Source organism: Arvicola amphibius, chromosome 6 (genome assembly GCF_903992535.2).
Source record: "Arvicola amphibius chromosome 6, mArvAmp1.2, whole genome shotgun sequence".
In the NCBI taxonomy this organism is placed as follows: domain Eukaryota; kingdom Metazoa; phylum Chordata; class Mammalia; order Rodentia; family Cricetidae; genus Arvicola; species Arvicola amphibius.
This window is the reverse complement of record NC_052052.2, coordinates 37,853,186-37,997,364: the sequence shown is the minus strand read 5'-3', so window position 1 is coordinate 37,997,364 and position 144,179 is coordinate 37,853,186. Positions and strand designations below refer to the sequence as shown.

General features: G+C 42.7%; 1 protein-coding gene across 3 annotated transcripts; it reads right to left on the bottom strand.

The window, feature by feature from the left end:
• Nucleotides 1-38,862: 38,862 nt before the first annotated feature.
• Elavl4 (ELAV like RNA binding protein 4) lies at nt 38,863-122,410 on the bottom strand. 3 transcript variants are annotated; one of them, XM_038333699.1, is made up of 7 exons: nt 122,303-122,410; nt 84,203-84,443; nt 59,016-59,119; nt 45,304-45,457; nt 43,533-43,758; nt 41,904-41,942; nt 38,863-39,190 (listed from the first exon to the last, which is right to left on the bottom strand). In XM_038333699.1, the coding sequence occupies exons 1-7, from the start codon at nt 122,408-122,410 to the stop codon at nt 38,863-38,865; spliced, it is 1,200 nt and encodes a 399-aa protein (XP_038189627.1). The 3 variants fall into 3 exon arrangements, with proteins under 3 accessions (XP_038189627.1, XP_038189628.1, XP_038189629.1); XM_038333700.1 differs by lacking the exon at nt 122,303-122,410 and having other exon boundaries at nt 38,863-39,232; nt 84,203-84,437; XM_038333701.1 differs by lacking the exons at nt 41,904-41,942; nt 122,303-122,410.
• Between the last annotated feature and the right edge of the window lie 21,769 nt (nt 122,411-144,179).

Here is a 144,179-nt window from a genome sequence, read left to right as displayed (position 1 = left end):
GTTGGACTTGGAAGAATGCGGGGAGAGGTGGGGACTGACAGTTAATCTCCATGCTTTTGCTGGCTGGAGTGGTCTGCAGGTTCTCCGCAAATGCTTGCTGGGGTTGGGGCTGCAATAAAACAATGAGTGGGTGGAGGAAGTTTGAAAGGAAAGGGGGGGGGGGGCTGCAGCAGGTGGCCTGCTGCAGAGCTGTGGTTAAGCTTTGCAGGAGCCGAGGAAGAGATGAAGCTCTGCAGTCAGCTTACCTTCTTCCCTGGCTGGAGGGGCCTGTGGGCTTTTAGGAAGTCCCTACTGATTCTCTACGTCAGCCATTTAGTTCCTCGAGGCAGACAGCATCCACGCCCATTTTACAGACTGAAAGACTAGAATTCAAAAAGGCGGAAGTAAATTGCTGCCGTCCCACAATCGGCACTGGTGAGACCAGGACCCGAGGCCATTCGGTTCCAACCCCTTTTGTTTTTGAAGCACAACTTGCTGACTTCTGGTGTTTGCTCAAGGGGGCAACTGTGAGGCCAAGTTCCTCTTTGTGTAGAAAGGGAAAGCAGAATGGACACCCCAGAATTCCTCTGTTCAGCCTAGCAGAAGGCTTGGAGTTAATCCTAAATGTGCAAGGCAGAGCTCTCCTTTGCGCATCCCTTGGGGGCTGCTCCTCCTGGCCTCCCTTCTCCTAGGTTATAAACCCAGACGTTTATACGCCCCCAAGACATCCAAGGACAGCTTTCTTCAGTGACTGAGACTGTCTTGAGTGATTGGCAGGCACAGCTCACAGTTGATCAACAGAGAGCTGGGCTGAGAAGCCCTGGAGCTTTTTGCAATCTTGTTCTCAGGCTGTGTGCCGGGCTTAGCACACAGTAAGTGCTCAGCGTACAGTAGTCGCTCTGCAAAAGGCAAATGCACGCTCCCCGGTCCCCGGGGGGGGTTCTGAATTTTAAAGCCCGAAGGTGCGTTTACTCTCTGCTCACTAGCCAGGCTACCCTATCCCTGTCCGGATATTTGACCTTTTCTGGAGCAAAAGAACTTGGGTGCCACTTGGGCTGATGAGGCTGTGGCCCAAGGATCTGGCCCTACAGAATGAAGGTGACCCTGCTCAGCACCGACAGCCTCTCTTTGAAGATACAGCCTGGCTGCTTTGCATGCGGGATGAGGGCTCCTCTGGTCAATTTGCTTTCACTAATGTCAAGCCCCCGCGGCGCCGACGTCGGTTGCGTAGCAACTGGCCGAGCGGCACTGCAGAGGTGGCCATGCATAAAAGATGACACATGATGGAGGGGCTCAGGGTGAGGATTTGCAAATTTAGATACAGTCGCAGCAGGAATATGAACTGGGCACTCGACAAGCATGGTGGTGGGTGGTTTTCTTTGTCTCCTCCCATCTCATTCAGAAAGCCAGTTTCCTACTGTATTGATAAAAGACTAGGAAAATGAGCAGAAATGGAGGAGAGAGATAGATGTGAGTGAGCACCGCACCCCCAACCCAGCAACCCAGAGGCTGAATGGGGCAAAGGAAAGAAACGAGTTTGAAGAGCAATGCAAAGAGAGGCCTTAAGGTACCCCGAAGCTGCCTCTGAGGCAGCCTGGCTCCCCCACGGATTCCTCCACCTCAGTGAAAGGCTGATGAAAGCCGCTGGTCTGAACGCCGCCATTCCGAGAGCAGGTCCCTCTATGTTATTTCTGACAGCTTCGGGGAATTGAGATGTGCTAGATTTGGGGCTCCCAGTTCCGCGCTCAAGTCCTAGAACTGCCACTTGGAAGGTGACTTCAAATCACATTTGGTTCAAGCCGTCCAATTTGAATTGAGCAACTACTGTGAGCAGGGTGCTGACCCAGTGACTAGGAGACGCACTAAAATACAACGCCCTTGAGATCGCGCTGTGTAGTGGAATTAACAGGTCTGACACAGGCGAGACTCTCCTTGTATGCAGGGCCCAGAGACTGCTGACTAGGGGTCAGCTACCACTGCTTTGATTTGAAAGGTATTATTGGGACAGGTGAGGAAGCCAGGAATGGAGAGACGGATCCCAGAGCAAAGAACTAACTGCTCAGGTAGAGGCGCTTGGGTGGGAACACACCTGTGCGGCCAGCAGGAGGGTTCTGCCATTCTGATGTGAAGGCAACATGGTGATCGCAGGAGCACGTGCAGACTCCTTCAGGAAGATCTGATCCGGGAAAGACTCCAGTTCCAATGTCACCTTCAACAGAAAACTCCAGACAAACATGGGGTTTTCATCCTGTTTAGAAACAACAGGCCTGGTGTGGATGTCTCCATCTCTGCTGTTGGCCGCCAAATGAATTATATCTTACTTGATCACAGCCTTGACACCCATTACTTTAGTCACTGCTCCCCAAGACCCAGATGTGGCATCAGAACCCTAGTTTTCCAGGTGAGGAAAGTTCAGAACGGAGCTGCTTATCCAAACCCCACTGTGTCTGATCTGGTGCCACCTTCTGATGAGGGCTCTGACGCTCTACCCATTCTATTCCAGAAGTGAACTGAGGGTCACTGGGACAGTGGCAACAGAGTAACCGATGTCAGAGTTACCCCAGAAAGTATGGTTTAAGTGCTCCCAGAGGAAAGGACGGAAGGTGATGAGAAACTTTGCTATTCCTCATGGAATACGATCCAATCCTGAGAAAGACCTTTGAGCCAGGCAAGGCAGCCGGCCGTGGACGAGGCCTCGACATGCCTAGCCATCATCCTCAGGGACTGTGGGGGAGGTCACATGCCAGCTCTGCCACCCATTTGTTAGGCTAATCTTGGGTGAATCATTTTCTCTTCAGTTCCCACTCTCTTCTCTGTAAAATAAAGACTATGACAGCACGGGCCTTACAGAATTTTGGGTAGAGCACAATAAATAAATTGTTGTGGAGCTGGTGTATGGTAGGTACTCCATACAAGTTTAATTCTTACTAAAATTATAACAGTGACTATTATTGGGGTAGAAAAGGTGGGCATGGTTCAGAAGTGAGGACCTGAAAGGAGAGGGGTCTTCCTAAGGTCTGATAACGTGAACGGAGCCTAGAAATATGTAGGCAGTAGCTCGGTCTGTTCTAGACAGCAGGAAGAACAGGTGCCACACCATGGAGGGTCTGAAGCTGTATTTATCAGTGAAGAAACTGAGGTTCAGGAAAGATAACTTCCCTGTAGGAAGCCGTGCCATTGGCCCTCACTATGAGCAAGGCTGATCCCCAGAAACAAAGCCTGAGGGGAGAGAGGAGCTCTGGGTGTTTTGGGGTTCAGGACTGCAGAAGAGCATGGCCTCATGTCCTCCTGGGTAGGGCTCTTTCTGAAGGGCAAAAGCAGGAGAAATATGGACAGAAGACATGGGCCACCTCCAGTGTCCAGGGGATAAGAGAAGAAGCTGGGTACCACCTGAGACTTCAGCTTCCACTCAGAGATAGGTGAGTGGTGACTCTCAGGGGTGGGAGGGCGGCGTTCTCAGCTTCTGGCAGCCAAGGGGCTCACAGAACTGCTGAGCAAATAGTCAAGCTCTGGCCTCTAACGAGGATGTGCCTCCGGCACTACTTCTAGATGCTGAGTCTGAATGGAGCAACTCAGGCCTTGTCTGTTTTAGGACTGAGTCGATGCTCTGCCAAGGCAGATGCCTTCATATACCCCAGGGTGGGGGCTGGAGGAAGGGGTGTCGTAGTGAGGCCTTGGTTGACATGAGCCCAACAGTGCTGGTCCTGGAGTCTGAACATAGCCTTTTTCCTAAGGGGGGGTTCAAATTGCTTCTGGGAGGTGTGGATCAAAGACTGAGGGGGCCTGCTAGCTTCTTGGGACCAATTGTTATGGTCTAGGAAAATCTGCCAAAGGCTTGAGAGATCTAACCCTGCTCTGCCTGCCCCTGGGTGTCTAACCTTGCCTGACTTAACTTTATTGGTAAACTAGGGATCCTAAAGGTACAACTTCAGGATCTCTCAGGAGGTTATACGAGGCTATATGTATGGAATGTTCAGCAAGTGAATGACCTTTTGGAAGAAAATGCTCAGTCAAGCTAACTACAGAGTGGGCTCTCAAACTTAACTTCCCTTCCCGCTCAGAGCTGCAGGAAGACTGTTCTTTCTGCTGTGTGTCTGGACCTGCCCTCTGAGCCTCACTTCTCCCTCCCCCTTTTAGTTAGAGGGGAATTCTGCTTCTACCTCTGCCTGGGACAAAATGTTGGCTAATTTTGAAAAGTCCAAGCGTGTTACTTCATTTTTGTCTTGGAACTTCATTTTTATCTTGGAATTCCCTCTGGAAGATTCTCAACTGTGTCTTAGCTGGGGCAAGATTCATTCACTAGGAAAGAGACTTTGCCTTCCAATTTTCAAACCCTGCATCCGCTAATCCTTAATTACCAAGATGACCACACAGTGCTCCCCTTCAGGCTGTGATTAGGGCTGCGGCTCACCATGCCCACAGGACAGCCAGGCTCAGGCTGTTGAGGGGAAAACTGCTGGAGTGGGCCCTTTATGGGCACCTGCCTGCATTTGCAGAGGCAGCTGGTTCCAGAAGCCCCCTGGCCTCATAGACATACACTGCACACCAGGGAACCGGCTCCCCCACCCGCCCCAGCCACCTGAGCCCAATGATAGGAACCCGACTTCTGTCTGGAATAGTTAATAGACAAAAGCAGCAGCTCCAGGGGATGGTGCTGGATTTCTTTATGAAAAAAAAAAAGAAAAAAGCAAAAAAGAAAAGAAAAGCAAGAGCCGAGAAAACCATTTTCTTCTCTCCTGGAGTCTTTCCTTGGCACTATTATCCACGTGCCTCCTACCCACCTCTCACAGATCCAGTTGAGATCAGATGAACAGCACATTAGTCCCTATATAAGAGGCTTGAAGAGGTCAATCATAAAGGGCCACCGCTGACCCTGCTCAGGCCAGGGAAACTAGCCTGCAGCTACTCAGGGCTCTGATGCTGGCCCTGGCCAAGTGCCTACAGTTTTGGATCACTCTGACCTACTTAAGGACAGAATGACCAGCACATGGTTTTAGGTAAGATGGTCTGAGGTCCCCTGTGACAAATGACTAAAGCAAAAATATTTCCGTGCTTGAGCCTCCCCTTCCTAAAACAAGAAGAACAATAGACAGCGAGAAGTTAAATTAAACGAGATGGTTTCTTAAAGTTTTCAGAACAGCTTCTGAAGCATCGCACATGCAATGTAAATGTTTTTTAAATAAATAAAATGCAAAGGCCATAGCATTAAACAGAAGTGACTCACAAAGTGGGAAAGCAGATCCGCTGCATTTCTTTTAACTTTCTCTGATTACATCAAGAGGCGCCATGGATTTGCACTGACTAGTATGTCTTGACTTCCTTCTGGCTCTTGCCCTTTTTTCCCCTCTCAAATGGTAGCAAGCTCAGATATTGAGCCACTGGCAAGTGAACTGCTCTAGAATCAAATGCTTCTGTCTCTTGCTTTTGCTTTATTGGGCATGGGGGTGGGAATTGAACCCAGATCCTGAAATATACTAGGCAGACACTCTACCACCGAGGTAACACTCAGCCCTTTGTTTTGCTTACAGTGTAATTAAACAAAAACAGAACCAGAGGCACACTATATAGCCCATGCTGGCCTCAAATTGATGATTCTCCTGCCTCAGCCTCCAGAGTGACAAGATTACAGGCAGGAGCTCGTGCATCCAGTCTTTCACTGTAGTTAAACTGCATGTATTTTCTCTTCCTTGTATAAATCCCATGTATGATAGCAATGTATCAGTCTTCCAAGATACAAAATGAATAAATTAAAAAAATGTAAAATAAAAATGGTACAGATGACTTACAGACATGACAAAAAGCACGATACTAGAAAGTGAATATACACAATCAGAGAGATCTGGAAGTGGAAATCAGTGTGTGTGTGTGTGTGTGTGTGTGTGTGTGTGTGTGTGTGTGTGTGTGTGAGATCTCTGCAGAGAAAATCCCTTATGAAGGCCTGGAGCTTTGGCTTTCGTATCTGCTTTGGCAAGTGTCTTTCCTCGTCTGTGTCTTACACAGGTCCAGTCCCTGTGGCTTAGCTCTCTAGACACACCCCGGACTGGTGCCTCTTAAGACTGTCATTGCTGAGGTCTTTCTCCCCTCACACACTCTCTCCCTCTTTTAATCTTCCTGCCTGGCAGAGTGGCTGTAAATTACCACATTAATTTCTAAATCAAGACAAGTTCCATAGTAACGGAGCAGCTTCTATCCAGACCTGAAAAGATTCATTACAAAGTTGATTTGCTAAGTGCCCTCAACTTATTCCTTCAAAAGAACAGCTGCATTTACCCAATTCTGATAGCTCTCCAGGGGCAGGCACTGCAGGGAGCTGAGTTCTTGATGCGGGGGAGGGGGACTGCCAGAGCCAGTCCTTGAGCAGGTAGGGTAGGGAAGTAGGGAGTTCAGAGCAGAGGAATGTAGGTTTCAAGTGGACATCAGAAATCTGTGCCATGAGAGGGATATTGATTTGCCTGCCTGCTTGAGGACTCCTGCATACCGATCGCATTTGATTGGTTTGGGGTGGGACTTGCTAACCTTCGCAGAGCTGTACCTGGGAAATCATTTCAGACTAACTTTCAGGATCCCAGATGTAAGCTATATTTCCTGAGGCAAAATGTAAGGGATACAGGTTGCCCCAATCTATTAATGTCAAGGGAAAGAGCAATAATCCAGTGAACATATTTCATGGTTCAAAGGGGACAGTAAAGTATTTATTTATAAAAGCCAAGTAATTTCCAATGTAAATGGTCACTAACAGGGTACTGTGTAGAAGCCTCCATGTTTTCCTGTATAAAATGGGGGAAGTAAAGTTTCTCTTTGGCATGGGGTAAATTTTCAGAGTCAGTTTTAGTTATGATACGGAAGGTGATGGTGGTGGTAGTGGTGTTGATGGTGGAGGTGAAGACTCAATGTTCACATTTTTCTGACAAAAGTATACTTTGTCATTCATCCTTCCTTCTCTCTTAGCACTCATTCAGTAAGATGCAAAAGGTGCCCCGCCCAAGTGGCTGTGGATTCTGCCACCTCCTCCTCTTGTCCTGGTATGGCTATTGTAATCTTTAACTTGAGAGCTCGGAGCAGCTTCCTAATGAGGTCCCTGTCTTACTCACAGTAGAAAGAACAGCTGATGCAAGTTCTCATCCTTCCCTTTTCCATCCCCTCTGAGTGGTGGTGGTTGAAGCTTAGGAACTGCAAGAGTTCTGGAGGAGGCCAGTGCATTACTAATGCAACATTGGATAAGAGAATGAAACTCTCCTAGCCTATATTCCTCATCTCCTCTTTTTTTAAATCAGTTGTGCTATGCTGCTTCTCACCCTATGAAGGAAGCACCATGGAGGTTAAATGAGATTGTGTCCACGAGCTTGCTAGGCCAGGGCCTTACCCAGATGTTAGCCTAGGGTCTTGTGTGTGATGCAGGCTCTGTCCTGCGGACACTCACTCGCAGGTGGGAGAGAAGGCCTTTGAAGGAGAAACACTACTCAAGGTACAACATGCTTGTGAAGGGTACTCCCTCTGTGACGACTTGGCAGCTTTGGCTTCATGGCATTGAAGAGCTGCTTACACATCTTCCAAACATGCTCTGATGCCGAGATGCCAAGCCAAAGTTCCTGCAGAAATCGGAAGAGTAGTTAGAACTCAATGGCCGTGCCAAATGCTGCTGTGAGAAAGGATGTAACAACGCTCTTTCGCCTTTTTCACCAGCATCTGAGAAGATGCTGTGTTTGTTGTTTCTTGTACCTTGTATGATTTAACTTAACTATGTGAAAGGCAAGACTAACAATGGTGGGCAGTTTCTGAAGCTTTACCATGTGCCAAGCTCAAAGTACTTTTATATGCAATATCTGTTTGAACCCCCCAAATAATCTCATGGGGTTTATAGGACGTGTATGCTTTTCCATGTGACTCTTAGAAAAAGAGGCTCAGAGAGGTCACACAGACCAGGATCACACAAGCTGATCTTAAATCTATAGTCTCAACCTGTTCCCAGCAGGCTAACTCTTCTGGCACTGGAAGACTCAGTTTGTAGAAGGGAGAAGTTGGACTCAGTGATGTGATGATCTTGTTAGTGCTGGAGAACTGAACTGACTGTTTCTAAAGCCTGGTTTGGGGTCAGCAATTTCCTACGTATCCTGAAACAGCCTCAGGCTAGCATGTAGCCTCTTCCAGCAGCCTCCTCTCCCCCAAACCAAAGAGCTCCCAATTGCATTTATATTTGCATCTCAAAATCCTGCAGCCTGCAGGTGGGGGCAAGCTCATTTTAATTTGGCAGAAATTAATAAGTCTGAGTGGAGAGACATCACACATCAGGCTAAACATGGCATTGCCACCTCCTCTAATTTGTTAGACAATACAACCCTTCTGTAGCTCCCAGTGTCGATGAGGAAAAATAAACATATGTATATTAATGACTTTAAAAGATTTCCGTTTATCCAAGCATGTCTCTTTCTTTTTATTCAGCATATCATTGGATCAATAATTAATCCCCATACATTTTCATAACAAGTTTTCACTTGCAATTGTTTTTCATAATTTTGCATTTATGTTTGACAAGTTCAGAAGCTTGTTCAGTTTGAAAAGGGAGAAGAAAAGTCAAGCATGGTTTCTTCTCATGCTGTAGCATGTCAAGTCTGCAAGATCAGGGTCACTATGAGCTAAGAGAGGCTCCCTGACATCTGGGAGGTCTCATGGCCAGCTTGGACTCTGGGTGGTTCTAACCTCAGGGATGTTTGTGTTGGTGTGGAAACATGGGGTGCTTGGGTTCTTTCACGCATTGTTTTTAAAATTTCGTGATTAGCAGTAAGCCATGCTCAGAAAGGTTCTTTGAGCCAGGTGTGCTCTCTCACTCTTGAGATTCCAGTACCTGGGATATGGAAGCAGGGTGTTCAGGAGTTTAAGAATAGCCTTGGCTGCACTGTGAACTTGGAAGCGATCCCAGTGTCTTAGTTACTTTTCTATTGCTGTGTAAAATCACCATGGACACAGCATTTTATAAATGGAGTGTTTAATCGGGCTTACAGTTTCAGAGGATAGAGTCCACGATAGTGAAACAAAAGCTTAGCAGAAAAAGCTCCACATCTTGATGTATAGGAGAGAGAGAGAGAGAGAGAGAGAGAGAGAGAGAGAGAGAGAGAGAGAGAGAGAGAGAGAGAGAGAGAGAGAGAGAGAGAGAACACTAATCTCTTCCAACAAGGCCACACCCCCACACCTCCACATCCTTCCCAGACAGTCCCCAGCAACTGGGGACCAAGTATTTAAACATTCAAGTCTATAAGGGGGCATTCTCGTTTGACTACATCTAGGAAGCTCTGCCGTAAAAACAAACAAGAATTAGGGAAGCAAAGAAAAGAAGAAAGGAAGACAGGCAATTTAGTGAGAAGTGTGAAGAGCTGTTTCCTATGCTGAAGACAAAGCATCTCCAAGAGGCATGCTGTCAGTTATGAAGTACCACTGCTACCAATGATGACACACGTGCAAGAGAGTAGCAACAGAGAGACATGTGTATGGAGATGGAGAGAGGGTGCAGAGATGTGTTCTTTCTGCTCACTTTTCTATAAACCTCAATAAACTGCCATCAAATAGGAATGTTTTAGTCTGACACTTCTAATGTGCTTCAGAGAAGGCCATTGCCACTACGTTGGGGGGAGGGACCTGATATTCATCAGCACCCACTACACACCAGGTCCTTTGTGTTTTTACCATCATACTCACAATGGCCTTGTCTAATAGGTAGCATTCTATGCTATAGAAGAGCGCCAGGGAATTACCTGTTCACGCAGGGGAGAGGCTGACTGGTAGGTTGTCTGGTTCAGGTGTCTGGGCTCTTTTCTTTGTGCCTTTGCATCCTGGCCCTTTCCTGGCATTCCTTTCACGTCTTTCATTTTGACCCAGGGCCTGAGTCCTTTCCTATAGGAAGTCCTCTTTTCCTGGCCCTCAGGTTTCCCTCTGGTCTCTACAACACTGGTTCTTCCATGGTGTTGCCTGTGTTATGTGTGTTTATCAGTGTTCTGGGCATGCTAGAGGGTGTTATTATCAGTGTACACTGCGTCTGCCCCAAGAGCTTCTGAGATGAGGAGGTTATGATTTTGTGCTTTTGGGCCTTGAAAAAATGTAAAGGAAAGGAAGGGAGGGAACGAAGAAGATTCAGGGAAAGAATGGATTAAACTAAAACAAACTGGGCAGATTTTAAAGTTTTAGTCTTTCTTATTATTGCATATTCAGGTTGTATGGGAAAAACTAATTTCTCATTTCCCATTTTTCTATTTGTAATACCTGCAAGGGTTTATTTATCATTAAAAGTATATTGTAAGTTTAAAATGAACTAGACACCATGAGCAAGGCTTTCTTTTTTATTTTCTTAGGCCTTAGAATAGTTTGAGAGACACACACACTGTAAATGTTCACTAACTAAATGAAGTCAGAATGTTAACTAACTAAATGAGTCAGAAGGTGGAGAAAGTGGAAATCTTGGCTATTAGACACCGCAGCAGGTTAGGAGCTGAGTTAGGGACTTTCATGTATTACATCCAATCCTCATGCTCATAGTGGGCCAGTAGCCCCTCCCACTTCATAAATAAAGAGAAAACCAATGAAGAGAGGTGAGATGTGGGCCTATGTCTATCCATCCAATTACCAAAGTTTATTCTTTATTTTTTTTTTTTTTTTGGTTTTTCGAGACAGGGTTTCTCTGTGGCTTTAGAGCCTGTCCTGGAACTAGCTCTTGTAGACCAGGCTGGTCTCGAACTCACAGAGATCCGCCTGCCTCTGCCTCCCGAGTGCTGGGATTAAAGGCGTGCGCCACCATCGCCCGGCTCCAAAGTTTATTCTTAATCAAATTCTCAAGAGATCAATTGGCACGAAGCATGTGACTCCTGAGGTGTCCCGGAGACAGGAAGAAGGTGTGCTGTTGGTCTTACATCTTCTAAACCACTCAGCCTCCAGCTCCAAGGCTCTCTTGTGCTACCAGCTCCCTGAGTCATCTTGCAGCTGGCATGATGGTTTTGGACCCAGCTTCAGTAGCAATCAGGCTCTGAAATTAGTCTCAAAGTGGAGCCCAACACATCAGATGCCTACTGGGAGTCCTTTGACCCTTGTGTCCTCTTCCTTGGTTTGGTCCAGTACGTACTTGGTTCAGTTTGCGTGATGTCTCACCAGTGGCCTCCAGAGGCCTCAGCATTGACCTCAGCTTGCTTGACTGATACCTTAATTGTATGATTAGGCATTCGCTTCTCACTTAAAGAGTAGAAAGAGCAATTATGTCTGGAAAAGTGAAGGGGTTGAGTGGAGGCTGAACCCCTACAGACATTCTTAGATTTGATGTCAGGGATCTTAGAATCTATGCTCCTGCAGATGTCAGCAGTCAAAAATGGCTTTGGTTTTCTTCCTGACCTCCTATGGCTCATGTATATTTTCTGACTATAGACCCAAACTAGAACTCAACTGGCATGGTAGTCTGTGTACATCTCAGGTCCTCAGCCATGGTGGTCCACCGTTGGCATAGTGTGGAAAGAGTAGAGACCTGAGATTCTGATCATTTGAACTTCCAGTCTTGGCTTTGTTTTAATGTTCTTTGGGCAAAGTACCTAATTCCCTCTAACTGAATTTTCTCATTTGAATAACAACTTCACAGCGGTGTTGTGGTGCTCTGATGTAGGATGTCCCTCTGTATATGTGTTGCTTTTATTGGTTAATGAATAAAGTTGTTTCTGTCAATGGCTTAACAGAGCAAAGCCAGGTGAGAAATCCAAATAGCGATATATAGAGAGAGTAGTCAGAGTCACAGAGATGCCATGTAGCTGCTGAAGGAGACAGATGCCGAAACATTACCTGTAGGCCACAGCCTCATGGTGATATATAGATTAATAAATGGGTTAATTTAATATGTAAGAGTTAGTTAGTTAATAAGAAGCCCAGGCTAAAAGCCAAGCAGTGTTGTAATTAATATAGCTTCGGTGTGATTATTCGGGTCTGGGTGGCAGGGAAATGAACGAGTAGTCTCTGCTTACAGGGCTCAGTTGAGATTGTTCCTAGAAAGTGCTTGACCCAGCCCTATCCGTGGGATTCTAGCTGTATGGCACTGGTGTGTTTTAGTTCACATGCTCTTCTTATAAAAATAGTCCTGTGTTCCTTGAACTGTTCGTCCCTCTCCACAACCACCACAGATGAGTGCCTCGGGGCTCCACCCAAGAAAACACTGAGAATGACCCAGATCTTAGAGAGACAGTACACATTTGTAGGACACTGTCCCACCTACATCTACCTTCTACCTTTTCCTCGCTCTTCAGCCCGATTTCCTGGCGATTCCAAGAACATTAACAAGATTTAAGCAGAAGAGGAACATGTTCACTATGTGCCTGCATCTGCCATCTCCTTGGCAACCACTAAAGTCAGGATTATCCATTCCTTTTCTCAGAGGAGACAGAGGCCTAGAGATACTGCAGATCCAGGTAGCCTATCTCCTGCTCTCCACCTCCTGATGTCCCCAGTGCCCTGTGACAAGAGGAAAGGGTAGGATTGCTTCAGTGGTGGGGACCTCAGCTCCTTTCCGCACGCATCCTGGGCACCCACGAGTGGTGGGCACACAGCCAGAGAGCCGCTGCCAAGCCTTTGAGTCTGGAGTCGACTCACGAGACTCGTGTGGTGAGGAGGGGGCCGCAGCAGGAAGAGGATGGTGTAAGAAAAGAACGTCTCATGCTCCTTTTGCCCACGCATGAACCACTTCTGGAGAAATTAGATCTAGCATCTTTATTCTGCTTTCTAGCTCTTAAAAATGCAGTTCTGAGCTGGTTCCAATGCAATCCTGTTTCATCTTAGTCTATTAAGTACCTGCACCAAGTTCAGACCCAGGGCTGGTCTAGAGGCGCTCTCAGTCTGAAGAAGCAGATGTGGAACCACAGCGGCATCACAGTTGGGTCAGTAATATGTCAAGGAGCCATGGGCGTTGTAGGAACCCAGAAAAGTTGCTCCTCATTCAGTCTGGAGATCAGAATGGGAAGGCATTTCAGAAGAAACTTCTGAGTTGAGACTTGTAGGAAGCAGAGAACCTGGCCTGAGAAAAGAGTTGGGGATGGTGATTCAGAGAGAGGGATTAGAATATACAAAAGCCACATGGGGAAGGGAAAAAGACTCATGTAGCAATCACACGAGAGCTAAAGCAATGTTGGCAAATGCCGAGGGTGTAGTCAAGTGGGCAAGATTGAATCACACAGGACATAGTGAACTGTGTCTCTGAGTCTAGATCTCATCCCGGTGATATTGGATGGCCACTGACAGTTTTAAATTGGGAGGTTGATGTGGGATTCCCCTCTGTGTGATTATGTTTTATTGCCGTTGGTTAATAAAGAATCTTCTTTGGTCCTAAGGCAGTGCCAAGTAGAGCAAGGTGGGAATTCCAAGCAGAGATAGAGGAGAAAGGAAGGCAGAGTCGGGGAGATGTCAGGTAGCTGTCAAAGGAGAAAGATGACGAGTCACCAGCTAGAACTTTACCTGGTAAGCCACAGTCTTGTGGTGGTACACAGATTAATAGAAATGAGTTAATTTAAGATATAAGAGTTAGTTAATAAGAAGCCTAAGGTATTGGCCAAACATTGTTGTAATTAATATAGTTTCTGTGTGATTATTTCAGGCCTGGGAGGCCGAGAAATGAATAAGCAGCCTCTGTCTACAGGAGGTGACATATTATATCCATGGTTCAGAAGGAGCGTCCTGTGGCTACATTAGAACAATTGAGGACATTACATAAGATAGGAAGGACAGAAAGGAGGGGCTTCCTGGACTGGGGGAGTGGTACCAAGAATGGAGAAGGGACAAGTCCATTCACAAGATATCTAGGAAGTAGAAACAACCAGTGTGAATGTGGTAATTGTGCAGATGACACAAAGAGTTCCTGCTGTTTACAGAGCACCAGCCACAGAGGCTGGGATGGGATTCATTTAGTCCTCACAGCAGCCCAAGAAACAGACTCAGAGCACTGGAGCAACACTTCTGAGGTTGTCTACACAGCTAGTGGCAGAGCCAGAATCCAAATTCAGAGTCTCAAGAGAGACATTTCCACACCTCACTCCCACCTACTGCCACTATAGGTCATAGTGTTTTGTGTATGTTTAAATGTGGGGGGATGAGAGCCACGGAAGGGTCCAGAAGAAATCTCAGCTTTCCCAGATGCTCATATTATCCTGTCCCTGCCGCAGGGCCAGGGAGAAGGGGGAGGAAGATGAAGGGCAGGGTAGCACACCTCAACTTTTTACCCTCAACTTTCCTGGCATCCCACAGAAGCTTTGACCTTTTTCAGGACCATTATGTCTCCTGAACTCTGGGAGTTCCTGTTTCTTCTCTTTCTCTTACCTCCAATCACAGCCTATTCATTAGCATTCTCTGTCAAATATGCCTATCTTTCTTTTCTCTCTTTTTTTTCAAGACAGGGTTTCTCTGTGTAACAGCTCTGGCTTTCCTGGAACTCACTCTTTAGACCAGGCTGTCATCAAACACACAGAGATCTACCCGATTCTGCCTCCTGTGTGCTGGTATTAAAGGCATGTGCCATCACCACCTGGCTTAGGCGTGTCTATCGTTTGGCATTGAGACCCAACATTGTCATCTACAAAGTTCATACTTGAGAACCATACCATCAAACCCCACCCACACTCCCCCAAAAACTCATAATATTTTAAGAAAGTTCATGATTGGCGTTGGGCACATTCATAGCTATGCTGGAGTGCATGAGGCCCGTGGGCCCCAGGTTGAACATACCTGTAGGTAACTATCTATGGTGAAGGGTATTATATTTTTTCACTTCCAATATAGCATGGACCAATTTTTTTTGTAGAGTACAGTTAAATGTCTTAGCAAAGCTGTCCACATTTTGTTCTTCCCTCTCCCTTCTGATGCCTGCCTTGCCATGAACTGGTAGTAGTTCACAGGTCAATCCTAGCTCCCCGACCACTCTGCTAAGCACTACACAACTCCCTCAGGTTACCAGCTTTCCGAATTAGGCCCACAGTGCCACTTTCTTGGATTTACACAGTTGGCCTAACTGGCTCACAGTCATTCGCTCTGGCCCTCTCCAACCTATCACGACTTTGAGAGCCAAAGGCATTATATCACCCCATACCTGATCATACCGGGTCTCCCTTTTAGAGAATTCCTGCTGCCTTCAAGATGGCTCAGCGGAGGCTCACTCCTGCTTCAGACTTCCTGTCTCAGCTCTCATTTTTCTTTCCAGTCACACACATACCAGACTTCCAATCAAACCAAACGGCTACAGTGCTCGTTTCATTTGTTTTGTCTAATGAAGAGCACGTTCTCTTGTGCCTCAGGGCCCTTGCACCATCTGCCCTCTGCGAAATACTTTTGAGTTCATTCATTCATTCACCTAGATAATTAACCCTCACGAGACCTTTACTATAAACAAAACACCATGCCAACCTTGAGATTTGGCATGTGAAGAAGACTCAGTCCCTTGTCTTTGGGACATCGAGTAAATTGACAAGGACCACATAGTGAGACAGGGGACATTGCTAAGGAAAACACAAGGTTGAGAGTCGGCTGGGGTGGAAGGGTTCTGGGACCCAGTCTGCATTCTGGAAAAGCTGCCTGGAGTAGAGAATACTGAGACAGATCACAGGGGAACTATTCAGAGTTAACCTGGCACAACAGATATGGGAATGAACAATAGTGACTAGGGGCAAGGAAGAGCCTTTGTAAAGGAGGGGAAAGAGAAAGCGTGGGAGCTCCCCTCATTTCCTGGCTGTGATTTGTCAGGCTGTAGGGCAGGTCCTAGAGACACAGATAGCTCATATACTAACATGTAGAGAACTAATATGCACAGATATAAAAATGTATTTATGGAGTGCCTACTGTGTGTCAGGCAATAGGCAAGATTCTGGGCCTCCATTGGTGAATGAACAAATAGACTTTATTTACTATTCTTACGGCTTGTAGACACAAGCACCTACAGGCACCACTCCAGATGAAAATACACAAACACACTCACCCAAACTAGAATGCAGCCAAAGACCACCAGTCAACCAAGGACTAGGTGAAACAAATGAGCAATAACACACAGACAGGCAAGCCTAGCCCCTCATGCTCTCTGGCATACAGGCTTTCCTTCTGGAATCGATGGGAGTGCCATTAAAAGTCAGATTAAAATCAGCTTGGGATTTCAGTGCCTTCTCAGGAGAGGGGAATAAACAGGCCTTAGTAGAAAGGCCTGGAGCACTGAGGGAAAAAAATTCTCTAAGTCTCACTTAAGTGATTTTTTGGCAGAAATCAAATTAACGGCGAGACTATGGACTGCTGACAAGGTGCTCCATCATGCTCGGCGGTGTGAATGTGCTCCTTATACGTGTTGTTTTCATTAGCACTTCATTTGATAATGATAAATGGCATTTTCATTTGAAAGGAAAATATTAAAAAGTTCTGATTTGCAAGAGCAAGTTAGAATAAATGATATTATTATGTCCTGTCACTTGTTCAGCTCAGAGAAAAATAATAATAATGATAATAAAAACCCCAACAGCTTTCCTCGCTGAAGAAACACAAGCATTCGATTTCTCTAGCGGGCCGTTTTCTCACAACCACATTTGTCCTTGGCAAGAGACTGCTCAAAGGCATTGGCCTCGAGGGTGGGTGAGGAACCGTGTGACGTCAGAGACCATAAGGAGAGGGAGGTCTAAAGAATTCTCCGTCCCCTTGTGTGCTAGCAGAGGGGAGGGACTGGTCAAGGGATAGACTGAAATGTGCTTGCCTGCCTTTGGGTCAAATATCAGATTTTTCTGATAAGGCATAGAAGCTTGGCTCTTTAAGAGCTGAGTGTAAGGGCTGCAGACAATTGTTTTGGTTAACCATGTTCACTGGCTTGCTTAAAACATTTTGAAAGACTCCCTGCCACTGACAGGAAAAAGCTTAACTCTTCAGTCTGGCTTTTCATACCCATGGTTACCTTGTTCCTACCCCCAGACTCAACTACACTCCTGCCTTTACCTTACATACTGGTTATGCTCAACTTTGCTTTATTCCTTATTTATTTCTGCCTTTTCTTTTGCCCAAAGGCCACACAATGCCTCTTGATTGCGCCTTTGGTGGATTTACTTATTTCTGTCTGAATTAAGCATCACCCAATCTTATTTGAGCTTTTTTCCTAAAAGGATCATTTCTTTTTGGTTTTCAGGCTTTATTTCTGCATGCCCCATCATAGGCTTGAATGCAAGAAATACTTTGTTGCAGATGAAAGCCTACAGCTCATTGGCTTGGCTGATACAGACGGCATGAGTATGTGCTGCAAAGAGCAGGAGAGTTGTGAATTGGCCCCAGGAACTACTCTATCCCAGGACCCATCACACGTAACTGTCAGGGTCCAAGTTTCTGTTCCTTTCCAGACTTTTGAGTTGGAGATTCTGTAGTCTAAGTTCTGATCTATATCCTTGTTTTAGGGCTTTTATTGCCATGAAGAGACACCATGACAACTCTTATAAAAGAAAACATTTAGTCAGGGTGGCTCTGTTACAGCTCAAAGGTTCAACCCATCATTGTCATGGCAGGAAGCAAGGTAGCATGCAGGCAGACACAGGGCTGGAGAAGCAGCTGAGCGTTCTTGCATTTTGACCTGTAGGCAACAGGAAGTAGCCTGAACCCTGGGCATGGCTTGCACATATATGAGACCTTAAAGCCCATCTCCACAGTGACACACTTCATCCAACAAAGTCACAAGTACTCCAGCAAGGCCACATCTCGTAAATGTGCCCCTCCCTGTGAGCGTAGGTGAGGCCAATGACATCCAGCTGCCACAGTTGTGTTGGGCTCTTAGGCTCCCAGAGCATCCATACAGGGGAGCATTCCCCAGTGTTAACGAAGTGAGTAGCTGATTGTTCAGTGGTCTCTCTGAGGAAAGTGGCCATCTAAACTCTTCCATAAGTTGCAAATGCTCAGGCCTGGGGAGAGTGGTTGTTTGAACATCTTTGTTTCCCAGTATTTCTCGTTATCAATAATATAACCTTTTTTTTCCTCTAGAAGTGAATCAGAGTCAAATAAGCTTGTTTGGAAGCCAGAACATTTCAGCAAGGGTTGATGGCAACAGTGTGCACTGGGAAAATTTTCAATGTCTGGCCTTAGCCCTGGCAATTTTGACAAACCTTCCTCCTGGACTCTCTTTGCTGAAGGAACCTGGTTTGATGGGAGAGGGAGGTGTGTCTGCTACCTTTGGGAGGAGTGAGAAGTGCTCAAAAGGTCAGTTGTTGTGGGAATTCGTTCCAATAGGGGTGGCGTGGCCCACTGGGTGTGGTTAGGGGCAAGGGGGTGGGTCACATGCTCTTTTGGACTATGTTGGAGCTGGCAGGGCCACGGTTTGGAGCGTCCCCACTACAACTGGCTATCTGATCGAATTCTCACAATCGTCAGTGACCATGGAGATGGTGCAGAATTTTGAGGCCCTTCTTCCTAACCACTGGATATGTATTGTCTCACTTGGTTCACTCCAAGATCCTCATGAGAAGGCCATTCAATTAATATAGGATGAGCTCCTAGCGAGTGTCAAACTCTATGAGGTACTAACAATAGCTATTGGCAGGGCTGTGACCCCATCTTATAGACAAAGGGAGTAGATTCAGAGAGGGTAAAAGTGTTGTCCAAGGTTGCAGTACCAGCTGGTATTGTAGGATCTGACATACTCCAGGCTGGCCTTGAGTTTGCTGTGTACACGAGGATGGTCTTGAGCTTCTGAGCCCCCTGTGGCACTTCCCAAGGGTTGGAAGTATAGGCATGTGCCCCCACAGCTGGTTCACATGGTACTGCAGATAGAACCCAGGACTTTTTGTCATAGACAAGCTCTCTACCAACTGAGACCAACCTCTCAGTATGTCTTGCTGTGATCGAGGCTAATGGTCGTTCTTCCCAAAGCAAGACATACTTGGTCATGGTTACAGTAATCAGTCCTGTGCTGCAAGAGAGAAAGAACCGGATGAGCTGTGAAGATTGTGGTGGAGAGTAGTGTATGAATCCTGTCTGGCTCTGAAGCCTAATTATCCTTTATTCAGCTTCCTTCAGGCTCATGCCACATATCAGCCTGTACTCCAGACATGACATTCTCTAAGCAGGCCCTGCCATACTAAGAAAATGTATTCCCCCTATGTCTTATGGGTTCTTCTTTTATCTTCCTTTACTTGTAAAGGCCTTCAATTAAGTCTTTTGCATAGAGCTTTAACACAAGGTCCTTATTAACCACACTTAAGCTCATTTTAAATCCTTGAAACCAGTCTTTGAAATGTATAACATTGATGTTATTCCCATTTTCTGGATGGGGTAATTGAGGCTCAGGTAAGGTGACTTTTTGTCCTAAGAACTGGCCTTCTGAACCAATGACTTTGACTGAAGTGTCCCTTAGTGGCTCCACGGCCTTAATGGGATATCTTAGATCCTTGTTTTACTTGCTTGTGGAATGTGAGGATGTCCGACCTTAGATTAATTTCCTAACCTCTAAAACTCAAAGTTTCTGTTTTTAAAGATGCTAATATCTACCTGTCATATCCTTGTAGGATTAAATGAGCCATTGCATGTGGTATTGCCTGGCAGGGAGCCTGGGATATTGCAGGGGCTGCACAGGGTTAGTGTTTTCCCTGTCTCTGCTGACACTGAAATTCTTCCAGGAACTCAGAGAAAAGCCTTCCTCTGCATTATTGTAGAAGCTCTCTCAATGACAACTAGGCCTGCTTTGTGACATCCTTGACCTCCAAAGGCCTTCATAGTGTTGGCATATTGGGCACAACTGCTGAAGAATGTGCAAACAGGACTGACTTCAGGGCTGGTCCCCCTGAAGACCTGACTTCAGTCCCTGGAATCCATATGGTAAAAGAGAAGCCACTTCTGCCAGTTTGTCCTTTGACTTCCACACATGCATTATGGTACATGAGTGCCCACATACATATAGCATGCCCACATGCATGCATATATACAGACACACACAAAGACACACACAGACATAGACACACACACACACAAACACTTTTTAAAAAGACTGTACAAACACCTTTCTTTGTCTTTGAAAATTCTGAGGTTCTCAATGCCATTTTCGGGGAGAATGGAGAACAAATAAGAGTAGGCCAGGGAGTCTGTCCCATGCAAATCATGTGAGACTTTGACAGGTGTCTTTGATTTCAGAAACATTTATGGAGCCAGAGATGCTTTTCCATTCATCTACTCTTTCAAAGCTTTTTTATGAATATCTGCTCCAAATGGCTGTCTATTTTACTTAGAGCAAAATCGCATGTATTGCAGGGGCCCATGAAACCTTTATCGTCCAAATCCAGCTGTGAAACAATTCATGCCAGGTGTTACAGTGTGAATCTGAAATGCGCCCCCTCCCTGCAGGCTGCATCCTCAACACTTGGTCCCCAGCGGCTGTTTTCAGGAAGTTAGAGGCTTTGAGTGGCTATAGGGGGTAGGTTCATGGAATTGACCAACTCTGTCCACTTCCTGCCTTATGCTCTGCTTCCTGGTTTGCTATGACGTGAACAGACTGACACAATATCCTGCAGTCATGATCCGAACCACTCTCTCTGTCTTCCTTGCCGTGGCAGATGGAATTCTGCAGCCGTGAGGGAACCACTGGCCCTGGCTGAAGTTGTTTCTCTCAGGTATTTGGTCACATTGGTAAGGAAAGTAATCCATTTACCAGGCAATTTAGAACAGGTCAGTTAGTATAGGAAACTAGTTATGGAGTTGAAGAGACTCAAGAGCAACCAAAGGAAGGTGAGGCAAACCCATGGTTATCAAATACAGGGACCACTGCTTCCCAAAGGAATGTGGGATGAAAGGAGAAGGTCAAATTGCTAGAGGCCACAGCTAGCGCTTGCCCCATCAGAGCTCAGGCCTGTTTGGTGGACGCTGGAGCACCAGGGGCCGTGGTCCCTGCAAGAGCTACCATTCAACACAAGGAGAGTAGAGGATATACCTTTTCTCTCTCCAATCTCCAGTCAATGTATCTCATTGCTCATGAGTCAGAAGCCAGATGGCAAGGGAGCAGCAGAGAAACAGGAAGGACCCCTCACAACTCATTGGTGGCAGAGGAGTGTTAGAATACGGCCCACTCTTCCTTGCCCCTGTGACTTCTCTGGGCTGATGTGTAGCATCTCACACTCACATGGCCCAGTCCCACAGTTTTCCTGAATGTTCTTTGACCTATGAAGGCTTGCTGGTCCTTCTGCCCTATGTTCATCTACCAGACAGCAACAAGGCACTTTCCCCTGCTTGATTGCTTTCTTTTGAAAACATCTATGATCACCCCCCCTCAAAGTTGTACATGTTTCTTCATCATGAGCCTCTTTCCTGCTTTATCCTTCTCCCAAACATCATAGCAATCCAACAGTCTGTGTACCAGTTCTCATTCCTCTCTCTAGAATGCTATTCTAAGAGGTCAGCACTTTTCATCTGTGTTGTTTAGTGTTGTATCCTCAGGGATAGGAAGAATGCCTTGAAGGTGGTGCATTCGGAATAAGTGTTTGTTGGACAAATGAATGAGCCAAGACTCAAATACCCTTTCACTTCTGCACATTTATTCATTTAATCTAGTGTAGGGAGTTGATGAGATGTGTGAAGGTGAGGAGACAGGCTGAACAACTAGCAAGCATAACTTCTCCCCGAGCCTCTGTTTCCCTGTATACAAAGGGACTGCCTTCGTTAGGGTTTCTATTGCTGCGATGAAACACCATGACCAGAAAGCAAGCTGGGGAGGAAAGGGTTTCTGTAGGTGTATCAAAGAGTTCAACAATAGCTCAGAATGAAGTATAACAAAGGTTTATTTATTTGGGGATAAACTCACAGTAAGGGTAGTGATCTGCAGTCCTCTGCGTGCGCTGGGAACTGGGAATCAAATTAGCAGAAAAAAAGGCTGCACACGGTTTTCATCTGCATTTATAGTACACGAGACCATGCCCAAAATGGACTGGTATCTAAAAGGCTATTGGCTGTATGAGTTCCCACAACATGTTTATTTGGCATACATTTCAGCATTGCTGTTCATCAGTGAAGGAAGTTAGGACAGGAATTCAAAGGAGGATTCTGGAGGCAGGAGCTGATGCAGAGGCCATGGAGGGGTGCTACTTACTGGCTTGTTCCTCATGGCTTGCTCAGCCTCTTTGTTATAGAACCTAGGACCACCAGCCCACAGATGGCCCCACTCACCATGGACTGGGCCCTCCCCCATTGATCAGTAATTGAGAAAACACCTTACAGCTGGATCTCATGGAGGCATTTCCTCAACTGAGGCTCCTTTCTCTCTGGTGACTCCAGCTTGTGTCAAGTTGACACACAAAACCAGTCAGTACAGGGGCTAAGCAGGGAGGTTTAAAAAGCACCCTCCCAGTCCCACCATCCTCTAAGTATGAAGAATTTTCCCAGCAGAGCTGCTTGGTAGATAAAATTAATTCTTTTCTTAATCAGTGATTCCTGTCTCTGCACGTGACTTGTCAGGGGAACCTTTCCCTGATGCTCGCTCGACTGGGGAACCTGTCACATCTTCCATCTCCTGTAACGTCCCCACCTGAAACTGAAAGGTAAATATTTCAGTTGTGAGTCTCTCTGTCATGACTCAAATAATTTTAAAATTGCTTAGATGTCTTTGCCTAACAATGTTCAGATTGTTCTAATGCCGGGGAAAACGGTAGTTTTAGACACAGTAATATTGATAGCAGCTAGTAATTTCCATGTACTTCACATAGTTACTGGGGCTGCGAGGATTATCAAGCAGAAATTTTTACTGTCTAAAAAGATATTCTGCGAAGAGGGCCTGGCATGGTTCCCGTCAATAGAAGGTCCTCACTGGGAAATGACTTTCGCAACAATTATTGTCAGAATTTGGCTAGGAAATAGCCACATGTCTCTCTAGGATGTTGTAATATCATTGTGGATCTCAACTCAAAGGGATTTTATCCTCACTATATTTCTATGGATGCAAGAATGGATTCCTGCAGAAGTAGAAGTACCTGAAGTACCAAGAAATGTTTCCAACTAGAGATAGTAGTTGGACAGCCCAGGGCGGCACCACTCTCTTCTCATTCATCCCCTGGTTCATCTCTGGTACCTGCTTGAGACTCAAACCCCACCTCTGCCCTCAGAATTGGAGGATATGTGCCAAAAATGTCAGATAAATGAGGCTCCATGCAATGGTAAAGAGGCAGGATGTTTCCTTGAGTCTTCAGAAGGTCAAAGAAAGATGCTTTTAAAAATCATGTATTCTGGGCCTGGAGAGATGGACCAGCAGGCACAGTAGTGCATGTCTGTAACGCTGGAGCACTTGTGCTGAGATGGGAGGATGGAGACAGGAGAATCTGTAGAAGTTTGCAGGCTAGCTAGCCTGGCATTCTCAGTGGTGGAAGGTGTGGACTGAAACCCAAGCTTGCCCTCTGACCTCAACATATGCACACGGTGACACCTACAGGCCTCTACCCTCCCACCATATATATGCATAAAAACCAAACCAAAACCAAAGCCATATCCTGACTCAAGGACAAGTTTTGTTTTGCCAACTTCACCTGCCAGTCCTAAATAAAAAGAACAAATAAAGCAAGCAATTATCATAATCTAAAAGACCTATTTATGCGGTTATTTTTGTTGTCTGTTTCCTACTTAGGTCAGGGTTTAATTTTGTTTTGTTAATTGCTTTCTCTTTCTCATCTACAAGGGTACATAGTAAGCCTCTTTTTTTTTGTTGTTGTTGTTGGTTGAAGGACTAGACAAACCCTATCTAGGCCACTGAATGGAAGAAATAAAAGTGGATCCCAGCCAAAAGAGAAGCAAGAAGAGCCTCAAGATCCATAAGTGAGTTCAGTACAGTAGTGGTGGGGTAGCAGCTGATAAGAGGTGGGTAACAAGCTGCAGGGATTGGAGAGGTGGCCTTGAATGTCAGGCCAGGCTTCTTGGCCTGTGTCCTAAGGCCCTGGGGCAACCCTGAGAGTTTTGAACAGAAGTGAAGCTTGCTCCCTTTCCATAGACTGATCTCTCTCTGTCTCTGTCTCTGTCTCTGTCTGTCTGTCTGTCTTGCTTTTCCTGCAAGCCCAGTATTTAATGGCAGTTCTATGTCTGGAACAATTCATTCAGCAAGTAAAATGTACTGTTACCTGTTTTCCTTTATTTAAATTCGGCTCAACCCAGACCCACATCCCTTGTCATTAAACCCAAACTCAAGTTAAACTGGACAAACATTTAAACACAATAACTCAAAAAGAATGTTTTAGGAATTGTGTGATAAATATGTCAGAGCTTTGTCATTTTAGTGCAACCTGAAGGCCAGCTGGGACGGAAGTCACTTGAGCGATCTTAATGATGTGTTCAACCCTTGCTATGAATAAATACCATGACGGCTAGATGCCAGGCTCAAGGCAAGGGCCTAGCTTTGGTGGTGTGCCTGTGATATCTGCCCATGTCAGGGTCTATAGACATGCACGTATGTAGGCATACTTCATATTCATTAACAAGTATTCATTAAGCATATACCAGGATCCAAATATTGCCCTCAGTGCAGAGCCTGAGGAATCAGGGTTCACAATCCAGGTCCTTATCCCAGTATTTCTCAGTTAGGAGGGGAGATCACTGCGTGGCCATGAACCTACCACAAGAGCAGATGAGACTTGTGCTTTCTCAGTGAACTCTCATGGCAGTTTATTGAGCTTGATATTTTGTTTCTGCTTTATAAGACAAGGAAAACTGCTGTCTTATGGCCAGTAAATGGTACAGTCAGGATTTGAGCATGGAGCTGACCCCACACCTATGCCCTTTCCACACCGCCTGTATCCTGCCTTAGAGGCGAGCTAGTGTATCTGTGAGGGATGGGACTGGGAAAAGGCAGCGTGGGTGTTGGAGTTCTTAATGATGGAAAAAGGAAAGTGGCTAAGACGGGCATGGGGAGATGGAGAGAGGTGGAATCACTGATGCGTTATAGAGGCAGGTAAATCACCAAATATCAGCAGCCCACAACCTTTATATTCATATTTGTTTTGTAAAATGTTAACATTGTCTTTATTTGTATGAGTGTTTGGCTGCATCTATATAGGTACAACAGTGTGTCTTTATGTCTGGTGCACATAGAGGCCAGCAGTGGGCACCAGTTCCCCTTTAACTGGAGCTAAGGAAGGTTGTGAGCTGCCATGTGGGTGCTGGGAACTCAATCCAGGTCCTCTGTAAGAACACCAAGTGCTCTCAATCGCTGATCCATTTTGCTGGCCCCTGGAGCATTTATTGTCATGGAAGTTGTGTTCAGTGCTCTCAAGGTTCTGTGACGAGAGCAAAGCTTGGTGTTGAGGCGAAGTGAGGCCTTAGCTATCTGTCTCAGTAGAGAGAGAGTTCAGGCAGTGGTATTGACCTGAAGGAAAACCTTGGGAATATAGGCCATATTTCAGGAAAGGGTTAGACAGAAAGGAGAGGGAGAGAATATAAATAACTGATTGAGCGACCCTGAAAGCCTTTACTGGCTTCCACAGGACTCAGGTCATTCTACTGCCACCAACACTAATTGTGCACTACACCCATCTCTCCCCATACACACCCCATTCATCTGTGGTAATTGTAACATTGTCTGCAGGTTTCACTTGCCTTCTCCTTTCTAGGACTCTCCTTCATGAAGGGCCTCTCTCATGATTTAGCTTTGTCTTAAAAAAAGGAAAATGGGGGAGGGGGAGGAGGAGGGAAGGAGATGGAAATTTTTAAATATATATAAAAAAAATAAACCATGAGAAAGAAAAAAAAAAAAGGAAAATGGTGGCCCTTGAGGGGGAATTAGACAAAAGGTCAGGGGCATTGTCAGTAGTTTCAGGACAAAGTAGAAATATTAGATCTTTCTTCTTTCTTCTTCTCTGATACAATACACCCCAACCACAGTTTCTTATCTCTCCACTCCTTCCTGTATCCTTCCTTCCCTTACCCCTACCCCAAATCCACTTCTCTCCTGTTTTCCTTCAGAAAAGAACAGGCTTCCCAGGGATATCAACTGAACACAGTGTAACAAGTTACAATGAATCTAGGAAACCCTGTCATATCAGGACTGAGTAGAAGGAAAAAGGGTCCTAAGGGCAGGCAAAGAGTCAGAGAGCCCTCCCCAAGGTTAGGAGTTCCACAAAAACACCAAGCTACACACTATAACACATATGCAGAGGGCCTAACACAGACCCACAGGTTCCACGGTTGTCACTTCATACTCTGTGGACACTTATGAGCCCTGCTTAGTTGATTTTGTAGGCTGTGTTCTCCTAGTGTTCATGACACCTCTGGCTTCTACAATTCTTCATCCTCCTCCTTTTCTGTGGAATTATTTTATTGACTTTTTTTATATCCCAGTTCTCTGGGCTACCCGGCCTCCAGTATATTAGATATTTCTTATTCAAGTGATTTAAAAGACACACTTTTGGGGTGGGGAAATTGCTCAGTGAGTAGTGTCTGCAGCATGAGTAAGGTGACCTGGGTTCAGGTTCCTTAGCAACCGTGGAAAAGTCAGGGGCAGCGTTGTGCATTTATAACTTCAGTGCTAAGTGAGAGGAGACAGGCAGATCTTGGGGTCTTGCTGGCTCAAATGGCAAGCTCCAGGTTCAGTGAGAGAGACTCTGAAACTGGGGTGGAGAGTAGTGGAGGAGGATAGTTGATGCCCACCTCTGCCCTCTAGGTGTGTGCATGTGTATTGTCCACAGTTTCAGTCAGTAGTTATAGATCATTTAGTTCTTTTTAAAAAAAATCTTTTATGGATTTATGTTCAATTTCTAAGATTAAGCTTTACCTGAGATAGTCTTCGTCTGTCCATCTTCCCCCTCTTTGATCTATTTGCCAAGTGTTTCTTGAGTGTCTGGTTTGTGTATAGTACATCATTTGGGTTCTAGAGACAAAGGAGGCATTGCTCTTGTCGTCATGAAGCTTAGAGTTCAGAGAGGAGAGAGCCTTACCAAGAACCCCTGTGTGGTTGGCACTCTGGCTTGGCTGCTGGCGTCCACAGTATCTAGGTGAGCACTAGGCTTCCCTTGTTAAGAGGGGAGGCTTGAAGTGAATGCCTAGCTCTGGGAACCAGGCTTCAGCATGGTGTCTCATTTGCCCCACCCTGCTGGCAACCCCCTTGATACACTAGTTTCCTCCTGGTATTGGGTCCTGCCTTGTTCTTGGGTAACTCCTTCCAGACACCCCCTCTGATTGTCAGCCCAAGTCCAGGAATTCTGGTTCCTGTTGCCAGGATGCTCATATGGCCAAGTTCTTCTGAGGATTTCCTGACCCTTCCCACTAATTGCACCCACACCCCTAACTTACTAATATTCTTTAAATCTGTAATTTCTCCATTGGTCACCAGTGTCACCTTGGCACACATCTCTCACACACCTAACTCTGGGCAGGGCTAGTTGATGTTCTTTCCTGAACTTGTAAATGGAAGAACTTTCCTTCTGCATTGTTTCTGTGAGTATTTACTGTAGTCTGTTGTGGAACTCATCTGGTTCTTGCTAGCCCAGAGTTTCCCCTCATTCTACTCACATAAGTGGAGGAGTGCTGCTTATTGGCTTGCTCCTCATGGTTTGCTCAGCCTGTTTCATTATAGCTTCCAAGACCACCAGCCCAGGGGTGGCATCACCCACAGCGATGATTAATCAAGAAGATGCACCACAGACTTGCACACAGGCAAATCTTAAAGCATTTCTCAATTGCTAGTCCCTCTTCCAAAATGACCCTAAGCTCTGTCAAGTTGACATTACAAATTAGCAAGGACAGTTGCCTAGCTTTAAACCAGAAAGAAGAGGGATCCAAATCCCCAGGTTTTGTCATTGCTCCACATTCCTGTTCAGAAAGTAGGTATGACAAATGGAGCCAGTGACCCTTTAATAAAACATGCACACACTTATAATGATGATCCATAGCAGCCTGCATTATCTGGCCTTTTTTTCACTTATCAATGGCCACTGCCTCTTTCCCTATCTCTTCTTTTGCCCATCTGCCCATATGTTGCCTCCTAGAAGCTGTTAAACTCTTGGTTGTTGAAGGGGGCTGCTTGTTTGTCCTGGCCACCCAGAACCAAAATAACCACACAGAAACTGTGCTAATTAAATCACTGCTTGACTCATTAGCTCTAGCTTCTTATTGGCTAACGCTTACATACTAATTTAACCAATATCTATTAATCTGTGTATCATCACGTGGCTGTGGCTTGCTGGCTAAAGTTCCAGCCTCTGTCTCTGGTGGGGCTTCATGGCTTCTCCCCGACTCCACCTTCTTCCCAGCATTCAGTTTAGTTTTCCCTGCCTAGCTAAGTTCTACCCTATCAGGCCAAGCCAGTTTCTTTATTAACCAATGGTATTCACAGTATACAGAGGGGAAATCCCACATCACTTGGTCACTCTGGGTCTTCATGTCAATGGTCTCTTCCTGTCACTTGTCATGATGGCTCCTTTTGATCCTTCAGGTCTGATTTCAAAGTCATTTTTTTTTCCCAGGGAAACCATTTTTACCCTGTCTTACTGGGAGCTCATCTGTTATTTTCTCCAAGAACACCTTACTTCTTATCCTTTATCAAAATTTATAATTATTTTACTTGTTGAATTCCTTGATACCCTAGCCATTCAGTTAATTTAATTAAAACTTTCCTTTATTCAGAAAACATCCACTAAGGGAAGATACTCTTGGGCACTGAAGTCTCAGCAGTGACAGGAATAGACACAGATCTCTCCACAATGGATCTTTAGCTGAGATTTTAAAGTGTCATTCCAAGGGTTTTGGCTTGAGTAACTGGAAGAATGGTGTTACCTTTAGCTGCGATGAAGATGAGAACATGTTTGGAGGCCAAAAAATGGACTTTCTTTATTCTCTTTGGCAGTTAAAAGTGAGATACCCTTTCAGCAGTGAAGTGGAGATGTCACCTAAGCAGCAGCAGATGTGTCTCCAGAGCTCAGGGGAGCAGCTGGGAATAATCCAAGCATTTCTGTGACATTAGATATGTGACCCTCGAGAGTGGCACACTTAGATAAGAGATCTGCAATCCACCTCCACCACACAGAGAGAAAGAAACAGAGATGGTTGGAAAGGTAGAAGGCAGTCCTGGAAGGCAATGGAAGAGGGCATTTTAAGGACAGAGTGGTTCAGTGAAATCCTGTCACAAGGCTAAGTATATTGAGCAGTGAAATTTGCCCTTTGGGACTTTCTGAATAAGACAATGGACTAGAAACCACATTGGAATGAGTGGCTTATTACAGTTTGGGAAACAAAGGGTACAGGAATATTTTATCACCCTATCAACTACTTCTCCAGTCTCTGAATCTTCTTTTTTTTCGATATTACGCCACAAGAGGGCGTAAGAACTCAGGACAGACAACCGAAAGCTGTTGTTTCGACGCCGGGAATCGAACTAGGGACCTCTGGATGCGCAGGCAGTGCTCTTAGCCACTGAGCCATCTCTGAATCTTCTTGATCAACACTCAAGCAAAGCTCCTCCATGAACTTTCCCTATGCTTAGACCAGACTTGCTGTGGAAAGTGCAACCAGCACAGCCCATGCCACTGCTGTAGCTGCCTCGTACCCCAGGCCAGCCGGCTGTCGCAGATCCCTACAAAAGCTTCACAAGTAGGGATTCCATAGAAGGCGTTGCCAGCAATGACTGCCAGGGCTACCTTTAGCTGCCCAATTGGGGAAGGCAGAGCTGTGGGAGCTTAACAAAATCCCTAAACAGCGCTTTGGGCGCCACACGGTCACCAACGGCTCTCAACCTGGTGGGAACACAACTGCGGTTGGGTAGAATGTGCCCCCGCTACTCACCCAGTTCAGTGAAAAGAGAAGAAAGAGACAGGTAAAAATCAACACGGAGCACAACCCGGGTGAGGACTGAGGACCAGGGAGATTGAGACAATATTCAGGCCGGAGAGTCCACCCAGCTTTCCTTCCCTACTCCAGTTGCTGCTTGTCTGCCAGAGACTCCATTATCATCCATCTCCATGGAGCTCTCCTCCTTCCCTACAGTGATTTCTTATTTCTATAGTAGTGGATCGTCATAGCAGGCCAACACTATTCCCCTTCTGTTCCCACCTTTTACTGTGTCTTTTGCTCTCACACTCTTCTTTCTTCTTTCTGTTTTGTTTCATATCTCCTCCTCCCCTGTATCCATTCCTCCTTCTGTTACTCTCCCAATGCTCAGAGGCTGACCTGTTTTAGGCATATGCCTATATACTTCACCCATTCTCTTTAGTCTACTGTTAACCAAACCCTTCACCTATCTATCCAACATTTCAGTCTCAAGTACACCTGCTTCTCTGAACACTCATTTCCTCTCCTTCCCCGCTAACAACCTAACACTTACCACTAGCGTCTCTGTGACTACCATTTTTGTCTTTTCCTTTCCACTCATACTCACACATTAGTACACACAGTGTTATCAGGGTTCCCTTTCTTCCTAAATCAGCTCATACTTAACAAGAGTAGTTTGTAGTCGCCTGGTACTTCGTTGTTAGAGTAGGTTGACTGCAGGATAGTGATTGTTGCTGCGGACTAGAGATAGAGTCTGGTTCCTGGAACACCAGTGTAACAGACAAGAGTATTACTACAGTTGGACTACCACCTCGTCTCTTCTGGTCATTCCACCATGCCCACTGGAAAAAAGAAGGGCCGATAGAAATTAATACCCAAACCAAAAGAGCACCAGCACCAGCAACAATACTAACAGTAACAAGTTTTAACCAATGCTCTAATCCCAGATGGGTTACCATCCCTTCCATTACCCCATAGACATCCCAACCTCTTATAGAGCCCAGATTACAAGCAGCTGATAGTCTTTGAAGCCACTGGTTTTCCTCCCCTCTTCCACCTATGAAGTTCACTTTGCTTTTGGAACGTCCCAAGAGATGAGGGTGGCAGGGAGCCATCGATACTGTCTTTCTTCTCCCTGATGCCAGGGTTCAGGGAGGGCTTGGAGTGAGTGTTGACCTCTTCTCAACTGTTCTTCCTCAGAGACCTGTTTAGTGCTTGGCCAGTATATTCTGTTTCTCTTGTCACTGTAACAAATTACTACGTTTATTGGCTTAAAGCAACTTAAGCTTATTGCCTTACTATTCTAGTGTCAGTAACTCTAAGGTCACGGTGGTAGGGATATATTCCCTCTGGAGTTTTTAGGAGCCCATCTCCTAAGCTATTTAGGCTACCCATATTTCTCGGCTCCTGAACCCTCCCTCATGCTCTCTAACCTTTCTTCTTCATCACAACTTGTACTGTGGACTCTTCCCTTCTTGCTTCCGGCACATAAGCATCCTTATCATTGCATTGGACCTACCTGGATGATCTAGGGTCCTGTCTCCGTCTCAGAACCCTTTACTGGGTCACATTTTCAAAATTCCTTTAACTATTTAAGGTAATGCCAGGGTCTGAATGATTGTGCCTCTTCTTGACCTAGATTCATAAATTCAAATCACCCCTAATGTGGTGATTTTAAGAAGTAAGCATTTGGAAAGACTCATGGGGACTCATCTATAAAAGTGGGATTAGTGTGCTCATAGGAGAGGTCTAAAGGAGCTTGTTCACCTTTTCATCATGCGAGGATGCAACAAGAAGGTGCCATCTACAAGGCAGCGGAAAAACCCCCAACAGACCCCAAGTCTATGGAAACACGGAGGAAATTATTTTCCCAACTATGATCGATCAATTCCTGATACTTATAAATTAAACAATCTAAAATATTTTATAGCAGCCTTACGGTGCCCAAACTGGTAACACACTTATAGGATTAGTTTGTGAAAATTTGGAGCTGGAGCCTTATTCTGCCTGTCAGAGCTTAGAACTGATTTCCTAGGGTTTTCTCTAGCTCACTAGGACAACAATGTGACTTGCACTGTCCTTCCTTGTTGGCTTTCAGAGTGTTCCTCCTCCTCCCAACTCTTAAAATGTCCCTCGGTTCTCCCTCCGTCACTGAGAGCATGCGCACCATTGTCCTACACATCTTTGTATCAAACTCCACATTCACATTCTGTGTTGTTTTCCTCGTGATCTGCTCATGTGTTACTCACAAAATAGGCATAAGGGAAAGGCGGTCAGGCCATGTCTGTTCACCATGCCCCTGCCACAGTGCCTGGCACAGGGTGTTTAGAGACAGAGTTCTAGCATGGGCTTGGCTAGGGTCTCAGCAGATTTCTCAACACCCTACCCAGGTGAGCCTCATTCCTAGGTGGATGGTCACGAAATGGGAGAGCAATATTAAAACCTCACTAATATATTTCAGTGGAGAGGTATTGGATTGAAGCTAGATTTCTCTAAGCTGTTTGTTTTGTCATGTTAAATGAAGATTCTGTTATGTGTCTCATAGTAATGTTTTAAGAATTCTGGGGCAATAGAGTTAATGAGCAAGAGCTCACCAGATGCTGTTGGTGAACACAATGCCTCCTGTGGAGACGAGTGGGGGGCCCCTCTCTAGGGCACCTAGAAGGGCAGCGTTCTTTTTATAAAGAGGGATGTTATACTTCCTGTCACTGTTTACATTCACGTCACCACTTCTACGGTCTGAATGCACCCGAAAGTCAAGTGTTGAAACTTTTAGTTGCTAGAGAGATGTTGTCGACAGGTAGTATCTGTAAGAATGGCTAAGACGTGAGAAAGGCTACTTCCGAGTGGGATTCAGGCTCTAACAAAAGGGCCCAAAGGAGCGGGTCCCTTCTTTTTTTCTGTGTGGCATGTGAGCTACTGTGTATGGAAGACACAACAGTAGTCCTGCAGTCCACTTCCATCCTCAACGGCCTCTTATCTCAATAACTTTTGGTAATTGACACAGACCTGCCAATAATCCAAATTTATTTTTAAATCACCGTTGAACAATAGTGCTTCAAAAATATCACTGTCAGGTTTTCATTATCAGTTTGTCCGTAAAACCTTGTTATGGGATCCATTTTTCTAATAAAGGTCTGAGAAGGGGTTTAACGCCAGGCACAGTGCATTAATGGGATTTCCCTTGCTCCTTACATAACTGAGCTCATCACTACTTTCTACCGAAGGGAGGGCCATTTGGCAATTGGCTCAGAACCAAGCGTGGTATAATGGGGTATCAGGGTGTAGAAAGACCCAGGTTTGAGTTCTTGCTTTGTTACTACTTGCACAAGATACCTACTCTCTCCAAGTCTTCTTGTTCAACATAAAAGAGACAATGATGCTCTTCACTAGAGCGCACATGTTAGTTATTAGAACGGCAGAGGCTTTCAACAGACTGGTCCTGTCCCCAGATGTTTGCTGCAGGACAACTGCTTACACCTGGAGGGCTTTGCTGGCGAGAGTCTGAACTAGTTATAAGGCATACTGGTGAGTCATGTGACCCCCACCTTGCATGAGAGCCCCCAGTAGATCAAGCTGAACTTGCAGAGAAAGTCCTCTGATAATTCATTTGGGGGTCGGGTGATTTTAAGCCAGTTTTCATCCCGTGGCAGAAACAAAAAAGATGAGTCTAGAGCAGCACTCTTCCTTTAACTGAAGGAACACTTTTGTGCTCTCAGATCTATTTTAATCTTAAGTGCCGATTATGCATCATCCTCTCCCGTTAACAGACACTTCTGTAAGTGATCTACACACAGAGAAATACGATTCTTACATAAATACTGCACCGTGAGAAATTATCTTATTACCTAATATGCCAAAAAGCTAATAAGATAAAGAAATGGTACGAGTCATTTTTGGACAATATTAAACTTGCTTTTAGCTCATGGAAATAAAATGTAATTTCCTTTTATTATTCCTCTCATCAGGTAGAACAAAGGCACTGGAGGGTGGAGGGTATTTATTATACAGCAGTGTTCCTGAGGTCTCTTTAAGGCTGGGGGAGAAATTCAGGCAGGATGGCCTCAAATTAATGATTTCCATTTAGAAAACACAGTTCTTCTGTCCGCCAGGCATGGTTTTTGAATTCACATTTGAAAGTAAAAAAAAAAAAAAAAAATGAAGGTTCTTACTTAGTTGTACACAAGTTTGCTTCGACCCGCTGCATGTGTTTGTCCACTAAAAAACAAATGTACATTGCCTCTACCTGCTCACATGTGTGTCCATTAAGATAATATGAAATGCATATTATCTCTACTTGCTCGTATGTGTGTCCATTAAGAAATGAATGTACGTTGCCTCTACCTGTTTTCATGTATGCATGCACTGAGAAACAAATGAGTTGCCTCTACCTGCTTGAATGTGTGCATCCACTGAGAAATGAATGTGAAGTGACTACGGAGCAGCTCAGAGGAGTGGAGGCTTCTCGAAGTATCTACTGCAAAGGCGACTCTGAGCCAAATTAGGAAGTTTAATAAGTATCAGCCCCACAAGACTTTGAATGTTGTTTTTTGGGGGCAGTTGAATCATTACATTTATAAATGAACAACAATTGATTTTGAAAAAAAATTTAAGCAGGACTCGAATAAAAATTTCTGGGTGGAATCATCATCTGGTCAGTGTGTGATCTTGGGCAAAGGGGGTAAGTAATATTTTGATTCGAGCAGTGCTCTTATGGTATGACTAAAGACACAGAACACACACACACACACACACACACACACACACACACACTACACTCTCCTTATTTCCTCGATAGAAATAACACTAAGTAAATGCTGTCAGCCTTCTGTGACATGCAATTTTTCATCCTAGCAAAATATAATGTACCCTAGACCTCAAAGAAATTTAATAATCTCTCTGAATTCTTGTGATTTGCTCGAGTTCCCTACGAACACCCACAGAAACTATATTTGCCTGGAAATTTAAGGTAATGGACAGCTGCAACAAGGCAAATTTTTTTATTCCACATTAAGCAGACACATTGTGCCTATGTTGGGAAGAGTGTGCGTGTGGAATGTCCTTCTAAGGACGTGTTCAGAACCTATTTAAAGATCTACATCTATTTGTGAAGCCTTCTGCATAGATGTATTATTGGGGGCAGGAATGAACGACATGAATGAGACGCATTAGAACAAGTTTCCATATTCCGGCATCAGCATGACTCCCAGTGAGTGGCAACGATCACAGGGCTAATTGCAAAGCTTTTAGACCCTACGAACATGTTTGTGAAGCTGTGTTATTTCTGGGGGAAGCTACTTGTTTGAATGTTCATTTTCCTTTACAAATGAAACGCAGGGTTTGTACTTAGAGAAAACCAAAGGGACCTTTCGAGTTCAACTCTTGAGGTGCAGACTGACTTAGAGGTTTAATATTTAGCTTGGTTAATTAAATCCCATTCTATGCCCTGAATTTAATTAACCCAACTGATGTGGTAATTTAATATAATAATAAAAAGGGGTTAATGAGAAATGGAAGAGAATTGGACTATTCATTCTTCTGGATCGGTGGGGGCATTTTTTTTCTTGAAGTGCCAGTTTATGGACGGTGATGTTTTATTGGGTATTATGAATTTTCAATTAGTGAGAGAACGGAGATGGAGGATAGACCGTAGATCATCAAGGAATGCCCACATTTGGAAACAGGTACAAAGCTCACTCTCTAAAGTCCGGGGCAGATTTTAATGTGACTTCATGATAAGGTAGGCACTTTTCGTCTTCATAGGTTGTGGCTAAATCATGTTCTTTTTACACCGTGCAAGCAAGTCTTTGTGTGGGGTTCCTTATCAAAAAGAAAGTCAGGTCATTCCTACTTCTAAAAAAAAGTAAATTCAATAATAAAAAGATGATCTTTGTCAACTTTCAGAACAAACGGTCTGTTTCCTTAACACAGCACTCAACCTGATGGACAGGGTGAGGGAAGAAGACCCCGACGCAGTTCAGACCTCCTGGAGACTTGCTGACTTTTCCAGGTTACTCAGTTTCAAGGAACCTTGCCTGCATCACCCATGAGAGAATGATGCCCTTCTACTCTTCACTGAGTGCTGGGCAGATCAAGTGAGAGAATGGAGCAGTCCCTACACGGTGTGCCTGATGGACGTGGATGCTTTGCAAATGGTGACCTTTGTCCTCTGATCAAGCCAAGGGTATTCTTATAAATAACAGATAGCAATGTGTTGTAATGCCACATGAAATGCCAAATCTGGCTCACCAACTAGTACAATGTGCCTCAAACTTTAAAGGACCTGTGATTCATCCTGGAATCCGGTTCCATGTAAGTGTGTCTTCAGCCTGAGATTCCTCATTTCTGTCAGGCTCTCAGATGACAAGGGTAACGCTTCTTGGGGACCACACTTTAAATGGCATGGAGCTAATGCATGGACTTCTAAAGACTCAGTAAGCTTTGAGAGACTTGGCTAAGTTGCAAAACAGAACTTTACAGTTTTCTTTTTTTTATTTAATGAGCGAATATCAGGGAACTCTGCATATACTCTAGAAAAATGTTTGAATAAACACATTTAAAAATTTGGGAAGCTCAGATTCATTCTACACACTTTCATTTATTGTCTGGACAGATAAAGTACAAATAATTCAAACACAACAAGATTATGAAAAAAAACATTTACAATACTTTCCCTCAGAAATCATCTAAACTAGCAAGATTAACATGAAGTCATCCATTTGTAACTAAAGTATACAACTGCCTGGTCCTAAGATTTTTTTTCCTTTTTTTTCCCCCAGATTGAACACATCATAGAGAAGAGATTTTTGGCGTGCCTTTCCCATGAATGCTTAGCAAATGCATCAGAACTTTGCCAGCAAACTGCATTCATTCATAGCAGGTGACATAAAAAGATTTCCCTGAATGTTGAACGAGTGTTCTCTGAACTGAAATCTGGTGTTATTTATTTATTTTCTCCAAAAACCGAAAAGAGGAAAAAAAATCGAAAAAAAATTTAAAGGAGTAGTCTATGATGCAGCCCTGGTTTTTGTTATCAGTCTACCACTACGACGACTACTACAAAGTTTGCCTCTTCAGTGTGCAAACAACAGTCCTGTCTACATGCGCTTAGTGGGTTCAGCATGGGAAAAAATGCACAAAATAAGCACAAGTTATAAATAACCATAACGTTTTATTACCGTTAAGACTAAACTTGTATTGAAAAGATTTTATGTAACAAGACAAGAAAAGCAATAGCAAATTTTACTATCAACTAGATTATGCATAGCGAGTAACTGTTTCTATTACCCAGGGAAGAGCATGAACTCTTGGATTTTTTTGTTTCATTTTTGTTTTAAATATATAACCGTACAAAGCACAAACGTACTAAACTGATCAGTGCACTAGACGTGGGAGCTCACTCCCACAGCCGTTTTGTTCCCTTAGCTCTGTTTAGGTTTCCCCAATCTGAATTACATTAAAATAAAGACCCAGTTTTTTTTTAAATTTTTCTACTGTGCAGTAAGAAAAAATATTCACAACAAACATGACAATATATCAAACAATAGTTCTACACAAGTTACCTTGATACTTCTTTAACTGTCACTTAAATATCATAAGAAAACATTTTAAGACATATACAAACAAAACTAGCCAAGTGTTACAACTTATAATAAATTAACCAAAGAAAAAATAACTTTATATATATATATTTATATTATATATACACATACACACACAACAGAATGACACAATAATATGCTTCTTCCCAAAGTTTAAGTAAACAAATAAGTAGTCTAGCCAGTCTAGCTATATTTGATCTTGGCCATAGGCATCATCACATCTGCAATTAAATAAATAAGTGTTTCAAGCAACATAAACAGTGTTTCAAATGTACCCTCACAGCCCAATTTTATCAGCATGGGCTACAAAGTGAATTTGAAAATTGCTTAATGAATGTAAAGCAAATGTATCTTTTGTTTCCTCTCCTAAACACGTTTACATTTAACTATGATACTAAGATATGTAAATCATTTTGTAGCACCTACTGCTCAAACTAAGGAAGTTTTAGATTAAAAGGAAAATGAATCTTTTTAATTTTTGTTCTGCTGACATCCCATACTGATGACTTAAAGAAAAACTCTCTTTCAACTCATCTCCTTGCTTTTGGGTTTTGACTGTGGGGAACTGTGGTACCCTGGGTAGAATGAACACTCCTTCCCCTAGCAATTAATATTTTTTATTATTATTACATGCTATGAAAAGATATGAAGATCATCTGTTTATAGCCCATCCTTCAAAAAACAGTCTACGAATCCAGTTTAAAACACACATCTTGATCTCTATAAAGTTACCAGTGCAGTATGAACGCGACAAAGTTGTCAATTTCCCCTAAATTAGCCAGTCAAAATATTTTTTTCTCAAATCCAGATTCTCTTGTAAAAATTCTTTATATTTTATAAAAATAGATTTTTCTTGAAACCCATTTTCAGCAAAGAGACCACCTCTTTGGCAACAACGTTAATGGTATTAAATTGTTAATGTCATCAGGTACCCCCTTTCCCCATCCCCTAACAGAAGACTGTTTTAGTTCACATGATAGAAAAGAAAAAAGGAAAAATAAAAAAATTTGCAAAAGTTTTTTCATTTTTGCAATTTTTATTATTCCTCTTTAATTTATGTGGGGGTTTTTAACCAATCTGATTGGATCAACATTTTGACAAAAAAGAAAAATCTTTTTTTTTCTTCCTTTGAATCCCATTACTTTGTAAAAATTGTCATTATTTTTTTGTGTTTTTTGTTTTTCTTCTTCAAATGAGCGAATGGTCATCTTAAAAAGACCCACCTTCAAGGAAGGTGGTAAAGTTAGCTGGCCGGGTAAAAATCCCTGCACATTGCTAGCTAAGTGTATTATAGTCAACAACGACAGCTATGAAAGAACATTCAATGCATCAAAGGTATTTTTTTTTTTGTTTTTTTTTCTTTTTTTCTAAGCATTATAAAATCCTTTCCTGGTACACCTCAGGATAATCCAATGTTTTAATACTTAGGCAACACGGGCTTATAAAGTCCATGGTTGAATATAAGCCTTGGAAAGTTTGTCTCTCTTTTGTGTATGTGTGTGCGCGCATGTTTTGTTCGTATATATTTATATATATATTTTAATAAGTAAGGGCAAGAAATTCAGGACTTGTGGGCCTTGTTGGTTTTAAAGGAAACTTGCAACACTCTGTCTCCCAGGCGATAACCATTGAGGCTGGCGATGGCCATGGCTGCCTCATCGTAGTTGGTCATGGTGACGAAGCCGAATCCCTTGCACTTGTTGGTGTTGAAGTCACGGATGACCTTGACGTTGTTCACTGCGCCAAAGGGGCCAAAGAGCTGCCAGAGGACGCTCTCATCAGAATCAGGGGACAGGTTATAGACGAAGATGCACCAGCCTGTTCCTGTGTGACCAGGGATGTTCATTCCCACAAGGCTTGTCATCCCGTCAATAGTGATCGGGGAGAACCTGGGGGGACAAGCAGAAGGGGGGACTGGTCCAGACATCAGTCTGACCATGGATGACACACAGATGCACAGACACAGACACGGGGCAAAGGGCTGAGTGAGTGTTTGCAGGAGAGTCTTCAGGATTCAAAACCAAAATGCAAAAGCTAACATCTGTGATATTTCTTCTGATGGGGTGGCTGGACAGCTAAGGCATGTACACGCTAAGAGAATGGTCAAGTCATTTCCTAGAAGTCACAAGAGACCCCCAGATCAAGGCTTTAAACAGTTCTAACACAGTATATGTTCAGACATTGTCCCACCCTGAACCTACCCCACCATAGACCATGAATTCTATGAGAAGGGACGCTGTTCATCCATTCTACTGTTGGGTCTATTCACTCAGTGGAGTGCATATGGGCTCTCAAAGGCACAGTGGCCCATAGGGAAAAAAAAAACCACATGTATATTGGTTGCGGGAGTGACAATCTGGTGGATGTCAATGCTTGGAAAGTTTTACTCTTATTTTTTAGGCAGATTACTGGATGATTCTAGCAGCGCTCAACTGCGTCATCACCACAGTGCCTCTACTTCCGCCTGCCAAAGCCCTCTTGGGGTCACTGAGGTTGTGGACACACACATTAGGATGTATCTTGTCATGAACCAGATGAGTGGCTCGTGTTCTGTTTAGCATCTATTCATAAGGCTTCTCCCACAGAACTGGAGCAGTAATAACAGATGTGCTACGCCTTGATACCCTATCATCTCAAATCCATCACTGAGCATCACTGGAAGAGTCCTTAAGTGGCTTGTGTAGTGATAAATTTCGAATTGCTATACTTGGTGCAATAATTGTTGTATTAGGTTAGAAATTTCAATGTTTGTGTAGTCTTGAAGAGGAAAAAAAGAACTCTCCAGATTTTATTCACTGATAAAATAAACCCATGTGGCATTTGTGATGGAAGAAACAGTTAAGATACCAGAGTCTATGGCAGAACAGTATTGGCAACATTTTAGTTCATACTGAACTTATACAGGGAGTTTTGACCTATTCATTGATTTTCTTTTGCTTAAAAAAATAACAATAAAACAAAAGCAAAAAATTCATGGTACAGATCCTTAAAGGGGTAAAATGGTTTAATTATTACTTGTACCATTTCTAAGCACTGATTTATAAACAATTTATGCTTCAGCTGTGAACTTCTGATCCCTTTCAGTTTGTACACAGAAAGCAACTAAGTACTTATTAAAAGGCCAAGGTCAGAGCTAGGAAAAGGGTTTTATGTAGGACTGCCACTCAAGGTAGGATGGAGGCTACACCGAAATCTGGACTCGATAAAAAGGAAAATCTTGCTATCAAATAGTGCTGGCTATGCCTGGATTGGGTTACACTGGGCTGGGTGGGGCACTGGCTGATGCGGCAACGCATAGACCACAGCTCAGTCTTTCCTAGACTCGTGTGTTATAGACATCACCTTTGCCCATAGCATTTGGTACTAACTCATTAAAGTTGGGGAGCAGCAAGGATGGGATAGAGCTACAAAAGATGCAGGATGCCCAGGACTAGGCAAGCAGTGTGTAAGACACGTGGAGCTAAGTTACAGTCAGCCTCACTGGTGCTGGGACTGGGATTCAAGAGGCTGGTACCCTGCTAGCGAAGTCTGCAGTCCACTAACTCTCTCCGCTATGCGCTCGTTTCCAGAGTCAGGGTACTTACCACGCAAAACCTGCATCAAGTGGAGAGTGGGTGGTGGGCTATTAAAGCCCACCTCTCTTTCCCTCAGCTAATGAAGGGCTATGAAGGTGTGCATCTCTATCGAAAATGAAGATGAAGATGCTATGTCTCTGGCAGTGCAGTGTAGTCTAGCAGGTCACATTTAGGGACCTCATGGATACACTGACATAACACACCTAACTTCTAAGACTCTGATTTTAGGTTGGGTCTGGGAAGCCTTGTGATTACATTCAGAAAGTCTCAAACCCTTGACCCTGTTTGAGTCCCCTGCCCCATAAAAAGGCTTTAAATGAAGGAAACCTCAAATTTTCACAATCCCCCACATATAACTGAGAGAAGACTTAATAATGGCTAAAACCTGTGAAAACAGAAATCCCTGGTTGAGGTGCACACAGCTACACTCAATACACTCATCTCGGGATGCACCTTACATTCACCCTGAGGTGGGGTGGGAGTCCAAAAGCCACAATTTGGCCAGGGCTTGTAGTGCAAAAAGTTCTTTTTCCCCCTGAAAAATCACTAGATTGTCAGCCATGATCAGCAAAATGTTTTAATTTTGATTTTCTGGGATCTGCCCTCTTAAACTGAATCCTGGCATCAGAAATGCAAAACAGGTGCTCAGCAAGTTTGTAAAATCAGCCAGAAAAGTTAGGGCTTTCTCTTCAAGGGAAGCCACTCAGGACTAGATCAGATGACCCAGGGCTTGGTAGCTGTGGCACCTGAACCATAGGGAAAGCCCACCTGCAAAAAAAGAAAGAGAGAAAGAAAGAAAGAAAGAAAGAAAGAAAGAAAGAAAGGGTAAAACACACAAATACATTTTGTGTGCCCTAAAAGAAACAAAATTAACCGAGGTCCAAAATTAAAATTAAGAATTTGACATGCTGGTGGAAGAAAAAGGAAGAATTAAAAAAAAAAGTAAAGTTAGTGAATTAAAAAAAAAAAATTCTAGCCCCAGTCTGTGCCAATACGGACATCTGGCAATCTGTGGAGTTTTAATTACCTCTTTACGCCATAGGCCATATTAAGCAAATTGTCCAGCCTGCAAAGAGAAGGAGGGTCTCTGGGTTAATGCCTCACAGATGGCAAGATCACTCAATGGAACTATTAATAAGAATGCTCCATTTTCAAAGAAGAAAAGCCCAACAACTTCCCCACTGCTCAGGAGACTATCTACTGGTAGTTCTCTCTTTCCTCTTTCCGACTGTAACTAATTCATGCCCAGGTCAGTTCTAGGGTCTAAAGCAAGTGTTTAATGAATCCCGTTTTCTTTCAAGGTCTGAATTAATTCAGTCCCCTCTCCGCAATCTCTCAGAACATTTGTGTGGATTTACTTTTATGTTGTCTGTGAACGGGTTAAAACGGGGTTGGGGGGGAGTGTTCTTAAACTGTTCACCTTTTATTACAACTAAACTTGTAAGCAAAGGTCTCTCTGTTCCTGGCTGACCACACATGACCACGGACTACACAAATGGACCCATCTTTTCTGTTAGTCTAGCTGCTTTCACTATATCTGGCCACACCCACAATCTGGAAGGCAGGGAGTTTTTGTGAGCTAAGATTGGAAACAAAAAAGTGGCTTACTACGTACGGCCCCAAAGCACCTCCCAGGAAAATGTCATTATGTTATAATCTTCCTCATACACACTGCCTTACTTGGGAACAAGCTAGTCACACCACGGGGCAGCAGTAACCATAGTTTCCACCATTAGAAGCCTGCTGGGAAGGCTTTTTACATAAATACTACATGTGCTTTCACACAAAACAGAAATTAGATGGCTCGGACCCTTCGTGAAATCATTAACCATTTCAGAGTCGTGGGCCATAGGAGGACACATGAAGAGACTGTTTTCTTCCCCCACTGTGGCCAGATGCACGGTTACTATCACAGAGAGGACTTCCTATTTTCTTGTGTGAGGTTTGACAAGGAAGAAAACCCTTTCATTAAAGGGAAGTTGGTACATGGGTGGAATACAGTATTCGCTTAGGGTTTACTAAGGGGAGGTCAAGATCATGCTTCTCCCTGCAGAACAGAGGCTGGTTAAAGTCTAGCTGCTTTCCTGGGAAAAACCCACCTCTCAGGAATGTCCCCCAGGGAACTGTCTATTGCACCAGGGACTTCCTGGGGGTTGGGTACTCAAAGATAACAATGGTAAGGTATAGATGAATCCTCCTTTTTATCCTCCTAGAGTATGGAACTTAAGGGAGTTAAATTAATGCTAGAGAGTCTCTCTCCTCCCCTGGATTAGGGCAGTCACCTAGGAAAAGAGGCGAGGACAAGCACTCCTGGCAAGTCTACCCTGCCTTAACTCTGAGCGGCTGCACATGACCACATCTCAGTGAATAGCTCCATTGAAATTGATCCTTCTGTCTGGCTAAATACAGAGACCTCTACTAATGAATCCCAAGTTTAACCAATAGTCAGAGTGACAAGCTGGGAGAGGGCTTGGAGGAGTGAGTAGTCCTCTTTTATTTTGTACAAGTGACAAATGGCGCTCTGGGGAGTGTCCCATAGTGATGGCTTGGGTGGGGAAGAGGCTATTTGCCTTGTTCTGTCCTTCAGAGCCACATGTTTTCTGGCCATGCGCCATTCCATACTGGTGATGCTGTAGTGAGTAGCAGGCATGCCTACCTGAACCTTTGAGCCTGGTGGTGGAGAGGGCCTGGGTAGCGCCTGTTAGGGGACTGGTACAGCTGGGAGAGCAGGGCCTGGCTGGACTTCTGGCTGGGGTTGTTGGCAAACTTCACAGTAATCGGTTCTGTAGCACCGCTGGGCTTCTGGCCATTCAGCCCTTTGATGGCTTCTTCTGCCTCGATCCTCTTATCAAAGCGGATGAATCCCACCCCTCTGGAGACTCCTGGGGAAGGAGAAAGAGCATCTGTAAAGAGTGCACAAACGGTTGGTAGGTATCCCTGGGAGGTGCCCTGTAGATGTTTTGTGACTCGATCCACCTGTAAGGCCAGCTCCTTGAATCTCTGTCCCTCACCAAAGGTGTCTGTGTGCATTTCTACCAGCACAGCTGATGTCGCCAACCCACAGAACATAGGGGGCATTTCCCTCCAGGCCTCTGTAATTATCCTGCCCAGCCCCATCTACCTTTAGATACTTTAACTGACCACCCACCTCTGTTTAGTTCTGCAAAGAGCCTGCCATACCTCATACCTGGAACTGTCGTTTACTGGAAAAGCAACCTCTGACCACACACTGCACCCTTTAGGAACCTACTCTGTGGTTCCTTGGAACCCTTGGACTGAAGTACTTTATGCTGGCCACTTAGTCTTTGTTGTCTTAAACAGAATCAAATAAAGCCTACAAATTACTCTTCCCTGCATCTTTGCTACATGCACATAAAATCCAGACTTTTCAGGTAGCAATTATTGCCTTTGGCAATCTGGTCTCATATCTCCTACTAAACCTTACACTGGCCACCCTGACCTGGATTGAACAGGCTGTATTCTTTCTTAACACCAAACCTTGACATATACTGTCCTCTGCTTCTAGACTGTCCTATCTATCCCTTCCGTTCTGCTTCCCCCATGCAAACTGAATCATTCTCCAAAGCTTTGTTCCAAAATTGCCCCTACCACGGAGCCTTTCCAACAATCACCACGAGGCACAGCAAACCTTCTTCTGAGCTCTCATGGGACTGGAGAGTCCCTAGCAAGTATCTGTTACATTGTTACATTGGAGTCATGCGAGGGCAGGTTCTATGTCTCCTTTATCCTTGGTCTGGAGTGTCTCCCAGCACAGTGTTTGAGATGGAGTCAACACTCCTGGGAAACGGCCTCATGAACCAAATGGTAAACATGTGTGTTTACCTCTACTCCCAGGGGAGACATTGCAAATGGGATCAAATCAGGTAAACAGAAACTGTCACTGATAGTGCAGCCCAAGCTACTTTACATCTCCTTCTGAGAGATGCCGGCTGGGTTTCCTTCTTATGGACAAAGAACCCTAGCATCATAAAGTGGGATCATACGCATGCAGTGCCGGCTTAACATTGGAACTCCTATTTTGGATGACTAGCAATGTGTAGACTAAAGCAGCTTCTTCTAAGTCTACATCACTGTGATCTGGGTCTAGAGCTGTATGTATAGCTTTACACACTGGCTGAAGGCTGAAGGCTGAGGAAAGACTTTGGAGGCCAGAGAACCCCATTCTTAACTTGAAACCCAAATCTTCTTTTATGACTCTACCAAGTATTTCAGCTGTATTTCCATGGTGGAGACTCTGGCATCTCAGGACGGCCCATTTTAAAATTAGGTAGTCCATGTGCAAGGGCCATGAAACTGCCTTGCCTGTTTTCAGGGTCTACCCCCTCACCTTCAACATCCATGAACCTGCTTCTGTGGGTAACATGGCAAAGATACATAGGGGAAGCAATTACAAAGAAACACGTAACCTGTGACTTGATCAACCAGGATGCGTGAGGTGATGATGCGACCGTATTGCGAGAAAAGCTGCTCCAGTTCCTTCTGGGTCATAGTCTTGGGAAGGCCACTGACGTACAGGTTAGCATCCCTGATTGAGGCCGAGCTCGGACGGGCATACGACACCTAGGAGAAGGCGAGAGGTGCAAAATGCATCACAGGCGTTCGTCCTTAGAGTGGAGACTGAAGAAACAACTGAAACGACAGTCCCTCGTCTGTCCTTAGGACCCACGACTCTTGCGTAGGAATGGTAACAGGAGATGAGCCAGAGGAGACTTGTCAACAGAACTTAAAACAAACGCACAGATAAGGGTCTGTAAGCGTGGAACAAACAGCTAGTGTATGGCAGCTGTTAGATGCAGAACTACCCACGCGTGAAGTTCTGAAGATTTACCTCCTGGATGTGGGAGTATAGATGATTTACTGTATCCAACACATAATAATCTTTGAATAAACCAAAAAAGAAAAAGAAAGCCCATGAAATTCTGCTCTGCACATTTCTTTCCATGCCATCCTCCCTGCCCCCATCCCCTTATCCAAAGCATAAAAGTGATCCGGTTCTCTGTAAGGATTTTTTTTTTTTTATGTCCCATCCTTTGTGCTGCTCCAATCTGTCCCCACGAGGTCTCGCTGAATGACAAAATGACAAAGTACTGGTGCAATGGGGCTTGAGTGAACATCTGCTTGTTAAACCTGGTATGTGACCTTGTCACCTCTGCAAGGACTGTGACCTTGTCACCTCTGGAAGGAGCAGTCGCCTCGAACTTTGAGGCAGGGCAGATAAAACTACAACAGACAAAAAAACAGGGGCACAGTGGATGAGAGGGAGGGGAAGGGCAGCGGACGGGAAAAGAGCCTCACCAGTGGTTACGATAAGTTTGACTTTGTAAATTTGTTCTCCCAGATCTCTCAACTGCTTTTTTTTCCTCCCCAAAAAGCTAACACAGAAGTGTAAACAGATCTGAAATTCCATCTGCAAGAAGCCAAATCTTTAGCAGTACACATAAGCAAAGCAAACCCCAGCAGTCATTAATTTTAGACTTTCATTTACTTATTTATTTATTTTTTTAAGAAAACAACATCAGACATTTGAAATATAATTTACAGCTAGTCTAACAAAAGCGCTTTCCTGCTAAAGCTATTTCTGGGGCGGATAGGGCTCAGAATAGACGACGAAAACACTCATTTCAGAGTACATCTGACAACGGTGGACAGGAAGGGACCTATATGCCTTCACACTTTCACTTAGTCTAGATAACAGATTCAGGAGACCTGCTGAATCCATTACAGTGGGAGTGCGAGCGTGTGCATGTGTGTGATGTGTGTGTGTGATTGTGTGATTGTGTGTGTGTGATTATGTGTGTACACAGAAGCATGGCTCCACAACAAATGTCATCCTAAACCAGACCTTTGACATTAAGAGCTAAACCTTGAACAGCAGAGTGGGCTTTATTTATGAGCTCTTCAGGCACAGAAAATGAGTACAGAGAGAAGATGAAGGATGAGCCGACCCCTTACTCAAGGCACATTCCACCTTTCTGTGACAGGGACACTAGGTCCCTTTATGAGCTCTAAACCTAAAAATAGATGTTGACTCAACATAAAATGATGTGAATGACTAATCTGCCTTGCTAGCCTCCTCTCGCTGATGGAGTCAGGCAGCTGCCTTCAGATCCCCATCTTCTAGAAACCCATGGGTGGCCAAGGAGGCCTCTGTATGCTCCATATCTTCCCAAAACAAGGAAGAGAAAGAATGGCTTTTACATGGTAGCTATCTGTGTGCACTGGGGGCCAAGGAGCTGAAGGATCTAGAACTCCATGGAACAGTCTGTTATATGGAGTTCCTACCCCAGTCCTCTATGGGGCAAGAACAAGTTACAAGACAGCGGAAATATTTTTTCATTCGGGAGGAAGCAATGGTAGGAAGGAGGAAACCTGTCCCCAGCAATAAGGTTTGCCTTGTCTCACTTTGCCAATTACTGATGTTATCTGGATAAATTTGAGTTCCCTTAAAGTTCAGTTTCCTCGCTGCATGCCTTCACTCAGGGGGAAAGAGGCCAGATCTGAGGCTGAGCTCAAATGCCACCTTCTTTTGGCAGCCTTCTCTGTCTGACATTGTTTCACCCTGAGATCCTCTTTAGTGGTCCACACATTCTGATCTCAACTCACCATCTAGTCTCATGGTTTTCTTGAGGTGCGTGCATATGTGTCTGGGGCTCCACCTCTCAGCACAGAGCCCCAAACCTGAAGAAGGTACAAACCATACTGAAAAAGAAATGAATGAACACCCACAGCTCATGATGCATGATGTTGGTGTTTGGGGTTCTTCAGAGTTAACTAAAGCTTGGTTTGTCCACTAAAATGATCATTGAGCCACGTACCCAGAATCATAGCTGTGTGCCCTCACTAAGAGAAGAACTAAGATAGGCTTCTTACTCTGTAGTGCCTGAGGTTGGAAGAACCAAGAGAAATTTGCTTCAGAGCGAGGCATCTCCTGGCTTAGCAAAGACTTCTGGAGGATCTGCTCTGTGTGAAGGGAACACAGCACAAACTAGGCATCTGTTCACCTTCAACAGAGACGACATGTGCCTCGTAGGGTTTACTAAATAAATACGGGGTGAGTGGGAGAATAGATGGGCAAACACAGTGGTCTCAAAGCCACAAGATGGGTGTCACGTCAAGGTTATAGCTTAGTGTGACTCAAACACGGGGAAGGCTAAGTGGAGGGTTAGAAGGACCAAGGAGAAGCTAGAGCTATAGTGAGATAGAAAGGTAAGAAGGGGGAGGAAATGGTGGCCTGTAATAACCTTCTGCTTGGAGGGGAGTCAAAGGCTTAGGAAAACGCCCAGTAGTGTACATTTTCTTCTATCCAATGGCTGTACAGCATATAGCAAAGACCTTGATTTCTACTGGCTCGGGGCAGCTAGAGCTGGGGTCTAGAAAGGAGCATGTTTAGGGCAGACTTGGCTGGGCAAACGAGTTGGCACTAGAAAGTCAGTGGCACAATCAATCAAAACCATTTCTCCCAAAGGTGATCCTGAGGCATAATCTCAGCCGAGCTGGGAGAATTACAGCCACAGCTCCCCAGAGATGGGCCCAGCCATAGGGCAGCGGCAGATTTAAAGGCAAGCAGTATTTGGGTGGCTCGACTCCCAGCCTAAGCCCTGTTCAGTCTTTCTCCTCTATTTGGAGCCACGGCTTCTTGTTCTTTTAGACCCCTGTGCAATACCTCTGAGGAGAGGACCAGGAAAATGTGACAGGAAAATGATTTGCTCAGTTTGGCATCGAAACGCTCATCCTCAGACACAAACCTTTTTCCTTCTCTCAAACATTTGGTAAACTCCAGCGAAAGGACTGCAAATGGCAGGCCTTTTCTAAACTGAAACATGTCCCCCAAATGGTGACCTTCAGCCCATGCAGAGGGACTGTATTGGTGACATGTTGACCCTCTTGAGCTGGTGGCCTAGAGTTCAGAGCTTCTAGTGCTATTGGCAGTGCCCTGGAGAATTCCTCTTGCCTTGAACCATCAGGATCTTGCTCATTTTATTCATCCACAATCTCTCACAAGAAGACTGGCATTTCTAGGCCAGCACAGTTCTTGTTCTAGACGAAGCCTGTGAGTGAAGAAGCCACTCCTCTTTGGGTAAAGGTGGCCCGAAGGCAGGTGACTTCACAGACAATCCCAACAGAGACTTTTAGCATTCCCACATGCTCTAGATCTCTCTTCTTATGAGTTTGCAGTCCTCCTACCTGGCACAAAAAGAATGCAATAATAACAAACGAGAGCCGTGGTGCTAGAAGTGGCCTTGAAAATTCGAGAGGAACTCAAGAAGGGCTGAGTAGCTACCACAGACATTTCTGAGAACACAAAGGTCACAACTTTATGAAGATCCTACACTACCCTTGGCTATCACCGGCTGCTGCAAAGCCTTCTTTCTAGACCGCAGGGACGTCCTTCCTGTTCTTACCAGCCCTCATCTTTGACAGGTGCTCGTAAAAAAAAAAAAAATGTGTGTTAGGTAACCACATTTTGAAACAAGTTACTGCAAAGCTTCTACTTATGTTACTTTAACTGAAATGGAGATCCCAATATAGAATGGAAAAATATAGAGAGGTTAAGAACATCTTTGGTGTTGGGGAGCTTCAGAGATACGAATCCTGTTCACTTTCCAGATGTGTGACTGTGTGCCTCTCTGAGTGGCCTCTCTTGAGTAACATAGCTCAGAAGCCCCCGAAGAGAACCATTTGCATGTAAGATTCCTAGGCACAAAGACTGGCCCCAAAGTAAGTGCTCAATAAACTGTGACTTTGCCGTGATTGCTATGTAAACAGGCTTTATTCTAGACACTGGGGAGCAGAAATGTGTACAGCAGTTCCTGACATGCAGGGCTGCCAGTCTAGCAGAGGAGATGTGTACGGCTTCATTATTTGAAGATCAAGCTACAGATTTTCCCCAGTCTGTTTAACACCCTATTCTCCGAGTGAATACAAACTCCCCAGAGCAGGCAGGTCCCCAGGGAACATTCACTCTAAAGAAACCAGGAGAATGGCAGTAGAGAAAGACACTAGCAGCACCAGGGCGGTACCAGGGCTTCTATGAGCAAGCCCTCCTAGGGACCTGTAATCCCGCCTGTGGCAGGGAGAGCAGAGAGTGGCCGGCTGGCTCCTGCAAACAACAGCTTTGATTGTGAGGATCGGTTTACCTCTGTGCCTGTGGGTGCAGCCCTCCTCATAAACAGGACATGTGTCTGCCTTTGCGGCTCCATTCTTTATGGTCCTCTCTGCACCTGCCACCCCATAATGTTATTCTTAAAGAATACTGGGGATAGATGGTGGCCTCTCGGATGCAGTTTGATCTCATCACACCTTTCCCCATTCAGAACTCTCCAAGGTGTCTTAAGCACCTTGTGATGAAGTCCAAACCCTTTCCCGAGGCATTCAGAGCATCTGGCCCTGGCATCTGGCCCAGCCTCCCATCTCCTGCTGACCTCTGCATACACGCTACGCTTCCCTTCAGTCGCAGGTTTCTGCATGTGTATGGAAGGTTTCTAACTCCATGCCTTTGTTCTTGCTGTGTATTTATCCTCATGGCAAAATGAATTCCTGATTGCCCTTCTAGGCCTAGCCACGTACTCCATGAAGCCCAGGTGTACACGGCTATTCTTTCCTTGAATGCTTCCGGAAGTGTCTATCTCAGTGGCCGCAGCTATCATACCCTACCTAAAGCCTGACCTGCCCCACCAGGGTGCACATCATGCCCAACTCAGCACACTTACTTTCACATCTAGTTTCAAAGCTTTACTAGGGCAGAGGCTCAACTGAAACTAACTGTATAATTCACTTTAGTGAATGGATTTCATATATTTTCCCAGGGGTTGACTCAAATGGAAAGGACGGACCATGGAGTCAGGACTTAAAGGTACCATAAGCATATCTGACACACAGTAGGGCAGATGTCTTCTTAGGGGAGTTGTGATGATGGATTCATGCGTCTTGGAACTCCTTTTAAAAAATTTACCAGGCTGGTCTGTAAAAGGCTAGGCCACACAACCGAGAAAATCTACCAGACTGTTGAAGGCGCATACTCAATACAGGGCTCTCTCTGTCTGACTACAGCCTCTGAGAGGGGAGATGTGGGAGACAGATCTTGTTGTGGTTAGGGGAAGAGCAGATGCCAGACAGGAGCCACATTCCTTCCCACCAAATTGCAATTCCTGCCTCCCGCTTCATGGAAGACGGGTAGGAGTGTTACAGCTGTCTTGAAACTCTACACTACTCCCTGTAAATCCAGGGCTCCTAACTCTGTTGTCTGTGTGCCTTAGTGAGAGTCAGATTTACTCTCTTTTAATGCACCCCAAAATGGGAGGATAGAGGAAGGGTCCTATTCCCCAACTCCCCCGCATTTGTCATTGACCTTAGGGATGGCTCTTCTTATTTTTATCCCTGGAAGTGCTGAAAGCCATGATTTCCTACATATGAAAAATCAGTATTGCCATTTTCCAGATGATAGACTCTGGTGCAATGAGATCAAGTACTTTGCCAAGGTCGTTTGAACTAAGACAAACTCGGCTATGACTCAAAGTTCTGGGATCTTTCCACTAGGCCACACCAATCGGGAGAGTGAAATAAAAGCCATGTTCTTGGCACAAACTGTTACTCTTCTTGGGAGGGTACCAAATTGGAACAGCCATGCCATAATATTTTATTAGACTATTAGATCTGGGAAGAAGCACCTCCAAAGAGGACGTACGTTTGAAGAAGGAAAGTGAGCTCCCGAAGGTCATCAATACAATTTTACAACAGAGCTTAACAAAGAGTTCTTTTGAATGGACAAGAAGGGAAAGGGAAGGAGGGCTGGGTGCTCTACGGTCTTTAGCAGACAAGTTGACTTGCCCTGAGCCTCATGATTACTATGCAGAGCTGACTCTTCTATCCTCAAGGTCACAGATGTCCTAGCATCATCTCACAGAACTTTCTGGGATCAGCAAAACATTTGATACCCATCATGTTTGATGGTCACTACTAGCTACACATAGCTACTACACACTTCAAACAGTCTGAATGTGACAAAGGAGCTAAAGTTTTATTTAATTAACTCAAATTATCCATGGAGCTAGTGGCGATGACATTGAACTGAGCAGTTTCAGGCCCCGGAAACAATGCAAGCTTGTAGCATCTTAGAGCTAGGAGGACATACAGGTTCATCTAGTCAGAATTCATGCCAGAACATTATCCGGACAGGTTCCATTTGAATGGCTCCGATGATGAAGGGCCTCTTTCCTATTCAAGGCCTATCCTGTACTGATAGCTATATAGGTTTTCTTCCCAGCTATTTTAGATGTAAGGTTGAAGCAATGCCTTAGCCTCACTGCAGAATTTTCTTTCCAGGAGGATGGACCAGCAGCCATTACAGAGGAGATATATGGATGCACAGTTGTCTTCTCATCTTTGCCATTCACCTCTTAAGAGCATCTGAATGCCAGGACTCTAGCACAGCGAGATGAAAACGGGACACAAGATATCAGGTGGACTTGGGCAAGAGAGGTCCAGTGTTTCCGCTAATGTGGAGAAATAATCCCAACGGCTCTCTCTCTTCCTCTCTGCCTCTCTCCCTCTCTCCCTCCCTCCCCCCTCTGTGTGTGTGTGTGTGTATGTGTGTGTGTGTGTGTATGTGTGCTTGAACAAGTGCACTCTCGTTTGTGTGATTTTCTTTGAGGCACTCACATCACACCACTGGCTTCTTTAAATCTTGCGAATGTCCTTGAATTTCACCCAAACACTTCTGAAAACTTGAGTGTGCCCCCAACTTGTACCTGTTCTGTTTTCTTTTGTAATCCAGACCCAGAACACTGAGAATGACCTTCAAGATGCTGGGATCATATCAAGTTCAGTGGGCTGAGAAGGCAGAGCTGTTTCTATTTCCAACCCTCTATATCTGTATGCATTTGAAATAATTCACTCAAAGAAAGTTGACAGGGCACTGCAATCAGAGCAGCAAATGCATTCTCCCACTAGAGAGGGGGTGGCAGCTAGTACAACTGGTACAACTGGGCATCTCCAGTTTCACTGGCCTATCCCTGGCTCTTTCCTTGGGGATTCAGTGGCCCCAGTGTCCTTGCTGACCTTGACAGCACAGGGTCCCTGCACCCTCAGAGATGCAGCCATGATGGGATAGCGATGCATTTTTATTATTAACAAGATAGAGGCAGGCAGGCTATTATTTCTGGGTGGGGTGATATCCGTCAGCAAAAAATGATCTGCTAACTCTCCGGGAAGCATTAAGAGCCGTGATAGGAGAAATAATTGCTTATGCCGAGTGCAAAGAAAAGATGCCTCAGCGGAATGGAAGCCTTTAGTGAGGCAGGTGGATAGCGGAGGAAGTGGGGAGGGAGGAAGCACCATTGCCTGTGACCCCTGGCAAGGGAGAGAAGCGGGCAGAGTGAAAGGGATCCTGCTAAGCTCAAGTGTGGAGAGATCCCCCAGAGGCACTGCTAGGGCGATTAGGGGAACAAAGAGAAAATGTTGAGATCCTTCGGCAGCATCCTTACAGGAGAGGCAGAATAACCAGCCCACTTCCTCCCGAGAGGAGAAGGGAAGGTCCCTCTGAAGAGCTCTATCCAGCAGCCTCTTTCCTAGTCGGGTTCTCTGAAGACCTGGGCTGCTGCCTAGTGATAAGGTGCCTTTCTTGTTTCCCACCTCTATCTGACAGTGCCAGCCCATAGGGGTTCACTCAGAGTGGCAGAGGCAACCCTCTTAATCTACAACCTGGTGCTGAGATGCTCACACCCTAGTTTGCACAAGAGCTGTGCTCTGGAAAGGTTTTATTATATCAAGTTGTACTTTTATCATTTGAAAAAGGCTTCATGTAATTATTAGAAAAAGTCACAAAGTCACTTATAATTATATAATTCAATGAAGAAAAACCCCAAATACAGATACACACATATACCATATGCATACACACACATTCCATATTATGCAGTAAAAACATGCTCCCCCCACCAAAAAAAAAACCCAACCAAATTCTAAGACTAATAAAACCTACCAGAGCCCCCTGCAAAACGCTGGTTTGAGGCTAAACACTCCACAAGGCACACTATCAACAGAGGACCATCCTGCAACTTATTTTACCAGACTGACTCCCACTTACTCCAAAGCCCACTATCTCCCCTCTAACAGCCAACGGGAACCCCTGAAGCCTGTGATCCCTCAATTACCTCACTGCAGCTTGCATAGCTAAGTGCCCATCACCACTGCCCTTGCCAGGAGTGAACCTTCAGGGACAGAGCAAGCAGTGAACACCTCTCTAATGCCGCTTCTCACACTTAGATTAAAGCCTGAAGAGGAGCTCCATCACTGAAAGGTTTAGCAGAAGTGACGCCAAGCCTTCAAATCCCAGTTAGACTGTTTTACCAATGCTTCTCAGGTGACTCAACGATCAGTCCAAACAAACCTGCTTGGATTACTTCTGTTTTGAGGGTTCTTCCTTTCTTTCCCTTCTCTTTGTGCTCCTTCCACTTGGCTATGAAGCCCAGGCTTACCTTGAACTCATAATAATCTCTCTGCCTCAGTCTCCTGATGCTGGAATTGCCATGACACCCAGCCCCAACTCTGTTTGTTCTTAATTAACGCGACAAGGAGCTGACGCAGAGGTGAGCGGATTTAACTGAGCATTTCTCCGTGAGAGGCTGAGGCGACTGTGTAAATTCAGAAGCTGCTCTTTTCGAGTTGGCTAAGATAGGCATCAGTTGTCAAGGGGTACCAGGAAATCATTTCCAAGAACCCAAAGCCTGTTCTCTCAGTGTTCTCAGAGACACTAGAAAAACTAACAATTAGCACCCCAAGCACTAAGTGAGGCAAATCAGCTCCCCTGTGGCAAGCGCATTCTCCACACTACTCCATGGCCCCATGAAACACCTGGATTGGAGAACTTCCAGGTCAATGCCATCATAGCTCAGTTAAATGGAAGGCCTTAGAGCCCAGAAAGCAAGGTCTTGAGAAGTCTAAGTCCAGTGTGTCTTGAAGTTAATGACCAATGTTCTGGACCATAAGTCAATGTATGAAGATTTATTTGCCTTTTATATCTTCTTACCATGCCAGGGAATTAACCCTTGTGTGGGCAGAGCCAAAATACCTACCCACACACCCTCCCAAGGCTCACATGCTGCTAGGCAAACAGGCAGTTTGACATTCCAACACTAAGGACCCACTGCCAGAGAATTATTTTTAAAGCTTTTAAAAAATACTTCTGCTGTCATTTACCCACTGTGTGAGCCTAGGTCTGTCTCCTGAACTTCTTTGGGCCTCAGTTTCCTCATTAGCATAAAGGAGATAATAGCACCTTCATACTGGGCTATTTTTAGAAACAGCAACGATGACGTGTGTAAAGCACTTGACTCTGGGATAGTTCAAAGATTAAATGGTAACAAGCGTTCCTATTGGGCACAACGTCAACAACAACAAGCTAGCATTACTGCTGTTTATTGTCATTTCCCCTCCAGCTCATGTTTACACATGCTAAACTCACAGCTGTGTGGCTATAGGCAGGGGACTTCACCTCTTGAAGCCTGGTCTCCAGGCAGAATCTTCTCCCTTGAAAGAAATCTATCTAAAGAACAATTCCTCTGGAGTCCCCATTTGTAGCTACTCACTGAAGGTGTAACCATGCCTGCCCTTTCTCTGCCAGAGGTCTGGCCTTGCTGTTCACATGCCCTCAGTGTTCATATGGTCCTCTTACAGCCTCCTTAATAAAAGGACAATAGATTTGGTTGATAGGAAAGCATTTTTTGTGAATACCTCCCACTAGTAGCAGGTAACGGGACGTTCACTGATATCTGGCAAAAGCAATGGTGCCATATTTAAATCTCAGGCACAGAGGTTAAAACTGACTTACAAAGGTCAACTATTACATTGTGTTTGGTTTCGCTTCATAATTCTTTCTTTGTTTTTGTTTATGGACTCTGAAAATTCAGAGATCTGACATAAAAGAAATCTAGCTTTAGTTCCTATTAGACAACTGAAGATCTGAATTAAACACCTTCAGAATCACCATCATCATCCATCATCATCATCACCATCACCATCATCATCACCATCATCATCATCACCATCATCATCATCACCATCAACATAATCATCACCATCATCATCCATCATCATCATCCGTCATCATCATCATCATCACCACCACCAACATCATCACCATCATCACCATCATCATCACCATCATCATCATCACCATCATCATCATCATCATCATCAACATAATCATCACCATCATCATCCATCATCATCATCACCATCATCATCATCATCACCATCATCATCATCACCACCACCAACATCATCACCACCATCATCATCATCATCACCATCATCATCATCACCATCACCACCATCATCACCACCATCATCATCACCACCACCATCAACATAATCATCATCACCATTATCATCACCATCATCAACATCATCACCATCATCAGGGATAGCTGCCCTCTTTGCCCTCCACTAACTCCTATCTCTGAAACTATCCTTGAATCTAGCAGTTAATCATTAATGTAGGGGTTCGTTCTTCATTTTCTGCCACTAATGTGTTTGTCTATCACACTTAAACTGATGTGTTTTCTGTGCTATCAGATATGTGACATCCTTGTCCAAGCACACACTTGACCAAGTTTGTCAACTTGTACTAGATGGTCCCAAGATCCCTGTAATGCATGCTCCCATAGATATGTGTGGTTTGTTGTTTTTGTTGTTGTTTGTTTTTCTCCAGATAGACAAGTTGTCTATTCCTTCATGGGAGTCATGAGTAAAGAGATAAATCTCATGTCACTCATCAAAGCAAACTGAAGTAGAAGAAGTAAACAGTGGCCTGAAAGGCATAAAAAGCAATTTTAAGAAATTAATAAATGATGAGACTATTAACAGCACATGAAAAGGATTTGCTTTTTTTCCCCTCCCTTTAATATGATTTTTACCTTAAACACTGTGTCCCTTTAGGAAAGGGAAGAAAAGTTAATAAAGGAACCTATCACTCAAACTTAATTTTTAGTATGGCAAATAAACTGCTTTAATGAAAGGGCTGAAATCCCTAGGTTTGCACATTAAATTTTCATCCATAGTAGAGAATGGAAATTATTGATTCAGCAGTGGCATCATGCATTTTGAATCCTACAGTGTCTCAGAAGCCCACATTTCCGCTGGGTGCAAATGTGTTAGCAGCATTTTGATGCAGGGGGAGCCTGGGCTGGGTGGGAGAACAGAGAAGGGGATAGAGATAAGGAAAGGAAGTACATCAGCTCGTCACAGAAAGAAAATAATCAATGTTCCTTGTCTCCAAGATCCATTTAGATAAAGCATCTGACGGTATGATGGACCATGGAACCATTCTGAGACTAGAAACGCTGGGCCCAATCAGTCTTTGGGGGAAACTGCAGGGATCTTATGAAAGACTTTGAAAAAATAAAAGGCAGGCTGATGGTTGGTGATTTGATCCCAAGCCATGGGAAAAGGGTTTGGGTTTTAAGGAAACCAGAGAGGAAAGAAAAGTACCTTTCTCAGTTCAAGGTCAGCGTGTCCGCCAAGGGAAAAATAAACATCTGACATTCTAATGTTGAACTGGATAACGCGCGCGCGCACGCGCACACACACACACACACACACACACACACACACACACACACACACACAGAATCAATCAGGCCCACAAACAGCTCTCAATGTGACAAGGCCTCATCAGAATCAAGTGACAGGAACACTTTCCTCGACTTAGAGTATGAAAATATGTGTGTTTTTTTTTCTTTGAAAGAAATTAATCTTCCTGGTTCTCCAAGGACTATGCCGTAATTAAACAACTTTTATTCCCCCCCTAGAGAATTCTTAGGAACTGATGCTAAGCCATGTCAGAGGCAGCCTAAATCAGGTTTATTTCGGGGTCTTTGTGTACTACAGACTGTAGGAGATCAGAGAAAGCAATAACTTTTAAGAAATAATCTAAACACAATTGCAAAACTAAATCTGCTTAAAAAGGAAAGTAATCACCTGAAGTGTCCCCGAAGAGAAAGGTTCTGCTGCTGTTCTCACTTCCTTCCAGCCAAGACTATCTTATACAGCTAGTCTCTTTGCTTAGCCCGGATGTCAGAGAAGTAGTTTTGCTGAACTAAAAGGTTCTGTTTTTGTGTTTTCGGATGCGGAGAGCTGTGCCATCTATAGAATTCCATTCTGGGAGAGGCTTCTCTTTTGTCCTAGTTTGTGTCAGACTTGCTGCCGTGAGGATAAGAGCGCCCAGGAGACACCTCCCTGCCGTTTAATAGGCTATGAAGGATGGGACTCATTAATCGGCTGGCAGCTGCCCCTAAACAGGATGCTGCCTGGAAGTGGGGGAAAGAAGGGGAAGGGAAGCTGAGGAGCACGCAGTGTCATCCAAGAGACCGCCACTGGATGCCCAAGGCAGGCAGTGTCCTGTCAAAGGAGCCATACAAGAAGTCTAAGGTGAGAGGCTGCAGTCCAGCCCCAGAAACCCTCTACTCGGAGAAGTAGCCTCTATGTTACTGATAACCTTTTGTATTTAAAGCAATGATTTTTGAGCTGTTATCTGCTCACCTAATTATTTCTAGGCTGTTGGATTGCTATTTTTGTTGTTTTTTAACTATATTTTCATCAATCTAATCGTAGCTGCTCTTCTGATGGTATTGTGCTTATTTACAGTTGACTTTCTGTGTCCCATTCTCCAAGGTTCCTGATCATTCATACATAAAAGCCCAGCTGCACATAAGATCTCCTGACGTAGTCCTGCACACTTCCCATCCTCATCAGCACCATCTCAACTTAGGCCACACTATTCATACCTGGGACAGTTTACCTGCCTCAGTTTCTTCTGCTTGCTTGTGATCATTTGTGCGGAGTCAGGATGGCAGGTCTTCTTTCTTTGTGGGGCCGTGAATCCCAGACCCCAATCTGCCTTCTGGATTAGAGATGTTACAGCTCCTGGTCCCTCCCCTCCATGATTCACCCTCTATTTTGTAATGGCTCATGTCGCTTACTAAGCAAAGTGGACAGTAAATGTTCTTTGAGTAAATAAAGAATACCACTTCTGTCTCCCACATAACCTGAACTTACTAGACCCACAGACTAAAATTTCACCAGGACCTTCTCAATCAGAAGCTGGTGCATCGCCTCTTACCTTTATGGTTTTGGTCTGGAGTCTGAGTCCATTTAAAGTGTTGATGGCTTTCTCTGCGTCCTTTGGATCAATATAGTTAACAAATCCATACCCTAAACTCTGTCCTGTGGAAATATTAAAAAAAGAGAGATAGGGAGACAGACAGACAGAAAGAGAGAGGGGGAGAGAGGGAGGGAGAAAGAGAGAGAGAGAAAAAGAGAGAGAGAAAGAGAGCTCAATATTTTTGCAGAAGCAACACTTTCCCACTGTCATGTAAAACCCTCCTTTGGCCTGTGAGCCCTTGTCATTGGGGCTCACCCTAGGATGAGAGGCTTCCAGTTCCACAGATTTTCTTCCTGGCTATGGGCTCTGAACTCACAGGAGCTCTCATCATCCAAACTAAAAACAGTAAACACCCTTGAATACCCCACCTGATATACACAAGTGGCAACGTAATTAGGAAAAGACAGTATCAGGGAATAGAAGGACTGCATGCACAGTTTGTTAAAAGACATCTGCTCAGAGTCTTGGGACTTTCCCTTATCAATGGGGTCACTTTTGAGAGAAGTCATTTACCCTCCATTTCCTCCAGATCTCTTCTCTGGAGATAATAGCACTTACCTCAGGCAGATTTTTGAGAGAGTTTGGTGAGGTAATGTACATAAAATGCCTACTAAGGACAATGCCTAGACCATAGTAGGTGCTCAACAAAGGACGGCTGTATTCTGCTTAGTCCTGTAAAATTGGGACACGTGGTGGACTCAGTAGCTGTGTCTATTGCCTTGGTCATGCCTGCCACACCCACACTCAGAGGTGCAGAAGGACCTGGGCCGTGAGAACTGGTGACATTTTTAGTGAAACATGCAAGCATGGCCAGAATTTAGAGCAGTTGCTACAAACCGTTCTTTGCCCTCATCATCCCCGGAGCCAAAGAACAATGAAAAAAAGAAGGGGAAGGGTTTCTACCAGAAAGAACCGAGGCGCTCCTAACACAAAGGGTAAAGCACCAATGCACTCCGCGAGGAAGATGTAGCTCCTTTAGGTAGAGATGATATCAAGTTGTCTACAAAGAGGTAGCAAGTGACAGGGCTCCCCCCTAAGTGAAATAAAAATAATGTACTTGCAATCGTGCCACTGATTATAAATAGTCCATCAGCTCTGCCATGTGTCATCAGCCAGAAATATCATTAGGAAACTTTACATTCTCTGACATACCCTTTAAGAAATACAGAGCTTGTGGTGGCTGCAGAACCAGCTCGAACTTCTCAGGCAATGTTATTGATTTGTGGGCGGCAGCAGAGCCAAAGGGGAGGAAAATGACAGGACGTCACACGTCAGGGAAGACCGATTACATAACGCTCTCTTTAGCCTACTGGGGCCAAGGCTGGGAGATAACACAGCAAAAAGCCTGCCACATCCCGGTGACAGGAGCCCATTTCAGCAGCCAAAAAAATGTTTCCAACAGCTTCTGTTTGCTGGTAAATGTCTGTGTTTGTGTTGGTTGTAGGAGGGAACCTGGGAAAACAAGTCGAGTTCTGGATCAGAAAATGGGTATCTATTTTATCGTTATAGGACAGAAGCAAAGAGAACAGAGAGGAAACTCAGTGACATTTGCTCCTCAAATGGAAATCCTAAAGGCAACGTCTTCCATTAGGACATTCCTTTGTTTCTGAAGAGCAGGAAAGACAGAGACAAACTTTGCAGGCAGGCAAGCAGGCCTGCCATCAACTAGGGTTAGTGACTTCCTAAGAGGGAGGAGAGAGCGTGAGGCATGGGCACACTTCAGCTACTGTGACCCTTCTCATTTCAGTTTATCCTGTAAGTTTGGTGTGTGTGTGTGTATGTGTGTGTGTGTGTGTGTGTGTGTTTGTGTGGTATATGTGTGTGTGTATGTTGTGTGTGTGGTGTATGTGTGTGTGCGTGTTTGTGTGTGGTATATGTGTGTGTGTATGTTGTGTGTGTGGTGTATGTGTGTGTGCGTGTTTGTGTGTGGTATGTGTGTGTGTGTATGCTGTGTGTGTGGTGTATGTGTGTGTGCGTGTTTGTGTGTGACATGTGTGTGTATGTTGTATGTGTAGTGTATGTGTGTTGTGTGTGTGTGTGTGTGTGTGTGTATGTGTTGAGAAAGAGAGGGAGAGGGAGAAGAAGAGAGTGTGCTATGGGTATTACAAGACCCTGCCACATATTCCCAGAAACTCTATTTTGCAAATACAAAAATACAAGAGACTAATTTCATTGGTTTAAAATATAATTTATCCTAAATTTGTCTCCACCTCATCAAGTCTAACGAAATCCAACTAATTAAATCTATTTTCATCATGCAAATATCTCAGTCATATTTATCTTGCATATATAATATTCCTATAATCATTTAAAAAAAACTAGTCAAGCACTAAGTTGAACTGTTTCTAAAGGACATCTTTAAAGCAATTATGTCTATGACAAACCTAGGAAACAGGTTGAATAGGTCATTTTCTAGCCTAATATAATTTATATATGATTAAAATAGAATATGAAAAAATAGAAAGGAAACATTCACTGGTGAACTGCTAATAGTAGACCTGACTCACCCTGAAAAATTTCTGTATTCTTCAAGGTGATGAAATATATGTGTGCTCCCATTATATGATGTTTCTTTGTAAAATCTCTCACATATTAATGGGTATCAAGACAGGGAATAGTGAGCACAATTTTTGCACTCTAGACTTATCTGTTTTAGAACTTGCTTCTGGAGGAAGGAAAACTCAGGCCCAGGTCCCAGGAGGTTCTGAAGGTCAAGTGAGTAAAAGGAAATCAGTCCAGCAAGATGTGTGACATCAACCCAGCAGCCTGTATATCATTTCCCAATAGACAATCTCCCTGGCTCCTGACTATAATTAGCACTATTGTGCTATCATCCCCGTCCCAGGTTTAGAGACTTCATTCAGCATCAAGAATAAAAATTCTCCAGGGAAAACCAAAACCCGGCACAATGTAGCTTCACAAAGGAAGATTCTCCTTGATATAAAATCAACTGCAAACTCTGAAACGCCGCATTGAAGAAGAGGCCAGAGATGGAGGAACTTTGCCTGTGAACTGGAAGATAGGAGGTAACTCGGCTGCACAATGAAGCTGCCTGCGGTTAGCCTAGTTCATGAACAGGCTTTCTTCACATATGCCTCCCAGCATCACAGGAGTCCAGCTATGTCTAATAGAAATGCTTCGTGGATCCAAGCATTCCCTTTTATAAATGCCCTGGAGAAGATTAAGTCCCAGAGCATAAATTATAAAAAACCCAAGCTACATTTTTTTTTTTTGAAAAAGAATCTATTTTAAAAGTTGGGGAGATTAAAATGAGCAAGAATTTGGTGACCACACATTAGTGGTGGGTTTTGGTTCAGCAGTTCTGTATTGTAAGTGCACATGGACAAATAAAGATGGAATACATTCATAAAGAATGCCAGTGCTTTTTGCATGGGGATTGTGAGAGCTGCCATGCTGCGAGGGCTCAGGGGACACAGCCTGGGGCCTGGAGTATGTGCATGTATCTGTAATCCATAGATAACAGTCATTTTCTTTTTTTCTCCTTTTTCAAACAGTGACATCTTTTCTCTTTATCATTGGTAACAAGATTTGGGCATAATGATAGAGCAACAATATTTTAAGAACAGAATATCAAATGTTTATTTTGATCAAGTTGAACAGCCATCCAGTTTATATTTACTAAATTATCTTTATTTAAGAAACAAGATAGTGGGAAAGTAAGACTGTCTCTAAAATTTTAGGCTACAGTATCTAGCTCCTTGTTGCCCACATTTGATCAGCTTCAAGCAGTCCTGTTCAGCTGGTGGGGGAAACATCTCCACTTACCATGCATGAGTAGGAAGCATTCTAGATAGTTTGGGATAGAAACTTAGAATTCACAATGTAGTTTCAAGAGAAAACTGTATGCATAATAGCCAGAGCTTAAAGCACTTCCATATATTTTGGCTTAAACAGGTTCTTGTTTTGAAAAAGCTGTTCACTTGATTCTGAACCTGAATATCTTTGTTTTGATAAAGCATGGGCATTTGCACACATGGAGAGAGAATATTGTTTTTTGTTTTATGTCCTACTATGATAGGAAACACTTCTATCTGGGTATAGTTTTATATCAAACCTATCCCTCTAGGAACCAAACATTTCCTTTTCACAAGAATTAGTGTATGAAAGATTACATCCCTGAACATATTAGGTCCTTGGCAGGTGTTTAAGCAGTACAAGAATCACCATGTGCACTTGTACCAACCCTGCACATTTGTATATTTGGAGGAAGAGGCAAAAAGGAAATAACTGAGGGTTTAAGTTTGTATTCATGAGGAAGGAGATACTGACATATCCAAGCTGGGCATTGGGAACCTATAAAATCACTGGGTGGAGTGCATTCTTCTCAAACACGGATCAAGTGAAGGACAGAAGTTGTCCCAAATCCACAGTGATTCTGAGGGTACAAGTGCTCTCCCATCCACTCTAGATTACATTTGATTTTCACACCCACTCTATGTGAAGAGAGAAAAGCATCATTTTACAGAAACGAGGGAATGGAAGGTCAGAGAAAATTGTAATTTTTCCGAACATCACAAAACTGAATTGCAATTTAGATTTGTGTAGGCATTTGCTTGTTCGTTTTAATGTGTAGGGTAAGATAGGGAGCGATTTAGGCTTGGTAGGTCACAGTCCTTGTCACAACAATCATGCCATTGTGCGTCAGTCAGAGACACTGTTTGAACAAAGAGTGGCTGTGATCCAATAGAACTTTATCAAGAAAAACAGATAGTGGCCAAACTTGGCTCTTGGACTATAAGTTGCCAATCTTTTGGCTCTCAATCCTGTTTGCTGTTGCCATAAAATAAGATGTTATGACGCCTTTAATCCCAGCACTCGGGAGGCAGAGGCAGGCGGATCTCTGTGAGTTCGAGACCAGCCTGGTCTACAAGAGCTAGTTCCAGGACAGGCTCTAAAGCTGCAGAGAAAACCTGTCTTGAAAAACCAAAAAAAAAAAAAAAAAAAAAAAGATATTATGAACAACTGAGGCTTTCTTGACTCATTTCAGAAAAAGCAAATTGTTTATGTAGTTTGTATTAAACATTTTTATTGCATTCAAGTGCTAGAAGCTGTCCAATCACAGCTCATTAAAATGCCTTGTTTTCTCCGGACATTCCCTGCTCTTCAGGACCCTAGGATCCTTCTGACCTCATGACCAACAACAGCAGCAGAAAAGCCGCCTGAAGGAGCCTCAGCATTTCCATACTGCCAGCTTGCACACTTTGCTTTTTCCCTGTGAGAACCAGCCTTCTCCAGAAACCTCACACTGACTCCTCTCATGTGCAGAGCCCCCGAGGGGGTGGCCAGATGGGCAGTTGCTGTTGCCGGAAACTTCCGAGTTGAGTAAGGAATTTTTGTGATCATCAGAACTCCTAGCTCAAGCTGAAATCCTGGAGTTCAAAGCACATGATAAAGTCCCTGGTCACCTTAAGATCATCTGCTTGGCAATAATTCACACACCAGGTTAGCAGCACTCAACTCTAAGTCAGGATGCCCCCACTGCCAGTTCTGAGATGTCGTTCCCAGAGTCTGTCTGAACATACCCCAAAGAGAGGCAGAGAGTGTGTGCCACCGCGTGTATAAACCTGCGTGTGGCTGCTGGATAACCTTGGCTAAGTCATTTAAGCTTTCTCAGCCTGTTCCATTGTCTGGAGAAAGAGAGATAATCCTCTAATCCCTGTAATCAAAGGATCACTGCAGGGATTATATGAACATGGGGACTAATAGCTGTTATAATTTATTCAGTGACACTTGGTGCCAGGCACTGTGCTAAATGGCTTACTCACGTTACCTCATTTAATCCCATGTGAAATGGGTATCATCGGGCCCATGGTACACATAAGGAAAAACGAGGTTTAAGAAGTGGTTAAAAAACCAACCAACCAACCAACCAACCAACCAACCAACCAACCAACCAACCAAGCAAACTGTTTAAAGTCAAGGGGCTGGTAGTCAGGGCTAGTCCTGTATGACCCCTCTAGTGACACAGCTGACCTCAGCTCAAGTGCCTAGAAGGGTCTGGTGTCTGGTAAGTCTTGAAGGGTACGTTGGCTCTCACTAGGGCTCTCGTGCTGATAGGGGCACCATGGGCTCCTGAAACTGGGGCTGTCTCCCTCCTTCCGTCCTCAGGGATTTCACAGTGTTAGTCAGCCTGAAGCTTGGCTTCTTTATTGAAAACCCGGGGGCCTTGCCAACAAGCCAGAGGATTTCTTTCCTTTCGGCAGTTGGCAGAGTTGCTTTAGACCAAGCATTGTTCTACTTCAAGCACAGTCCCCAAAGCAGCCTCACTGGCATCATCTAGGGTCTGTGAGGAATGCAGAGCCTCAGGTGCCACCCCAAAGCTCCTGAATCAGCACCTGCTTCTCCACGTGATCCTTGAGGGGTTCAAGTGCTCATTGAAGAATGAGACTCAATGGCAAGCTGGGTTAGATGTGGGTCTCAGTCTCAGTTTTGAATACCATCACGTGGCTATGTGTAATTAACTTTACCCTGCCTTGGTCTCTGGCAAAACCACACATCTTATAAATGGGGACAAGGAAGGCAAGCTCCCATGAGAGAATTCTCAAGTTTTATTAATATATGCTATTTCTTTTTGTCCTCAAACTTTATATTCTTATTTTGATGATGTCTTTGTATTCTGATTTTGAAGATAGCACTAATATTACTTTCTTCAAGGGGCTAGCAAGAGCTTTATATGTGACAATCCATGTAAAGTGTCTGGCCTCTAGCTGACACTTAGTAGGTTTCGTGTCTTTCTTCTTGCACATTCTAATAGGTGTTACTTTTCACTGGTGTCTAGGTGACATTATCTCCTCCATGAGGCCCTAACTTCCTCCAAAGTGGAGAGTGATCCTGGGGCTTCTCTTTTACACTGGAGCAAATATGCACACAAATTCACATGGAATGGACACTTTGCCAAGAGCTGGACACTATGGGTGGACCCTGAGCTGTTCCCGGCTTTAGGATGCTCCTTATATGAGAAGAGGTGCAAGTCTAAGAACCAATGATATCCTGGAATAAATAAAGCTGTACACCGGATACTAATTCTGACTGAGCAGAGAAGGGAGGAATTCCTGAAGGAAGAGGCACCCAGAAGAGCTTTGCATAAAGGATAGCATTTGAGAAGGTTTACCCCCGAAAGGAATGACATCCCAACTCGAGAACTGAATTCCAAACCCAGACTTATCCCAAAGGCATTTATTGGGCACCTGCTTTGTGTCAGGTACAGTTATGTTCCCTGGAAACATGGAAGAAAACAACAAGCCTGTTTCTGTCATTATTGAATTTGTATTCTGACCCAGAGCAGGGAAGACAGCCAAGACATGTAGACAGAAAGTTTGTTAGCCGACAGTGAGTCCTAGGGAGGAGGTAAGTCAGAGACAAGGAACTGCAGGGCTGGGACATATGGCTGCAAATATTTATTGTGGTGGTCAGGGAAGGCCTCACTACTCAGGGGACATAAAGACAGTGAGGAGAGAAAAGAGGTAGACCGTTACCCGGGTCTGTCTGAGGGAAGGACATTCTAAGCAGAGGGAAACCCATGTAGCAGGAATAGGCTCTGTGTTGGAGACACAATAGGAGTGAAGGCAGTCCTTATCACACTTGTCAAATGGCTGAAAATTTGACAAAATTTCAGGAGCCAGCACTGAAGTTCCTGCTGCTCACAGAGCCATTGTAAAACCACAATGGCCTTCCCCTCTGACTGACACTCCCTTTCAAAACCACCTCTCAACAAACAAACAAAAACCCCTAAAACAAAACAAAACAAAAGACAAAAGCAAAACAAAGCAACAAAAGCAAAACCCCACCTTTTCTGTGTACGTCTCACGTCTCAGGCGTTCGGGAGCGTGCTCGTGAAATCCTTCACGTCACTCCTCAGGTGCCATCCATTACTTATTTATCTGTATTTTAGGCAGAGTCTCTCTCCCACTGGCCTGCAACTCTTAGTAGGCCAGTCTGGCTCATTAGTAAGCCCCAGGGTTCACCTGTCTCTGCCTCCCCAGCACTGGGGTTACAAGTGTATGCTACCCTTCCTGTGTGTGTGTGTGTGTGTGTGTGTTAAACCTTGCTTCTGGTGATCAAATTCAGTGCCTTGTGCTTGTAAGGTCAGCACTCTGGTATTTGAGCTATCTTCTGAGTCCTCTACACTACCACTTAGTGAGTATCTCTGTTCCCTATTAGAATGGGAGTAACTTGAGACCAAGCTGCTGTCTCATTCATCTCTGTCTCTGGGACCTCAAAGAGTCCTGGCTTTGCTGGTTAGCCAGGAATCATTTGTGCAGTGAATGTCTGACCGAGTGTTTTTGATTGTCACGAGTATTTACTTCTCTTAACCACTTTCAGTCTCTGTACACTGAGGAGAAAGGGGTAAAGGAGATTAGCGGAGCCTCTCCCACGGCTGGAGCAAGTTGGCGAGAGGTCAGGAACCAGTTCCCCGTAGGACACCCTCCGAAGACCTGTGGATCTAGGTCACTGCAGAAAAGACTCCAGGGACACCCCCGTATCTCATACTTGAAAGGCAGTCATGGAAAGCCATGGGTGCACTTGCTGTAGCCCCAGAGAAGAGAACAAAGATCAGGCAGAAGAGGCAAGTTAGGGGGCTGTTTGCTTTAGCCTGATAATAAAGAAATTTTACAGAATGATTTTATAAGGATGTAGGGTGTCTTGCAAAGTGTTAATAACCAGAACTGTGCACACAGGGACCTCTCTCTCCCTTACTAAGCTTAGCTAGAACAGTCAGCAAGATTGGCCCTCAAGATCCCTTCTATTAGAAGGATCAAAGGTTCTAAGTTATATTTATCTTAGTCCCAATGCCCACAATAGTTTCAGTTTGCCCTGATTCCTAAGGGAGAAAACAGGGGATATGTATTGAACATCTACTATGGGGCCAACTGCTTAACTCACTTTATTACTCAAATCTTTGCAATTCTCTGAAGCAGGTTTTCCCAAGTCAGGCTATGTGTCTAGAGAACAGCCGCGGAGTCCTTCTGACTCTAGAGCCAGGGAACTCTCTGCTGGCTTTGAGTTCTTGAGCGCCTGCTGATTTGTACACTAACCATCTGCCCTTACCACCACGTGCCCGAGAAACCTGGCTTTAGAGTGCTATCTCCAAGTTTTCATTCTTTCTATTAGTTCCAATCTCCCATATTTGTTGAGTGTATCAAACAGGATCAAACTAGATTATAGAGCACCATTTTTGGTGAACACTGTCATACCCAATAATCTTAAAATCTACAGATGCAGGAAGAGAGGACCAAAGAAGAAGCCAGGGCCTGTACTTTAGCAGGAACGCCAGGCCAGTGAATTAACAATGACAGCTGAGTACGGTTTGGTGTTATAATATTGAGCAGCCGGGTGGCGCACACCTTTAATCCCAGCACTGGGGAGGTAAAGGCAGACAAATCACTGTGAGTTCAAGGCCAACCTGGTCTGTAAGAGCTAGTTCCAGGACAGGCTCCAAAGCTACACAGAGAAACCCTGTCTCAAAAAAACAAAACAATATCGAGAGGGAGAGAGCATTTTGTAGAGGACGTTATATTTGAGATGAGACTGATTTGAAAAGATTGGTGAGAAGCATCCAGGATACAGGTGGAGAAGGACACTGGAAGGAGGGACAGTATAAGCACCTATGCCTCAAGGGGAAAGACCTCCCACTAAGTTTGTAGCCATCACATCACCAGGGTGGCTGGTTGTTGTCACCTTGCACTGTCGCTACTGTTTCTAAGTTGAATTCATCCTCAGAGGTGGATATGAGGTCTCCCTAGACCTTTTCAGAGAGTCAAGAGTCATTCAGGACTATGAACTCTTGAGTGTGCCTGTTTTCTGTAAACACAGTTGAAAATGTAAGACCCAACCCTCCTTATTCTGAGTTCCCAAAGTACTCAACATTACCTTAAGCCAACTTGTGGTTATTTCCAGAGGCTACATTCTGGATTCATAAGTAGCTGTCATCTCTATAATTATGTGGCATCAGGACAATAAGTAAATGCTTACCTACAGTAAGCATTTAATATTTGTCTGTTGAATCAAATATATTCCTTAACAGACTGGAAAGTTCCTTAAGGGTGAGGACACAGGCTTGTTAATGTTGGTAAGGCCAATGCCTGATGTATTGTAGACCATTAGTAAATTTCTGTTTAATAGATTAAATAAATAAATTCAATAAGTGAACGAATAGTGCTAAAAATTTATCATTTCAGTGCCATTCACTATACCAACTGTTTTTTTTTAACCTTACCTCCTCCTTAAAATAGCCCTATAATGCAAGCTTATCACTACCATTTAAAATCAAGGGCACCAACACCCAGCCCCAGCTCCTCAAATGAGTCCATCTAATGCCAACTGCCCCGCCAGTGGCTTTTGCTAGAGCTCCTGGCTTGCAGAGATTGTATCATGCAGATGTGAAATGTGATGCTCCTACTGTTCCTGTAATGCCTACGGGGACCCACAGAACACAGATACCCATTTCGAGCAGCTCCCCAGACAGAAATGCACATTGTACAATAAGAAAAGCCAAGCGATTCATTTCTCAAAAGAGATCTTTTTTCATTCCCTTTGGTTTGTCCTATAAAATAACTTGCTCCAAGTGACAGCTCTTCAAATATAAATTTCAATAATAAACTTCAACAAATGAAAAACTGAACCAATCTGAGTCCTATTTTTCTTCTGTTGTGCAAGAAAGAATAGAAATTCATAAGATAAAAAGCTAGTATCAAGTGCTTGGTTAAAAAAGGGCTGAAAGGGAAAAATATTCTGGGTAATGTGCTGAGGACAATAGGAGCCTCAGTGACAACTATCTTACCTTCAGCATTTATTGTACTAAAAAGAAGGAGTGTTCAGACTGATGACCCTGGGGCAATGAAAGATTCTTAATCAAAGCCACGTTAAATTAAATTATGCTCAGAATATTCTTACAAGACAGCAAAGAATAGTCATACATTTAAAAATATTTTAATAGGCTCGAAACAAAAAGAGGAGGATTCTGGCAAACTCCCAGCTAGCCATAAAAATGATCCAGACTTCTTACTTCTTGGCTGGTTTATTCTCACATGAAACAAAGGTCTGGATGTCGAATAGACAAGACTTTCCACACAGAGTGGATACAAACCAACAGGTGATTCCAGAAGTGCTGTAGATGTTAAAGACAATGGTTTAGCAACAAAAGAAGAAGAGGCAGAAAAATCTATCAGATTAATACTAATTGTGTGCTCTGTAATTAGCCTTTGGGCAAAATGAAACTTTGTGGGCGAAGTGTCTGTGGGTGAAAAGAATTGATGAACTCAATACTAAGACAATGCTTTTCAAATCTTCCCCCCCCCCTAGAAAGGGCATGCAGAAGCTACCAATGCCATGTTGAAATGTAGATTAAATGAGGTAGGTTATGTGAGAGGGCTTGGCACAAAGTAAGGCTTCATAAATATTAACTGAATACAAACCTTTTGGAACAGACAAAAAAGAATGTTTTGTTCTCACTGAAGGAGATGAGATAAATGTCTCTACAGAGAAAAGTCAGGACATCAAATATTAGCTGGGGCAGGACCTTGGAAGCCTCATTCAGTATGTCCTTTATGTAGGAAGGGGTGAGCTTCTCTGGCCTTAGATGGACCAGTAATGACCAGTCTTATGAACATGAAGACAAGTTCTCCTATTCTCACCATGGAAGAGTTCATTGTCAGGACAGAACCAGACACGATGCCCACCTTCATGGTCTGACAGTTTAGTCTGACTCCAACAAATATTTTAAAAGACAGAGATTCCTCAAATTTTTAAAAGAAACAAAAGTTTATTTGTCTTACAAAACAGCCACCACCACAATGTTTAGCTTGCAAGGGTAAGTGACTGAGGCAAGAGACACACAAGGACAGAAGCACGTGCACAGAGATAGGTCTGTTGGGTAGGGATGAGAAGAAAGTCACCTTTGACTTTGTGAAACGAATGTCAGAGAATGTCCAATCCAAACAAAGGATGAGCAGCCCCATGACACCGAGTCAAACACCTGGCAGACATGAAAATGAAGAATCGTCTAGGAACAGGCAAGAATGGCAAGCTGTGAATATCTCCTTATGGTTCAGATCTTTAGGCAACGGAAAATGAAATGACATTCTGATAACCATGGCTGAACGAGGCCCAGAGCATGCTCAGTAGAGCTCAACAACCTTCCAGAATGCGTGGTGTGTGAAGGGACTGCGCTGGTCCCGTTGAGAAGGATCCATCTGACAGCACTTTCTGTTCCTCCTAGGAGCAGGTGAGACTCCACCAGCACACCAAGGCCTCTTGTTTACCCACCTATCACACAATGGTGCCCCCACACATTCTACCATCTCTTCCCTTAAGTCCCACAATGCCTGTTAGCACACATGCAGAGAAGGGGGTTAAAAGATGCCTTCTGATTGGTTCACCACTTGTTTCCCAAACTCATGTTTTTTTTTGTTTGTTTGTTTGTTTGGGTTTTGTGGTTTTTTTTTTTTTTTTTTTTTTTTTTTTTTTTTTTTTTTTTTTTAATAGAACTCCCTTTTAAGAAGCACACTGCAGATTAAACAGTTTTGGGAAAGACTGTTTGATGGGATTCCTGAGTGAACATTATTCTCCTAAACAGGACTGATCAGTGTCTCAGGATGTAATTACTGTGAGGTGGTTCTCATTGCTGAGATACTGTTTCTGAGATAAGAGGGATATGTACTTCCAAGGTTTCTTTTCTCTTGCTACTATCTGTGAGCCTGTTTCTCAGAGGACATCATACAATCTTGCTTCCAAGACCAGCTAGATACAGCATAGATGTGCAGAGGGGAGGGGATCAGACATCCAAAGATACATTTTCATGTTGGTATGGTTTTGTTCTAATGTAATGAGCTGCACACACACACACACACACACACACACACACACACTTCCCTCCTTCACCCACACACAGATGGGGAGAGATGGTGGGTGGAAACCTATTCTGATTGACATCTGACCCTGGGAAGTGACTACTGTAGAAGATAAAATAGAGGCTTTGGAGTCAAGCGTACATGGTTTAACTTTGCCATGCTACTTAGAAGACACATGAGTTGAATAAATTACCTAACCTTTTTTGAGCACATTTTCTTACATGTAAAATAGGGATAACAATGATACCTCATAGAATTGCTATAAGAATGATATTACTACATGCCAGTTGATTTTCTGTGTATTTTACCCATGTGAATACACAAACCTATGAATGTTCCTGTTTTAGAAATGAGGAAACAGAGGAGCAGAGGGTGAGGATACCTGTTGCACAGCTAGTGAGTAGGAAGACTGGGTGCACCGCGGGAAGTCTAGTTCTTCATCGCTAGGCTTCTGCCTAGCACACTGCTAGATTCCAGGAAGCCTGCGATACTCCTCTGGAAGACGCAGACACACATGTACAAATACAGACACCCTACACCCCCTTCCTCCTGGCTTCAGGAATCTGCTGGTTTTGTTATTAGTTTATTACATGGTGTAGTTCAAGTGGGCAGCATGTGCCAGCTTGACAAACAAAAGGATCCTGTGTGGCTGCTCAAGGAAGAGAAGAATAAGTTCAATGCTGAGACACGTTAGTTCATTTTGAATGATGACTCACTGCCGCTATTTTCACAAACAGCTTGCTAATTAAACTTTCTTATGAACTCAGCTAACCAATTTTTCCAATGCATGGAGGAAAAATCATTCATTAGAGACCGGAATCCAAAATCTAATATTAACAGCACAAGTAGGATCTGTGGCAATGTAATTTGATCAGCTCAAGCATTAATAACAGTTAGACACTGATGTCTGAGAGAGTTAATCAGCTTTCGCTGAGATGTGCGTAGATAGCTGAGCAAAACATCTGGAAGGCAGACTAGAAAGCAAAGCTGGCTTATCACAGGGCGTCGATGCCTTTCCGCATAAATCCCCTGCTTACAGCATCCATCCTATCTTCTGAGTGACCACAGTAATATCCTGAACTGGCATCACTTCAGCGGCTCGCCAACATCCTAGCAGCTCATCCAATCTCACAACACTCAGTGAGGTGGGAAGTAGTCTTTAACTCCCTTCATGGAAGCACCTAAGGCACAGAATGTCTGGATACTCAGAAAGTCCTGCAGCCCATCCTAGAGAAGAACCTGGGAGAGCCTTTTATCACACTGGCCTAATTATTTAAAAAGCAGAAAATAAACATAGAATGTGTGTTTACATAAGCACATGTTTGTAGATATTCTTGTGTGCATTGTACATATGTGTGCACGTATGTAGAGGTATGAGGACAATGAGGGCATCATTTTCATGAACTATCTTTTTTTTTGAGATAGAGTCTTTCACTGGCTTGAAACCTTGAACAGTAGGCTGGGGGGCTAGTGAGCCCCAGGAATCTGCTTGTCTCTGCCTCCTCAGTGTTAGGCTTGTAAGAACATGCTACCAAGCCTTCTTCTTTTTTTTTAACCATGGGTTCTGTGGGGTTAACTCAGGTCTTTGCAAGTACTTAACTCATTAAGCTGTTTCTCCAGACTTTAAAGTGGTCTAATTTTTAAATTAATCTTAAAATGTGTCCTGCTGTTTTCAGATATGGAACTTAAGGCTTTCACTCACAGTCTTCTAAAGCCACCAAACCTGGCATTCATTATTGCTGTAAAATGCCTTCAGATGCGTCCCCGAGTCTGAGCCCACAAGTACTACCAAAATAAAGTAGGGGAGGGAGTTTTCTTCTTTACTGGATATTGAGGAAGTGGTTGTCTGATGGGGGAATAAAGCAACCTGTGCAATGTCCCTGCTCATCTATTAAATAGGTGTGTGTGTGTGTGTGTGTGTGTGTGTGTATATGTGTGGCAGGAAAGGCAGGATGTCACTGAATTTGATTTCAGTTTGGGAAGGTTTGATGTGCTGTTTGGTATCCTGAGCAGGAAGTGTTTGGCATATGTGAATATGTTCCGGCAGTGTGGAGTTCTCAGGTAGGGCTCTTCTTTGTGCTTGTAGTGGCTGCCTCATTGGCAAGGCTGCACTGACTGGGAGGGAGGCTGGAAGGGGCAAAGGTAGGTGAAATAGTTTTTGTTTTGACATTATCGATTCCTGTGTGTTGTCCAGACTGGAGTTCTGGTCAGAACCATGGAAACCCTCACCAAAAGGATGGAAGCCATCCTAAATGAAGTCCTGTGTGCTCAACCTTGAGAACTGTAGGGAGGGACAGGACTGCAGAGATTCAAGTTAGCACTTCACTGAAGGGCAGCAGGCAAGGAAGGCTCGCTTTGGAGCCGTTTTCTTGTCACACTGTTGAGATCTGATGCTGTACAAACAGGGACTCCATTCAGGCAGCTTTTCCATGTTACTGCCAGACTTTGTCATTAAAAAGAAAGAAAGAAAGAAAGAATCAATCCAAATTGGGTCTGGGAAGGAGAGGAGTAAAGGAACCCTCCATGTGTGTGACTTCAGGATTCATAGCCCGTCTTGCATTATAGCTGGCAGCTGTCACCACAGACCCTGGAAATCCAGAGAAAGGGCTATGGAGAAGCTGGCAGGAAGTGCAGGATAGAGATGGGCTCCTGGCTGACACTTGAAAACAGGGACAAAGGTTATCACATGCTTTTCCTTCCTATAAAAGAGAACTCTGACCAGCTTGTCTGTCGGTTCTCAGACACACCGCATTTGGTTCACTAATTTGCCTCTGGTGTTCTTTTTACCCTTCCGTATCTATTTCCCTCTGCCTATAATCCATTTTAATAGTAACTCTTTATCTTAAAAGCCAGCTCAAGTCTTTTCAGATCAAAGTGGCATATGTGAAAATAAGAAGTCAGAGAAAGAAGGACAGGAAATTTAGAGAGACCAAAAGAGAGAAACAGAGAGAGACAGAGACAGTGAGAGAAGAGAAAGAGGAGGAAATAGGAAAATAAGCCATGTGATTGGTTGATTGAAGTCTTCTTTGGATTTCTTTGGCCTCATCAGTTTAGATAATTGCGCATGTTGGATGCTTCAACAGGCTAAAGAGGCACGAAAGACAAAAGCCTCTATAAACAACATGAGAAAATACCTGGGATCACTAAGTTCGTGTTTCTGACTTGTACCGCAAATGAGAATTACTTAATCTGATTCTGGATGAATGTGATGAGAAATTCCTGAGGAGCCACAGTTGTTATCCTAACTAGAACATCCACTTTGCGTGATTGGGCCCAGCATCTCACCAGACTTTCAAGTATGAGACAGGAGCTGATTAGCAAATCAGACTTATAAATTAGTAAGAAATGGATGTGGAAAAAGTCAGTGAGCAAATATGTACCTGACCTCAGGAGGATAACAGACATCATCCTATGTTGGGTAGGATTATTTATTAGCAAGGAGAAGGTGTTAAGAGACTTGGGTTGAAATCTCAGCTTCATTTATTAGCTCCAACCTTGAATGAATTACTTCCTCTTCCTGAGCTATAGTTTCTTCCCTAACAAAGAGGCTATGTATGGGAAAACGTACCTTGTGAAGTAGCCCTAACTGCTCCATTCATTATTTCCGGATAATGTTCATATTACTCTGCTTATAACAAACTATTCTGATTCAGATAGATTTTTTAAAACACATAAATTAATTTTCTTATAGGTCTGGAGGCTGGAAGCCCAAGATCAGGGTACCAGCATGCTAAGATTCTGGCTAGGACCCACCTTCTGGCATGCAGAGGACTGTCTTATTTAATGTGTAGATACACAGAGAGCTCTGGTTTCTTTCTCCCTTCTCATTAGGATACTAATATTATTGGATCCTAGCCACATGACCTCATTTACCCTTATTTACTTGGGCAAAGGTCCTATTTCCACTTGCTTTGCGGACCAGGATTTCGCTATATGAATATGGTGAGTGAGGAGACATAAGCATTTACTCCTTAGCAATACTTCCGGAGCATGGATCAATGGCCTCCTCATCATATATTGATTTTCTACAATCTATTATTGCCAGGTTTAAGGGCCATTCTTCTTTGACACTTGCTCTGAGCACCTTGGTCCATTGCTTCTCTTTAGTCCTTTCAAAATTCATAACTGATGTTGTCTGCACCCTCACTCAGCAGAAACAGAATGATAAGATAATAGAAAGATTATAGGTTTTACAGACAGACAGACAGAACCAACCAACGGCTCTCACCAGATAATTCTAGGCTTGGCTTTCTTTCTGCAAAGTGTGGTAATAGCCACTGGTCATGGGAAATAGGAAGTTTCTCTTTTTTTTAGAAAATTAAATATACTTCTTATTTTTATTAAGCTTGAAGATGTCATTGTTATAACAATTTCTTTTTTTATTGATTTGTATTGAGCTCTACATTTTTCTCTGCTCCCCTCCCTGCTTTTCCCCTCCCCCCTTCAGTCCTCCCCCAAGGTTCCCATGCTCCCAATTTACTCAGAAGATCTTGTCTTTCTTCACTGAAGCTATGGATACTCTGTCTGTCACTGTAGCGGCCACATAGCAGGCCTATTGTCAAGTCCTCTCCTTGTATCATTAGGAATCAGTTCTCTCGTGCTGGCTTTCCAAAGACTTTGGTATGTGTGTATGTAGTATTTATGCCGATGTGTGTGTGTGTGTGTGTGTGTGTGTGTGTGCGTGTGTGTGTGTCTGTGCATATGCACGTGCATGCACATGGAGGCCAGAGGCCAACACCAGGTGTCTTCCTCAATTGCCTTCCACTTTAATTTGGAGACAAGGTCTGACACTGAACCCGGAGCTCACTGATTTGGCTAGAGTGGGTGGCCAGCAAACGGTGGGATATTCCTGACTCTGCTATCGCAGCCCTGTGACTCTCGGCATACATGGGTGCTGGGCTCCAAACGCAGATCCTCACGCTTATGTAGTAAACATTTTATACACCCATCCATCTAATTAGCTCCTTTTAAATAATTTTAATGGTCAGGGGTAGGGAAAGTAAGATTGGAGTTTGGTAAAACCAAACCAAACCACCCTAGAGAACAGAAAAGGTGGCCATGCTTCAGAAGACCTGCTTCTTCTACATCTGGGGGCTGATGGGGGACCTTATAATGTCCTGTCCTGCCCGCTCATTGTCCCTGGAGTAGCACGTCTTACATTTTTGGACTTTCTCATAATTGTGAAAGGCTCTAAGACAGGGAAGAGAATGACATTTACGTGGTCTGAGAGAGTAAATGCTAAGTAAACACTGTTGGCTGATTGAAAATGTTTTACAATTGTAAAAAGCCTTACACAGATAGATGGCCTCTATCTAAATTTTATCTTTTCTCCAATCTAGAAATATCTTCCCCATCAAAGCTCAATTTCAGTACTGTAGAAAAAAACCAAAACGGCAACTTGAAAGATTTTCAGTTCTCATGAGGCATAAAGACAGGCACAGAGTTCGTCAGCTATAAGACTAAGGGAGCTGTAGAATGGGGTTGGCGCAGAATGGGGGCGGGGCAGGCTGAGAAAGGAATCACCACTACCATACCTCTCAAAAGACAGGAAAAGGAATTTCCCTTACACGTTTTGGAAGGCATTTTCTTCCTGCCCTGAATCTGATGAATTACATTTTTAGATAATGTGCGGAAATTTCAGTTTGACATTATCTTCCTGCTTAGTCCTTAGTTACAATCATCCAAGCCATTGTACGGAGATGTGTGTGTGTGTATGTGTGTGTGTGTGTGTAATGTGCATGTGAGTGCATGTGTGTGAGTGTGTATTCGTTTGTATGTATTTGTGTATATGTGTTAGGAGAAAGAGAAGATGCTGGGTGAACAGGGAGCTGGTCTTATGAACCAAACAGTCAGCTAAAGCACAGAAATAGAAACTCCTTAAAATACCCAGTCCTGATTCACATCCTAGGTAAAAGCCATTGAGACATCTCTCCGGGGATGAGAGGACATTTTCCTATCTAAGTTTGGAATCAGGGCAGAACTGTCAGATTTGGAGGGAGGATGAAGGGGAAGATAACCAGGAGGCAAAGGAAAACTTAGCCGGTCTGTAATCCTTACAACTGCCATTTTGTGGGGGGAAAACAAGGACAAGAACAGCAGCAACAACTGTTGAGAGATGCCCGATGTGCTGGCCCAGACTCAGCCTCACAGCTCCTCTTAACCGCCAGATTCTAATTAGAAACAATGGAAGGTCTCTGGTTGCCCTTGGTGGATGTGTAAGAGGCACAACGATTACATGGCTCGCTATCCACACGTAACGTTCTGACAGTCTCGTTCTTCACAAAGCAGGCTCCTCTTCTAGTTTGCCATCCCTGTAGACTTCCAGATTTTCTCCACACCTAAAAATTTCCCATTAACTTCCTTCAGCAGTAGTCAACCCCTTTTCCTAGTCAACGTGTCAACCTCTTTTATTCTTCTTGGTGGCACATGTGTAAGGTGACTGCAGGGAGGTGACACATACAACAGCCGATGCAAATCAGCCCGATTTCCTTCTGAGTGCAGGAGACCTGGCACTCTGCGTCTTTCCAAACCTGAGCAAAACATGCTGCCAAGTGCTATTTCCTATACTCTTTCCCTCATTGACAACTACCCTTCTCATGTGCCTGTAAGAAAACTGCACATAGATAAGCAATATCTTGGGATTTTCTTGGATATACCTAATTGTGCCTGGGCTTAATTACACTAAGGCAGCTTCCATCGCAATGCAGTGCTTAGAAAATAAAAGGCTAACAGAATGAAAGACATTTCAAGAAGGGAGAAAATCGGAAGTTAAACTATGTAAGAGCTTCATTGAAAAAGTGGCCATGCATTTGAATGGTGGGGGCAGATGGCAGGAGCTGGAGGGAGGAAGGGGAAATGAGTGATTTTTATTATAATCTCAAAAACCTTGTATATACGGAAACAACTTGAGGTTTGAGTTTAGGTGGGCATTGGCTTATTGAGTGAAACGAAGTTGGATCCGAGTCTTGGCTCCTGCACTCGGAGGGTGACTCAACTTCTACAAGTTTTTCATTTAGCCCCAACTTCAGATTTCATCTGCAAAGGAGGCTGAGGATCACACTAGGCTCTGACTCCTAGGTGCAGCTTGAGGGAGGCCTTGAAGGTGCTTATTGGACGGTGGCAGCCCCGCCATTCTCCAGGAGACGCCCGTGTCCATGAGCTGCTACACCACCACCCTCAGAAAGAACATTCATGTGCATACAGCACACAAGAACTCAACAGCTATTCTTTGTCTTTGCTCGAGCCTATAGAAGAGTAGTCTAATAAGCTCATCTAACGGCTGGTTTCCTTTTATAGGAGTACAATGGAAACTTTTTCAGAATATAGTTTTTATTTTTATCTGAGCCTTATCTTGTTTATGTCATCATCTTGAAGATAGGACCAAATTCTCATGGTGTGCCTACAAATCCAGTTCCCCGGAAGCAGAGGTGAAAGAGAACAAGTCTGGAGCCCGACTCTCCTCTCCCTTCTATCTGCTCGCCCATACTGTAGCCAGGTTCTGCCCTGGAAACTCTGATACAGAAAGGCTCACTACTGCTGATTTCCATCCCCGTCTCACCTGCTGCCTAGGCCTTCACAGACCCCAAGACCACTCACATCGCTGTATCAAAACAGAATTGGTTCCCTTTTTAAATTAGAGATGCAAATTCGGGTGCGGAGACGCCGCCGGCAGAGAATTCACCTCAGTGCCCAGAGTGCTTCAAAGGGTTCTGTGAGCTTTTACCTACTTGTTCTGCGTTTGCCCCTGAATGATATTAACTCAAAGGCATGTTATAAAGGAAGAAACATGAAGTGATGGGTTAAATTTGGCGTTGAGAAGTCACGCTTATTTTTGACATACTTAAGTCCATCTGGCTATGCTGCTTCCTATTAGACCACGGTTTCTGAAGAGCCACCTCCACTTCAAGCTATACTTCCTTCAACTAAAGCACCGAGGAGGAAAAGCTGCTTTTGCTCTTCGCCTGAATGTCAGCTCTGCCTCTTTGCTTTTCTTTCCTTTGCCCAGAGCTGAACTCCGCCTTTTTAACTTCTGCAAAGCCCCAGCTAGCACATCTGCTTTACTTAAGTGCAGTGTTTAGGGTCTGTTCATACGCCAGTCTAGACAGATCCAGTTTGTAGTCAGCCGTGTTCAGTTTGGACTGCCCTATTCTACTCCCGTAGAGCTCTGACTTGCCTGAAACGGACAGAACACGGTTCTTACAAGCTATTCCTGTGCAGATAGATGGAGAGGGCCATCAAGTAGAGATGGTGGCTTCTTTTCTTTTCTCTTTGGGATGAGGCAGCTCAAAGGTGTCTATGAACTTCTTCCTTTCTAGGTTGAGTTGCTGCTTGGACGTGAGGGCTTTACATAGGCTAAGCACAGAGCTATAGCCCCAGCTTCCTCTAAAGACTTTGTTGTCACCCCCCCCCCTTCATCATTCCTTTTGGGGTGGGGCAGTAATGAGACAGACATTTCTAATGATAAAACTTGGCATCCCAGCTGGGCTGGCGTTAGACCACCTAATTCTGTCCTAGCCAAGCTGTATGTTTCGACCCCTAAAAATGCCAATCATACAAAAATTTGGATTAAGTAAAGTAGAACAAAAGCTAAAGGCAATGAAACAAATAAACAAAAAACTAGGAACCTAGATGAATTCCCAGAAGTCCATGAGAAATACATAATTTCTACCCAGGCTTGTTCTTTGCCTGAACCCTGAGGGTCATGTGAGATTTCCCTTTCTCCCCAGCAGCAGATAGATGGAGGGGGAAATGCCAAGACTTAGCTTTCTGTGACATCATGTGTCTATGATGATACCCCAAAACATGTCAGGTTGTATATTTTATCTCCTGGGTACCCAGATAAAGTGTCTTTTCCTAATGCAAAATGAAAAATCCAATGCTTCTCAGAAAACATTACTTAGTAAATTAGAAAGATGTCCAGAAACTCTACAAGGGACTCTGAACTCTGGGACTCTCAGACAATGGGCCTGAACTTTGAAGAGAGATGCAGGTTGAATTACATCCTGCATGGATGACAAACACTGCTATCTATGCCTCTCTTTGTACATGGGCATCTAGTTAAGGGGCAGGGTGCATAGGTAGGCTCTCCAGAGGGCATCCAGCAGCCTCTCCCTAGAAGAACACAGTGTTGTCTTGGGTTGTGGTCTTCACTCTGCACTTGCTCCAGAATAAAGTCAAGCTCTAGGGGACTGCTGTGCTGCCTGGAGAAGTGGCTTAGCCTGGCTTTAGTTCCTTATCTATGCAAATGGAAGATGTGATCTGTGGTGATGACCACAGGTTTGCCCAGTGCTTAGCCGGTGCTCAGTGGTGCCCCCATGCCACTCAAGTCTATGACCAAATTTCTTCTGTGCATCCACACATGGAGAAGTCAATAATAACCCACAGCCAGAAGTCCTCCAGCTAGTTAACGCCATCAATGGAGTCATTGTCTCTCAAGGAAGCTGAACTTCTCAGACCCCAGCCATCTTTCCTAGGGGCTTGGGGCTGGGACATCTTAATCTTAAATTCTTATCTTTCTGTCGCCTCCCACCCCCTAACCCTCCCAGTGGATATTTAGAACTTTGTGTAAACTTCACAGGATCGGGCTGCACTCAGATCTGTAGGAGGTGTTAGAGGAAAAGGGGGGACCGGGATGTTAGAAATCAGGGCAACAAAAATACCTATGATGTCATTCACCCTGACTTCTGGACTGGCTGCAGCCTTTGCACTTGTCTGGTGTGATACTTCACTCCTGCTGACCTGGGCTATGACTGAAGCCCAACGCGAGCCTCTCAAGTTCTTCCGCTCAGAGCGATTCTCAGCCTTCCCTTCCTACCTCCCACAGCCCCATCTCTCCCTCCTTCTCTGACTTTTAGCGTAGCCAATTAAACCTGAACAACGGGTGGATGGAGGAAATACGCTGTATCTATGGAATGGTACAGCAGGGACCGGTTTCACTGTTAATTTAAAATGCTAGAATTAATTAGGTAGTGTAAATGAAGAATTTAATAAGCACTCTTTACAACCATAAGTTCTACTTTTATTGAACACTGCTACCAAATGAGGGCAAATATCTCTGCTCTCTCTTTATTTCCAAGCCTCATTCCCACAAGTTCTCTACAAATAAAATTTTTGCCTGAAATAAAAAATTACATAATTATAATTTATGCCCAAATTGTATTTCTGCCTTCAACCCATAAGCTTTATCTTTAAGCTCAGATGCTCCTGTATGTCTCTGCTTGTGCTGGAGAGGGTGCTAAACAAACCAGAGTTGACAATTTTGGTTTTGTATACCAAATTAAAGGCTGTCTTCGAAGCTGTCACTCCTATTCAAATCCACTCGGTGAACTACCAAATTAGCATTCTTTCAGTAAAGGAATCTGCTTGTTTAAACACGTGTCTTCAGAAAACAAGGAACAACACCATGAATCAGTCCTTTAAAAAATCTCACTACTGCTCTGAGGGAACCCTCCTGAAAAGGTGATTAATAATACCCATTCACTAGGATAGCCGGCAGAATCCCTATTTAGAATGTAAGGCAAAACCAAAAATACATTTTCTATATAGGAGTGGGAGGAAGAATCATATGGTTAACTGGTTTTAATTTGGTTTGAATTATCATCCCATTATGTAAAGATTATTCAAGGAATCTAAACATCGGCTTTATGAAAGTACCGGCATTTAAAGGTTAGAAGATCGAAGACACTCGGCTAAGATCTGTAAAGCCTGACCCCATTAGGAGAACTGGATATAAGGTTTCTATCTGGACCATGCTCCTTTAAGGCTTCCTCTCCACAAACAGCTCCCTCCACTAACTGAAGCCTCCTATCTAACAGTCCTCTTACTAGGTGTGATGCAGCCAGTCTCTCATCTCGTCCCTTACAATACACTCTTAAGATAAGTATCATTTTCAAATTTTACAGCTAAATAAATTGTGTTGGGGGATTGTGTGACTTGCACTGTAATAAACAGCACTTATTTTTAGCTTTGTACTTAATTTATAAAGGGGGCACATTTCCATGTGAATTAGCAGAATAAAAGGATAAAATAAAAGAATAAAATGCATGAGGATGTAGATGCTGTAGCATCTGACTTAAAATGGGGCTGATATTGTATCCTGATTAAATCACAGGGCTCCATTTTCATTTGTGTAAGCCAGTTGCTTGTCAGTTCAGCTGAAACAGCAGTCAACGTTCACGACTGACAAGTCCTCAAGGTTAATGTGGATGACTTCACGAGTGGAGCACTCCTCCGGTAGCAGCCACACTGGTAGCCCTCATTATGCAGCTCATTAATTTTTTAAGGAAGATATTCTCACTTCCAATAAGATTATAGGGAATTTTCTCCCCAAACAGGCATAGTATAATTGTCTGACAAACATTAAAATCCTGATTACTGAGGTTGTATGGGGGTAGAGGTATTGCTCTGTTTTTAAGCACAAGGTCAAGAAGAAAGCAATTAATTAAAGACCATCTTCAAAATGAACCAACATATGAGATAAACTATTTCCCATACATATCTTCACTAGGCATCTTCCTTCATCTGTGGAGTATTTACATTTTAGAATCGTCTGCTATCTTTGGGATTTGTTCTTCTCAGAGACAAAGAGCAATTGTGTCACATCCTTCCACTTGGCCCCCTTTTAAAACATGTGTCATGGCATATGGAAGAAAACTGGGCACATACAAACCAAATGTTTGAGAACAGAAGAAAGAAATGAAAGCAGCGTAGAGTACAGGGTAGGAAAGACAGAAGGCAGAGCTCAGGACCAAAGTGCAAACAGAGGAGGAGCTAGGGACACAGCTCAGTGGGTAGAGCACTTGTCCAGTATGCTTGAAGCCCTTATTTCTAGCACCCATAAAGTGAGGCATGGCAGTACATGCCTATAATCCCTGCAGTCAGAAAGCAGAGGCAGCCTCAGCTATCCAGCCAGCTCTGTGCCAGCCTGGGACACATGAGACCCTGCCTTAAAAAAAAGAAAAAGAAGAGTAGTGGCAGCTGATCAAAAATAAATGAGTATAAAATCAAAGGACCATTCCATATAAAGGGGAAACACACTTGAAAATCTTCATCTGCTTCCTAGGTCAATTAGTCTGCAAGGGGGCTTTTGTGGTGTACGTGTGTATACATGGTATGAGTTTGTGGCATGTATACATGTAATCATTGCATACGGGATATGTGATGTAGGCATTCAGATGCACTGTTACACACACACACACACACACACACACGCGCACACACACACACACACACACATTGTGTGTTGTGACTTCCCAGCCTTAATGTTGAAGAACATACCTGTAATTTTGTCTCGCACGAGTTTGCAGGATTCTATTTCACCAATGCTCCCAAAGAGACTCCTGAATTCTTCTTGGGTCATATTCTGGGGTAAATAGTTGACGATGAGGTTGGTTTTGCTGTCATCTGTGGCTGCGCCTGTCTGCATGGGAGAAGGACAGTTTCTGTTGTTGCTGGAGGGTCCATTGCTTGTATTGGATGTCGGTCCATTTGACACCTGAGGCTCCATGGTGCTAATTATCTAAATAAAAAAAAATTTGAAATCTCAGAAGACACAAAGTCTGTTTTAGATTTTGTTTTATTTACTGAAAAGAAAGGGAACAAGATGAGGCAAGATGGAGCAAAGAGACTGGGTTGTGAACACAGCTGATTTAGAAGCATGTTTTTAACCAGGATGTTAAGCTCCTCTTGCTATTTTTAGGCCAGCCCCTAGATTTTGAACACAGACTAGAATGCAGTGGGAACTCTCCCATTATTTTGTTAATGAAAAGCTAATTCCTGTTTTCATTACACAATCACTCTCAGAAATGTATACTTAAGCCATACCAAATTATAATTAAAATGTAAAGTAATAATCATGATTAAAATTATAGTCCCATTAAAACTGAAAAAGCTAAATATAGAGGACTAAATTCATAAGATCAAATACAGTACCTGTTTATTAACTATCTCATAAAATAAAATGACATTAAATTAAGTGGGGCTGTTCCATATGTGAAGTTCTTAGATTTGCACTGATGCTTAAACACTGATCAAACTTCCGATTCATGAGTGCATTCTGGGAAGATGCAAAATCATCTAATTAAAAAAAATCAAGCTGTTCTGTTACTGTTCCCCCCCTACACACACACACACTGGGATCTCTAATAAAACAAGCAAAAACACAAACAAGAACTCTTTTTTCTAGGCCTTCACCTTTGGATCTGGCATAGTCTATGGCTCTTACATATTACTCCAGGAGGACTTTCTCTTCATATAAATACTTATTTAAATATCTAATTAAACATGTTTGAACTGTCCCAGGAAGCATGCAAGAAAAATAATAATAATAATAATAAAATCATTGATTCCTTATCCTTAGGAACTTTTAGTAGGCTACAGGCATTTAAGTATCCCTGCTTCCTGAAAAGGGGATCCAGAGAAAGGGCACAGGAGAAGATGCAACAGTGAGATCAAGCACAGAAAGGTGGGACTTGAAGATGCCCTGCACAGGCTGGTAGAACTGGAAAACCATCAAACCACAAAGCCAGAAAGTAGCTAATTACGTTCCAGGGAGTAAGTCAGAAAAGTGGGGCAGACTCTGGATCTGCACCCGGGTTTTCTGGCCCCATCTAGAGACCACCCATATCCCCCTTGTAGTTCCTGTTTTGGCTTCTCTCACTGGACTGTGACCCAGGATGTATAAGCCAAATCAATCCTTTCCTCCTGCCTTTGGTTATGGTTTTCTCACAGCAATAGAAACCTAACTAAACCACTGTCCATCATGATATTGCTTCTATCACCTTTGAAATTGTCATCAACTACTGGGGATGGAAATTTCAGCTCTGTGATGTCTGACAAAGGGGACACAAAGTCACCTGCCTTGAGAAATGGAAGGAAGGGAGATGACATTTATACAGCAGCTGAATATTGGTAAAAACAAGTCCCTGATACTTACCAGTGTCATGCTGCCTGTCCCACCTGACTGGATTTCTCACAAGAGGACAAGGGTTCATATCCTAATATGTCCTATATCTCAGTACTTAGGAAAAACAGTACAGCCAACCCCTGAGAACCAGTTCCTTCAGTAATATTACTGTTTGCGTGCCCAGAGGATATTTTTCTTTTGCGAAAATTTTCATTGAATATAACAAAAATGTCATAAGTGTATAAATTTTAAGGCTACAACTCAAGAGTGTTTATTAAGTGAACAGACCTGGATGATTTCCTCTAGGTCACAGATGGAAGATGGCCAGGGTGGCAGAAGTCCTCTTGCCCTGCCCCTCATTGTTTAAATAAAAACAACTGCTATTATAGCTTCCAATCCACGGATTCGATATACCCCCTTCAAACCTCATATACATAATAGTACCACATGTACTCTTTTGTGGTTTATCACACATCTGAAGTGTTTCTGTGTTGTTACACATAGCCATAGGCATTCTTCTTCACCGCCACAGATAATTCCATTGTATGTAACTAACATGTCTTATTTATCTGCTGTGTCTACTTCTGATCTAGCATAAGTATTGCTGTCATGTCTTTTGGTATATCTACACGCATTTCTAGGATTCCAGTTTTGGGAATATATATATATATATATATATATATTGTGTGTGTGTGTGTGAGTGTGTGTGTGTCTGTGTTCATGCATGCATGTGTGAGCTTACCATGACATACATGTGGGGTCAGAGGACAATTTGCAGGAGTTGGTTTTCTCCTTCTACTGTGTGGTTTCCTGGGATTAAATTCAGGCTTTCAAGCTTGGGAGGAAGTGCTTTTACCTGGTGAGTCACCTTATCCACACAGGAATGTGGTTTTGAGTCAAGTTGCCTTAAAATTCTAGTTCAAACATGCACTAGCCATGCGACCTTGGGTGGGTTACGCACTAGCCAGTGATCTCAGGTGGGTCACCTCAGTGCTTTGAGCCCCACAGCCTTTTCCGCTGAGCTAGAACGATGGCCACCTTTAGAATGAGAGTTCTTATCTACGGGGTGTCTGGAACACAAAGTGCCTAGAGGCATCCTAACTATTTTTTCTCTCCATTTCCAGCACAGGTGACTGTCACTTTATTTCCTCTTTTGATGGTTACATATGGGAAACGAAACCAGAAGAAAACCGTGGAGTCTTGAGAGGAGCCAAAGAAAAGCAGCTCGCGGAAGATGCAGACTGTCTACGTCATGTAAGTAACTTAGGTGTCCCTACTTCTCACACCACCAGAACTCTCTTCTCGGCCTCAGGTCAACTGTAGGGTACCAGAAAGCTGATACAGGCCACAAAGAGGAAGCAACAGGCTTCTGAGAAGAATTTTAGCTGAGTCTGTCCTCAAGACTGGTAAAAACTATACCTGGAAAGCTTAGTCAGCTGCTTTACCCTTGAGCCTAGGCCCAGGAGAAGAGCAAGGGTTGCTGGGGAGCGTGCTATAGGAAATGAAGTTACAAGGGCATCAGCAGAACCCCTGGCTGGGAGGCAGGTCTCCCCTGGTGCAACCCTTGGGCTGTGTGGGCCTGTGCAGTGCCTCCATTTTCTGTGTTGTCCTGCTCCTCCTCATGTCAGGTGTCCCAGATAACCCACACAGCGAACACTGCCAACTAGGTAATGAACCTGAAAATCAGAATTTATGCATTTTAGGAGGACTCTTTGACAGAACCTCAAAGCTACCCAGCTTCTGAATTTTGTTTTAACCATACCCCACATTTCAGCTACCCTCCCCAAATCTGTGGCGCCCCTCTCTTGCTAATGACCTTTCTCCCATTATCCTCCTTAGAGCTCCAGCAAAGACATCAAGAGGACAGCCTGGGTCACAGCAGCTTTTCTGGTGCCGATGGTGGAATATATAGAATGTACGTCGCACTGAAGCATGCTCAGAGACGTCTAGCAGGCTCATCTTTCATTTGCTGGATGCTCATCTCACAGACGGACATGTGGTGAAGCACTGCTCCACACCAGCCTCTCACAGGTAAAACTGTTTCAGAGAGCCCCGGGCAGTGCCAAGTCTACACGGAGTAACTCAGCTCCTCTTTCAGCATCTAGATCTCCTAACATCCTATGTGGGCTTCCTAATTTATACCAATTCCCAGAGTGGAGCCCTATCACATATTAGACAACCCCAACTGAACCCTAACATTTGAAAAAGTGCCATGAAATGCGGTGTTCACCACTGAGCTACTTCCACAGACGGTAGCTATAAATTAGGTCAGGTTATTCTTGTGTGGTAGAGGTGGCTCTCTCTTTTCTCTGCAAACACATGCTAAACAGTTATTCTTGTGTATCCGGAAGAACTGAAGCACACACACACACACACACACACACACACACACACACACACACACACACAGCGTTTTCAGTAAGACTGTAGTCTAAAAGCTGAGAAAACTTTGGAATTGTGTTGTGTAGATCATGTTAAGAGACCCCTCACTGGTGTTAATGATTCATTCCAGAATGCATCACAGGATTAAAAAAAAAATCAGGAATTTAAAATGTCAGCATTAAATCTGGCTTCTGAATGAATGAAGATTTTGAAAACATTACCTGAAAATAAGAGAAGTCACTAAGGAATAAAGATGTTGAAAGCGTGGATATGAACCTGCAGCATTTTAAGGTTACTAAAGGGAGGACACCTGTGTTCTCTACTTTGGGAAATAGACCAGAGGTAACAAAAACACATTTGGTGGGAAGCCCATCCTCAAACAAGCACAGAAGCTGGCTAGGCAAAATCAGAACACCTGCTTCCTCAGGAAAACATCGATGACATTCTCGCAGTACCCGCTTTTCATTGCAAATAAATATATCATTTACTCGACACACACACGTACTTCAATGAAACATTCTGTGCGGGTCTCACAGCCAACTTCGCAGCTGACCGGACTCCAATCCCCTAGCTTGCCCTCCTTCCCTCTTCTGAAAGGCAATTAAGAACAGAATTTGCTGTCAGCATCCAGGATAGAGCTTCGAGGAGGTTCAGTTGACTTCCAACTCTAATGGTTGCACAAAGCACGGCATTAAATCTTTTATGTTCCCTTGATATATTTTAAGAAACATTATACAGGCAGAAAATTTCAGGGATAAACTATTAGAGCAGCGTACAATAACGTAGGCACTCAAATCCTGCCATTGAAAATGTCGATGGTTTGAATGACTAATTACTTACACTCGACACCTTCACTCGCCCCTCCCGTCACTCTTCTGCAAAAATATGTAGCACAAGCAAGAGGGAAGATTGCAGACATGCAGCTACCAGATCATCGCTAGGTTGTTTCTCTCTGCAGGAACAATGAGAAACAGAGACTGCACAAGCCTTTCTGGAGGCACTCCCATGCTTGGTGCTGGTGGGCAAGGCGGATATCTTCTCTGCCCTTCGTGCTGCCCCCATTAGGGCCTTGCAGAATATTAATCCACTTAAAGCTCTACTTCCCCAACATAACAGATCATTCACACATCAAAAAGGTTTATTTTTATTATGGTTAGATCTGGATATGTTAGATGGACAGCAATGGAGGCCTGATGTGCTGGGCTCTGAGGTAGGGCCTAGAAATATACACATACAGACAAGGAGCCATGGTCAGAGAACATCAGTGACCACAAACCCAGTGCCATAATTTCAATGATGAGGAGACTGAACCAGATGAGGGAAATGACTGGCTCAAGGTTGCTACTTAAAGTGAGAGATGGGATTGGATCATCAGGACACCACAATTGCTTACTTTTTTTTAAAAAAAGATCTATCTCTCTCTGTCCTATCTATCTATCTATCTGTCTATCTATCTATCTATCTATCTATCTATCTATCTATCTATCTATCTATCTATCTAGTGTTCTGCCTGCATGTATGCTGCACATTAGAAGAGAGAACCAGATCTCACTAGAGATGGTTGTAAATTACCATGTGGGTGCTTGGAATTGAACTCAGAACCTCTGGAAGAGCAGCCAGTGCTCTTAACTTCTGAGCCATCTTTCCAGCCCCTCATTTGCTCTTCTGACAACCCAGGAATAGCCATTCAAAGGAAGACTTGCTTATTTTGTCTGTGGTGCTAAGGGAGGCATATTCTAGCAGTGCACGTGAACAGAGAACCAGAAGCATACCTGACTCCAGGCTTTTCTGGGTCTGGCAATCTACTGCTTACAAGGAACAGTGACCTGGATTCTACAGTCCACAGAATAGAGATCATAATTCTTGCTTATTTTAGTATCTACATCCTACATGCAGAACAAGGCTTGATAATAGGTAGGTTGTTAATAAAAGACTTGGATGAATAAATGAACATCCTCATGTATCCAATAGTTCCCTGGATCCCTGCAAAACACAGCCACCTGTGTTAAATATCATCTCCATTTTATACACATAGAGAGGACAGAACAAGCTGTCACTTAGTAAGCATCTATTATATACCAGGCATACCTTTGGATATTATTTCAAATGCAGATTTAAAAAAAAATTCCCTTACAGTAAAATGGGTATAGCAAGAAATCTATCACTTAGCTATTCTGAGTGCATAACTCATTTGTATCAGGTAGATTCACATTGGACCACCACAGTCCACCTTCAGAGTTCTTTTTTCTTGCAAATCTGAAACTGTGTCCATTACACAGTAACTCCACATTCTGCATTGCCTAGGCCCTGGAAACCACTATTCTTAGAAACTGCGATTCTACTTTTTAATCTGTACCTCAAATTCATTCAGGCAGAGGATTGACCCTTTGGCTGGCATGGATGTAGCAGACACCTGTTGAATGTCATAGCCTTTCCTTCCTAGAATGCCAATTTATTGCTGCTAGACCGAAAACTCCCAAATGAAGTCTTCCTATTTAACCTTCTAACAATTTCCCAGTCCCTCGGTGTAGCAAAAGCACATTTTTCTCTCCCTCAAAACTTTTTTATTAGATTTATTACTGTATGTGTGTGTGTGGGGGGGGGGGGTTGGTGACAAGATGCTTTTACTCATTGGTCCATCTTGCCAGCCCAAGGCTTTTCTCTTAACTTCCTGATGGGTAAGCTTAGAAGCCGGTCCTACTCCTCCATTTACTGCCCTGCTCCTCATACCAAGGGTGAGAACAGTTAGTTAAGAAAACTGGGATTAAGAGTATCCAGGTCCTCACTAGGTTTCCCTCCACACCCTTGCTCCAGCCACATTTAATGAGGGAGAAAGTAGAGCCGGGTTACCCCTGACATCCTTTGATTTTCCTGGCATGAAAATGGTACCTGCTCTCAAGGAACTGTCGTACAGGTAATCCCTGTTCAAGTATTATTAATTAAGACATCAGGATTATTAGATGGACAGGAAGAAGGGAAAAAACCAAGACCCAGGAAACAGGCTCGGCAGTCAGACCTGTAGCTACAAATACTCTCCATTCTTCTGGTCCCCTGGACCAGTTTCTCTCCACTCACCGGGTCCTGCTCACTAGCTCCTGCAGCCACTTAGGAAATAACCATCCTGAGGCTTAATATTAATTACATACTCTTTGACCTATTCGCTCAGGCTTATTATTAACTAACCTTTACATCTTAAATTAACCCATTTCTATTATTTTAGATTTTACTACAAGGCTCGTGGTTTGTTACCTCTTGTTCCTTGGGCAGCAACATGGTGTCTCTCCGACTCTGCCTTCTTTCCTCCTCTATTTCTGCTTGGATTACCCACTTGCTATATTCTGCTCTGCCATAGGCCAAATGAGCTTCTTTATTAACCAATGATAATAAAACATATTCACAGCATACAGAGGGGAATCCCACATCATAGACCAGAAAAGCTTAGAGTGGCAGTGCAATCCCAGGGCAGAATGCCTTCTTGCCTACCAAGTCATGCTTTTCATATATTTTCTTGCTTTTAGAACTAATTCACTTATTGGCCAAACAAATGTTTGTGGCTGAAGGGCTCAAACATCAGAGAGAAAGCATATTCTTATCTATGGATGACCCTGAAGTATATTAAGCAAGGCCATCCTAAAATTCTAAAAGCGTACTTAAGAACTAAATGTACATCTGGTCTTTGAGCTCGTGAGTTCTTTCCACATTGCCAGTCCCCCCTAAGACTTCAGACTGTTCACTTTAGAGGAATGTCAGGCTGCAGTTACAAGACTCATCTTCCTATTCCTGTTAGGAACAGTCACGGTGTAAAGTCCCAAGCCACGTCAGAGGTAATGCACTGTTTCCTCCCCCATCAATCCTGCCAGCTATCACAGATTGTGTCCTTGCTCCAATACTGTCCATAAAAATGGCAGCCTGACCATAAATTGTTGTTGTATTTCTGTATTTTAACCCAGTTTACACTTTCAAGATTTACTTCATGAGGCAAATAAAAGGTCACAAATTTACATTATAGGAATCTGTCCTGACAATGAATGCACTGCCATTATTCATCTTTCCCTGGCCCAGGACTGGCCTGTGTCTAGCCATCAGTGTGTGCTTTCAGGCCCTGGCTTCTGGTTTGCTGGTGGAGGTGTGGTCTCACCGCTCAATTTATGCAAAAGAATCAGGAGGAAAGAACCGAAGAAGGTCACAAGAATATAATGTTCTTTTCACGCCTCTTTAAATGTCAGCAGTCCCAGAGACTACAGAGATGCTGAAGAAATGTACTGACTGCAGCCATGTCTCAGGTGTACACAACCAACGCAGATGCATGGATTTGGTTAAATATTACCACAAATATTTAAAGGTACCCTTTCACCATGGAATAAGGAGTTTTTGAAAATTATATATACAAGCTAACCCTTATGTAATAGAGCAAGTGTTCCCAAGAGCATGAAGAATAATGTTTACCAAGGGCGGTCACTGAATCAAACCATTAAAGAAATAGATTTAAATTATTCATGAGAACAAAAATAAAAGTCCTAATTCTTTTTGTAGGCATTTCCTTCTTAACCCATCTGAAACTCTGACATACAGAGTGTTTGACTCTCCTGGGATAGCCCTCCCCTATTGCATCTCACCTGCCTTTCAAATGCCTGAGGAGCAAATCCCTGAAGTTAGAAAGTTTCACATGAGGGGCTGTGGTCCTGAAGACAGACATCATTTTAGGAATAAACCCTTACTTCTTCTTCTTACTCCTTTAAAGATACTAAAAATGCCCACACAACATTCCCAATTTCTTGTTTCGCCTGTGCTTTTTTCAATGGGCTTTAATTTTCTCCAGTCCCTTCAGGTTAATCCTGTTGGTTTTTTTCTTTTTAAATGCGACACCTTCTCTGTGATGATTCAGTGTGAAGGGAACAGATGCTATTAATGGCACTTGAGAGGAAGGGCTGAGATGGATGCCTTGATCCCTCCAGGTGAGGCAAAAAAGCAAACCTGAGACCCCAATAACAGTGCTCTCTAATTACATCCTAGTGGACACGAAGACTGTGCTGGTCCAAGGGGTCCTTGCTGAAGACTGCACTCTGGTCCCTCACAGTATTCACACCAAGTGTGTAGAGTCTGCTGGAAGGCAACTAGAAAACTCTAGGAAACAATTTAATTCCAACCAGGGAAAAAACTCTGACAGCTTAATAATACCTTTGAGCAGATGCACAAATAGCCCGGAAGACCTATTTACTCTAGAAAGTTAGGGGGCAATAAATTCTCAGCATATCCTTGCAACACGTGTATTCTGTTCAGCACATGTTTCCTGAACAATACCACATGCCAAGGCTCGTTCTAGGAGTTGGGGAAACAAACAAAAACTAATCTGATCTCTGCCTATCCGGGGTTCAAGCAGGAAAGATCGGAGGTAGGAAAGTAATTAGTAATAAACAGCTGTACTCATCCATTTAAGTAATCCTTCCCAAAAATTCTCTGTCAACTTCTCTCATGACCCAAAGCACTGGAAGGACTACACCCACCTAGTTCTATGGTGTTCTGATACATAGTCGCCGGCCATGGTCCTAGTGGAAATGCCTTGTCCTAAGCCAAGTGTTATGTGTGATGGGGAGGGAGGCTCAAGGCTGTGTGTGTGTGATGGGGAGGGAGGCTCAAGGATGTGTGTGTGTGTGTGTGTGTGTGTGTGAAGGGGAGGGAGGCTCAAGGATGTGTGTGTGTGATGGGGAGGGAGGCTCAAGGCTGTGGGTGTGTGATGGGGAGGGAGGCTCAAGGCTGTGTGTGTGTGTGTGTGTGTGTGTGTGTGTGTGACAGGTAGGGAGGCTCAAGGCTGTGTGTGTGTGATGAGGAGGGAGGCTCAAGGCTGTGTGTGTGTGTGTGTGTGTGTGTGTGTGTGTGTGATGGGGAGGGAGGCTCAAGGCTGTGTGTGTGTGTGTGTGTGTGTGTGTGTGTGTGTGTGTGAGACGGGTAGGGAGGCTCAAGGCTGTGTGTGTGTGTGATGAGGAGGGAGGCTCAAGGCTGTGTGTGTGTGTGTGTGTGTGTGTGTGTGTGTGTGTGTGTGATGGGGAGAGAGGCTCAAGGTGCACCCCCTTTGAAAGGGCATCTTCTAGGCTGGAGATGTGCAGCACACAAAGCAGATGTGCTCTCAGTACAGGTAAGCAGGGCTTTAAAAAAACCAAAGCCAAAACCCAGCCATTGCTGGGGAGAACAGAAGCCTTCATCCTTAAAGAAGAAGGCTGGCATGATAGGGAACAGTCATTAAACTTTTATTTCTCTTAGGCATTATTTTTAAATTCACAGAAATCCAAGATTTAATCTTCTTCCCCAGGTATACCACATGGTTTTTTTCTCTCCTAAATAAGCTCAGATTTCCTTTGCATCCTACAGATTTCTCTAGAGCTTTACTCTGGGCCGAAAATGATTTCTTGGTGTGCCCATCTTGGTGATGCCAGTAAACTTGTGGGTGTTTGATTTTAAGACTTTGATGGCGAGCTCTTCAGAGATGAGGGGCAGTGTGATTGTCAAGTTCACCAGAAAGATAAAGCAGCTTCTTTGATCCTCCCCACCACAAGCCAGTCCTTTCCAAATGACTGGGAAATAAAGGCAATCTCAACCTAGAGAACTAGGAAGAATGCTTTCCTTATTTTCATTTTAATATAAATATAATTTGATGGACAAGCTCAAGCTTCCTGTAAAAAACATTAGAGCATATATATATATATATATATATATATATATATATATATAAATCAAATTAGTGATCTCTTCAGTCTCCTCAGTGTATAGAGTATAAACATGTAGTGCCATGCTCACTTGCCTCTTTCCTTTCTTTCCCTTCCCCTCCTGTCTTCTTAGGGAAGAACATTAGAGTTTTTTGGCTTGACAGAACTGAGTTGGACACCAACCCCCTACACTCATACACACACACACACACACACATTCCACTGGAAACAAATTCCCTTCCTTCCCTTTGCATCCCGCTCGCTAAGCCTTTCAAACCCTGATATTTAGTGTGAATGGAATAATCCAAATGCATAATGATAAGCTATGGGTACCTGTTGGGATGAGGAGCAGTTGGGAGAGTAAATATGTTATTTTCGTCTTTAACACAAAGAGTAGTTAATGAATCATTTGAAAAACTGCCCACAGACTGATTAAGTCGGATTTATCTTCTGATTAAATTCATAAGCAATAGCCAATGGCAAAATTCATGTAAACATAGTAGTGTGTATTTATAAAACACCTAGCTAGCAGCTCAGAGTGTGGTAAAATCACTGAGCTTTAGCTGTAAAAAGCAAGCATATTTCTGAATTTCAATTTTATACTTATAATTAGATTTCAGAAATCGATGTAGAAAAAGGTTTTACTTTAAAAATGAATACCATTGTCTTAACATAGACTGTGGGTGTGAGGATGATGAGGAATGAAGGACACTAGAGGGAGTGGGTTTCTAGAAAAATCTCAGTGAAAAATCTTCTCTTTTTCAAGGAGAACTGTACAACAGCACACGCCCTTCCAGCTGTGCTAGTCTGTGACAGAGGTTACTCACAGCTGGGGCTAGAGCCACTCAGCGAAAGGAAAGGGTGCTCAGCATCTCCATGTACGGGTGCATGGACACAGAAAACCATACCCACAGTGAAGCCACACAGGCTCTGCCTGCATGCTCGCTAGCGAAAAGAGGAAATTTATTGGAGCATTATTTGCTAGTCCCCTCTCCGAATCTCATAATGTAGCCCAGGTTGGTCTCAAATTAGTGATTTCTTCAGCCTCCTCAGTGCACAGATTATACACATGGTACCATGTGGTACGTGGCACCATGCTCACTTGCCTCTTTCCCTTCCCTTCCTTCCTCTCCCCTCCCTCCCTTTTTCTTGGGGAAGAACATTAGAGGTTTTGGCTTGACAGAACTGGGTTGGACACCATCCCCTTTCACATTCTCTGAGCAGGTTGAACAGGAGTAGTGAAAGAAGAACCTACCAAATCAGCAGAGGTGGGGCTGCAGCCCTGGACAGGAGGAAGTGTGGCTGTGAAGTATTTGTGTGTAGCATGTTCACCTCGTAAAGAGAAGCTCCAGGGTTGCCACAGTCAAGTCTTGAGTGCCATGAAATGGCCTTCCTCACTGTCACCGGAAATCAAAGTTGCCACAACCTTTTTCTACATTATATTTCTATTTAGGGGAAGGGTCTAAAGTGTACACCATGAGGTATACAAAACAAAATAACAAACCAAGATGCTGACAAGGGAGGTGGCTGCTGTTAAATAACTAGTATAGTTTTAGAAACAGCATTCTACAGTTAAGATTGTGCTTATAGTGGGTTTTTGTTATGTGAGAAAATACGTATGAGTTGTGTAATAAAAGAAGAGGAAAAAAGACATCATCTCAATTATTTAAACATTCGTAGATCAGGAGGGAAATAAAAACACTAACACTAAAGCCCTAGGATTCCAGGTGATGGCTGCACTTATTTGTATCTGTATCTTTATCTCCCACCCCATTTGCCTTGCTTTCATAAGAATATAGCACTTTTGTATCTGAAAGGAAGATAATTTTTTAACAAAGAAAAAATGATCCCAGTCCTTCAAGCCAGTTTGGAGCCACAGAACTAAGAGTGGCTCTTCCTCCTCCCCAGAGCCATCAGGCAGGAGCGCCCGTCAGCCACACCCTGTTCCTCCATCAGAAGCCATGGCATTTCTCGACACAATCTCTGGTCCATCCAGTCTCTCCTTTACTTCAATCAGCATGAATTAGCAAGGTTACAGCCTCACATCTGCCTCATCGCCTGGCAGCAACCTTCATGAGGACAGCAAGGAGCGAAGATGATTTATAAGAGAACCGCTCCCTGGATGCGGGAGCGGAAAGCACTGATCCATTCTAGCAGCTCCGGCTGACAAACTCGGATATTATGAACATTCTGCACTTGGACAAAAGCTCCCACTTTTCTTAATTACATGGTTTGAGCAGGAGCCTGCTTTCAGGATCTGCCCAATCATACAACAGCCATTTATTTTCCCAACTGCAGCTGCCAAAATTTCCCTGATCTCTGTTCTGTGATCCATCTTCAAGGACGTCTTGTGAATGTATGACACCGTCAAGCTGTATTCTGCACCAGGCTTTCAAAGTCCCACTCCTCCATATGGAGATCCCCTCAATGCATTGTTTATTTTTTTTTTTTTAAAAACTCACAGACAAGAACCAAAGCGGGGAAGGAAAAATCATTAGGTATCAAAATATTTCTGTTTACTTTGAGGTAAATTCTTTATTCCCACGAGCTGCTAATATACTCAGGCCTTGGTGGGATGGGATTTCTTTGTTTTGAAGACACCAAACAGAGTCATTTTTGGGATCTTAAAAATACATTGTTAGGAAAATGAACGCTAAACCTGCAGTTCTTTGAATATAAAGAACACAATGCCCCACTGAGAACTTTTACGCACACCTGTAATCCCAGCACCCAGGAGGGGGAGGAAGAAGGATTGCTAGGAGCTTGAGGCTACACAGTGAGAACTTGTCTCAAAACCCAAGAAATACACAGATAAATAAAACATGAACCTTTCTTCGGAATTTACCTTTGGAATTTTTATCCTGTTTGCCTAATCTCCTGGTTTCTCTATTTAAAAATATCTACCAATTTATTTTATGATTTACCTCATAAAAAGGAACTTTATATAGTAGAGATTAAACTTAATATTTTCACTTTACAACCTTTTTCTCTTTTCAAAACATGCTTTTGAAACAGCACTAGTTGGAATTTTAAAAATTCACAAATAGTAAGACTTTTTGGAACAAAAAAATCTCAAAGTTTTATCATTCATAAGATCTTTTTAGGATGAATTTACTATGCCTCTAGCTAAAGCTGGACATGATATGCATTCGTGAAATAGGTACTGGAAAAAGTTGAGTTCTTTGAATATATAGCACCTCATCCTTCGAAATCAGAGCTGCAATCCGCTTGAAAAACTGTCCCAACTCTAGACATAGCCCTTTTTATCTCAGAATAAAAACAACAACCAAACCAAATCAACAACAGCAACAGCAGCAACGGCTAACAGACCATGTGGAGTCTCCTGTCAAGTTTTACAGGTGCATTTGAAAGCAAGTCTTAAGCCACAACTGGATGTTTACGTTACAGCACTCTGTTTAAATATCCCTTTCCTACACTGACGCTAGCTCCTAAAATCATAATAAACAAAAACAGTTCAAGGAACAGAAGCCAAGCTAAGTGCTGTCAGACCCACAGGTTTGTTCCATAGGTCAGAGATGATTCTATTAAGGCCAGGCACCTGAAGGGGTGGAAGAGTTCTGACTTCCAAGGAAGTAAATAAACAAATGAATAGTTAGTACACAAAGTCATCGACGATGTAGTGGAGAGATCTATACAAATCCTCACAAAGTCCTTGCCCAGAACTGGGATAATTCTCAATAAACGAAGATCCTGTTGTAATACTGATTCAGAAATTCTTCTGGATTATCCAGGAAAATGTTTAGTGAAGCAGTTCCCATGGGCTCCTTCCAATGACAGCAGCAGTGAGTATGTAACGAGTGGAGAGAGGGTGACGAGGTCTTCATGACCTCACTCCCGTCCCACACAGTGGTTAAGTGGCTACTGACATTTTCTCCAATTACAGATATAGAAGTACGCTCACATTACACATGACGGGAAAATGAAACCCCAGTTGTTATCATTGTAGTTCACTGCAGTGTTAGCTGTCCCCGAGACTTGCATCCAACTCTGAAATACTCTGTTCCCTTTTCTATACCTCTGGAAAACTCCAAACAGCATAAAATATAACTCAATAGTGTTAGAAAAACCAAATCTTCTAATATGATTATGAAAATGTAGCCAGTATATCTACTGTCTAGTCTATTAGTTGGGAAATACTGCCAAATAAATAAGTATTACAGGAAGGATATTAATCGGAAGTCTTCATGGTATAATGTACAAAACACAGGAACTGATCTGAGCTGCCTCCGGAAACCAATGCCAGCTTTGACCTTGCTTTAGCCCTTTAAGACTCTCTGAAGTGTGATTTAAATTCACTTATACAAAAGAGGCAAACAAGTCAATCTGTTCCATGAAGATTAAAAATAACAGTTGGAAGATATCTGGTCCAGAGCTTGGCACACCCAAAGCCCTCAATACTCATTTATCCCCCTTGTCCAGATTAGCATACAAGAATGAGCCCCTACCAAACACGCTGCGGGTGACCAAGGTCACTAATCTGAATGATGGTTAGGTTTGCCTGTGGTATTTGATACTGGAAACAGAAAAGAACATTTGAGACCTTGCCGTCTATTACCTAAGCTGGTAGTTATTTCCACCATCTGCACATGGCTTTACAAACACTCACTAAGTTCTCACGCTAACACGAGGCAGGAAGACACACAGCAAAGGTGGGAGGTTAAAAGAATTCAACAAAATGAATAATGAAAGTACGTTTTGATATTTACCAACATAATTTCTGGCATTTTTTTGCCCTTTCAAGAAATCCTTTACAGTGAATAAACTTAGGTATTTTAAATACAAATAAGCCCAGTCATTACTGTTTCTGGTTTCCCTAAGGACAGGCTCAGCTATTCAGAGATAGTTTCAGAACATGGCCACAGCAGCCACAGAAGGTGTCTACAGTTCTACTCTCCACACTGAACCCCGAGGAGGCAGTCCACTGACCGAGCATGTGCAAAGTGGGTCTCCCAGGGGGCAGTCCAAGAAGTGTGGCGGGGAGACCAGATAACATAGCTAGTGCTCGTCCCCCAGAAGGAAAGGGTTTGACTCCCATAGAATCCCTGTTTACAAAAGAATTCATCAAATTACACTGATGCTCATTACTTCACTGAATCTTCATGCTGATTGTCAGAGCTGGGTACAGCCTCCCTTACTGAGGGTAAGTGAACAGCAAAGCCGCTTGTCCCTGTTAAGATGGTGCAGGGCTGGAGTCTGATGTCCAACCACTGACTTCATCTTCCTCCTTTATCCACTACATGTCCCATACATGCTGGAAAGCACATTCCAGGCGGTGGCCTTCTGCAGCCTTTGGGAGCTGACTGTGAGAAACCGGAGTGCACTGTGTTTGCTCCATGCTGTTCTGTTCTAACATTCCTCTTGGCCTGAAAGATCTACTCTCCCTGCCGCCATGCTTGACAAAGCATCTCCCATGCTCTCTTCACAGCTCACACCGTTACCCCTTCTACACACCCCGTTCTCACCATTTACACACTCCTCTCTTCCTCTACAGCTCGACTGTGAGCGAGCTCCTTGATGGCTGCTGATGTGTTTGACTTCTTTGCAACCTCAGAGACTAGCGAAGACCTAGTGCAGACTCTATTGGCAGCATACCTGGAGGGATGGAGGACTCGTTGGGTCCTCATCTGCTTCCCGCAACCAAAGCTGCCGTCCTTGCTGTCCTCCGCCACTCTGCTCTACTGCAAACCTCCCCTTATCTGTCCTCTTTAGAATCCATTTAAAAATAGGAGCACTTCATCCTTTTAAATCCATACTGCCCCTATCATTATTGTGCCACTTAATTGTTTTCAAATGGACCCAAAAGACTGCATTTTTAAGTACATGGCCTTTCACTCTCTGGGTAAGGCCATGTAACAGCTTTGTCTCTTCATCTCTGCAATCTTTCCACCTATGTTCTCCTCTGTCTCAGTCCCAAACTCACAGTTTAGGGAATTCATTTTCATTATGGATCTGAATCTGGCTGTGGTCTTTAGTACCTTCTGGAAGTAAAGAGCCCTGGGAACAGTTCCACTCATGAGAAGTATTGCTTTTGCTGTTTTTGGTCAAGGTACTGATAGCCTAGTTTGGCCTGGAACTCTTCATTTTTCTGGCTTAGTTTCCCAAAAGGCTGGGCTGGCAGTCGTGATTCAACATACCTGCTTTGAGGCTTGTATGTCATGCAAGTCCAAGAAAAAGCCAATGGGTGCTCTTACCATTTCCCTGCATACCCCTTAGATCTGAGTATGCCTAGATGCTATTTATTTTATGAAAGTGAGTAAATAAATAAATGTACAATCATCTACATCTGTTCAGTTAAAACCTATCCACATATTTATGAATTATTTACTGCATAGCACAACAGTTAACATGGGCATTAGAGTTTTATTACTCAGCGTCAAATTCTTGACTGTTGTATGTACTTGGACAAGTCAATAACCACTCTTCCTTAGTCATCTCAAGAGCAATATGGAGCATATTGATAATATAATGATGATATGGCTGCCCCCTAGAGTTCATCCTAGAGGTTAATAGACAAGGCTACAAATAGTTTCAAAATGCCATGAAACAAGTGTCACTATCTGAGCATCTTCTGCAATGTGTTCTTCCCATGCCTCTACACAAGTGCCTACCAAATGTTAATCTAACAGATTATGTCATTTTTCAAAACTTCCTGGAGTCTGCTCTGACCTACACAGCCTTGGGTATTTCCTGTCCCCACTGAGCCCTGGTGCTCATCACTCCGTAGGTCCAACGTATTCAGGGCGTCATCTTACTTTTTTTAAACCACCTGTCCCTCCACTGACTGGTGCTTCTTGTAAGTAGGGTGTGAATTTTAAACAACTTCTTGTCCTCTGCATATAATGCAGAACCTAATCATCACCCATGGGATGGACAAATAGTCAGGGGATGTTCAGGAGGGGAGCTAGGTTTATATAGGAGGAGACCTTTTTCTCTGAGGACCAGCCTCCTGGGAATGCAGAGGAACAAGTTGTTCTTTATTTTAAAGTTTGTTTATTTATTTATTTATTTATTATGTATACAATATTCTGTCTGCGTGTATGCCTGCAGGCCAGAAGAGGGCACCAGACCCCATTACAGATGGTTGTGAGCCACCATGTGGTTGCTGGGAATTGAACTCAGGACCTCTGGAAGAGCAGACAGTGCTCTTAACCCCTGAGCCATCTCTCCAGCCCCTTAAAGTCTTTTTTTTTTTATCAAGTCTTTTCTTCATTCTTCCTGCTCTGTTTATTTTGGATGAACACAAGTATCAAGATCAAAATAAATGTGAACTGGTGGCCAACAGGGTAAAATAAATTCCAGGAGAATCACAATACTAATATGCCAGTAGCCACAAGAGGGAGAAAATATTTAGGACTTGATCTAAGGCTCTTCCGTGAAAAGTCTGCTGGCAAATGCTCAGGTAATTATTCTTTTCTTACTTTTGTTTGATGGGGAGCTTTGTTCTTAGAGTAATTTTAAGTCTACATGTTGCTAAATGAAAACCCAGAGCTGTGGGATGAGAATAAACTGTACCATCCTCCCTCTCAAAAACTTAATGCAATTTTATGGGATACCATACACAATGGCAAGGAGATTTAAAAGTCAGCAAGGTTTATGTCTATATTTTAAAATGAAACATCTCTAGTTGTTCACACTGGAACATCAAATAGATTTATCTATAGTTCTAATAATAAGGAGTCCTCCATGAGTACTTCTGACCCATGAAAGTAAATCAAACAGTCTCTTCTACCTAGACTCCCCTCCCATTCGAAAGGGGATACTTAATTTACTACAAGAAAGAACTGAACTCCAAATCCTTACAACACTGTAGAGTCCAAAAGTCCTTTTATCAGACACTTTTCTTCACACAGCCTCTGGCTTCTAAGGGCTCCTGACCCCAGGAAGACGGAGACAACACGGCTTTGTAGTAGAGACTGGTGGCCTCAGCCTCTATCACACTGATGTGAAGCAAATCCAGTCTTCTTTTCCTGTGGCATCCACGATCCTTTCTGAGATGATACAGTCCTAGTTTTGAGATTATCGACTCTGTTCTTTGAAAGCCGTGGGCTGGGATGTAGCTCTCTCATATTTCACTTTAACTGTCTCCCTGTGGGTCCTGAAGTAATGACCAATAGCTAGAGTGCACACCCACGCCCACGTGAGAAAGAGTAGCTTTGAAAACCCTCCTTTATTAACTGCTCGTTATCCACCAGACTCTGAAGACAAATGCTAACTTCATTAGTCATCTAAACAAACCTCTGGTGTAAGTGTCATGCCTTGTTTTATAGACATAAGGAAATCAAGGCTCGGACAACTTAGAGATTTTGACAAGACCACAGCACACTAAATAGGTGAAGAATAAAATCCTTGTTTCCAGGACTCCAAAGGGTATGTATGCTCTTTCTCAGCAGACCATTCCTAAGCAATGTCAGGGACTGCCGCACCCTCTAGCTCAGCCTATCACAGGGAACTTGTGGAGATATCACAGGCTTCCTTGACAAGACATCCTGGCCGAGACTGTCCTTTGCTTGATGACTGGCTAAAACCCCGTGACTTTCTTGGGACATATATTCCACTTCACTGCCAAATACAGAACAATAAAAAGAGCCTATTCCTCATTGGTGGGGACTCCTGGCCTATTTATGAGTTCTCTGTGTCATGTTTCCCTAAGACCCAGACATCCTAACCTAGTTTTTTTGACTTCCTTTTATAGTCTAGAGATGGCATCTTGCCCCTAATACAGCTACCTCTCCCCACCCCAACCAGAAACTGGACATACGAAGCTCCATCTTTCAGAACAGGGAATTGATAACTCTAGCTTGCCAGGTAGGATCAAGACATTGGCTGAACTACAATAGATAGCCTCAGTGTGTGTCAACAACCTATTCTGTACACCATTAGCTCCTATTATAAAAATAGCATTTCATTATGGGAAATATAAAATGCTACGTTTTATGAAACCACAGAGACTATAGACCTATTTTCTCATTCTGCGTTTGCCTTTCCCACTAAAGCAAAGTTTCCATGAGGACAGAGACTCATCTCAGTCACTGCTGTTACCTTCAGCACCAAGAACAGTGTCTGGCGTACAGCAGGGCCTGAGCAAGTATTTGAGAATGGGATACAAACTAACCTGGATGATAATAATGATGACAATGACCATTGCCACTTTGTATGCCAAGCACTGTCTCAAGTTCTTAACACACACTGGTATACCAAACCCTCTTACCAAGTCTAGTTTACAGATAAATGATTGAAAGTCGAGAGAGAGAGAGAGAGAGAGAGAGAGAGAGAGGTGGAAGCCACTTGTCTAAGGCTTCAGCTGATAAAGTCAGGGTTTGAACTCATACATTCTAGATCAAAAGTCCCCACTAATAACCATGAGGCTAAATTTCTGCAGTACTTCCTACCTTCAAAAGAATGAGTAATGCAAAATGGGAAAGGGCACGTGGGTTTTGAATTAGACACAGAGGAGGCTTTGAATTCTAAGTCTAACATTTCTTAGCCTTGTGACCTTATACAACTTACTTGAGCTACATGGTACTCTCTCTTCGAAGTGGGGAAAAAATACCTGCTTCCCAGAGTTGCTATGAGATTGAAGAGGAAACCCAAGTAGAGTTCTTTTTTTTTTCAAATCCTGACACACACACTACAAAGGGTCGCTATTATTGTGATTTATCACTGTGAGCTGCGTGGTGCAGATAACAGGTGAGATGAAGGAGTTTAGAAGAAAAAAAAGAATGACAGAGGAATTATAGGTGAGTCACAGCAGCCAGGGGAAGTTTCTTGTAAACAGACACTCTCCAAAGTTACAGAACTGTGTTGGGTGAGCAATAGAGTGTCACAACCAAGCATCAGGATAAGGGTCTCTGAGTCCAAATAGGTAAGTCAGCAATTGCCTCTGAGGTGTGGAAGAACAAGGATGGAAGGTCACTGACAACATTAGCAGAGGTCCTCTCACTGTGAGTGATGGAAGACTTCCCAGGTGAGATGGAAACCGTTGAAACAAGGTGAGAGAGGAGAAGGATGCTAGAGACCTCAAGATCTGTCTGCATAGAAAGGAAACAGCGGCATGCACTTTCACAGTGGAGTATAAGCAGAAGGCAGAGAGAGAAAGAGGGAGAGGGAGAGGAAGAGGGAGAGGGAGAGGGAGAGGGAGAGGGAGAGAGAGAGAGAGAGAGAGAGAGAGAGAGAGAGAGAGAGAGAGAGAGAACGAGAGAGAAAGCTGCATTATGGGAACTCCTGGGCCTTGAGAAGGCAGAAGGACATGCTCCTGAGCCACACAACATGGAGTAACTATCACAGAGACTGTCCCTATTGTGTGCAGATAGCAAATAAATGGTTTCTCCACAATAAATAAACAAAACAGCACTCAGAAAGAGGGAAGAACCTATTAGTAGTAGTACTAATAATATTGGTATTAGTATTTTGTGTCAGGCTCACAGAGGAGTCTTCTTTGAGTCTCTATCCTTGTCTCGAAGAGATCAGAGGCATTTCCAGCACTGGCATATCACCACCTCACTAGGCTGGTCCCCTTTTGTACTCCAAAGTCATTTTCAATTCATTTCTGCTCGGCAAATGTTACTTACTCTCCCTTCCCCAGCACAGTACCCTGAACGACTTGGTAAATATTTGCTGAATTGGGCTGGATTTATCCAGTAACTATGGTATAAGGAGCAATGTGCCAATAGACAAGGCTAAGACCCAAAAGCAAAGGGGACAAAAGAGATGGATATTGTAACACTGTTGCCTCAATAATCTTGAAATGCAAATGAGTTGTGTACATGGTGGTAGTACACATACCACAGGACACCACAGGGTGCTGCATTCTCTCAGCAGTGGCCTTTGCAGGTGAACAGGGTCGAATCCCACCTCTTTAGTGCCACTACCAGACACACAGCTCCTTGCAGACAGGACAGTGCACCCTTTGCTATTAGTTCTTCAGAGACCACCCAATAGTAACTCTTCATAAGTTCCTAACAAATGGATTTATTTAACTTCCACAGCCTGAGAGATACAAATGGATTTGCAAATATGTAAACCGAGGCCCCAAAGTAATATGATTTGTGGCCATAAGACTAGTGAGTGACACAGTAAAACTAGTGACGTAGCTATGATTATGAATATTATTATTTTAAACTCTAAGAAAGCCCACCCCTGGCTTGCTGTTCTTTAAGTGTCTCCAACAAAGGATAGTTCCCCCCCCCCCACTATGAGGAAAACGTTCCTTCTGACTGGATAGAAGTTGAATCCTACAATTTGGGTTCTCAAGCTCTTATTGACTATTTTTTATTGTCGCTTTTGGGAACTCAAAAACACTGACTTTGAGACAGATGACTATGCCCACGTTGCAGATAAGGGCATCTCTGCAGGGTGGTACAGTCACAAAATCTGCAGTGATTCTTTGGCTTAAAGGCTCTGTAATTCTCTCTTCCCAGATTCCTAGGCCAGAATTAACCCAACAAATATTTTTTTGATTGTCTGTTATATGCCAGGTACTTTGTTCTCAGCACTTCTAAAATAGAACACATGGTATGAGACACTATACCCATACTATCTCCTGTTACGATGACATCAGAAGTTCAATGCAGCTGACAAACCCTTAAGAGCAGAGACACACTGAGCTAGCTATCTTTGCAGAGTTCACACACAGTAGGCATTTCAGTACATTTTCATGGAACAACAGCTTACTGGTTTGCCAATATTGGTTTCCGGTCTATAGAGTGCATAAAATTATAGTTTAATGGATCTTATTAAGACACAAAGTTGCATTAATTACATATCATATACAAAGAAATTTAAACTCAGAAAAGCTATGTGATTTGGGCTAAACAGAATCCTGTAAGTTAACAAACGATCTAAGACAAGTCTTAGGTTCTTTGAGAAAAAAGAGACACCAAAAATCACATTATGACAACTCTATGAACACTTATTGAGTGCCTACTACATACCAGGATTGAAATAAGAGAGCATTTGGCATGATTTTTGATCTCCAAGCTGAAAAGATAACAACAGATACCTAACTCAGAAAAGTGAATTAACCTGGTGCAGAACTTGAAAGAGGTTAAGTGGCTACATTTTTTCATGTAGCAAGGAATAAGTTTGCTTCCCACCCACTGCCATCCTCTCTTTGGTCATTTCTGCCACTAGACAACCATTACCTCTTGGTGCAAATAGCATAAGCTCCTTTAAATGGCTCCTTTCTTTACAATACAAAATAGCTTTAATATTCTTCTGTTGCTTCCCAGATCTGAGGATTACAGGGCCCTGTAACCCCAGGGTCAGGAAGCATCTTTAGGGAGTCTTGACTTCTGAAATATGGTAGCTAAATAAAGACATCTTGGCCCTGCAAAAATGATCAGGATGCAGCAGATTCTAATCTAAGTCATCAAAACAAAGTTAAAACCACATTACACTGCTCACATCTTCCTAACTGGTAGCTTCTCCCTGTCAAGCTTTTTCTTTACCCATCTTTAGTTGCATTCACTCAAGTGCCTCTTACTCAAGCAAACCTGGGAAGTTCCTTCCTCCACAATTTTATGCATACTATTCTGTCCACAGGGAACCTCTCTCTTCTGAGATGTCTGTCTATCTGCCTTTCCTGGAATGCAGTTCAAAAAGTCCCATCTCCTTTCCCCTTCAAAGAACCGATGCTTCCTTCTTGGGTTCAGTGGAACTCCTCTATGCAGACATGGTCTACTCTCAGCCTCTCACCGTTTGCACACTATATTAGGGTGTAGATTAGGTGATGAAACATTCTAAGAGGATCTACAACATGGTCTTAAATGTAGTAAATATGCAATGTATGTTTACTGAGTCTACAATTAAAATTTCAGACTAGAATAGGCTACCTTTCTTTGTTTCCCCCAAGAAATGTAATTTTTGGAGATACAGACATGTTCCCAGACACTTAGGAGTGATGAATTTTGATGTTGTTTAACTTATAAACTGAGACAGTGTCTAAGCTTTATTTTCTATAAAAAGGGCTAACAGTATCTGCCTTTATTACATATAAAGGAACAAAATGGACAGCATAGGACAAAAATAATACAGCACCAAGTGAATATGAGTGGTGATCTCCAATGGACACAAGCATGCTCTACAGAACCACACAGGAAGCAGCTGGAGTTCTAGAATGCAAACTTCCTTCTCTGTCCTTGGAATGCTGGCGCAACTTGGTCTCTGGGCAAGCACTAAGACGACAAGCTTGTGTTTTCAAAATTCATTAAGAGGAGACGTGTTTAAAAGTTCCTTCTGCAGAGTCTGGTTGTATATACCTGTAATCCTAGCCTTGGGAGAGCCTGAGACAGGAGGATTATGAGCTTGGGTCAGCCTGGGTTAGTTACATGGAGACCCTATCCTGTCTCACTGTAAAACAAAACAACAACAATCACCAGGCAGAAACTTTTACTATTGCACTTCTGAGTTCAAACGTTCTTCTTATAGGAAGTCTTAAAACAGAAATAAAATAAAATACAAGAACTAATTTCTTATATACATTGATGAACTTTCCATTTTTAAACATCACAAATATCTATCTAGCATGGATCTACAATTATCTTCCTACTCCCTACTCTACCCATTCGCTTACTCAAGATATCAATCCAATCTTCTCTTTCTGGTCCTTCATGTACAGGTGACATTTTTCAGGGCTAAAATACGGAGAAATTTTTTTCTATGTCACCATTTTCTAAAACCAAGCTCCACACTCTTAAGCGCTGGAGATTGAACCCATGGCTTCACACAAGAAAGGCAAGGACTCCATCACTGAATTACAAATCCAGCTTCCACCTTTAACATCTGTGTTTATGCCCATCCAACCACACCATAAAAATGGCCAAATCTGCCCAGAGTGCCTGCATAGCACACACAAGACGTAGAGACACACACCTGCTACTCTTATAAGAAATTCTTGGCAAGGATTTGAAATTGATTCATATGGAAAGAGAAAAGTTTTACTGTCTTTTACAGAGTCATATCTCTTTAAAAAGAAAAGCACAGGGCTTGCAAGACTGGGGAGAGTAGGCAGACTGATCTCGAAGTCCTTGCCTTGTTTTAAAGATCAAATTGAAAAAACTACTTCCTGTCCACCCTGAAGTGGAACTGATAATCTGTGACATTAAAAAAGTGTTTTAAGGATTGTGTTTGTAGTTTAAGCCTTGAGCTACTTCAGTAACTACTTGTATTTTTTCTTTCATCCTCACTGGCAAAAGCAATGGGTGCCAATTTAGGACAATGTATGGATTTATTTATTGTTCTTATTTAAGCTACCCATTCAGAACATGGGGTAAAGGTACAAACATGAGATCTGGCTCAACATCTACCCATCCTGACATTCTTAATTACCCTTGGGATGTGTTGTCAATGACCACCATGCCAAGGTATGTGATGATGCCCCTCACCCCGTGCTTCTCGCTCTTTCTCTTCTTGTCTCTTCAAATAGGAGGGTAATAACCAGAAGTCCACTACTCTTTTCCCATCTCACACACTTCTTCAGCCGATCCGATCACTTCTAGAGCCGCTGGTACTGCCAAAACCATCCATCATCCTGTCTCTCTAAACAGAAGGAGAAAACTGAAGGCAAAGTTAGAAAAATCGCAGGAACTCATTTAGCTTCAGCGTCTCCTTTGAAAAACAGAACTGGAAAATCCAGCCTTTTGGGAACACAAGGTGGATGGAGAAGAAAGGCAGATGTGGAGACAGTGAAAAATAGCTCCCAAGCGAAGTTTTGTTTCTGGGTAAAAGTGAAATGAAGCATTAATTAAGCTGAACCCATTCTTATTTTATTTCTAGTTCTCCCCTCCAGATTCTACCAGGCTCTATCATGAAATTAAAAACAGTGCAGCACTGACTAAAATTAATCACACACTCAGATTTTATTCTCTTTTGATGACTAAGTCCCATATTAATTCTAATTTCAAAGGACGTGTCCTTCAAAATTTGGAGGCCATACAAAATGTAGTAAAGCCACCCAGTTCCCGGGAAGGACTGAGGGTCTGTGTGAGAATCCTAGGGTATGCTAACTCCTCTGAGCACTGTGAGGAGATGGCAGTTCGGAGGGTGTCATGCAGCACAGTTTCCCAGGACACTGACGTGGGCTGACGGACATCTTTTCCCTGGAGGAGGCCTTTTGCCAAGAGACAGAAGACTGGACAGACGAATGGAAACTCATCCTTTAAGCCCCGTCATGTTCAGGCCCCATATGTGGCAGGTTCTGTTCATTTGATTCTTCCTGCAGCTCTGGGAACCAGACATTCATTATTTTCCTATTCTAAAGATGAGAAAATTAAACTCAAAAAGTTGAACTATATTCTCCAAAATCACCCAGCTGGAAAAGTGAGGACTCTAAAACTAAAAACAAAACAAGACAAAACAAAACAAAAAAACTTTATTTTTATGCATGTGGTGTGTTCTGTATGTCTGCATTCACCATGTATGCACAGTGCTCTCAGAGGCCAGGAGAGTTGGGTCCTCTGGAACTGGAGTTAGGGTGGCTATGAGCGGCCACATGGGTGCAGCGAACTGAACCCAGGTCCTCTACAAGAGCAGCAGGTGCTCTAAACCACTGAGCCATCTTCTTAGCTCCTAGAAAACTTTCGTATTTCTTTCAAGAGTAAAACAGTGGCTGGAGCGATGGGTCATGTATAAGCACTTGGGAAGCAAGCATGCGGACCAGAGATGGATCCCAAGAACCCATGTCAAAAAACCATGCAGGCATGGCAGCCATATTTAATCCCAGCACTCAGAAGGTAGAGATGGGTTCCCTAGGTCAAGCCAGGTAGCTAAACTAGCCAGAACTGACAAGCTCCAAGTTTGGCAAGGGATGCTACCTTAGTAAGTATATAGTAAGTATAGTAGGAATTGATCATGGAAGACACTTGATAACAACTGATATCAATTTCCAACTTTTACACCGATGTGGACACATGTGTAGCCAACACATAAGTAAATACACAAATTTCTCTCTCCCTCTTTGCACCACACACACACACACACACACACACACACACACACACACGAATGAGGACAGGAAGAAATTAAGGAAAGTAAATATTCCCAGAGGTTTGCCAGCACATGTGCACTATGAAAGGGCCCCTCATTCAGAGGCACTTAGGGCTCCACAACCTCTGAGCTGACTTTACCAACAAAAGCATGCTTACTGTGGTTTCTGTAGGAATGAAACTATTTTTCCTCTATTTGGACAGGCCAATATTTATGTTTTTAGCCTCAACTGCACACTGGCCCTCAGGGTCCTAATCACAATAACCAGGTTGATTTCAAGAGTAGAACCTCTTCCATTATAGAGGCAATTAAAATACAATCAAACTAGAAAGTTATCCTCCCCCAAAGCCACCTAAAACAGAGCAACTCCAAAATAAAAGCAATTTACATATTTTAGTTCAAATTAAAAAGTAAAAGCTAAGGATTGCCTTTTAATATCCTGAATAATAAATGTACATTTATGTAAAGCTTCCTTTGGGGAACAGTTACTATGAGGACAACTCTCCCAATATTATTTGTAAGTATCACTTTTGTTTTGGTGTTACAGTAAGAATCTGGACTTAGGGGAATTGGACTTTCTGTACCCAATGCAGAGATAATTAATGTGAAAGACACGTACCATATCCAAATTTTAGCTGTGTGGTTGGCTACGTTACAAACAGGAACATGAGAAAGAATGAGTCAAACCCAGTCCAAATCACAAATTTGCAGGGATATAGTCAGTTTACTCCATTTGAAGTGAGCAGTTTCCTAATGAAAGTTTCATTAGCAAAGACTGCAGGTTCGCGGCCTTTCCACTTTTGAACAGCCCAGAGCCTAAGTTTACTGTTAGAGACGTATTTACTACTGTGGCATTTTCCAAGGGGGCACTCAAAATAAAAAAAAATTAAATAGACAGCTCAGTTGTCTCTTTTTAAAGTTTTTTTTTAATTTAAAGGGTTTAAATTCATAGCTTAGGAAAACACAAAATGCTTGAGAAGTCATTATTGGCACAGCCATAGCATACTAGGGGGTCACAGCTGTTTGAGAGAGAGGGTAGGAGAGAGAGAGAGAGAAAGAGGGAGGGAGGAGGGAGGGAGGAGGGAGGGAGGAGGGTGGGAAGAGGGAGGGAGAGAGAGAAAGAGACAGACAGAGAAAGAGAGACAGACTCTACACTGCCGAGATGTGTATTAAAAGATAATGCCATGCTTTCTCCTCTATTACAAAGTTCTAATTTGTGCAAAGCTATGCCAAGAGGGTCACAGTCTGCCCAGATGCAGCTAAAGAGGAAATGGTATTAAAGGAGGCATTTGTGCCAGGCATAGTGACACACAACTGTAGTCCCAGGCACTCCAAAGGCTGAGGTGGGAGGATCACTTGAATCAAGTATTTTAAGACCAGCTTGGACAACATACAGCAAGGACTTGTCTCAAAAAAAAGAATAAAAAACTCAATGTAAGGAGAGGAACTTGTCCTGCCTCAACTTGATGTGCTATGTCTTGTGCAGACCTATGGGAGGCCGGCTCCTTTCTGAGGAGGAGTGGATGGGGAAAGGGGTAGATTGGAAAGGTGAGGGAACAGGAGGAGAGAAGGGAGGAGAAACTGGTTGGTATGTAAAATAAATGAAAAATGTTGTTTAAATAAAAAAAAAAGCTAGCAAAAACAAGATTTCAAAAAAAAAAAAAGAAAGAATAAAAAAGAAATTTCTGTTAGCAGGAAGGTATTCGTATTTCTGTAATATTAACAGGTTCCAGGCAAGTCTCACAGGCATCTGGCTGAAAGACAAGTTCCTTCCAACTGTCCAAACTGCTTCTTCCTGAGCGCGAACATCTGGATACATGGAACATTACAGACAAAAACTGTCTCTAGAAGATCTTTAATTTCTGTCCTTTGGAGTCACTTAGAGATTTGTACAATGAAAACCACCGTCGTTCAACATGAACGTTCTGACTAAAGTGCTTACCCTTGGCACCAGTGTCAGTGGGTAATGGGAGCCTCAGGACCTCTCCCCAGTCACAGCAACCTACCCCCAATTGCTTTGATCATCACGGAGAGAAAAGGCATCCTTGAATTTCCAAGAAATGTATGTAGTAAGTCCTCAACAAACACCTCTTCATGGAACAAGGAGTGGCCATCAGTGGCAAAACAGATCCAAGGGACACTTGTGACAAGAGGGTTGAATGTAACTAGAAGGAGGATTCAGACCCTGCGGGCGCAAGATAGGATCCCCTACCCCACAGGGCAGAGACCTCCAACACGTGATGTTTTCTGATTTGTCAGCTTGGCTGAACTTCATTCTCTATCTCCTTCTATCCTGAAGAGAAACTATATTTCCTATAAAAAATTACTTTTTTTAGTATCTTAAAATGAATATTTGAAATTTTAAGCTCAAATGTTATTTTTCAAACCAAGAGTCCATCAGTAGTCATTTCAGGGGATCCTCAAGTCATTTAGTTTTTTTTTTTTTTTCATTAACAAAACCCCTAGCTTTGTATTTAACTTCTGGGGTTAAAAACAAGGATTTTCAACAATAGCATCAACAATAAAAATGTAAGCACACTTGCACTAAACAGCACTTCTTCAATATGTTTTCACCGATTTCTTAACTGGAATTTATTTAAGGATTCTTTGATTGCTTTCAGTATTTCTTGAGACTTGAGGAGACAATATTTACTGGGGTTGGGGGGGTAATCTCTGGTGTTAATGATAAGGACCTGGGTAAAACTAGTCCAAAGCAAAAATGGTGAAGGCAGAATCTCAGGGTTGGGGCAAGAAGGAGAGAACTGGGAGAGGTGCGAGAGAGAGCTATCAGCCTGAAAAAAGCACCAAAAGCATACTTTATTTCTTAATGAATGCTTAACCAACACAAATATTACCGACAGGCACAGTGGACATCCAAATCTAGCCGATTGGCTGATCGCATTCTTATTTTCCGTCTTTTGTAACAATTTCCTTTTCAAAGCGATTGGTTCCTAACACTGATGCTCCAAAGCTATTGTAGACATGCTGCCTTAATTCTTAGTGAAGTAAACAACACAATGTCTCATCTCTGGACCCCCAGCTAGAACCCAAAACTTGGATATAATTAGAGGTGTGACAAGCAAACAAGGAAGAAATAAAGCTGCAAAGTCAAGGTTCTGAGAGATTATGGGGCATCCTGTGCTGCAACAGTTCGAATTCGTCACTCATGGTCCCCTACACCAGAAACGTACAGCTCACAGGTTGCTGTCCTAGGTGCTGTGGCTCCATGTCCACCCCCACCCCACCTCTATGCTCCCCCCCCCATCCTTGTCCTTCAGACTTTCTCCTTTTCATTGCTAGATAGCTAATTCCAGACAATCACTGTAAACAAAACCTCCAGCCACCCACTTGCCCTTAGGCCATTTCCCCATTTTAACCCTTGGAAGCCATTGATTTACAAAAGTCCTCTAGTCCTAAAATAGACTTACTGAGGCTTTAAAACCCAAGGGTGACCCTAAAACACCCTACACTCACAAAACTTGAAAAGACCAAGCACAGGATGCCTGTTTACCTCCTCCTCATTATTATTACTAATATTACCAGTGCTAATATTACATTAAAATATCCCCGAAGAACAAAGGACCTCGTTTAAATTCAAACTCCATCCCCTGGTCCGTTGATTGAGAGGGCCCTCTGGCTAGCAGAGACAGTTCAGGATTTGCACATTTACAGCTCCTCAAGTGGTTGGTAAAGAAAGTGTCTGGCTTCTAATGGAAGTCTGCAGAATCTCAACATCTTTTTGATAAATATTTTAAAATTCACATTTTTTTCTATTAAGGGAACTCTTGGAATTAGAAAAAAATGAATTCCTTAGGAAAAGTAGACTACTTCAGTTTTCTTTCCATTTAGAGATTCACGTAAACTTACAGGTATATGTTTACACACACTTGGTTAACACCAAATAAAGAAAAGCTAAGACAGATGCAGGAATTCACAAAAACACTTCGATACCACGCTTCTCATATCCATCAAATGCATGAAGGATTGGATAGTCAGCGACGGAACATTGACTTTACTTCTTTCCAAAGGAGAACTGACCAATTCTGCAAGCAGTGCGTCAACTGAAAGACAATAAGATAGAAGCTTGGGACTCTTCATGTCCCTTCGTACCCCCCAAACTCCCAATGACACGGAGAAAAATACTGCATTGCAGCATCTGCTGCACATACGTGTATGCCTAGCATCTGCTGCACATACGTGTTTGCCTAACATTCGCTGGCTATCTCACTGGAAAAAAAAAGTATATATTAAATGTCCATGTATGTAAGCAAAGTGACTGGTAGCTACAGGTTACTAGAATCAATGAAGAAATTTGTCAAGGCCAAAGTATTTCTGTCCGTATGTAATGACCTTTATCAAGACCGCCCGCCATTCCTTACTTGTGGTACATAACAGATAATTTGTTTCTTCTTCCATTTTTGTTTTTAATTAAAATAAGGTATTAAAGTACCAAGCACTAAATGAAGCAGAATGTCTCTTTATAGATGGGATAGTGTTCTGCCTAGGAAGAGAATTCAGCCGCAAAAAGGAGATAAGTACAGAGAGAAGAGACCAAAGCAAAGGATTTGTCCTGAGGAAACCCTTTCATTGTTCACAGAAACTCTAACTTGAGAAAAAGACCTCAGTTCATCCACAAATTCTTTTAGAGACAATGAACGAACACACACACACACACACACACACACACACACACACACACACACACACACGAGTACCATTCATGCAATGACTTTTAGATTTGAAATTTCAAACCCATTATTCCTAATAGACACTCCAAATTTAAAATATATGAAGTCTGTCTGTTGTCTCAAAAACTCTTAGCGAGGCTGAATTTGGAACTAAAATACATATACACTATCATTTTATTCCTCTTTCCTTACAAATAATTCTGCTAGTAGTACCTCAAAACAACCTGGTCTTGCTTTCATAACAAAATGCTCATATTAAAAGAAAGGTCTATAGGAGAATTAAAAAAGTTTTAAAGCTTTGTGTAAACCATCAGACATAAGTAAGCCCATCTTAATCTTTGCAAGAAGATGTCTTGAAAAAATGGTGGTTAGGAATGAATGGGACTAAGACCCAAATAAACGCTTAAGTTTTTCACATACGATATTAAGGCAAAGTATCAATGATTCTCATGTAAATTTTTGCTACTCCCCTACTTCTGCTCATCTTACCCCTTCAAAAAATTAAATATCAACTGATTTAATCAATACATGCCTATGAAATGCAGAGACAACTGGATCAGTAAAACTGTGATGTAGCCCATGCACATCATTTTGCAGCAATATTTCCAGCCGTATTCTCACTTCTTAGTAAATTCACATGCAGTCTTGTGCTTCCGTCACAGAACACCTCCACATGTAGGTAGTGGGTATTAATATTTTTAAGACAAAGAAGCAAGAAAGGTCAGCGGCAGAGCTAGAGCATGTGTCTGAAGATTTCTCATAACCAAAGACAAAGTGACAGTTTTCATAGAAACAATTTTACCCAACTAACACCTGCCAGAAAATTCTCAGAAAATAAAAATAAAACTTTATTAGTGATAATAAAAAGTATTCTATTTTAATAGATGATAGATGTTTGTGCACTCAAGGTAGGAAAACAAGGTCCGAGCATGGGACAAAAAAATATATATATATTTTTTACCTTGAGAGTAAAACCAAAATAATAACTCCCTCCAGTCAGAAAACAAAACAAAAAGGAACATTCTCACAGAAAAATTATGGTGGGGGCTGGTGGTGGAGATTTGCAAAGGAGAGACAATTAAGAGGATTTTTAATAAAGGCAATTATATTTTCTACCCTTGCAATACATTTAATTTTTATTTTTTTTATTTTGAGGCTTCAGATTAGTTACTGGATTATGTATCTCTATTGTCACAAGGAAGAAACCACAACTGATGACTATTTCAGTGTTTTTTTTTTTTTTTTTTTTGTGCTACTTCTATTCACTCGAGTACTATCGCTCTTAGTCCTTTTTGGTACCCACTATCACTGGGGAAAAGACACTACTTAGAAAAGCACTCAGAGAGGGACAAGGGAGAGATACCTGTCATCTAACATGCCTGGGTCTCACCAGACATCAGAGACACTTAAAAAAAGACCACCTCTCACTCCGTTTATACCAAGACCAGACTGAAGACCAAATGCATTGCAGAGGAAGGTATGGGTAGATTCTGAAGCGGAGGAAGGCAAAGGGCCCTTTAGTGGCCGTGTTCTAAAGACATTTCTACAATAAACTCCTTGAAACTACAGTACCAGCATCTAACGTAGTAAAAATGCCAGTATCATCAGGACACAAACATCATTGCTTAGCATAAATCTAATCTACTTATATCTTTTCTATGAACGTTTGCTAGAAACATCAGAGGAATTATTTGCAGAACCTATCAACTGTGGGTTCACTATTATGCTCTCGTCAACTTCATTCAATATAATTTACATTTTTTTTCAAATGGTCTTACAAGATTCCTTGCAATTTTTTGCACGTACAATTTCACAGCAGGGAAAGGGGGAAGAGGAGAGAGGGAGAGAGAGAGAGAGAGAGAGAGAGAGAGAGAGAGAGAGAGAGAGAGAGAGAGAGAGAGAGAGAGAGAGGGAGAGGGAGAGATGGACCCTATTTTCCCTTCCCCCTCCTCTCTCTCTTTTTTTAAACAAACAAACAAAAAGAAAAAGAGGAGAGAGGGAACAGATGCTTAAAAATAGATTTCGAAAAATCACTGTAAACCAGACTTAGAAATGTAATTAACACCTATTTATGAAGAATAATTAAAGTTGGGCTGGTCACAAAGAACAGCAAAGATAATCGAGGTCCTGTCCCCCCTCCTCCTTTTTTACACTGTTTGCAGTGTGTTCTCATGATAGCCACCTGCTCCCTGCTCGGCTTCTCCTCTGTTCGTTTCCCCGGCAACCTTTCATTGGGTTTTCCTCCCAGCTATCGCTTTCAGTTGGGCTGCTCGGTCTAATCTTATTTGTTTTACACCCATCAAAACAAGCAGCCAGACAAAGGCAATCCTCTAAGAATGGGAAAAAGACCACAGCTTTGTTAGAACATCTATGCAGAGTGAAAAGTCCTCCTCAGGCTTTTCTAGTTAAAAATAAAATGAATTTATAGCTCTCCCCACTACCCAGCCCCAAATCCCCTGAAAGCTATTGCTAGTGAAAATTCAAAGTCAAAGTGGGCACTCGTGGCATCTATTCGTGCCATTTTGTGTCATATCTTTAGGGTCAACGCCAGGAGACAGGAACAGCACTCAAGGAGTTTCCCTGTTTCTTTTTCCAGAAAAAGACGATGCTAAAAATAGATTTACTACTTCGGCAGAAAGGTTTTCCACTTCCCCATCCACATCTCAAAGTCCTGCTTCACAATTGCAATCTGCTGGTACTGAATCTCACCTCCTCCACCCCTCACTCCCAGCCTTCCCCATCACTCCTAGCACGAGACTGAAGAAGAAATGTGCCTTTAACTTTAGCAGTCGTGTAATTCGGCTGAAGGCTCACAGAGGTGGTGGACAACGCCAGCCAACGGTGACAGTGACATTGTGATTGTCAAAAAAAAAGGCACCAACCTTGCTTGCCTAAAATATGTTTGATGGAAAAGGCAGTACGTGCCTTGTATGCATGCAATGCCATTATACTTGGAGGCAGATTGTGGATTTCAGAAAAAGAAATACTAATACACACACGCACACACTCACACAGACACACGATCAGAACAGTGATTTACGATGCAGTCCACCATCCTTACACACACACACACACACACACACACACACACACACACACACACACACGGCTGGAGCCTCCAAGCTGCCTTCTCTTTCCACTTACCATCTTCAAGCCATCCCACTCCATCTGTGATCAGAAGAAGATGGACCCTCACACAGTGTGTCAAAAGCGGAAAGGAGCGTTATGTAAAAGCTGACATTCCCTTCTTACAGAGCTGCTGCCCAGAGAAGGAAGCAACAACTCAACACGCCAGGCACCGCTACACATACAAGCCGCCTCCTCTTTTTATGAGGTCATGACAGGAAACTCTTTGAAATACAAGATGCAGCGTTTACTGAAGCCCAAATAAATCACCCTCTTTGCCGTTTTGACTGCGCAGTCCCTGAAACGCAACTGCCCATCTCAACGTTCGGCATCCAGGGGCTGCCTCTCGAGGTTTACATTTCCAGCACAGAAATGGAGAGGTTGCTAACCCTGCAGCATACACCCTAAGCCCCACAAAACCCAGGCATGTAGACAAACCTCTTCTCTCTTACAAAAAGAAAGCCCCTGCCACCCCCTCATGATGGGCTCAAGTAATAGAATCTCTTTCAACAAACCAGCAATTATTTCAGCCCATCCCCACCCTCTGCTTTCCCGTGAAAGGGAAAACTGACAACGACCTGTTAAAAATGACAATCTCGCTCCCCACTGCTTTGCAATAAAAGGACCTACCCGCACGCTACACAAAAGATAGAGTAAATGTAGGAACCAGACAGCAGCAAAGAACTAAACTCTCGTGCAAGCCTAAGACTGGCCAAGGTATAGATGCTTGTCTTCCCTCTAGCAACACGAACAACAGATTATACATCTAGTCATACCTACCATAACCATTCTTATTGGCAAATATTGGGTCTTGCAGCGCTTCGACTCTTCTCTTAAAATTTGCAAAGGTTTCAGAATATATCTAAAAATGACACTATTGCTTTATATATATATATCTATTAAAGGTCCACAAAACACAGTGTGGATGATTGTAAAGTAAAGCAATTATTAGGAGGGGGTGGGGTGGGAAAGAAAGGGAAAAAAAAAAGGAAGAAAAGGCGCAGTGAGCTGAAACCCCTGATTCTAGGATGTAGATAAGAACAACTGAACAGAGCCTTGCTGAAATTGGCTCGAAGCTTCCCCTTTTTACATCCATTTATGGGACCATCTGTCAGCTGAAGCCAGAATCTGATTGGCTGGGGAAACGAAGGGAGGCGTTGCAACATCAGGTGCTATTTAAATTAGCTACTGCCAGATTGACGATGTTAATGATTTGGTGACCTCTACAACAACAGAGACCAGATTTCTGAACTGCTTCTTGTGTCTGGTAATTAAAGCCCGGTTGAAGCAACAACAGGCATACTTGTATTTTTTACCTTTTACCTCCTTCCAGCTCGAAAAGTACTGTTACAACTGCAGGTCACTGGAGGACTGCAAACCTTCCCAGTGGGAGTGTCCTTCCTTCCCGGTCCTGGCGGGGAACACGGGAGCCCATCCCTCTGATAGAGGGCTTGTTCGGTGGGGAATATTTTCAACCACCTTATCTTTCTTGACAGTTGCTTTCTAGCGAAATGCATATTTAATGATCTGCCTCAAGGCTTAAAGATACAACAAAAGCACTTTAATGTGCTAATACTTCCACATTTTAACTTTATTATTTCCCAGAATTGCTGGCTTTCTGTAAGCAGTACTTCTTTATGCAGCTAACATGACCAACATTTCAAAAGCATGCAAGTTTGGGATTAAACTTCTCAGTGAATTAGGTTCACATAAGTTTGTCTCAGAAAACTATTTAATAATAATAATAATAATAATAATAAAAGCTGGAGGGAGGAGGCAGCTGCCAGGCTCTCCCTTTCTGCCTTCTGTCTGAGCTTTCCAAAACAGAGAATGATGAATGATTTATTTAAATGAATTTACTTTTCAACTTGGATAGGGGCATGCTCTGAATTTTTAAAAATCGATGAAAACATATTCCCTTTTGCTTTTTCTACTGAGGTGAGGGCAAAACATGGCTCTGGAATAAAATGGCCTCATTTTATTACCTGTACAGACCGTTCATCTTGTTCTACTTAACAAAAGACTTTGTCTTTTTCCTCCCTACCTCCCCCGCCCCCTGGCCTCTAAAAAGATGTACAAAGAGACATTTAGCAAGTGTGTAGTGATGTATACAGTCTGCCTGCTTATGTGACACAGGTTCTAAATGCTGGACCACCATGCTTCAGGAGTTTTGGCCTGGGTTTATAAGTGGGTTACCTGAGACCTTTATGTCTCACATCTATGAAGAAGGCTGACACCCCTAAGTCACAGTTTAATTAACTTGTTTATCAATAAATGTACAGAGGTCACAAATATTTAACACAGGTTTTAATCTTTGCCAGAAGCTGACAGTGAGCTGGACTAGGGGCAGTGGAGCGATGGGTCTAATATGGTGTAGTTCTGGGCTTCAGAGTCCAAGAGTAGTTTGTGAAAAACAACTAGAACCCCCCCCCCCCCACCTTTTAAAAAGGTGGAAACAATTATCTTCAAAACATCGCTTCATGAACACATTCAACAAGCATACGTATACACACTCTATTGAAAAACAGAAACACCACTAAACAGTGTGTCAGATACATTACATAAATCCTTTTGCTTAAATATAAATAAGCCCAGCTATTAGAAATGAAGGTCCACGATGAAGAGGGGTGGAAATGTGGCGCTCTGCTGGGCCCTTCTGGTAGAAGGACAGTGAATGAAGTCAACTTTAAAATGACTTCCTCGGCACCTGCGTGACGAACCCCATGAGTCAAACTGGTGCTGTAGTACTTGCTGCACTGCACTCGAAGGATGAAATCCCAGGTTCAATGCTCCAAACAGCTCGACATACATAGATGGGCTAGGTCTACATGTCCCACATCAGCAGCCAAAGCACTCTTGAGTGTAAGCACACCAGCACGAAAATATTGGGAAGACTATGTTGACACCACGCTATAGCCACACAAATAAAAACAGCTCTCTTGGAACAAAACATTCACTCGATATTTCTACACAGGTTATAAAAGGTAAAAATTTTAGCACCTCCTTTTTTCTCATCCAAACTAACTTTGGTACACTGACTGAGCCATAAATTAACATTAGGTAACTCCAAAACATTCCGGCCACCTTTCCAAAATAGTAACTGTCCATGATACCCATAAACAATTACCTGGTCTCGCTAGGCTAAAAAAAAAAAAATACCCATTAATTTTGTATATTGATTACTTCTGCAAAACCCTCCACTCTAAAGTCTTTCAAAGGAATCCTCAAACAAAATGCACAAATGTCCTCAGAGGCCTTTTCTCTAAAGATAAAGGCAGAATCCTATTGTTGGGAAAAGTCAACCTTATTATCGCATTTCCCATAGTAGCATTCATCTCTCAGTGTGAGGGGCTGACCGCTTCACAAGTGGTGTGGCATTTGTAAAGCAACAGATTCTCAATATATTATCTTAAGAACCAGGCAGGCGAGTCTCCCAGTCATGCATGATTCTTTTTTTCCTTTTCTGCTACAATCCACCACCACAGAAAGAAACTTGTCTCTCTCAAGCAGCTAAGGCAACCTAAAACGGTAGCCCAGCGCTGTGGGGCTGGCTGCGCCGAAGTGCCCCTCTTACCATAAATGAGCAGTTTCTTGACTCATTAAAAGAAGTAATCAGTAATCTCATATCAGTCAGCCCCTCGCCACCATGCACACATCCCAAAGGCTGCAGATAGCTCAGCATCAGTCGCCGGCAGCCAGCTTTCCCACACAGCGTCCAGATGGACTGTACCAGAAGCCAATTCAGCGTTAATAACTACCTACTCCGCGCAGTGGAGAAGCCTTACGTGGCACAATGGGCTAGGAAACAGAAAAAAAAGATAGACAACCAAATTCTCTAAAAGCACGGGAAACAAGGAACAGAAAAAGAAGCATGAATTATATTTCCTAGACTTCTACGAAAGGGGGCGGGGAGGATAAAAAAGAAAGGAAAAAGAAGAGAAAAGAACCCTTCATAAACATAGGGGGGAAAATGAAGAGGAGGGGGGATAAAAACAGATGCTGCCCAGAAAAAAGTGACAAAATATTACCTCATTATTTAACAAAGCAGCATTAAGCGTCCTGCTGATTTCAAACATCTTGCCACAGATTTTGTTTTAAGAGAAACAGATAGAATCCTTTGCAAAGCACTCCGTCTGCAAAGGGTTCTTCAATTTTCTTGCGCACCACGGAACAGTCAATATATTATTTCCCCAGAGTTCGCACATTAAAACCTCTAGTCAGTGAGCTGAATTTTCCCCTTATCTCTCCCACTGTAGCCTCCTGTAATATGCACTGCTCTCTTTGCAAGAGCAGCCTGCCCCAAACATGGCTGGTGTTTAAACTACTCTTTAAAGTAACAGTTCACTATATAACCACCAGGTGGGTAGAGTGCACAGATTGAAACAAACCGTCTTAAAAGACTGTGCGTGCGTGTGCGTGTGCGTGTGCGTGTGTGTGTGTGTGTTTGCGTGCATGCTTTCTCCTCGGAATTGCTTTTAGTTATAGGATGTGACATGAGAAATAGCAATATCCTAACAGGCAAGATTGTCTCTACTGTATTATGTCTAAGTAAATAAAAATTTTCCTCTTGATTTAAAGCAAGGGAACAAAACCGAACAGAACAAAATACTGCCTCACAGTTTTAGTAAGAGGCAGAAACAAGACTTGTTTCATTCTGCCAGTGATAAAGGAGGAAAACACAATCCACCCCAAGAAAAGGAGAACTTAAAAAACTCCATGAAAATGATTTCTTTTTACAACAAGAGAAATATTCACACAGGATGAGCATTGGATTCAGATGCATGTATGTTATGCAGATAAACACACAAATTGGAGACAAGAGCTAAAGGTGTAACTTTCCTTCTGAGTTTATTGGACATGGTCTCTATTGATATAAACAGCCAAAAGCTTAAAAGTAAAGGCACCAAAAACACAAAAGGCAAAACCAAAACTTAACCATGTCTTTTTTTTTTTTTTTTAATGTGATCATATGACCAGTTATAAACAACCACAGGCTCAAACCAGACACTTGTCTCTCCTCAGAGCTGTTCTTTCCCCTTAAGATCTGCATTAAAGAGGAACATTTTTACTGGACATGATTTTGGAGGTGTACCTAACTTGGCATCTTCTTTGTACCACTCTATTCAATTAACCTGATCTTCTGCCAAGAATAAAGAGAATGCCCTAGGTTGAAATCTCCAAGTGAGGGGTGTAGTGAAGAGATGCAGAGTCACATCATTACACGGCAACATCTTAAGAAAGGTTTTACATTTTTACTAGTAACAAAGCATGCACATGCTGCTTTACTCTCCCATGCATCTAATGCAGAAACCAACACACACACACACACACACACACACACACACACACACACACGCAAGCACACACACATGCACGTATACCTGGCATTTTTGTTTTTCTTGGCTGGACGATATTAAAGCTCTGAACTTCCACATCTCTGGAGACACAGATGCCAATTCTAGTATTTTTCCAGTCTGTCCAGCCAGCATTTAGCTGCACAAGATAGTGACTGTCTCTTTTATCTTTAAGTCAAGTCTGCATCATTTAATAGCATTTAACCTCCTTGCATATATTAAGTTTCAAGTGACAATTTTTAACTGGGGAGTGAGAAGGAGGAGTTGCTCTCATCAAATTCTGGTTGTATGAAATAAGCTAATTTGTACACTCACCATATGTCTTAAACACTAATTAAAAAATGTCACTTTCTTCAAACATTAAAATGTAATCAGTCTAGTAAATAAAATATTCTCAAGTTTTCTTGCCTTGGTGATAATTTAAAGAGTGTTTATCTCAAGGTAACCTTTTTAACTTGATTACCAAGGAAGACTTTAGATTTGAAAAAAGAAAAAGGGAATGCTAGGGGTCAGGGCTTTGGGGCATGGAAAAGAGAAAACCACGACTGTATGTTGTAGCACAAAGGAAAATAAGATGAAGCGGGGTTTTAAGGATCCATAGTCTTGTTACCCTAAGGCAAATCCAGCCAATCAATACCACCCATTGACGGTCTACCATCTGCCAGGCGACCAAGAGATGTGGTAAACGGACCTGTTCCATATGACTGTGGCTGGCTCATTTTCAGTCGATTAGGGCAGTCCAGAGCATTCACATGCAACACACAAAACTCCAAGTCAGTCTGCGTCTCTCTCCACACCAGCCCCCGAGCACAGCTGTGGACCTTGTCCTCCTGTTCTGGCTGTCCGGATTACCTCTTCTTGCTTTTCAATTGAATTAGCAAAATGGAGAGAGAATGTAGGACACACACACACACACACACACACACACACACACACACACACACACACACGGATAATTGCTGGTTCTTCTTCACTGTCATGCAGAAATCCAGAATTCCATGTGCTCTGCCCTAATATGATTATGGTACACCATTTAAATAGCATCATCCGTGACTGCAACCTGACGTTTTCCCGGGGATCGGTTTCTTTTCATCTTCTCCCCTTTCAAAAAAATTATCGAAACTGTTGATTTTTTTTTTTTACAAACAATATAATCAGTCTGCTTAGACAATGAGATACTATGTTTAAAAGCTTTGATAAAATCGAAAGCTTAGTTTTCCTTTGTTGAATCATGATGCTGGGCTTTGTCTTCTTTTTTTTTTTTTTTCTGTAGAAACATTAAATCAGTTTTATTGGAAAGTGGACACATATTGCCAAGGAAAGAAAGATGCACCAGGCTGACACAGAGTCTGCAAAAGGATTAGAAATTCACTGTGGAATGTTCTCTCAGAGATATATGACCTGACTGGTTGATGCCTTTCTCCTTCCTAAGTAGCATATCTACTCTATCTGTGGGAAAGTGCTACTATGTAGGGGACACATGAAGAATGGATATCTGGTCTACCTGAGCTGCTGAGAGTTCACCTGTGCAGGTAAACTGACCAGAATAGATTCATACACCCTCTCCCACTTTCCCAAACTCCTGCTTGAGTGGCATCTGAATGTAGGCTTCTTTCCAGAGTCAATGTATGTTTGCCCTTTCAAGTTTGCCTTGAACTACACTCTTCAAGAAATAGCCTCTCTGGAAAAGAAATGTAATGGATAAGAACACTGATATATTTAGAAAGTTTTCTGAAAAGGACATAACTTAAGTGTGGCAACAGTGTGGACTTTTTTCTGGTATGTTCTTCCTCACAGCACATGGCAACACTGCAGGGCCAGTGCGAAAAGACATGGGAATTCTGGGAGACCCCTGCATTATGGGATTTGAGACCTTCTTATATTAGTTCAAAAGAGCTCTACTAAAAAGAAAATAAAAACAAGGCAACAAAATCCTCGTCTAAATAAGTTAAAAATTAAGTACATTAAGCAATGAAATCTGGAGTAGCTATTAGACCCTTGAAGGATATAATGCTTAATTCACTTAATTCAGTTCTGAAAATAATTCAATGTGTTATAAAATATCTAGGCTCATTTATAATTCTGTAATTTCCAATAATGGAGTAGATGTTATAAAAAGGCAAGGAAGTTTCCAGTTTAGCAAAAAGAGAAGACCGAGGAAGGGGATGAAAGCAGAGAGGGAAGGGGAAGCAGATAATAGGTTCATAAAATGAGAGTGAAATATGCAATTTTGTACTAGAAGTTTATCATACACGAAACAATATATTAGGTACCCGACACGCACATCACAGAATATCGTATCACACAGAAAGAGGTCTTCTGTATTTAAAAGCAAAATCTTTCCTCCTGTACAACATAGAACAACATGCTTAGTACAAAAAATGTTGAATGAATGAAAAAGATGAGCAAGGTAAGAAGACAAAGGAAAGGGAGGGTGGAAGGCATGATTAATTCGTCTCAACTGAAAAGGCCAACAGATTTGTTTGTAACATGGTTTTAGCTAGGGATGGCCTCCAGATGTCTCATTTTACTATCATTTTATTCTATCTCTACTAGGGCTGTAAGTTGGGAAGGCAAAGATTCCTAAAGGGCAAATGGCTGTGCTCCCAAGCCCACCTCTTTTTCCTCAATGATCATTGGTTGAATTAACTTCTATGTTCTCGTTTGTGGACAGCACACATGTATAGAGAATAAATGAAGATGTATAGTCATATATGTACTATTTCCAAGCCTATTTCATTCAATCCGAGTAGGGTTCTCTGAACAGATGATCCTCGGAGGATAAAAAAAGATATCCTGACTTCATAAGTCTTAGCTTCCTCATTTGTAAAATGGGCACAATACTTAAAGTTTGTTGCCAGGGTTAAAACAAGGCTTGGTGGAGACAGCATCCTTCATGACAGTCTTTTATTACTAATATAAGGAATGTGAATAATGAATAAATTAGTAATAGCTTTAAGAGAAGTTAACCTTGTTGAAGACTAGGTGGTAAAAAAGATCTTCAGACAATTGGAGAATAGTAACACAATAATCACTAACAAAGGTTTGAATGGACTCTTCCAGTTCTATTGAAAAATACTTGATGTAGAGAAACATTTACTTAGCCCCGTGGGGAAAGTTTCATGCTAAATTCTTAATGTGAAATCCAAAAATGTTTACAAATTTCATTCCCCACCTTAAGGAATTTGAAGTCCAGCTGATGAAGAACTGTCATTTGCATGTGTGAATCCTCCCAATATAAGGGAGAATGGGAAAAGACAGTAGACACTGGAGAAGCTACATTTTGGGTTAAGTTTTTTAAGAATGATAGAAGTTGGCCAGTAAAGTTAGAATATTTTGTTTCAGAACAAAAGTAGTGGAAGAGAGTTGGAAAATGGTATTAACAGCCAGATCAGTCTAGCTAATACCCCTTTCAAGGAATCCTGGGTCCATTCTAACATCTCCTATTTCTAAATTATAAACAGAGGAATATTGTGTGATGATGAATGCAAGGACCTTTATTTAGTAAGTACTGTTGTAAAAGGAACAATAATTAAAAATCATGGCGTGCCTACAATGTGTCAAACATTGCATAAAGCGCTTTGCCTATAAATGTCAATCTCACAACTCTTGAGATTTCAAATAAAGAAAAAATGATCAGGACATTTAAATGATTTTTTTAGGATAATATGACTATTAAGAAGCAAATTTAGGTTTCATATTTAATACGTGCTTCCAAATCAGTCCACATGATTTTATTATAATATAGACATAGTACTTTTATATTTAAAAGTATAGGCTTAAATAAACTTAAGTATTATTTTGTACTTAAAAACTCACATTGAGTAATGTCTTTGACATCTCCCAACTTGTATAGATAGCAGCAACAACTGGCACCACCAAAAAGTACTCATGCCTAAACTTGGCCTGCAATTTCAATATTCTGCCACCAGGTGATGATAGATGCTGACCTATGAATTTAAGAGCGTCAGCATTGCCCACTGTTGTGTTGTACTTATGCTTTCTGATCACTGGAATTAGATCAAAAAGTACCTGATCTTTGGATGTTTACTAAAACCCAAAGGCATTTACCACTCAAAATATTTTATAAATGTATTTATAAAAAATGAACTGTGAACATAATCCCAAGCCTCTATAATATTTCAACAATTCTATTACAGACTGTATTCAATGAATTACAGTCCATTGTTATTTTTACACTATACTGTGAGATTTCATGGTATAAATTGTATGTTATTTCCGAATAACCCCAGAAGATAGAAAATCAGTACTTGGGATATAGTGGGCACTCAATAAAAGAACATAAAGTATTGATTGCAAATATTTTAGACAAACTTTTGAACAAAAATGCTTAGGGCACAATTATTTGGTACTTTATGCACTAATGCACCGTTCTCTTTATTGACTCATTCTTACTGTTGGGTTATTAGAAACAAACAAACAAACCAAGAAACATTTGCTGAGGCTGGTCACCAGCAAATGTATTAGATCAGCAACCCACGGCTGTTTTTCTTTCAATAGCATGCACTTCTCTTATGCCTTAGCCAAATCCAGTCTGCTTTTAGAGAACCCTGCCCGGCTAAGTGGCCTAGTTTACCTGCACAGCTTCTGTACATTCAAAGAGGTTGCTTCCTTTCTCCTTGAGAGGGAAGGAAGAGCAAGAAACAAGAGAGACACTAGACAACTGCTGGAAGAGGTGCCCCTCCACTTGACTCTTCTTCCTCCCTCTCTGACTCTGAAGCTGAGGGATTTTACTCTTTCTAGGCAGAAGAGTAAAGCTGCACATTAGTGCTGAGTAGCTCATTTGCCTTAGCAACCCCTTAGCAACAGCAGCCTCGAGTTCAAAATACCTCCTTGAAAACGATCACATCTTTAATGAAGATGAGTATTTTTATGTAAGTCTTTTAGCAGAAGTTTTAGCATTACAACACTCCAGCATTGTTTGCTACAGATTTTTACATAAGTTTTCACCATGAGATATTATTAGTAACCAAAATAATGCTGGCCTTTTACAAACATCCAGTCTCTGGAAAAGCCCGGGTCCTACTTTGAAATTATTCTTAGGTACATGATTTAAAAAAATAAAATTACCATTAACCTTGGGCTCCTACAGAAATATGGTTATATATAATTCTTTAAAAATATCATTGATATAGATATCACTATTTAGCTATCCACCATTACACCAGTCCTGAGAAGAACAAATACTTAAACCCACTATGTTAAAAGCCTATATTAGGATTTTACAATGTTAGATGGAACCCAAGGTTCTGTGTACAATAAAGATAAAACATAAAAACATATCAACTTAGCTCCAAATTGGAACTTATTGATTTCATTATTTGATACTTACTTTGCCTGATACATAAAATGGAGTGTAGGGTGATCAAATACCCATCACATTTGATTTTTTTGTACATTGCCAGTGAAGTGAGAAAGCTTTCAAAAAGTCTTCCTAGTCCTCAAAAATAATCCTGTGACTCTAAATGTGTGTCACATATGTCATGCATAGCATTAAAGCTCCTAACCTGTTCAAGGCTTTTGAAACTCTTAAGGTTTCATTATTTAAGTAAAGTACAAACTCTGGTTTGAAATTTGTTATTGTCTGCTAGTACATGGGTACTTTGAGACAGAAATAAAACACATGCCTGCTTAGCACACAGCCTCAGCAGATTGCTTCATCTTCCGAAGTGTATCATTAAATCGGACCATGCAACCTCTGTGTGCCAATTCCAAGACACAGGGAGCTAAAAGATGGATTCTTCTATTACATCTCTCATGTAGTAACAGTAGACAGCCTGGCTGAGCTGTCGACCCAACACAAACTTTATGCATTTCCAAGTGTAGAGAAAAACATGTCGAAAGTAATGTCCTTCATGACAGTAGCTGTTCAACGAATCTTTATGAAAGTAGGATCCATTTTAATTCACAGTAGGGAGAATACAGGAAGGGGCCAGGAAACCTCAAGAACAGACTGTCTCTGCCATTAGTGATTCTGTGAACTTAGGAAAATCACTTCTCACTGGATCACAATCTTCTGGAACAGATTAAAGAAAAGAACTGGATGACACTTGAAATCTTAGCGCTAAGACACAGTGTCTGTAAATAAGGAGGTTTTAACTAAACAAAAATTTAGGTAAAGTTGACCTCAAAATCTTTGTGTGTGTATATCACCGTGTGTGTGTGTGTGTGTGTGTGTGTGTGTGTTTGTGTGTGTGCATGCGCATGCACTTGTGCATGTGCAAGTGTATGTATGCTCAGTCATGAGGCATGCACACTGGGGACAGTGGACAAGCTTAGATGTTGGGCCTTGCTCTTCAGCTTGTATAAAATAGTGTTCTTTCTTTGTTGTCTTTATCTGCTGTGTACTATGAGCTCCTAGAGACTCTCTTGTCTCCACTTTCCATTTTACCATAGATTCTCTGGGATTTCAGGGATGTGCTACCACACCCAGCTTTATGTGGGTCCAGTTAATGGTGTCTTCTAAATATTCAGTATGAAACAATCACATAGTTGTACATATGTAAATACATGAACACATATCTACCGTGCTTTATATATATGTATAAATAATTTAGGCAAAAAGGGGAGTGGATGGCTCCAGTGCAAGAGTATCAGCCCTTTTATAAATCTAGAAGGTTTCTTTTCTTTTCTTTCTTTTCCTTTACTTTTTTTTTTTTTTTGTCTTTTTGAGACAGGGTTTCTTGGTGTATTCCTGACTGTCCTAGAACTCATTCTGTAGACCAGGCTGGCCTGGAACTCACAGAGATCCACATGCCTCTGCTTCTCAAGTGCTGGGATTAAAGGAGTGTGCCACCATTGCCTGACCAGTTTATTTTCATTTTAATTTTACAACATTTTATGAAAATTCCCAATATAAAAATAACTAAATAAAATTCTGTCAGGGGAAGAGTAAGGTTCAGTCACTTAATGCTGACCAGCAGCCTCACAGTTCCTGGTTTACTCTGATTAACTCAGTGATAAGTGGGGAAAACAATCTGGCTCGTTCTAAATAACACTGTACTGATCAACAAGCGAACTGAAAACAAGGGAAAAGCATGGTTAGACTGTAATCTTAGAAAGGCCACTGTAGCTTGTAGATGAGGGTTCACCAAAACTGAAGGCAAGAATAAGCAGGTGATAGCAATCCAGGACAGTGTCAAAATAATTTATCTTCCAAATTTTCTTTGGGCACTCATGAAATTTGGATTATCAGTCTGAGTGTGTCCATGGTTTATTATATCCTGTGTTTCTTTAAGTGAAGAATGATTGGGAGATATATTAATTGTCAAAGGTTAAGATAGTTTTAGATAGACAGATATATAGATAGATAGGTTGAATAGATATTGATATGGAGAATAAAATAAACCCCATGATTCTGTGTGCTTGTCCAAGGTTACACAGTCAGTGGAGAAAGGGTCACAGAACCCAAGTCTTCTTGACATTTTCATGAGCGCTCTGCAAGTATGCTCCGCAGATCTCTAGTCCACCACGTAAATTCATAGGACGTTGTTTGCTAACACAAACACGTGTAAACGTGTGGTCTTGTTTTGCATATTTGTCTCTCCTATTAAGCTTGAGTTAGGCCTCACCTTTTGGAGGAGTGGATGGGGGTGGGTGGGGCAAGTGGGAGGAGGGATGGGAACGGGAACTGTGGCTGGCATGTAAAACGAATAGAAAATTTAAAAAATGAATACACAAAAAAGAAAAGAAAAAACATTTTAAAAAGTTTGAGTTCTTGGAGGATGAGGCTCATATCTAATTCACAATAAGCAATGATTAAATAAATTAACAACTACAAATTTTCCTGGACAAAGCTTCTAAACAACGGCTTTGCTTACGTTCATTATGTAGAAAGCTATAGGTAACCCTACTCCATTTGTGAAGTGCTTTCACATTCTGTTACCTAGTGAGCATTTGCTTTGACAGGTGCTATTCTTAGCTTTTTATATTATTCATTCATTCAATATCAAATAATTCTATAACACAAGCACTGTTAATGTTATCAATTTACTCATACAAAACCCAAGTAAGACTGTGGGTAAGCAACATCTATTTTTGACTAATTATAATCATTAAACATTTAGTGTTTACTGTATTAATCTTGCAACCAGCTATGAAAGATACAGGATAGGTAAGGTCATTGCTTTGAGATATAGACCAAGGAGAGGCCATGCTTATCCTTAGGGTTCTTAGAGTATCTAGAATAGAATACACATTCAGTAAACACCTATTAAATGAGTGTTGAGTTAGTGATCCTAAGACCTTTTAGAACAATTTTCTGTATCAACCACTTCCCTTCACTGATGCTTGAGAAAAAGAATCCCTTAGTATAATCTATAAACATCTAAAAGTTCAAGGCTTCTTTTTAACATCAATGTCTTGGTGCTGGCTTACCTAATTAAATGGAAGTCCATATTCTTTCCATCTCATCAAGCCACACCCTCTTAACATTCTCTTGAATGTTTACAGCTTGATTTCTAAATATTTTTAAATTGCCAAGCAGTCAGTCCCTTGGTATGCAGAATGCCCTGCTATCAGCCTGGGGTTGAGAAGTGTAGCAAGAATATAACATGGTTCAGGACTCGTGAGTATTTAGAACTAGACCTCAGGGCTCAGAATTAGCCATGAATCAAGAGCAGAACAAGAAAAGAGTACATAGTCAAGAACTAGATGGTGCGGGTTAGACCCAAACAATTCCTAAGTTCATTCATAGAATTGTACTAGGTCATCATAGGCCTAAGAATAAGGGACCAGGTAAATCTTACGGAACTTTCTTGACCATCTAAGGAAGAAAAGGCCATGCCTCCGTTGTGTATCAAATTCTGATGCTTCCTCACTTAATCATCATATTCTGCCCATATACTTATTTGTATTCATTTTTAATTGTTTTCATAAACTCTACAAGGCTATGAAGTTGTGAAAGGCAAATTATGACTCATCTCTGTATCTACAGTTAGTGCAAAGTTTGTGGGTAGACATACAGATGAATGGACCGACAGATGGATAAAGTGTTAAAATGAACCAGAGAGTCCCACCCCTACGTCCCAAAGCTGACACAACCCTAGGGGCAGCATAGCATCAGTACAGAAGTTTGTGTGCTAGTCTTGCATTTGTATCAATTAATCTCTGTGGACCTCAAGTAGCCTTATCTATTAAACAGGCACAAAGCCTGAAATACCCAACTCATGCGACAATAGCCAGGAACTTTAAAACGTGACAACAGAGGTGAGAGTGTCTTCAAGAAAATGTTTCGCTCTAACATGATTGCAAGGGAGGAAGGAAGGCAGAGCCCATTGTAAGTGTTATCTAGAAACGTTTTTAATGGAAGCCAATATTTTTTCCCTATTCCAAACCGAGTCAGGGCTGCGATTTTTCTAGGTCTGTTACAGAACAATAGGTGACACACTACTGTGTTGGGAGTCTCTGGGATGAGTTTCTTTTTCTCTTGCCAGATAGGAGAAAGAGGGTTTGTCTTCTTTATGGGACTTGGGTTTCAGCTCTCAAGGTCTAAACATTTTTGATGGCCTTGAACTAATTTCGGCCACCATCGACAGAATGGGAGTGGAAAAATCCCCATCACATCTGCCTTGTCAGGGGGTGGAAGAAAGAACTTTCTAAATAGCCTCATTATTGGTCCCAGCTGAATTCTGCTCCTGTTCCATGATGCCAGCAAAAGCATTTTAGTAAGATGCTGCCAGCATCAAAAGCAGATCCACTTACGGGTTCCTGTTAGCATATCTGCAATGGCAGAAGGTGGCGGGCAGCCAGGTGTGAGCGTGCGTGCTAAAAATCTCCAATACGTCAAGCTGGAAGAACAATTTAAAAAATGAAATTCAACATTCTATTTCTACTCCAGGAACTCAGTTTAAGGCACCGGAAATTCGGCTCTGAGACTCTGCTACTTCATTGAATCAGAGAATCTCCGAGACCGAAAAAGCTATTGCATTCTTCTACTGAGTCCCGCCTTCCCCCAACATCCTACTCTAAAAAGACTTTCCAACAAAGGACCACACTATTCTCACATCCGTTTTCTTTGACAGTGGGTGCAATCACCCTTTCCCAATAATTTGGAGTTAGCTCTTTTCATGGAGTAGGTACTGCATCCACCAAATCCTGTTTGGTTTTCTGCCTGGCAACCCAGCTAGATTATAGTGGAGCTGAATGACTGAGTGGAGGTGAAAGTGAGATACATCGCTGGCCCCTAACCTTCTGTATGATATGCCACTTTTTCTTTCTTTCTGCCTTCTGAGTAGATACAGGACTATATGAGGAAGAACACTAAGGAATTCAGCAGCTGGGAAAGACGCTGTGCCCTGAAAGACTGCATGGAGAATGGTCTCCTGCAGCCCCACGTTGAGAGATGACCTTGGCCGTGTTACACCTCTGAGATTTGTTAATGTTATTAGCCCATTTTGACCAATCTCGATTGTTAATTCACTTAAATCACAGCAACACTGGACTTAGTATTTCAGGAGTCTCTGTGTCACCCTGTCCTGAAGAAACCAAAGCAACACAAATCTGAATAAAGCATTTTAGAATTTCTCTCTTTACACATTTCTCAGTGCTGGAAAGGAAAATGTACTGATGTGGAAGAGTGGGGAGAGTGGAACGGGAAGGGAGCAGTGGTGGGGAAAGCCACATGCTTTCGAAGACTAGTGTCTTTATTCATGAGGAGCCGCTTAACCCTTACGACAATTTGAACAGAGATATTTAGATGCCATCATTATCAGAAAGAGACAAGACACCCAGAGTGATGTGCGTAACCCTGGCTGAGCCTGTTTAGCCTTTGCCATTCTGCACTCATTTGGCAGCATATCCTTCCAACCACCGCCTGTGAGCATTTTCACAATCCCCACCTGTCTCTCTAGCACGCAAACATCAACTAAGGATTGTTGTACTTCACATGGTAGACTCCAAATGCCAGAGTTTGCGGAACCCTTAAACGTATAAATCCCTTGGCTATTGAATTTCCCCATCAGGCTAGTTTTCTGCAGGTGGTTTCAGCAATCAGCTGCATTCTCCTTGCACCTGGCACCCTTCTTGTCTCTCCTGTAGCACACTCAGAGAAAACACCCTTTTCTAGCCCTTCAAACAAATGAAAAGATGAGAGATTTTTTCAAAAGCAAACACTTGAGAGAATGCTGAAATTAAACCAAAGTTTAAAAAGTATACCAAAAGATTGATGGGGGGAGGGATGATCCTAAAGGAGGGAAGGTAGTAGAAATCAGGCAATGTGTAGGGAAATGGGGAATTAAAGGGAGGTTTAAGTGAGGAGAGGGATGGGTAAGTGGGACAGAAGAGGAGGTAGGAAGGAATAAGTAACATGAAGGATGCTTATGTTTTCTAAATCTTTTTTCATATAAAGAGTCTAATTATCATTATACCTCCTTATTGGGAGAACAGTGCTCCTCCCAGAAGCTACAGGTTGCCAAATAATAGGCCTAGTGCCAGGGGTGCAGGGACTCTTCTCCAGTCAGAAGTATCCTGAAGAATCACCCCCAACATATCCAAAAAATACAGACTATTGGCATTGTTCTTGATTGTCGACCAGAAATTGATAGTAGGGCCCTATTGCTGAAGCCACTACATACTTTGATCATAGGCCACAGAAAAATCAAGTTGGCACTGACCAGGAAGCTTCCTCCTTATTGATTAACTTTAATAATGCCAGAAGTTGCTAGGTAGGCTTCTGGCAGAAACACTCCTCAATAGTCTTTCCCAGTTGCGAACCATGTAAAGTATAATAATAACCAGTATGGCCAGACATGCTCATGGTGCAATAGTGGCAAGAATGTTGTAAAGGATAACAATCCATTTGCTGATATAATTCAATGCCCACTCTACAGAAAGAACACTGGTACTGTAAATCTGGCAAGACTTCATGTTTAGGGAGCTCATAAGTCCCAGGAGTGAACAAAACTGCCTCTTAAATTCATATCTCTATATTCACAGTGCACCTTGTAGGCCTTACGAGAAAAGTTTCTTTGTGCAGTGGATGATAGTCAATGAAGTAGCTCACAACTAGTTAAAGTATAGAGAATAAGTGACTGTGAAGTGCTTAACCATAGATAGGACATTTCTATCCCTCTTCTCTCCCCTCCATTAGGGACCATAGAAGAAGATGTGGGAGAAAGACTGTAAGAAACAGAGGTTGGGAGAACCGTAGAGAAACAAGTGTCTTCTAGACATAACAGGACCACCACACTTACAAACTCATTGTTGTGCACTGAAGACCTGCACAAAACCAAGCCACTAACCCTGAACTAAGGTTCTAGGCACAGTTGATGGCTTCTTGGGAAGGATGAGCCAGTTTTCTTTAAGGGTGTAATCCCTGGTAGCTTTATCATGCTCCAGTGGATGACATTATACCCACAGGCAGCACAAATTGGACACAGAAGTCAATGAATCTGGGAGGAGTTAGAAGGAATTATAGGAGGGAGACTGTGATCAAAATACATTGTATATATGCAAGAAATTCTCAAATAAAAATATATATAAAAATCACTGAAACTATGACAATTATCTTGGAATCATAACAAAAATTTGTAGGTTAATAATACTTTATCTCTTCTAACAAACTTCAGTTTTTAAGACTCTAACTTAGGTACCCTCCTTCCACACCCTCTTCCATTTCTCTTCCACCCTAACAGAATTTTTCACATTGTCATAACTAGTTTACATGCCATTACCTTCTGTACGTTGAGAATTCTACAAGACTGGAGAGCACGTCTAGCTGCTTTTACTAAGCACTATGTCAGATATTATTTGAGGAGTTTGTTCATTTACAAGGTGCCTCATTCTTAAGAGGATGCTCAATTCCTTTGTCACAGAGATTCCAATACTTGCTTAGAATCAGCATCCTTGACTGTGAAATAGAGCCATAGCTGCATTCTGCCTGCTTCACAGAACAACTTCTAAACATAGGTAGAAATAGTTACAAGAATAATCCGAAGCACTGTGGCCACTTGCCCAGGTTTAATGGATTATTCTGCTGTCTAGCGTGCAGAGAGCAGGGTCTGTGGGAGAGCACCAGGGGTACTGGCTAGGTGGGTGGGTGGGTACTCTTTCTTCTTCCCTGGTTTCCAGTACCCGAGTGCTTGAAGGTGCGGGTTCTGACCTTGAAGGTGAAGGGCATTTGGTGGTTAACCTTGTGGAAGCAACATAGCCGCTCTACTAAGACCCACAGGGCAGCAGTTCGTTTTATTCTTTTTAAAAGAACTTTATAAGGCTCGAGGTTGCACATTCGGTTCAAGGTTGCATTGTTAAATATTGGTTTCTCATTTGGATATCAGCTGACTCCATTAGTGCAAGGGCACCAACACTGCAGGGAGGAAGATGAGAGGCTCAGAGCGTTGCGAAGATTTGCTGGGGAAGAGTGTTTTACAGACACAAAGCAAGAGTTAGAAGACCTCTCTCTTAAAGGATGACTCAGATGTTTTACACACATGCCATGAGTGTGCACGTATAATTAAGTAATTTCCGGGATTCAGGAAAGGGTGCCCAGTTCAGCAGAGTCTCTGGCCACAGTGACATCATGATATACCCTTTATCCCTGATTCAATAGGTGACAGATCAGCTTCCATCCACTAGGTCTGTTTATGAGCCAGGGTTCTAGACAACAGGCCATTTCTTACAATTAAAGCAAGCGCTCTCAAGTATTCACAACAAGTGCATGAAGCAGTATGGGAATAATTGGAATAATTTTTCTTTTTTTCTTTGCTATTTTGAGACAGGAGCTGGACATGTAAGTGGGGCTGTTCCTGAGGCCTCCTGACTTCTGCTCTCAAGCGCTACAACTGCAGGCATGTACTATCACACCTGATCAGAACTATTTTTCTAATACGCAGATAGGGCTTGCAATTTGCATGTATATTGGGTCCAGGAACCATTTTGTTGTTGTTGATGATGATTTGAGACAAGTCTGTGGATAGGTGGATGGCTCAAACTCACAATCCTCCTGCTTCTGCCTCCTATATTGAGATTATTATAGTGCACGATTGTACCTGTCTAGGAACAAAACTTTAACAAGACAATAAAACTTGTACATTAGTTAACTTGGGTTGCCATGATCAAATGCCATAGACTGGGTGGTTTAAGCAAGAGAAATTTATTTTCTTACAATTGTGAAAGTTGGGAGTATGAGAACAGAGTTCAGCCTCTTACAGATATCTGTCCACTTCCTGTATCCTCACATGACAGAGAGAGCCCGCCCTACTTATATGGTCATAAATCCTATTAGATAGGACCCATCCTTAAGATCCCATTTAAATTTAATCACCTTCTGAAACTCTATATTACAAATACAGTTATATTTGAAGCTAGAAGTTCAACATGTGAGTTTTGAATGTATAATTCCATCTATATCAACTTCTCATATAGAATATCAGTATCTATTTCATGTGGCTACATTTTAAGTCATATCAATGAGGTAGAATATTAAAGACAAAAATATAGGTATCATCAATGGGTTATTCTAGCCAAGATTTAAAAGCTATAATAGGGGTGTGATCTGTTGTTTATAGTTCAAGCTGTAAAATATGTGTTGCTGGAGACTGTGGGAAGAGAGGGTGGTAAGCATCAGTGTAGGCATGAGTGGAAAGTATCATTGATTTATCACTAACTAGTTGGTTTTCCTGGCTGAGGTTCTCCCCCTTTCTGTATCTCTGCTTTTCCATTACACTAAGTGGCTTTAAATGAGAAAACACATTCATTTAAAACAAATCGAATTCCACTTCTGGTAGGATATTTGGGAGATCCAAATCAGTACAGTGATTAAGGGAAAAAAAAAAAAAAACCTGCTCTCAAATGGTCTTCCTAGAGAAAATGACATATGATAAAATAAATATCCTTAAACTCTGGGCTTCTTTTCTTTAACTTTCATCCCAGAAGATAACTGATTGACCCTCTAAGCCCATCTTCTTTCTTGGTGCGGGCATTCTCTCTTGGAAAAATAAAGGGCAACAATGGGATCTCTCTCTTTTACTAAGAAACAGCAGAGGCCAAAGACTGACTTGAAAGCCCAGAATGAAGAACTGGCCTTGGATGGGCAGAGCCTCTGAGACAATACACTCACACTATAGCAGCTCCTTCTTGTCAGAATATTACACACAACCCTCTTCTCTCAGAAGCACATAGCAAAGGAACAGTAGCTACAATCCAATTACCTGAGGTAGGGGTGCAACACTCCCAGGAAGGTAGGAAGCAGGGGTCAGAGAAAATACATATTATATAGAATGTATGCTCCCGACTTTAAAACATTAACTCCATTGCAGAGTCACCAAACAATTTCCCAAGCATTCCCAAGATCTTTCAACCTATGAAAACATCCTTATTGTATTAGTATTCTAAAGGGGTCCTTTGCGTATTCTTCCAGGAGAGAGCAAAGAAAGTGTGCATGGTGGGAAAAAAAAGGAAAGGGGAAAAAGCTGAATGATTCCAGGGAACTAAAAAAAGAAATACCTGTACACTTTGTTTTGAAACTTGTTTTTCAAAGCCAAATTGGAAAAATCTTCATGCCAATTTTGAATAAGATGCTAAAGAAGACACATATTTACAATTCATGACTTTGATGTTCCTTTATGCAATTAACAAGCCCCTTTCCAAAGGAGCCCTACTTATCAAGCCATGAAATAGTTTTGCAAAAATCTAAGTAATAATTTATTCAATTTTGGATGTTTAGAGGCTTAAATGCACATTAAAAGGGAGAAATATTGATAAAAATGGACCATGTCAGGCCAAAACAGCAAAACATAAAGGGGGAAAAGCTGGAAAGTGCTTCTTACTATCGGTATAATACAAAGAATATCAACACAAAATGCATAGTTACCACAAAGGAGACTTCTAGCTACTTACAAACACACATGGAAACATCTCTCACAACTATCTAAAGAACACTAACAAAAGAAGATTTCAGAATCTTTATCTCCTTTCATCTCCTGTCTCAGGAGGAGACTTGCAGCTCCTAAGTACAGTTAGATCCACCAGCTTCCTACTGGGTCTTGGCCTCAGAGGGTCAAGGTTTGACCATGCTATGCATTAAACGTTATCTGCTTTAGGCTATCTTTTAAATTGATATGTAAATAAAATATTTACCTATAGGAGATATTTTTAAAAAATAGTTATTTTATTTTATGTGTCTAAGTGTTTTGTTCACATGTATGTCTATGCAACATTATTTGCCTGTCTGGTGCCTGCAGAGGTCAAAAGAGATGGTATTTAAACAAATTACTGGATGGTTATGAGCCACCATGTGGGTCTGGGAAATGAACCTGTGTCCTCTGTAAGAAGAATAAGTGCTCTTAACGGCTGAGTCATCTCGCCAGACCCAGGAGATGACACTGAAATGGCATTTGGACATGCACGTATCAGTTATGACAAGGTAACCCTCTTATTTTGTTCTGAAATGGTCTTTCCCCATACTTCAGGACTGATACAGAGGGAAAGGGGCTAGGGACAATCCTATTTTTTTTGACTCTTGCTACTTGTGAGGCTCAGCAAAATGAAGTCTTCACAAATCTGACCCAGATTACGACAACTAGAGATGGAGTCAGTCTGTGTCTTTACTTTCCATTGTTCTCTTCTTAGGTTCTGTATGACCATAGAGGATTTTGCAACTCTAGAAAAAGACATGGGTGTTACTAGAACTCTAGTCAGAGCCAACTTTATGTCATCATTCCCTTATCAAATGAAACACAGTTTCTACATTGTGCAAGCACGTGCATCATAGATTACCTGGAGTGTTCATGCATCATTTGAGCCATTTATTGAAACAGCAAAGACTTCTTTATATCTGATCATGCTGGCAAGGATGGAATAAGTATGGCACTCTGATACCTACTTGACGTCATATATTCCACAGGAGGAGTTGATAGTACTGACAGACACACACAAAGCATGCCTTACTTCCAGGGTATTTTGTATCATTATGACGGTTACTCTTGGATAAGGACCATAAGTGATGAATCGTATTTATACTATTTTTATTTTCCTAATTTTTAACAATGAACATGTGTTTCTTTTTTTAAAAAAATATTCTCATGGCTAAAAGAAAATTAGTTATTTTATATTGAACATCTTTCCACACAAGACATTGGAGGTAGCCTCAAACACAGAGGACAATGCAACATTTGTAAGCGATCTTTAACGATAATGGTAATACTATGCAAACACTCAGAGACTCACAATTAACTTCAACAAGTTGTTGTTGACTTTGTAGGAATGTCAACAATGCCGCATGTTCTCTACAAAATCCAAAATGAAGATACATGACTGCCCAATTCAGTTCTAAAATTACTTTTAGAAACCTCAAAAAAAAAAAAAAACCCAACAACAACTCACTATGCATTTTTCTTTCTGTTTCATTCAGTACTGATTTCATATCTCCCAGAATCCAGGAAGGTGTTAGTGCTATGTAGAAGTTCTTGATTTTGCTAACACGCTTTCTGAAACATGGAGTTCGCTACTTAGAGAAGGCTGATACGCCCGGAGCCTACCTGCAATAGTTAACTATGCTCACCTTGTGAAAGGTAGTGTGGAGTGCCAAAGCCAGAAAAATTTGGGTTCAGGCTTAGAGATAACTTAAGTTGCATACAACCTCTTTAAGCTCCACTTTCCTTGCCTATGATTTGTAGTACCTTGTTAGATTAGTAGAAATGTACATAAGAAGCCCATAGAGCTCCAGGTGCCTGATATCTGTTCTAGGAGTGACTAGTGTAAGTACTGTGCCCTGGGAGAGTTATTTCATGATTCTTCTTTCCTTCTCAAAAGAGCCCAGAGGTTAAGGAGATGGCTCAGGCTGTAATGTGCTCGCCATGCAAGAGGAAGACCCAAGTTAGATCTCCAGCACTCAAAACATCACCATGCAGGCATAATGGTGTGCACCTGTAATTCTGGCATTGGCGATGCAGAGACAGGATGGATCCCTGAGGCTTATTGGCCAGCTAGTGTATCCAATTTGGCAAGCTCCCAGTTCACTGAGAGACCTTGTCTCAAAAAAAAAAAAAAAAAAAAAAAAAAAGAAAGAAAGAAAGAAAGAAAGAAAGAAAGGAAAGGAGTGAGTAGTAATGGAGGAAGACACACTGTCAGCCTCTGGTATGTATTTGCACAAAAGTGCATGCACCTCTGCACAGGCACAAAATCATATGTGTGTACACAAACATGCACAAGAACGGCCCAAATTCCAGGGTCCACAGGACATAATGAGAGCCAATTCAGAAATAACAGGTGGAAGATGGTAGATAGACAGGCAGACAAGTAGGTAAGTACAACACAAGAAAAGGATGGACGGAAGGAGAAAGGAAAACCTGTTTCAAAATTATGGCTCAAATAGTTCTAATCAACAGTTACCATGGATGAAAATGAAGACCAAGTCTTCCAGGCCAAACTAGGGATTGAGGTCTCAAAAGAGTACTCTCACAAGCATGATGAATTAAAATATCTGAAATCATGATTTCTAATTTAAAAAACACTATCTTAATTATGGTTACTCAAAAGTTGCCATCACCAAGGCAACTTTTAGGAGAAAATACTTAACTGGGGGCTTTCTTACAGTTTTGAGGGGTTAATGCATGACTGTCATTGTAGGGAGCGTGGGTGGCAGGCAGACAGGTCTGGAGCAGTAGCTGTAATTTCCTTCTGATTCACAGGCAAAGTGAGAGCAAGGCTGGGTCTGGCATGGGCTTTTGAAAGTCCACTCCTAGTGACACATCCCCTCCAAAACCTCAATCTTAAATAGTTCTACCAACCATGGGCCAAATACTCAAATGTATGAATCAATGGGGCCATCCACAGTCGAAACACTGCAGTCACCCTGGTTGTGAAAAAGTATGTAAATGGGTCTACAAAACCTATATGAAGAACCTCCATTAGAATCACCCTGGTATGATTTCTAAATCACAGTCTCATGGGTTCCTAAAGAGATCAGTAATTTAACACAGCTCAGCAGGTGGTTTGGGGCATGGCAAGAACTGTAAGTTCTGCTTAGAGGAAGTACTCTTGCTTGATAATATGTTCTTCAGACTATGAAGATGTGCTACGGGAAGCTAGAGTGCCTGCAGCACTTGCCCACCAAACCTCTTCCATGCACAGCCTTTCTTCGGGTGCTTGTTGCTAATAAGCCTTCACTCTGGGCATTCTGCATACTTGAAAAGCCGTCTGATTTACCAGCTACGAATTCATTTTGGGGCATGCCTTTCTTCAAACGTCAGCTTGATTAAGTAGGATAAAGGATAGTCTAGAACATCATTCTCAGGCTGGGGAAGGTTTGTGTTTATACGTTTGTAATCTTTGGGCTCTTTCAGCACTTCCACAAGAGGGCAGTCAGGGGGAAATTTTCCTCTTGTCAGAAAGTCTAACCTTAGGAGCTTCTAATCATGGGATCAAACCATGACTCTATGACTCTAGTTCTTAAGGTCAGAGACCAACTCTCTCTCTCTCTCTCTCTCTCTCTCTCTCTCTCTCTCTCTCTCTCTCTCTCTCTCTCTCTCTCTCTCCTCTCTCTCTCATCTCTCTCTCTCTCTCTCTCTCTCTCTCTCTCTCTCTCTCTCTCTCTCTCACACACACACACACACACATGGCTCTGCAACACATATGTTTTAACAATGAAGGTTTTATACATAACTTTTCCTTTTTTCTCTATACCTTGACCTTCTCCATAAGGCCCATGAATTTATTTTCCTTCACCCTGTGGTTCACTGTCTGGAAGAAAAGCAGGCAGTTCAGATCAGCAAATGTGGGTAAGCCAGGGAAGGCTGTCTGGAGTGGTTTGAACTGAAACTTGAAGGAAGCATCAGCAATAGGAAGGCTTTCTGGAGAACAGAAATGACACGCACAAAGACGGGAACAGCTGGGGACATGGTCCACTGGTAGAGTGTTTGTCTAGTATTCATAAGCCCTGGGTTTGATCTCCAATACTGAAAAAGAAATAGACAGGAGCATACAATTCCTGGCATATTTATGGATGTAGAAGGGCTCCACTAGGCCTTTCTGCTCTGCAGAGAAGCGACACAAAAAGATTTATGAGTTAGATATATGTATGCCTATACATACATTTGAGATAAATCATATGACTTCAGAATTAAAAAACCAGCTTAGCTC

Bases quoted from the DNA above. Each gene is read 5' to 3' on its own strand.
- Elavl4 (XM_038333699.1), bottom strand. From the start codon at position 122,410: ATGCTGAGCTATCTGCAGCCTTTGGGATGTGTGCATGGTGGCGAGGGG. The intron at 59,120-84,202 runs GTATGTTCTTCA...ATATTTCCACAG, and splicing joins CGTGCGAGACAAAATTACAG to GACAGAGTTTAGGGTATGGA. The intron at 45,458-59,015 runs GTAAGAGGCGAT...GCCTTCTCCTAG, and splicing joins TCCAGACCAAAACCATAAAG to GTGTCGTATGCCCGTCCGAG.